The sequence below is a fragment of the Pseudonaja textilis genome, chromosome Z (assembly GCF_049901715.1).
Source record: "Pseudonaja textilis isolate UNSWEBS1 chromosome Z, rPseTex1.2, whole genome shotgun sequence".
In the NCBI taxonomy this organism is placed as follows: domain Eukaryota; kingdom Metazoa; phylum Chordata; class Lepidosauria; order Squamata; family Elapidae; genus Pseudonaja; species Pseudonaja textilis.
The window spans coordinates 87454257-87598435 of record NC_142008.1 but is presented as its reverse complement, the minus strand read 5'-3'; the positions used below and the strand labels follow the sequence as shown (position 1 = coordinate 87598435).

Sequence of the window (144179 nt, the reverse complement as noted above, 5' to 3'; positions counted from 1 at the left end):
CACATCATCAAAATATGGCACTACCCCTTTAATTCCTTGCAGTAGGCGCTCCATTAGACTCTGAAATACCCCTGGGGCCAGGGGTAGTCTTTTGCATTTGAATGCCCCTCTATGGGTCACTATTGTTTGTGCTTCTGTGGTTTCTGAGTCAATTGGCAACTGTTGATAAGCTTGCACAAGGTCTAATTTTGAGAAAATTCTACCTCCCCCCAAAGAGTGTAACAGGTGCTGTATTAGCGGAACTGGGCATGCACTTTGTTGTAGCGCATGGTTGAGGGTGGCCTTGTAGTCTCTGCAGATGCGTACAGACTCATCTGGTTTGATAGGAGTCACAATTGGGGTTTCCCACCTTGCATGGTCTATTGGTTCTAATACCCCTTGTGAGATAAGTTTATCTAATTGTTCATCAATTTTTGGTTTTAACGCAAAAGGGACTCGTCTCATCTTTAACCTTATTGGGGCTATCTTAGGATCCAAATTAAATGAGATAGGGGACCCTCGGTACTTGCCCAGTTCTCCATTGAAGACGTCCTGGAATTCTCTCATCAGGTTCTCTTCCCAGTCTGTCTCAGCGATGTTGTTTATTCCGGTCACTCCGATTCCTAGCGGTTTGAACCATTCGAGTCCCACTAAGCTGGGGCAATCCTGGTTGACTGTGGTCAATGGAAGGACTTTCGTGTATTTTTTAAATTTGATCTGGAAGTGTCCGGTTCCAACTACGGGAATTCTGTTTCTCTGGTAGTCTTTAAGTGTGAGTTTTTGTTTTTCTAGTTCCTTTCTTTTCATGTCGGGTATCAGGCTTTTGAGAGTGTTCCATGACACCATTGACAGATACGAACCGGAATCCACCTCCATCTCACATGGTTGGTCTTCTATGGTGACTTGTACCAGTACATTCTTCGCATTGACTGCGCTCGAGTGTCCAATAGTTAATGTCTGGTGTGTTTCTTCTTTTCTATTGGTTTCTTTCCACCGCTTGTTTCTACTGTCTTGGCTCCAACGGCTCCTTTTCTGTCTTTCTCTCGTTCTGGTGTGGGGGGGTATTTCCTCTGCGTCTAGGACTATAGTTATTTCTGTTTCGGCATGCCCTAGCTATGTGTCCCCGCTGTTCACAATGCTTGCAAATAGCATCGAAGAAATGACATTCGGAATGTGGGTGGCCCCCTCCACACGCGGCACAACGAAACCCTGACTTTCTTTCCCTGCGCTCCCGTCTGCCTTTCTCTGACCAAAGTTGATTTACTTCTTTCTTCCTCCTCATCAGTTTCGGATAGGGATTCAATGTCCTCATGGTGTGCCGTGGTGGTGGTTTTTTGAGTCTCCTCTTGCTTCTTGTTTTGAGCTTGGTTAGTGTCTTTCGGGGTTTCCTGTATTACTTTATTCATCTGTCGCATGGTGGCTGCTGATCTTTGTGCTGCTTCTGCTGTGGTGGCTTCTTCTATTGCCTTGGTCAATGTTATTTTGGGTCTGGTCAGTAGTCGGCTCTGTAGTGTAAGGTCTCTTAATCTAAGAACCACGCGGTCCCTCATAGCCTCGTCCATGTTTAGGAATTCACACACTCCTCCAATGTCTCTTAGGGCTGCGACAAAATCTATGATGCTTTCGTCTTCCTTTTGGTCATGCTTGTAAAATTCATGTCGCTTGATAAGGCATGAGATGGTTGGTGTATAACGGGCTCATAGTAACTTGTCTAAATCCGGCCACGCCATTTTCTTTACATCATGGGGTGACGCTAATGCCTTTGCCATTTTGAAGACTGTGGGTCCGCAGTGGGTGAGGAAAATGGCTCTCTTCCTATTGTCGGAGATTCCTTGGAGCTCGTTCCCTTCTAGGAACATGAGGAATCGGTACGATTCCCAGTGTTCTGTTGCTAGGTTGAACGGTATGGGTGGCGAGTTGTTGCTGGCCATCTCGTTCTAGCTCGGTTGTCATTGCCATGTGCTCAACTGGTCTCCTTGTCTCAATATCCCATCCTCGTCGCCAGTGTTAAGTTGTGGGAAAGACGACTCGAGACCAGTTAATTTTTAGTTGCTTTTAATTTTCTTCTCGGTAACTGAACAACAACGGAGCTGCAGCAGCCTCTTTTATAGTGGCTGCTCATGGCTCTCGGCCAATGACAGCTATTCAGTTTTCCCGCCGTTGGCCGAACCAATCAGAATGGAACATTCAAACATTCAAATATATAACAATCACCATGAATGGTACTGAAATACATCTAAATTGTTTAAATATGTTGCAGTCTGCGAGTCCTTTTAGGTGACATGACATGTCTAATGTCACTATCAATCTATCCATCTTCCAAATAGAAGCAGAACATTGAGCCATTTTAAATGAATATAGGTAATATTAGGGTAGACATTTAATAAATTGGGGAATAACATAGGAAAGGGTCATAATTGGGTAACCTGTCACTTTGAACCTATAAATTGGTTCAGAAAATTAGGAGTGCAAAATCTGAATTTTAAATTTGATATTTCTCAGGTGACTTTCAATTTGTTGAGTAGAGTTTTGTCTTTTAATGAGCAAACTTAAGTTCTCCTCAGTGCACATCTCTCTCCCCCCACCTCTCCCTCTCCCTCCCTCTCTCTCTCTCTTTCTGTGCGCACTTGGGAGAGAGCATGACAGTTCTTTCTCAGCAGCCCAATTAATTCTGATTAGCTCCACCACACCCCCTTCACTATGGGAGAGGGGAAGGTTACATAGAAAACTTATCAAAGTCTCAAAGAAACCCACAAGGCCTTTTCCAAAAGTGAAATTTCTATCCCTAAACACAATGTTTTATAACAGTGAGAGAAATGGAGCAGATGGGTTTGTTTTTTTTAAAAAAAATCCTTAATAAAAAAAAAGAAAGGAAAAAAGCTGTAGTTAAGATAAATTAAATAAGAATAATTCCCTGTCTATTCTGAAACTTTTTCTCCTTTTTTGGCCCAGGGTAGTATCTTTATCTGTTGCTACAGTAAGTAAAACTGCAGGTCATAAATGACTAATTGATTTCTTACACAAATTAAATTTGAAGTACTTTACATGAGCAATGTGAGAAAACTAAGGAGGTCATGGAGGCTACGCTGCACCGGGAAACAGACAAAGAAATTGATTTGAAAATCAATGCTTTGAGAAATGATTAAATGTTCTCCTTGCCAAAATGGACCTAAATGAGTCTCTGAGGTTCTCACCAAGATGAATTAATTAGAAGATTCTACAGATGCCAGTGGGATATTATGTTTGAGCTCCAATTTGTTCTTCTAACCCGCTGAATTGAGAAGAAATGAGGAAGCATATCAAAGACCTTGCAGAGATGATGAGGAAAAGAGGATTCAATATATTGCTGCAAGGATTTTGAGTAAGTGGAATGTTTTTGCCCTTTTTGAGGGTACCTGGCCTCCTTATTCGCCTCTTGTAAAACATCTGGAGCTGGATAAGGCTAATTCTCCTAAGAGGCAGAGTGAAAAAAAGGGCTCCTGGATTCTCACAGTCTATGTAATCCTTGGAGTCAGTGCCCTCTTTGCTGCCGTTGTAATGCTACCCCAAATACATCAGTAGCTTGATAACATTTTAAGCCTAAGGGAATGGGGAAGGTTTTCTGCAGGAAAGGTTTTGAATTTGGAATTTCTACTTCAATGTCAGTTTTAAATATCCTATGATCTAATGAAGCAGAGAGTGTAAATCCATACAATTTCTTAAGTATTTTTTTTAATTCAGAGGTATAGTAATCTTGAACATTCTCTCAATTTTTATTTTTCCTTTCTAAAGTAGCGGCATATATGGTCCACCATTTCATATAAATTAGAACAAACCAACAAAATAATTGCTAGTACTGTTGAACTCTTAGGGAGAGGAACCAGCATAATGATATAAACTTCTCCCTGTAAGGGAGAAATAATAGTTTGGTGATGCAAAAATCTCTGGGGACATCACTGAAAATGCTACCATCATTATTATACTACCAGGTTTGCTTCTTGAGCCACATGACCAAAACTAGGGAGTTTTAAGATTCCATCAGAAGATTTGGATCTTCAGGTGGTTCTCATTTAATGACCTCTTTTTCAGAAACTATTCAAACAAGTTATAACCATGAATGAATGATATGTTCACCCACTCCTTAAAGATGCAGCTGTTACAATGTCCTTGTGGTCATGTGATTGCTATCCATTTACTCAACAACTAAGATTCTTTTTTAGCCAACATTCCTTTAAAAAGTTCTTCATACTTCCATCCCCTGATAAAACTGGAAGCTTATAACATGTCTTCCTGAGGAAAATATTTTATATGAAAATGTACTCCCAAATAATTAAACTAATCAATAAACGATTTTGATATGAGCAACTTTGACTAGCAGTAATAAATGATGTTAGTGCAAAACATCTGAAAAAGCCTACCTTAGAAAATCAGTCAATATTTCCATTACAACTGTGGCCTAGTTCTCACTGTGCACATAATTAGGGCAGGTATGTGTGGTTGTAGTGTGTTATGGAATACCAAAAATGGGTTAATTAATTCAGTTTAGATTTAGCCTAAAAAGACCCAGTCATGCATGAGTTAAAAAACTTTGCCTGATAATGACAGTAGCTAAATTAATCAACTGATTACTCTTAGTACCAGTATCCAGTTATCTATTGGACTTCCATTGTTCAATTGCCTGTATTCTCAGAACGGTATGTACAGTCTATCTACTCTCTCTCAGAGCCGAGAGATACAGATATAGTATGTCATATTCCCTTGTGCAGGGTTTTACATAACTTCCACCTCCCCTCTTTGTAGGGAGTGGGGGATTTCTCTATTTTTACCCAGAGTAATCCTGTATGATAATTTTAGTTATATTGAACTCATTTACTTTAGACAACTATAAAGATTGTGTTAGCTTTAGGAACTATCCAGGTCCTGGCACTCAGTGGAGTTGTAGAAAGTGCTATCTAGAAGCTCTTAAAATGGTATAAGTCACGTATATATTATTTTGAGAGCTTCTATGTAACCCCCTACTGCAGCTCCAGGACCAGAGTAGCTCTAAAGCCAAAGCCCAGCATAAAAACAATGTAATATAAAATCTATTTTAAAAAGAAATAAATGACATGGTGTGATTTTAAAAGACCCTTCAAAAAGACCTCGACTATGTATCAGAATGGTCAAACAAATGGCAACTTCAAATCTCAACAAATAAATGCTCTGTCTTACATATTGGCAAAAAATATATCAGAAAATAAAATACAAGCTGACCTTGTTGATGATCCAAACTCTGTCAGGGACCTTGGAGTATTCATCTCTAATGATCGAAGTGCTAGAGTCCACTGTAGCTACATAGCCAAAAAGGCATTAAGAGTTGTTAACCTGATCCTGTGTAGCTTTTTCTCTGGTAATATCACATTACTACCTAGAGTATACAAAACATTTGCTAGACCAATACTTGAATACAGCTCATCAGTCTGGAACCCGCATTACATATCTGATACTAATACAGTTGAGAAAGTCCAGAAATATTTCACAAGAAGAGTTCTCCACTCCGCTACTCATTACAGAATACCTTATGCCACCAGACTTGAAATTCTAGACCTAGAAAATCTAGAACTACGCCGCCTTTGGTCCGATCTAAGTATAGAACATAAAATTATATATTGCAATATCCTACCTGTCAATGAATACTTCAGCTTCAACCATAACAATACACGAGCACACAATAGATACAAACAAGGTAAACCACACCAAACTTGATTGCAGGAAATACAACTTCAGCAACAGAGTGGTCCATGTCTGGAATATTCTACCTGACTCTGTGGTTTCTTCCCCAAACCCCAAAAACTTTAACCTTAGACTGTCTACTATTGATCTCACCCCTTTCCTAAGAGGTCTGTAAGGGGTGTGCATAAGCGCACCAACGTGCCTACTGTCCCTGTCCTATTGTTTCTTTTTATTTTTCTTATATGTATCCATTTCATGTATTCATAACTATGTTTATACTTATACCTGTTATCTTATAATCGCTTGACAAAATAAAATAAATAAATAAAAATAGTGGAGGAAACGTAAGCAGGAAGGTCAAAAGTGCAGAACGCACTGTAGTTACTTCATAGTCAACTTGTTGTTGATCCTTCTCCTTCCAGAGAATACCATTGCCTGAGCTATTCTGGTCTTTATAGGTACAGACACATCACGGCATATGAATATTTCTTTTCAAGGCCTTCATGGTTGATTTAATAAGAGCTAGCAATCTTTTTGCTGTCATCTAGAGCTGGGATCTCCAAATAGCCGGCATGGAGGTGGTTGATTTCATACATGCAACCTAAATCCTGTGCAGGCACAAATGAAACTTTCCAGGCCCAGTAGCAATCCACAGCCCATCAGTTGGGGACCCCTTATCTAGAGGTCACCTGTTTTTTAGTCCAAATATGGTAGCCCTAACTTTAAAATATGTAGAATAGGTGTTCAGTATCATTAATCCATCTGTACTTAAGACTGTGATCTTGCAACTATTACTTCTGGCAGCTGAATCTGCCCTTCTTTTGACTCCTAATGTTTTCCTTAATCTTCAGCATGTTTACCTAACAGTAACTCTACCTGAATCCAGTGGAGCATTGCAGCATGCCAAGGATTAAAATATTAACCTCTGATTTCTCTTATAAAAATGCCTAGGAATGCTTTTGAAATCTCTAGGTCTGCTCTCAGATAAATAATGTATGCATGAAGGTTGGGGTTGAAATATATTCATATAAAAAAAAAATCCAAATGCAAACAAAATATTTTTTCTAATAATTCGGGTTTAAAAATAGGCCATGTGTCAATATGCTCACAGAATCTCAGCATACCATCTTGAGGGGATTTCAGCAGGTACTGGCTGCTAAAATAATCCATGGATTAAAGACTAAAATTTGCATAAAGTAATATGAGAATATTGGAGTAAAAGTGAGCTTTCAAAATAGAGATGCCACTGCAAAAAAGGCTCCCCTTGTGAGCCCCATCAGCTCTTGGCCAAAGATACCAGAGCATGCGCCTCTGCCTGACTGGAAAGGATGAGTAGAGTTCATTCACTAGAGACAGTCCTATAATTAACACAGTCCCAAATCATGAAGAGCTTTAAAAGGTAAAAAAGCAGCACCTTGAATTGCACACAGAAGCATACTGGAAGCCAGTGCAGCTCATGGAGCAGTGGTGTCACATGAACCAAGTAATCAATACCATCAGCTGTCCACATTGCTACACCTTGCAACAGTTGAAGTTTCCAAATACTCTTCGAGGGCAGCCCATTTAGAACATTTTGCATAGTGCAAACTAGAGGTCATAAGAAGATGAGTGACAGTGAGCAGGGCCCCTGTTCCAGGAATAGGTGCAAGTGATGCACAACCAAATTGCACGAAGTTCCTTCTAGCCATGCCTGCTACCTGCTCCTCCAGCAGGATCTACAAATCCACTGGGTCTATCTGGGGCACTGGGTCTACCTGGAGAAATGCTACTCCATAGAGAGACAAAAATAGAAGATCCCTGGAATCAGGAAGCCCAAAAAAACAGAGCCATTTGGTCTGGCTTGGTTGGGTTCAGCTGAAGCTCATATACAGGAATAATAAGAATGGAACTGAAACAAATGCTAAAAGGGTTAATATCAAAAACAATATTGAAGAACAGGAAGTAATACATGCTTTGGAAATTTTGGAAAATTATAAGGCTGCAGGAGTAGATTGTAGAACTGTTAAAATATGGTGGTGCTTTCCTTTGGATGGTGCCACTTGCTTGGTGTATGTAAAAACACATCTTTGCCTGACTATTGAAGAATAGATAACCAGATAAACAGATAATCAGAGTTGGAAGGTACATTGTAGGTCATCTAGTCGAACCCTCTGCCCAAGTGGGAGACTCTATACCATTTCTGACAAATGGCAGTCCAATCTCTTCTTGAAAGTCTCAAGTGATGGCGCTCTCACAACTTCCGAAGACAAGCTATGTCATTGGTTGATTGTTCTCACTGTCAGAAAGTTTCTCCTTGTTTCCAGGTTAAATCTCTCCTTGTTCAGTTTCCATCCATTATTCCTTGTCTGGCCTACAGGTGCTTTAGGCCTTAATCATTCCCCCATTACAAAGAAAGCTAGCAAAAATAAATGCAAAAGCTACAGCAATGTTACTTTTTAAGTGTGCCTGGGAAATTATTTAGCCCAATTCTGATCAGACTTGGGAGAGTGGTTTGGTTATGTCAGACAGAGCATATACAAAACTGAGAAAAATATGAATATTTATGACATATTTGTTCTTTTAAGAGAAAACATGATACAATGTATAGTTTTGAGTTATGGGATTTTTTTCACAACTCTGAGGGGGAAGGTTGATTAACAAATGTGATAAGAATAGTACAATATATGATAAAGGATGCATGAGAATAAGTGGAGTGTTTAACAAGTGGCTCAGCAATGAGCAAGGAATAAGACAAAGGTGTACAATTGGTTATTTAATTAATACATTTATAAATAAATGTATTAATAAGTATTAACAATTATTGCCATGCTGTTAGAGCTTTATTGATTAAAGATCTGAAAATATATGTATTTTTATGTATTTACATATAGAGGTGATGCTATGCTATTAGATGAGCACTCAAATGGTTTTCAGTGAACATAAAATGTTATGTATGATGCAATAAAGAACATGGCTCTGAAAATTAATGTGTCAAAGATCAAGGTAGTTACACAAGGAAAATATAACTAAAAGTAATAAATGTGCGCATACTTTGGTTGGAGCTGGGAAAGTTTGCGATTTGTAAAAAATCTTAGCTAAATTGCATGATGCAGCCTTCGTATGAACTTGACAATTAATCTACAAGACTAAAGTAGTTGTAATTGATAATAGAAACAATGTGGCCAACTGCCAACTTATACAAACATGGAGAAAAACCAGAACAAGTAGATCACATTGTGTAGCTTGCTGGAATATTTTGAAAATGGATGGAGACATTTAAAAAGATTAAATTCTGTTTGGAAAGATGATGAGTAACATTTAGTCTGTGGCTAGGAATGAATGACAAAATAGCTGTATATATAAGAGCACCCGCCCACTTTGTTTTCTAGAAGTTAGAACTGAATATGTGAGAAGAAACACAAAAAGTAGAATGCAGCACGAATGGTTACTTAAGAAAGTTGTGTGATAAGAGATCAATTCAAGAATGAATGGGTGCTGAATGAATGTGGATTGAATACAAATGTGAGTGACTAATATGAAAAAGATACACTGTGATTTGGTTACAGAGATAAAAATGAATTAGGTTTTAGTTGTGAAACAACAAAACAAGTGAATAGACTGAGAAGAATGGGAAGATCCTGATTGAAGGAAGCTGATAAAATCCTCAAAAAGAGAAAAGTAAGAAATTAAAGACAGTGTTAGATCGGGTAGATCGGTCCCAATGGGAGACGCGAGACCAGTGTACTTCAAGCTCTTATTTTATTGTATAGTTCGGTACAGGATCTTGGAGCCGTGGCAGCCCTTCATATAGGGATTGCTCACGGCTTGCCAGCCAATGACAGGGCTTTGAATTTCCCGCAATCGGCTTGGCCAATCGCGGTTGATTCTTAGAAAGCCAATCACGGCCGTTCAGTAGACCAATCGTGAGACAGCCCAATCAGATTGGACCAATCAGATTTCATCTTTTGGAGTATGTTAATACAGAATAGACAGCATATCAAGCTATGGATGTATGTGGTAGCAGCCAAGATGGCTTGCCAGAATTAGAAGATATAGAAAGATAGTTTGTTGTTAGAAATTAGGTTTAACCTCATTTTTTTCCTTATTGCATAGGCTTACTCTTTACTCTTTACTTCACTCTTCATGTCACTTATCCCAAAAGAGAATCACATGGTACTTACATATGCAAGGATCATTGGATACGAACAAAAAGAAAGAGAAGGAAAACAAACTGTGACTACCTTCCTTATCAGAAGCAGTGCTTTTATGGTAAAAGCATGTGTCAAAATTTGTCACAAGTCTTCATAATGCAGAGAGATTAGCTCTACCAGAACACTTGCCATGATGGGTATGTATGTTTAGTTTGTGAAAACTAAGCAAGTTTTTAAAATGCATAATGAAACTATTTAACAAGCTTTCTTCGATCACTGCATTTTCTTGCAGGCATATTTAACATTGCATCTCTTGAAAGGTATCAGCTACTAGAGGAATGGTCCATTTATTTTATACAACAACAATAATAATATAATGACATCCTCCTCCCCTTCTTTCCACTCTTCCCTAATGCCTGGAACAGTGGAAGAGGAAAGAGAAGAGGAGGGTGGCTAGAAGAAGATGGAGGATTTCAGTTACAGTAGTAATAAATGCACCATTAGAAGACTTGAAAAAAACAGGTTATGGGCAGCTCCTAATGGTGAATATCTATGTAGCCATTAGGAGTCAAAAATCATTTAATGGCACATCATCAATCAATCTTTTTCTCTTTGTTTTCAGGTGCCAAGGACTGTTATTCGATTTTCAGAAGGCAACATTTTCAGAAATACTTTGCCAGTGTCTTTTTCCTAGTGTTGAGAGAAAACGACTAACCCAGTGCCTAAGGCAGATCTAATAGTAAGCTCTCTATTAGTCCAGGACCTTAACTTTGGTTAGACCAAACTGGCTGTCATAATGGCAGCTTAGCAAATAGAAAGGAAAGTTGCTATTTCTATGAAACAAATCATTCTGTATTTTCCCCAAATTAAAAGAACTTAATGTGTGGATATTTTCAAGTTAGCGTTAAGGCAACCATATGGAGTAGTCCCTGCAATTTCTTGGCAAAATTTCAGGAGTATTTTGCCATTGTCTCCTTCCTAGGGCTGAGCGAAAGTGACTGGCTCAAGGTCATTCAGTTGGCTTTGTTCCTAAAGTCTAGAACTTGTAGCCTTCCAGTTTCTAACCTGGTGCCTTAATCATTACACAGTCTTGGCTCTCTTCTTCATAATAGGACTTTATAAAAAAGAACCAAGATAGTGCCTACTCTTTCTCTTTTCTGCTGAAATATAATTGCAGCAAAAACAACTGATTTTAAAATGAATGGAATTTCTGGAAATATTTCTTGCAAATGTAGTATAGATTCACATTGTGCCACCTCTCCAAGTTCTTCTCCCTTCTGCCCTTTCTGCACTTATTAAATCCCCATTCTGTTTTGGAAAAGAGAGAAAAGCAAGATGCACAGAGCTGGTGAGTACAAAATACTGCTGAAAAATGCATTAATGTTCCTCTAAACAAAGCCACAATTCCTCAGAGGTCTTGACAGGATGCATTTTTCTTCATTTCTTTCTAGTGCTTCATTTCCCTTTGGGTACCTGTCATTTCTTATCAATGACAGTTGATATGGCAGACAATGGAATGCCCAGCCTTCACCACTGTAGGCAACTGCTGGCTGGAGGTCAGACCAAGCTCTCTTTTCCCAAAAGGGTCCAGTCTTGCTTTAACCATTTTGTGGCTTTTTGCCACCACTAAGTCACACTACTCCCTCCATACGTGTTAACTCCATATGTCATATTGTTATCGTAAGATATATAAGGAAATAACAGAATTAACTCCTGAATTTTAAGCATCAGACCCTTGATTACAGTTTGATTTAGAGCAGGTCAAAGTCCTAGAATCCATAATTAGGCTGGAAGCAAAAACTAACCAAAACCATAACACTCAAGGTTTAGCTGTTTTGGTGTACAGGGCAAAACTATTGTTAACATATTTTAAAACATTATGATGTAGGGAATATATCCCAATCAAACCCCAATGAGGGGGGTGGGGGGTGGGGGGTGGCTCAGACTATGTAACATTAACATCCAAAAAATGCAGTAAGGGACAGATAGCCAACAGCAACATGTGTCTCTCTGTAAATTCTGACAGAATCAGATCTGATAGAATCCCATTGCCTTTAGTGACTTAATGCTCTTGGTTTCTTTCATAACTGTTCCTTGCAAAAGGGCATTGATATCACATAAGAGAGAGATCAAGTCCCTACTAAGATTTTTGCATCTTAGCAGAGCTCACCATAGATCTGAATTTCTACTGGTATTATTGGTGCTTCTGCTGCAGTAGTTCTTCTTCTCCTACATAGTCCCTGGCTTTCTTCATGGCAACCTGTGTCTTTTTGAGATTTTGTAGGAAATGGGCACCAAATTTCAGTTTCCAACAGCTACTTTTCCAGACTTTAGTATGCTTTTGAATGTATGGTTTGTCAGGACAACTAAGAGTTGTTAACCTAATCTTACATAATCTTACACTATTAACTAGAGCATACAGAACATTTGCTAGACCAATACTCGAATACAGTTCATCAGTCTGGAACCCACATTACATATCTGATATTAACACAGTTGCAAAAATCCAGAAATATTTCACAAGAAGAATTCTCCACTCCTTTACTCGTTGTAGAATACCTTATGCCACCAGACTTGAAATTCTAGACTTAAAAAACCTAGAACTATGCCGCCTTTGGTCCGATCTAAGTATAGTATATAAAATCATACATTGCAATGTCCTACCTGTCAATGAATACCTCAGCTTCGACCATAACAATACACGACCACACAATAGATACAAACTCAAGGTTCAGGAAATACGACTTCAGCAACAGAGTGGTCAATGTCTGGAATACTCTACCTGACTCTGTGGTTTCTTCCCCAAACCCCACAAACTTTAACCTTAGACTGTCTACTATTGACCTCACCCCTTTCCTAAGAGGTCTGTAGGGGGCGTGCATAAGCGCACCAATGTACCTACCGTCCCTGTCCTATTGTTTCTTTTATTTTTCTTATATGTACCCATTTCATGTATTCATAACTATGTATATACTTATACCTATTATATTGTAAGCGATTGACAAATCAAAAATAAATAAATAAATAAAATAAAATAAAACTAAGGATTGTGAAGACTTCCTCACGAACAGCCAGATGCTGAGAAAGAGAAATTTTGCACAAAGACCCAGTCATATTCTAATGGCCAGCACTTTTAAGTGACAAGATTTAATAAGATTTGGACTTTCCCACCCCCTCCCTTTGCTGCTGTACCTCCAGCTGTTTCCCCGCTTCCCTGTTTTTTTCTCCTTCCTCCTGGACTCCCCAGTGATATGAGGATAAACAGGCAATGACAAGATTCAGAGTTTGGGATAGAAAAAGGGAGGAGGAACTGCCATGTGACTCAAAGGACATCACAAATGATTGCTGTAGGGTATATTTCTGAAAACGGTTGCATTAATGATGATATCAAAGAGATTTTCTTTCTGTGAATTTTTAAAGAATGGTTTTCAAATAATAAGTGCTTATTAGTCACGTACAACAAAATGTCTTATTCCAGGCAATCCTCTCCTATAGTATCTCTTTTATTACATGAATATGGTCATTTGAAACACATATACATAATATATGAGAGGATAAGCTGTTAATGACTGATTGATATTGGAATCTGTCTCATGGATACAACAAAGAAAAAAAAACCCAGAATAGACTTAACAAATGAAAATATTTTCCCAACATTCTGAGTCATACATTTTGGAGTTTGTTTTATATAAATTTGACTTGTTTTCTAATTGGTTGCACAATAGACAAGATTTTTAGGAACATGATAATCAAGCTTAGATCCTAGAAAATTAGATCTCAATTAATCTGATACAATCCACTCTGACTTGCACATTTATCCAGTTCACAGGCACATATCTTTCTTATTATTAAGAACCATAATATGATGATATCTTCATCCTGTAGTACTGATAAATAGATGAAAGACAGACAGACAGACAGACAGACAGACAGATGTGAGAGAGGGAGGAGAGAGAGAGAGTAGATGAATTAAAACATTATAAGAGAATAAAGTGATTTGGTAATGATTTCTAACTCTATGATTTCCAAACCATTTTTTTCTTTCCATCAAAATCCAAGAGAAAGTTGTTTTCTCCATAAAAATGACATAAAAATGTCTTTGAATTGCTCACCAACATTTATCAATATAAGCACATAGTTTTGACTTCTCCATTCCCATTGTACCCAGATATATTGTATTTCTCCTTGTGCAATAGGAAATCACAGAATCAAAGTGGCAGAGGGTTATTTAAGTCTAAGACAAACAAGGAATCCAGATTAAGCATCCTCAATAGATAGTTGTTTAGCCTCTGCTAAAATACATGCTTAAAAGGAAGCTCTTGGTAATTGTCAACTATTTTTACTGTGGGAGTTTTTTTCCTAAGATTTCAATCAAAACCTATCCTTCCATAATTTAAATCTTAATCTTGTGTTCTGCAATTTGAGATAATTTTTAAACTTGAATCTTATCACACTGATGATGTTATCTAGTTAGAAAGCAAAACATCTACTAGCAAACAATCATGTTCACAGATTGCCAATGACTGCCTGTTTGTCTGATTATATATATTTATTTATCTGGCTATCTATCTACCTACTTTTCTATTTACCAGTAGTATATGCAGATTTATGAAAGTCTGGATAATTTTTCATCCTCTTTTTCAATGAAGTCAAAATAACCACTTTTGTCTCGAGGGAACTGGTGAGCTGTGCCAATTTGCCTGTTTCTCAACTTTAAAGACAAAAGGTCTACAAAGGAAGAGAACGCAGCCCAGGAAGCAATCTAAAATGGTTTGATGTTGCTCCAATTGCCCCAGTTAGAAATCTATCAGGTTTGATATGTAGCTGATTTGAAGGACACTGAAGACTTTTCTTTACTGCTGAGCTGAGGTGCTCTCCATTCACCCATGAGAATTATGCAGAAACCTATTCTGGCATAAAATTTGCTATTTCTATTGCAACCACTATCTTGCCAGGTTACCTTTTTCCAGTAGTATTAGCCATATGACTTCTCTCCAAGGTAATGAGTGATAAAACCAAATAGATTATATACACTTAAAGCCTAATCTTCAATGATATTGGAATAAGAGGGAAATTAATTTAAATCTCCAAGATCACATTAATTGTACCCTATATTTCCAAAAGAACTATCTGATGTCAGACTAAACCTTTATGCATTATGTTTTTTAAAAAATCCTAAGGAACATGTGAAATGACTAAGAACTAGAGGAAAACAAATATTGTTCCTATCTTCAAAAAAGAGAGAGAGAAAGCACGATTCAGCAAACTGTAGTCCAGTCTAACAATATTTTCTAAATATATAATTTTTATTAAAACTAAAGATAAACATGAAGATAAAAACTAATACATAGAATTAATAAGAGATAAGGAAAAAGAAATCAAAGAAAAAGCAAAAAGTATAAGGAAACAAAAAATGAAAGATATGAAATGTCTATTCTTCACATTTTTAAGTACAAATATATTTTAAGCTCTCTAAAGTTACATCAGGTTATTCTGTAACTATCTAATAATCAGAACTAAACATCAATTTATGAAATGTTTTCATTTTTATGCAAAAAGTCTATAAGAATTTTTCAGTCACTGGTAAATGTGGGTAATGTATTTTCTCTAATCAAAAAAGTCAATTTTTCAATTTCAGCAAATCTGTCATCTTTACCAATATTCCTCCATAGCAGGTAGTACTGAATCTTTCCATCTCCATGCATATAATAATCTCTTTGTAGTTATCATATGTCAAAATAATCTTCCATAACTTTTTTCTGTTTATCTATGGTCTGACATTCATATTTGAAAAAAAATTGCAACAGATAATAAAGAGGTTGATTTGTAAGGACTTTAAAAGTAATGTGATTATTATTAATATAGATTTATCAAAAACAAATATTACCTAATCTTATGTTATTTTTATCAAATGACTTCTGTAATAGATCATGGGAATGCTATAAATATAATATACCTTGATTTCTGCAATGAATTTGGACAAAATACCCTATAATCTAATGATTAGCAAGCTAGTAAAATGCTGGTTGGGAGACATGGAATAATGGCACCGAGAAGTGATAGATTCTCCTTCATTGGATGTGCTCAAACAATTACTAAAATGCCATTGCTTTGGGGTACTTAATTTCCATTACTGTCCTGAACAGATGACTCCCTAAATACCCTTGTATGATTATCTGAGATTAAACAACATAATTTTTAATATGGTTAGTGCCATGAACACTTGGGTTCAATATTCCATACTGTAGATTGTTATACTGTTCCTCTCCATCTCCCATCAAGGAGCCAGAAACTGAGAGTTCATCTTGTTCATCTAATCTATTATAAGTTTAAAATATACATATAAAGCTCGTCTTCTCCTTGAACTGACCTCATAAGACAGTAATTTGAAGAAAGAGATTTTTAAATGAGCTACTGCTGACATTGCACATTTCTTTTGTTCAGAGGGATGGCAGCTTCTTGGAAGGGCTTCTTGTTGATGTTCTGAGCAATCAGTAGATGGCAAATTTCTTGCAAGACCTTAGCTCCTGTGCAAGTGAATGAAGAAGCATGTATGCTGGACCAACATATTTTTCCTAGCTTCTGTTTTCTTTGCAATCAAGCAGATTTTCATTACTACCCAGGCCTTCCCTACCACCTGCCCTTTAAAGATACAATATATGTGGTACCTTGCTCAACTGTGAGCAAGTAACTGTGAGAGGAATCTTGGAGTCCTAGTGAACAACCATTTAAAACTTAGAGCCAGCAGTGTGCAGCAGCTGCCAAAAAGCCAACACAGTTCTAGGCTGCATAAACGGAGGGATAGAATCAAGATCATGTGAAGTGTTAATACCACTTTATAATGCCTTGGTAAAGCCACACTTAGAATATTGCATTCAGTTTTGGTCACCCTGATGTAAAAAAGATGTTGAGACTCTAGAAAAAGTGCAGAGAAGAGCAACAAAGATGATTAGGGGACTGGAGGCTGAAACATATGAAGAAGGTTGCAGGAACTGGGTATGTCTAGTCTAAATAAAAGAAGGACTAGGGGAGACATGATAGCAGTGTTCCAATATCTCGGGGGCTGCCACAAAGAATGGGGAGTCAAGCTGTTAGATCGGGTAGGTCGATTCCCACAGAGACGCGAGACCCAAGTGAACAGTCCGCTCTTTATTTCAGTATACAATTCTGTACAAGACCTGCGAACCGCGCGGCTTTTCTTATAGAGCCACGGCTCAGTGGCCAATGACAGAGCTTTGAATCTCCCACGATCGGCTCGGCCAATCACGGTAGACTCTTAGTGCACCAATCATGGTTGTTTAGTCAGCCAATCAGGTTGCAGTCCATGTGGACCAATCAGAGTTCAGGATTTGGAGAATGTTAATATAGAACACCCCTCCCCTCTTGGTTTCGCCCGATGGAGCGTGGTGACGTAGTCGCGCAGGTAGGCAGGGCTTCATACCTGCCTGGTTGACTTGCGCGGCTCAGTAGGCGTCTTGTCGTCAACCGGTTTGGACAGGCTCCGTGTCGCTCTCAACCCCATCGATGGAACCACCTGGAATGGTGAGCTGGGCCTATTGCTGCAACTCCCACCCGGTCTACCCAGGTCAGTCGAGTTGTCAGCTCCGCTGTTCCCACCCGGTCTCTCCGGGCTGGTTGAACTAGCTCGGCTGCTCCTTCCAGGTGAAGCTCCCGTCTGCAACGGTTCGAGGTCTACCGGTGAGTATGGTTGGTTTATTGTTTGGGATTGGCTTATTCTTGTTGGGGGGTGTTCTGCTTGCATTGGGGGGTATTCTGCCTGCGTTTTAGGCCTTTCTTCTTCCCCTTTTTTGGTGGTTGAGGTCCCCCCTCCTCTGGTTTCTTTAGTGGTTGTTTGTGGAGTATCCGGGCTGTCAGCGGTTAGTCTTGACTGTAGCTGGTCGATGTGCCATTTCCAGTTCTGTCCTTCGGTGGTTTGCAGTTGGTACGATCAGGGGGCCATTATCTGGGTTATTTGTGCTGGTACCCAGAGTGGGTCTCCTGTGAAGTTTTTTGCGTAGACTGTGTCCCCGATGTTAAATGTTTGATGCCTACTGGATGAGTCTGGGGGGTTTTCCGGGTTGTAAGTGGGGTGCAGTTGGTCAATGGGGACCTTAGTTTTCTGCCCATCAGCAGCTCTGCTGGGCTTTTATTCATGGTTGTGTTTGGTGTGATGTGCTGTATGAATAGCATTTTATTTATTTTTTTCTTGTATTTCGCTGGTTTCTATTTTTTGTATGGTTTTTTTCGTGTACTGAACCATGCGCTCCACCCACCCGTTCGCCGCTGGGTGAGCGGGCGAAGTTAAGGTGTGCCTTATTCCCCATTCGGCCAGGTATTTTTCAAATGGTAGTGCCATAAACTGTGGACCGTTGTCCGACACTACCTGTATGTTGCGAAAAGTTTGTTTAGTTTTTTTATGACAGCTTCTGTTGTTGTTGTTTTCATGGTGCTTACTTCCAGCCAGTTGGAATAAGCATCCACGGTGATCAGAAATGTGTGTCCCTTGGTGGGCCCGGTGAAGTCTATGTGGATTCGTGACCAGGGACCTCTGGGGGTTTCCCATTCCAGGACTGGTGTGGCGGGGGGTGGTGGACCTAGTCTCCTGGCACCTTTTGCATGTGGCTACCCACGTCTCGATTTGTTTGTCCATCCCTGGCCACCAAGCGTAACTCCTGGCCAGGGCTTTCATCTTGACGATGCCCAGGTGCCCCTCATGCAGCATTACTAGTGCCCTTTTTTGTAAGGTTTCTGGTATAACCACCCGGTCTCCCCAAAGTATGCACCCCTTCTGTGTGAACAGTTCAGTTTGCCGGTTCCTGAAGGCTTTGAAATGTTTGTTGCTGTCGCTTTCCAGCCACCCTCTCTCTACCCAGCTCAAGACCCGTGCCAGCCGTTTGTCTTTGTTTCTCGGGCAATGTCTGGCGCGGTCAGGAGTGGGCTGGGTAGAGTCTCTATTTGCAGGGTTGTTGTTGTGGGCGCAGGGTCATCCTCCAGGTCTGGTGGGGGGATCGGCTCAGTGCGTCTGCGTGCGAAATGTCCTTGCCGGGCCGGTGTGTCAGCTGGTAGCTGTAGGCGGCAAGGAACTTGGACCACCTCATCATCCTTGGTGACAGAATGTTTGGGGTGGCCTTGTTCCCTGCCAGTATCCCTAGCAACGGCTTGTGGTCTGTAATGATTGAAAAAGTCCTACCGTAGAGATACTCGTGGAACCTTTTCACTCCGGAGATGACTGCTAGGGCCTCCTTGTCCAGCTGGCTGTAATTCCTCTCCGGCTTGGACAGCGTTCTGGAGAAGAAGGCGATGGTTGCTTCTTTCCCATCTGGTAACGTGTGGCTGAGGATCACTCCGATGCCAAAGGGTGATGCGTCTCATGTTACTGTCAGCGGCAGTGTCTCGCTATACTGGATGAGGACTGCGTCTGACATTAGTAGGTTTTTGGTCTGTTGAAACGCGTTTTCCTCCTGCTTCCCCCAGGTCCAGGAGGCTATTTTATCCAACAGCCTATGCAAAGGTTCCGCCGCGGTCGCCTTTTGGGGTAGGAAAACATTATAGAAGTTAATAAGTCCCCAAAATGCCTGCAGTTCTGCCTTATTCTTTGGTGTGGGGGCTTCCTTGATGGCTCTGAGTTTTTTTTCGGTGGGGTGGATTCTGTGTCAGTCTAGGAGATACCGCAAGTGAACAGTCCACTCTTTATTTCAGTATACAGTTCTGTACAAGACCTGCAAACCGCGCGGCTTTTCTTATAGAGCCAGCTCGCGGCTCAGCGGCCAATGACAGCGCTTTGAATCTCCCGCGATCGGCTCAGCCAATCGCGGTAGACTCTTAGCACACCAGTCACGGTTGTTTAGTCAGCCAATCAGGTTGCGGTCCGTGTGGACCAATCAGAGTTCAGGATTTGGAGAATGTTAATATAGAACACAAGCTATTCTCCAAAGCACCTGAGGGCAGGACAAGAAGAAATGGGTGGAAATTAATCAAGGAGATAAGCAACTTAGAACTAAGGAGAAGTTCCAACACTGGAAGTTTTTAAAAAGATGTTGGATAACCATTTGTCTGAAGTGATGTAGGGTTTCCTGCCCAAGCAGGGTGCTGGACTAGAAGACCTCCAAGGTCCCTTCCAACTCTGTTATTCTAAATGTGTTGGAATCGCAAATTGGAATAGTAATAATCTTAGTGCATCACCAGTTTGGGGAACATTATCGTTAAAAAAATGACTAGCCTGTGCTTGGCCTAAATTTTCTACTCTTCTTTTTTTTTTTAAACAAATTTTATTAATTTTACAAAACAATATACAGACAAACAAAGCATAGGATATAATAACATAAGAGATCTGTTTCTGAAAAAACCAATAAGACATCTTATTTAAAGACAGAATAATTCCAAATTATCACATTTCCATATGAAAGCAATTTAATATATATATTTACCTTATCTGTTCAACTTCATATCTTATCCCAACTTCTCTTTATTACTCCTTTTCCTTCTATTTATTCAAATTATATTTCTTTTACTTTAGATTGTATACATTTTTTATATCCATCTGTCTTATTTACAATTTCATTGTTCTCTTCCAACATTCTTCTTACATTCTTCTAAAATTTTATTAATTCAAACGTAGACGTACAAAACACAAAACATAAATACCTAAAACTTCTTTTGGAAAGCGGCTTACCTCTTTTTATACAGACATAAATCAAATTCATACTCACTTAATATACTGTTTCATATCTAAATTAACATTCTGTATTTTCTATATATTTTCTCTCCTCTATTCACTCTCATAATTCTATTATATTTATTTCATCTCATTTTAAATAATTATACTTGTATCTTTTGTCTGTTCTCTTCAATTATCTATTTATCTTTTCTTTCTAATACAGTATTTCTCCTGTAATCACTGGTTGAAGTATGACAACTTTTTATCTTTCCCCTAAATTTGACACTTGAAATAATACATACTTTCCATACTAATTCTGCTTAGCACAAAGTACTACATTTTGAAATAGTGAAACAACAATAAAAAAGGGATTGAATTTATAGTATAATCAAAACAATAGTCCATAGAGAAATAAACTCTTACTTTTAAACATTTTGTATATTCCCTTTAATACATTATTAACTCATAATATTTCAAATTTCTAACTCAATTTCAAGTACTAATATCTACAATACAATCTTATATACTTTTGCAGAACCATATATTAAATTATAATTTACCCTTTGTCTCTGAAAAAAAACTTTTTTTTAATATCTTGTTTTAATCCTTTATGGCTTCTCTTCCCCTTTTCCCTCCCTTTCTTATCAATTCTAGTCTTTTTACCCCCCATCTCTCAAATTCCACTTTTTTGATTTTCCCTCTCTGTAGTGTTTCTCTTTTCTGTTGCTTTCTGGCATTGTATCAATTTTTCATCTTATTTTCTCCTTTCTTGGTTGCTTTTTTAGGTTCTGAATCCTGCATTTTCTTTCCCCCCTTATTCTTTTCAGCTATGATTTTTTGTCCATTAAATACTTCCTCCTGAATGTATTGTCCATTAAAGATGGCTTCTCCTTCTTCATCCCAATCCTCTTGTTCTTGTATTTCTTGGTAAGTAGAAATCGCCATTTCCAAAAAACAAAAGATAGATCCAAGAAAGTCCTTGCCTTCTTGTTTATCTTGTTGTAGCTTTTGAAATTCCATTTGTAATTCTTGCACAGATAATGCCATTTTTTTATTATTATTATTGTTATTATTTTTTTAAAGAGCATCCCAAATGTTTCTAGTCTTTCAAGAAATAGTTCCCCAAAAGTCACAAAGTCACAAAGCAATCCAAAACAAAGCAGACTGTTCCATTAACACTATCTTCTTCTCCCCCCCCCCGCCCTTCCTCCTGGGGTGAAATTCAATTAGACTGTTTCAAAATAATTTTTTAGAAGCCTTATTGTCATTAATTTCTAATCTTATAAACTTCAAGCAGTCTTCTTCAATAAAGTCTTAAGATATTTTTTTTACCTCTTCCTTTCCACTTATAGCAATAAACTTTTAATTTTTAATTCCAATGTTCCAAAATCTTTTATCCCCTTGGCTTTAGTTTTTAAGTTTATTTACCTTCTTAGCCCAAGCAGGTTTTCCAATTTCCATCAGCTACTTCCGTAGGGAAAGAGAGTGAAAAGAAATAACTTTCCCTTTCACTTTCTTCTGCTGCTTACACAATCTTTCTGGGAACAATGTAGCAATATAAAGGCAAATTCCAGGTTTTAAGGGCTCCTCTTTGTCCCGGCTCAGCCAAAGAAAAAACTTTCACTTTCTTCCTCCTGCACTTTCTTATCCAGCTGCAGACTTCTTTGTGGTGGCCATTGCTGACCACCGCTCCACCACCTTGGGAAAAGGGGGTTTTGCCGGCTGGGGAGGGGGTCTGTAACACCCCCAAAACCCTGTCCGGATCCCCCCTGTCTTCAGCTGCCTCTACAGGGCAGCTATATCCCCCAAATCCACCCGGATCGGGGGCACCTCAGCAGCGAGCTCAGGAGGGATCGCGTGGAAAGGCAAATGCCTGCTGCTGCCGAAGCCTTGCAAACCAGAAGTCCTACTCTTCTGTATAACAGGCTATTCTTAAGTTTTTTCTTAATGTGTCTTTCCAGGCTAGCCAATCCTACAATTTGACTGTTAACAATTTGCACAGATCTAAAGTAGCTTCTCACTGTTTCCCTATCCAACAACAACCATTGCCTGACTAAATCTGGCTAATTATCAGTCAGTATCTGTCATGACCCTGTCAGAGTCTGAATTCAAGGAGGAAGACAATCAGCTGACAGGGAGTGGGGGTGTGGCTCCATTGGCTATGGAGGAAACTGGGGAAGAACATAGTCCGACTGGGCAGAGCAGTGGGGAGGTAGAGCAAGGGAGAGAGAATTCGGAGGAAGGCCCCCTCTTCATCCTAGGGCACACAGGGAGGAACAGAAAAGAAGCAACGAGTGTTGCATGGCTTATGGGGGAGGAAAGGGCCCTGATTCCCTTCATTAGCCACACCTGAGAATGAGAGTTTACAATAGATGCAAGCTGAGTGCGGCATCTGCTGGGAACAAACATGAGTTTATCTTTTTTTAAAAACAAATTTTATTAATTTTTAAAAACAATACACAAACAAACAAAACGTAGAATATAATAACATAAGACATCTTTTCTGAAAAACAAATAAAACATCTTATTTAAAGACAGGATAATTCCAAATTATCACATTTCCATACAAGCACAATTTAATATGTATATTTATCTTATCTGTTCAACTTCATATCTTTTCCCAACTTCTCTCTATTTCTCCCTTTCCTTCTATTCAATTATATTTCTTTTGCCTTAGATTGTATATATTCATTGTATCCATCTGTCTTATTTACAATTTTGTTATTCTCTTCCAACATTCTTCTAGTGTTTTATTAATTCAAACATAGACAAACAAAACACAAAACATAAATACATAAAACTTCTTTTTGGAAAGTGGCTTACCCCGGGTTACATCTTTTTGTACAGACATAAATCAAATTCATGCTCACTTAATATACTATTTCATATCTTATTTAACATTCTATATTTTCTATATATTTTCTCTCCTCTATTCACTCTCTTAATTCTATTTTATTTATTTCATCTCATTTTAAATAATTATACTTGCATCTTTTGTCCGTTCTCTTTCAATTATCTATTTATCTTTTCTTTCTAATACAATATTTCTCCTGTAATCACTGGTTGAAGTATGACAAACTTTTTATCTTTCCCCTAAATTTAACACTTAAAATAATACATACTTTCCATACTGATTCTGCTTAGTACATTCTAAGTACTACATTTTAGAATAATAAAACAAAAAAAGAGAATTAAGTTTATAATATAGTAAAAACAATATTCCATAGGAAGTTAAACTCTATTGTTAAATCTTAAACATTTTTATACATTCCCTTTAATGCATTATTAACTCATATAATATTTCAGTTTACTAACTCGATTTCAAATACTAATATCTACAATACAGTCTTATGTACTTTTTCAGAATCATTTTTTAAAATTATATTTTATCCTTTGTCTCTGAAAAAAACCTGTTTTTTAACATCTTGTTTTAAACCTTTATGACTTCTCCTTCCTTTTTCCCTTCCTTTCTTATCAATTCTAGCCTTTTTGCCCCCCCATCTCTCAAACTCCACTCTCTTAATCTTCCCTCTCTGTTGTATTCCTCTTTTCTGTTGCTTTCAGACATTGTATCGATTTTTCATCTTATTTTTCCCTTTCTTGGTTGCTTTTTTAAGTTCCGAGTTCTCCATTTTCTTCCCCCCCATTTCTCTTTTCTTCCTCAACTAAGATTATTTGTCCATTAAAGATGGCTTCTTCTTCTTCATCCCAGCCTTCTAGTTGTTGTATTTCTTGGTAGGTAGAAATCGCCATTTCTAAAAAATGAAAAATAGATCCAGAAGAGCCCTTGCCTTCTTGTTCCTCTTCTTTTAGCTTTTGAAATTCCATTTGCAATTCTTCAACAGAAAATGCCATTATTTTTTTTAAGAACAACCCAAATGTTTTTAATCTTTCAAAAAATAGTTCCCAAAAATCCCAAAGTCACAAAGCAATCCAAATCAGAACAAACTTTCATTTAGCACTTTCTTCTTTTTACATTTTCTCTTCCTGGGGTAGAATTCAATTACACAGTTCCAAAGTAATTTTTTAGAAGTCCTTATTGCCTTTTATTTCTGGTCTTATAAACTCCAAGCAGTCTCCTTCAGTACAATCTTAAAATAAGTTCTTTACCTCTTCCCTCCCACTTATAGCAAAAAAGGTTTTAGTTTTTAATTCCAATGTTCAGAAATCTTTTATCCCCTTGGCTTTAAATTTCAAGTTTTTTACTTTCTGTGCCCAAGCAGGTTTTTCAGATTTCCATCTGCAATTTCTGTGGGGAGGGAGAGTGAGAGAAAATAACTTTCCCTTTCCAATTTTCTTCTGCCGCTTTTACAGTCTTCTTGGGAAACAATGTATCATTCAAGCAATTAAATTTCCAGGGTGTTTAAAGGTTCCTTGTTGTCCCGGTTCAGCCAAAAACTTTCACTTTCTCCGGCTTCCTCCTGCACAATCTTACCCAGCTGCAGGCTTCTTTGTGGCGGCCATGGCTGACCGCCGCTCCACCATCTTGGGAAAAAGGAGTTTAGCCGGCTGAGGAGGGGGTTTGCAATATCCCCAAGCTCCTACCCAGATCTCCTCTGTCTTCGGTTACCTCTACAGGGCAACCATATCCTCCAGATCCAGCTAGAACGGAGGCACTTCAGTGACGAGCGCAGCAGGAACCGCGCACGATCGTGGATTCCTGCCACCGCCGAAGCCTTGCAAACCGGAAGCCGCAAACATGAGTTTATCTTGTGTTGACATTGGTTATCTGCATTCCTGGCATCCTCCCAACCATGTTGAATTACTGCCGCTCCTTCACATCTGGAATTCCTTCTCTTGCCCTGCCGGACTAATTACCTCATCTTGCCTTGATTGGATTTATAGTTACAGTTTTTGTTGACCACGTTTTAGACTTGATTCTCCACAGCCAAAGGCTGTTCCTGGGAGAGCTTTTCTCCAGTCCAGAAGGTAATGAGGACAATGGAGGCAAAGTTGGAGCTAATAAAGGGATTCCTACTGATTATCTGACTGTTGCCTTTGTGCCACACCCTGGATCATCACAGTAACAAACCACCTTTAGTCTTCTGGCTGCTATGCCAGTTAAATTTGTATCACTTCTAGATGGTCAATATAGCAGGAATACCATGCAAAGCAGTTCTGTTCTTATGGAAATACTTTTTTAAAAAAAAACATGTAGCAGGATGGTAACCAGTTAAAATACTTCCTGTTCCGATATTCTTTCTAACTTTCAGAGCATTTCTTTGCATCCTGTTTTGCTTATTTTCTATTATTTTGTCGTAAACAATAGACTTACGTCTCTCTCATACTCTTCTTAATTCCCTTATCCTCTCCAATGCCCTTGTCTATGATTCATTTGTCTCCAACTGTACTAGCTTTTGCTCTCTTACATTTTCTAGCAAAAATTGCTTTGTTATCTCTTGCTATCTACTGGTGGGGTGAGAATGGCTTCTCCCCACCCCCTGAAAAATGCACAGCATGTGATCATCACTTTATCACCTGTCATCAAACATAAATGACACAGCTCATCCTAATCTAGGCTCTTGTTTGTTTCTTAGAAAATATTATTAAACTGAATATCCTTTTTTTTTTTGCTTTATTGGTTCGTGGAAATTGAAAATTATGGAAGTCTAACTCCCAATTGTATCTGGAGGCCCTTGGCTGGAAAAATATATATGCATTTATGCATATATAAACGCATATTATAAACTATTATAAACTGCTGTTATAAACTTGAATTTTCCAGATATTCTTGACTAAAATTTTGTTTTACCTGGAGATGGTCTAGCTATTGCTTGCCCTCTTCTCTGTTTTTATCTTTAGTGTCATTATTTACAGCAGTGTTTCTCAACCTTGACAGTTTCAAGATATGTGATCTTCAGCTGGTTTATAGTGTACAGTAAACTGTTGAACTCCATGCAGATTATGAATCACTGGAACATTTCCTTGGGATGACTTGGTGAATGAGATTTGCTCCTACTTGGACACTGATGTTTATATAGAGAACTTTAAAGAGAACCTTTTGTGGACAGCTGAAACATATTTTTCAGTTTACTCATCTTAAAATTGCTAAGGTTGAGAAACACTGATTTAGAGGAAGAAAGCTGTCCTGGTCCAATAGCCTAGGTTCCTACCATCATTTATAGTACAGCAACCATGCTACTCAAGACTTACATACATGGTTTCATTTTAAAAAATGGCTGTCCCTGCATATGCTATAAATAATGCTACTTCCCCCAAAAGCCAAAGTTGTTTCAAGTAATTTCCCTGCCTAGAAGTGAAAGGATGACATCTTCTACCACACCTGAGGTAACAGGCCATCTAGAGAGTTCTATCCAGGGGGAAGATACAGATTCTTCTCCAGTTCTCTGCTATTATACTTTGCCTCATGATATCTGCCTACTGAGACCTTTGCTGTTTTTCGCCTAAATGATAAAGCTAGTCCATTTGCAGTATGTTATTGGGCATACATGCATACCATTTCTGCATCTGCTTGTGGCAAAACGAGGTCTCTCCTATATTTGGGGATCAGCAGTGCATTCCTACGTTCCCATAATATTGTCTGGCTTACATACTGCTTGGGAAGCTGAGTTGATTAGTCACCAATTCAATTCTTGCCTCAGAGAAAAGGCTGTGAAGATAATTTTGCTGTAGTTTCACTGGAGATATGGGACAGGGAGTTTCTTGTTGATGGATATTTCCACTTTATCTCAGGCTCTTGGAATATCCATCCTATAGCTACATTGCCACCTCCTTTTCTTCCCAGTTCTTCTGAATAATTTTGCAGAGCTGCAGTTTGGTTTTTGAATAACCCCCAACCCTTGCTTCAAAAAGCAAAGGCAGACAGGAAAAACAAGGAGGAAGGCAGAATAGACGCACGTTTTTCCTTGCACTTTCCTACTGGGTAGCTGGAAAGAACACTGGCTTGCAATATGGGAGGACAAAAAAATAATGATGGGGACACTTCTAGAGTGGTATAAATCTGCCAAAGAGCGAGTGTTCCAAGACCTAACCATCCATGAGGGATTAGGAGATTAGTGTATGGCATTACAAAGGTGGAATAAATGTCCTCACCATTTACATTTTTATTTCTGATTACTAGTTTTTGAGTTTAGAAACACTGCCCTGCAAGGCAAAATTAGTGTGTGGTATCAAAGCATGAAGGGTCTAAGGAATAAAGTCTGAGGAACCACTAACTTGCGAATTGTACTATAGCAAACTTAATAGAATTGGTGTGTTGGTTCTTACTGCTTGACAGAACAGTTTTATCAGCTGGGTCAGTAACTGTTGGCAACCTTATCTATGGATTCTTGAAAAGATACCAGCATATCATCAGGCAATCTTTCTCAACTCAAGCCCAAATAAACTTCCAAAGCAAAAATTGTTCAGTTAGTTTTCCCTGATTCATGTACCTTTTGAGTTCAGGTTCATTCATTATAGAATCTTCATGTTTCAAAAAATCTAATTCTTTCTTCATTGAACATAAAGAATCCGAAAGAAGATGGCCTTAGCCTGACCCATTCTAAAGAGAAAAGAGGAATGTATTGATCAGTCCAATGATATGCTCTGTTAAAGCTTTCATGAGACCCAAATCCTATTATGAATACCCCTGTCCTGAAGAAAAAGCTCTCCACCCCTTCTTCAGAGCACAGCCTCCTGCTACTTTGATTTTTTTTACTTCAGTCTATTTATTATAATTTTTAACTAGAATGATCCCCAACTGCAATTTTCTGAACTAGAGTATGCTGCATAATGCATCCATCTCTTCTCTTTATCATAATTCACGTCTCTTTTGAAGTCCTTAAAATCATTTGACTAATCCTGTTACTCTTGATTCTAAATTAAAACTAAAGGGCAAAGGTTAAATATCTATGGCAGGCCTGTTGGCTTCAAATAAAAAAAGTTCATGTTTTCAGGCTTTACAAAGTGAAATATATCAATATAGCACTTAAAATGTCCTTTACTCCATTTAAAATACATCCAGGTGGCACAGGGCAAATGCAATGATGACATAAAATAGGATTATATTGCTGCTGTTATCACAATAAATTGTAAAATTGACTTTCTCCCTTTTTTAATTCATAGTTTGTTTTTTACATTTAGCTAGTTTCTTTGCCTAGACAAAAGTAACTTGTGAATGAATGCACTAAGAAAAGTCTATTAAGTGCCTTGGGTCATTACCTGTTTCCAGAGTTAACCAGACATCTGTCATAAAAATCAATGCCTCTTTTTCTGAAATCAAACACTTTCTAACAGAAAGTCTCAAAATCAAAATAATTCTAAACCTATCCACTTTTCCATGAAAGCACTGTAACAAATACTGGCTCTGTATTTCATCTCCCTGATAGTTTAAAAGAGATCAGGTCATAACTTCAATTTCATGAATACAGAGAAATATACATTTGCCCTAAAATATTTCATGTTATGGACATTCAAAGAAGGTAAGCAGAAAACGTTTGAGTCATTGATATTGCTTCTTTAAATGGATCTTCCATAGAATGTCAGATAGATATACTTGTCTGTTATCTTAGAGCAACAGTTCCTAAAATTTTTGCCATCACACCTCCCTTTAGTGTTGTCTCACTTTCCCTAAAAAACCAAGCACCAAAATGAGAACAATGCAATGAAGCTTTGGGAAGTTTATTATTGTTTAATTATTACAGAGTTTTTCACATCTCTCCTAGACTCTGTATCTTCCAAGGGGAGGTTTATCACATTGTTTTGGAACCCTGCTTTGGAGCTGATTCAGCAGTGGTATTCAGCAGGTTCTGACCAGTTCTGGAGAGCCAGTAGCGGAAATTTTGTGTAGTGCGGAGAACCGGCAAATCCCACCTCTGACTGGCCCCTCCCCCATCTATTCTCTGCCTCCCGAGTCCCAGCTGATTGGCGGAGTCTTCTTTTGTTGCACTGCACAGGAGATCAGAGCTGGAAAGCAGGTTAGTGGGGTGGGGAGGGAATGGGATTTTGCAATAACCTTCCCCTGGGAATGGGGGGGGGATGGGGATTTTACAGTATCCTTCCCCTGCCATGCCCACCAAACCACACCCACAGAACCAGTAGTAAAAAATTTTGAATCCCACCATTGCTTTGGAGGAAGAACCAATGTATGCAATAATCTGATTTAACAGTTGTGTTGTACCTTAAACAATGTAGTACACTCTGATTTAGTCAGCTTCTGGACCATTCTGAATCACATAGACTATAACATTGCCTTGGTTGCCCTAGCCATTCCATACATGCATGTGGTAACCCTATGGGAAATTGGACAGACAGATATTAAGAGGTGATAAAAGCTGGGTAATCTCCACATGCACCACTTTTTCTCCAAGTATTTATGAACGCTAGTTCTTCATTAACTCCTCTTTGCAGCTAGCTCTAATCCAAGCAGAAAAATGTTATAAACCCAACAGAAATGATGGGAAAGCTTGTTTAGTTTTGTCTATCTACATGATGGAACAATAATAAAGAACAAAGCCTCCGACATTTGAAATTAGAGAGCAAGAGGATAAACAATTCTATAAAATTTGGGACCTTTTTTATCAATGGTTGGATGATAAAATACAATAATAGAATATTTAGAATTTTAGATAATAAGGAATATATAAAAAGATATCTTTTCTTTTCTTTGTTATTTGATAACATATCTATAAAATGTTTTTAGGATAGATTTGGTATGACTATATGATTTGTTATAAAATAAATTACGTAAATTATAGTTATCTCGTAAAGTATGAATGAATAAAACTATAGTCAAATGATTGTTTAATAGTGATACTAGGATATATAATTTTTGATTGATAATATGAGTTATTATGTAATGTAACTGTAATTGAGACTATGAAATGAATGCACAAAAACTGGTAAACCAGCTGACACACTGTTTGTATATATTTATGAAAGAAAGCTGATGTTTTTATGTTTTGTCTGTTTTGTTTGTTTTTAAAAACTAATAAAATTGTTTTCAAAAAAATAATAATAATAACAAAGCCTTTATTTGAAATATTGGTTGTTTCTTCCCACCAACTGGAAATTTAGTCATTTCTCCCCTTCTTAATTAAAATATAAGGAACTAAAGTATGGGACTTAGATTGGTTAGCATTACATTACATATTGGTTAGCATTACATTACTTCTTACAATAAATACTACAGGGAATCAGAGAGTTCCTAGTACCTAGCTGAAAAAGCATTGGTAATGTACAGAGTTGGATATTGTAAATTAATGTTTCCCACTAGCATATGGTACTAAGGGCAAAATGCTTCTAAATGTGCCCCTTATAGTCAATTTGTAAAGCTAATTTCTCCTCTTTCTCCCTTTGACCTCCAGTGGCTTCAAACGTTAAATTGGCTGTTTTATTATTTATGTACACATCTTTTTGCAAGATTCAATGGATGGAGGCAGTGGAGGAGGAGGAGTCCATAACAAATTACACCCCCAATTTTCTGTCATTTTCTCTTAAAAGATATTAAAATGAAGCCCTTACATTGTTCCCTGAAATTGGCTCATTGCAAAAGAAAATGGGCAGGTTTTATATTTGATTTAGTATCTCTCACACCCCAAAGCATTGATTCTTGGAGAGTATTTCTGTGTCTTGAATAAAGAGATACATACAGTTCTGCTCCAGTTTCATTTGTGCTCATGAATATGTGCATAGGAACACACATGTGCATGTGGGGACAGCTTGTCCCAAAAGCTGGGAGCCAAAGCAATTAAAGGTTAAAATCAGAGATGTGATTCAAAAATTTTACTACCGGTTCTGTGGATGTGGCTTGGTAGGCGTGGTTTGGTGGGCGTGGCAGGGGAAGGATACTGCAAAATCCCATTCCCTCCCCACCCCATTAACCTGCTTTCCAGCTCCGTTCTCCTGTGCAGGGCAACAAAAGAAGACCCAGCCAATCAGCTGGGACTTGGGAGGCAGAGAATAGATGGGGGCAGGCCAGTCAGAGGTGGTATTTGCCGTTTCTCCAAACTACTCAAAATTTCCGCTACCAGTTCTCCAGAATTGGTCAGAACCTGCTGAACCTCTGGTTAAAATGAAGCAGAAACAAAAAGAAGCTTTTCAAGCTTACATGATGATTCCAGCTATTTAGTTACATACTAAATGTTGCCTGCATCATTCTTCATAGCCCAGTGCTGTTATTTTACCCCCGGTTGACTGTCTTGGTTCTCATCCTATTGTCCTGAGTGTAAAGGCAATAACTATCCCTTCTCTGCTCTAGCTGGGAGCTGCTCTTTTATATTAAGGCTTGTACCACTCCCTGTTGTACCACTCCCTGTAAGTTTTTGTTGTATTCATCATTGTTCAGCAGTTGTCTACTTGTATGTCATGGAATGCAACTTGTAGAAAGTTAGCACCCACCCCTCTCCCATGAGGAATAAAATATTCTAGGAAATATTAAAAAGGTAGAATATTATATTTTCTGGATGAGAAAAGGAGAAACATGTTTTTAAAGACAAATCAGCTTCCTGTAGCTCCCTGCCCCTCCCTTCAGCTCCAGGGTGATGGGGTTAAGACGTGGCCCTCAGGACATGATAGGATTAGCCTTCTAATCTCACCATATGGCACCTGGGAAGATTACATCACCCAGCAAAATTCAACCAAGCTTGGGACTCAAGACAAACTACAAAGCAGAGGTGGGATTTAAATTTCTTAACAAACTGTTCTGTGGGCATTGCCTAATTTGTGGGTGTGGCTTGGCAGTCATGTGACTGGGTGGGCATGGCTTACTGACTGAGCTTGGTGGTCACATGACTGGCTGGATGTGGCTTGTATGTAAATATTGTAAATATTTATGTAAATATTGAATTTTTTATGTAAATATTGAATTTTTTATTTAAAAAGAGCAACTTTTACCCAGAATCAGGCAAAGCAGGCAGGCAGATTGAGTTGCTTGCAAAATCACAGATTCACTCACAGTCTTCCTTTCTGCAATCACAATCTACCTTTCTGCAATCTGCTGCCTGAGTTTGCACTGAAAAATAGAAGCTTCAGTCCTAAGAAAGATTCAGCTCTGCTCTCAGGCCACTTCTCTCCCTCAAATCCCTGAATACCACCCCTGAGAAGCCTCCTGAGTGAAGGCAAAGCAGTACAACAGCGATTTCCTGCTTTCCAGCTAATCTAAATCACTGGCACAGCTAATAGTTGGAACAGCTGGTTTGGTAAGCAACTTACCAAAAATGAGGCAAAGACACAACGCAGTCAAGTTGGATAGCATGCATGCCAAGTAAGGAGTGACTGGGTGGGGAGGGGCCAGCCAGTGACATGATTTGCCAGTTCTCCGAACTGCGCAGAATCGTAACAACTGGTTAAGATTGTTCTATAGAACCAGTCTATACCGATAGAATTCCACCCCTGGAATAGGAAGCAAGTTCAAAACCAATAAATCTCTCTCCCTCACTCACCCATGTGCTTCTTTTTTTTTTTTTGCCCAGGGCCTCAATGTGGTCCTGTCCACCATTAAACCATCTTTCCAAGCAGTCTCCATGTTTCCAGTGTCTTTCTTCACACTTGGAACTGAACCCAGATGGACTTTTCTTCCAACAAATTTATTCCAGTGACACATATGGCTCTAGGTTCCAGCCTTGGCAGTTTCAAGCTTCCATGGAGTAAAATACTCTGAAGAGAGCATTAAGTACTCCGGAGGAAAAGATTCTTGCTCCCATACTTAGGCAAAATTAAAGTTGTTAATGGTTTGTGAAATTTCTGTGCAATATCATTGTGAAAGTACCGGTTTATCTATTGACACCATGATGAAAACGTCAGCTAGGTAGATTGAAGAGGAAAATGAGGTGGGGAGAGGGGGCAATAGGAGGGAGAAAAGATTCATTTATGAAGCAGTGTTGTGGCCCACTGGCGGCTGACGGAGCTGGCAGCAGAGTTGGACAGTAGCAAGGAGGTTGAGGAGGAACCAGGGCCGGGTCTGGAGACTGCGGAAGATCTGAAGGAGGGCACTGTATCAGGGGCAGAGATGGGGCCAGGGCAGGCTGGGAGTCAGCAGCTGCCTTCAGACTCAGTCAGCAGTGATACAGGGGAGTTTATGGAACCAGTTCCCAGCCTGCGCATGCGTAGAGCTAGCAGAAAACAAGAACAATTGAGAAAGCAGGGTTGATTCAGGAGTAAAGCCACACCTCGGAGATGATTGGCCCCTCCCATAGGACATAAAAGAGCAAATGGGACATGAGCTTTTGCAGGAAGCAATTAGTTCTTTTGCTCAGAATACAAGCTTTGAAAAATCCTGTTTGACTCTGTGTCAAGTTTGGTTTGCCTTGCATCTGGCAATTAGTTCGCTGGCTGCATTCCAAGTGTGATAAGGTGGGTGTTTATCAATATTTCCCTGAAAGACTGTATGTGAAGCCTTGTGAATGAACATAATTCACAGCTGTGGAAATAAAAGAGGTTTTGCTGGGATTAAGATTGCGTCCTATGCCTTATAAGGAAGTCTAGGTCAGAACAAGCAGAATGATGTGGAGGTCCTATTTTGGATTTTATTTTGATATGCTGTTTTTTTTGTTTTGCTTTTAATGAAAATGTCAAAATATGTAACACATTCCCATCGATTCTAAATATTTATTTATTTATTTTTCTTTTGTTCGTTACCTCATACTTCCTAACTCATTTTCTAACTACATGCATTGATACAATTGGGTTATTCTGAAGAAAACAGTGTAATTTGGGAATGGAGAGGAAAATAGAATAACATAGTAGAGTAGAAGCCAATCATGTAACCATGAAATAACTGAAATATAGCCTATTCTCTTCCAGCCCAGATTTATCCACAGACATATACCATATACAGATGCACAGAGATATACACAGACATACACCAGCCTTCCTAAATTGGCGTCTTGGCTAGGAATTCTGGGAGTTGAAGTCCTAACATATCTTAGCAGAATAACAGAACAGAATAACAGAATAACATAGTTGGAAGGGACTTTGCAGGTCTTTTAGTCTAACCCCCTGCTCAACCCTATACCATTTCAGACAAATTGTTGTCCAATCTCTTCTTAAAAACTTCTAGTGTTGGAGCATCCACGACACTAAAGAGATTGGACAATCATGTTATAGGGTTTCCTCTACTTGAGGATGTCAGGTTGGAGAAGGCTCAGTGAAATAGGTTGGTCCTTGTAGTCTACTTGGATGCAGAGTTTTTTTTATTAATCGCTGTTAATATTTGAGCTAAAGTAAACATCTTTGGAAGAGCTGCTGATCACTGATTACACTTGTAAGATTTTCCCAAGACTTGCCTAAAACTTCTGAATGATTAATTATTCATTATTTGACACTGGATGGATAGCAGGAGGAATCATGCTTGTTTTCTAAAAGCACCTTCCAAAGCTGGAGTTTACATATTTGTGTTTGGCCTCTTCAGTGCTGAATCCTGACCACTATTATCCGTATCACAAATAATGTTACAGTCACACAATGGACCATGATCATAGGTTGTATATGAGGCTGCCTTTGGAGACAACATAGATATTTCAGCTGATTCAGAGAATGTAAGTTATATAATTGCTTTTGTTGGCTAATTAATCCCAAAGACAAAATGCTGATTTTAACCTTTAAAACAGATTTCCTTTGCAAAGGTGCAAAATTAGGACTGGTAATTCAGCATTTACAGAGAGAACTTTTCCCCATCCTGGAATACACAGTCTATAAACCCCTGATTTTTGCTGCAGTACCAAGAATCTACTTGGTAGTATTCTTATAGCTGTGATGTCTAGCAAATGCACTTTTTAACTTTTAATTATTGGGGAAAGCAGGGAAAAAGACTGAAGCAGGAAAATCTTATATTATCCTCATCTCTTGAAAAGTTATGGCAAGCAGCAGCCACAGCAATAAGATGACTGGTAATTAAAGCACCTTTGCTTCTCTATAGAGAAGTTTGAAGGTGTTATTTTCCAGTCCATCGAAGCACAGAAAATCCATCTGGGGCAGACCGAGCCAATGGAAGGAAGGAAACTCTTGAAAGCTGGGGCAGAATTGGTTGGAATAAAGATATTTCCTTACTAATAAGGATCCCTTAGAAAATCACCACTCTAGTTTGCAGTGGGAAAGTAACATTGTGGGGGAAACTTAATTTAGATGCAGAGGCACAAAAATAAATAGCGGAAAGGATAGGAAAGTAGGCTGCATGCTATAATCTTATGTATGCATACTCAGAATTAAAGCTCATTGAATCCAGCAGGATTTAGTTATATGTAAGTGTAAGTAAAATAACAGTTTCTAAGCTATATCTTGTGTCTTTAGAAAGCAATAGAAGTGACTAAGGGAAAAATAACAATGAATTGCAGGGAATGTCTGTGAAGTTATTGTTTCTAATTCTAGAAACACGCTCACATTTAATACTACGGGATTAGCATATTGATATTAATTTACGTTTATATTCAATTCTCAATGTGACAGAAACTACTCTTAGAAACTGAACACGTGTACGCACAAATCAGAAAATATTTTTTTTGAATCTCAGAACAAATATATATATTAGAAGTTCTGCTGAATCATTCTGGTTGGGCATAGGTCAGCAGGAAATAAAAAGTCAGAATTGTTGTTACTGTTTGAAGTTTTTGTCCTATGTTCTTGGACTTTTCTCACTCTTCCCCAACAAAATTAATACTCAGAACTGTAGGTTAGTTTGTAGCTACCACAACACAACCAATGTGTACCATACAGGTAGTCCTTGACTTACATCCATTCATTTAGTGACCGTTTGAAATTAGAACAGCACTGATAAAAGTGATTTATCACTGTTTTTCACACTTATTACCATTGCGGTATCTCCATGGTTACATGATCAAAATTCAGATGCTTAGCAACAGGCATGTATTTATCATGGTTGCAGTGTCCAGGGATCATGTGAATTCCTTTTGTACCCTTCTAGCAAGCAAAGTCAATCGGAAGCTAGATTCACTTAACATGAATTAACCATGTTACTAACTTAATAACTGCAGTGATCATTTAACAATTGTGGCAAGAAAGGTCATATAGTAGAGGAAAGTTCATTGAATAACTATCTTGCTTTGCAACAGAAATTTTGGCCCTAATTGTCATCATAAGTCAAGGACTACCTGTATTCATACCAAACAGACATGTTTTGTTCGAATAGAAACCAAGTAGCTGTTTGGTGTAAAAAACATTTTGTGTTTCTGTAATTGCGAGTTATGATTTGGACACAGATATCCTTTAAAACTGCTGTCTTTTGAGTGGTTCTTTTTACACTAAAGAAAGGAAAAAAATATTCTAGTTTGTATACAATTTGCATATGCAAACATGTAGATGCCAATTTTGGAATAAATTTATTATAATATAATAGAAAGACAATACCAATAGCACTTAGACTTATATATCACTTTACAGTCTTTTTTTTATAAAAATTTTATTTGGGTTTTCACAAAGCATAATACAAGTAAAATTTCTTTTTTTGATAATAGCATGGTCCCAAGTTACCACTTCTCCATACAGATACAAATTCAATTTCATATTCATCTTTGTGTTCTGTTCCATATCTTATTACTATTTTAACATTTTCTCAATAATTTTTCCCTTCCCTTAGTTTTCTCAATCTTACTTTTAATTATCTCATTCCTTTCTAAACTCAATTAGATATATCTTTTTCTAAGTTTCAATATCTTTCTAATCATTATATTTATACTTTTGTCTGTCCTGTTTCAATTTCATATTTTCTTTTCTCAATAAACAAAATTTTCCTCTGTAGTTACTGATTGGAGTATGACACCTTTACATCTTTTAATTTTTATCCCTTCAACTCTTATTTAAACTTCAATTTATGCCTTTACAATTATAACATTCAGTATAACACATAACTTCCAGTCGAATTCTGCTTGGTACATTCTTAAAATATGTACCAAGTTCTTAAAGAAAAAGTACTGTATATATATAAAACAATAATAAATAAAATACTTATTCTATTCCAATTCAGCTCTATCATTAATGTTAGTTATAATCTTTAACATCTTTAACATTTCTTTTCAATAGGGTATCATACTTCCAGGAACACTTATAATATTTCCATAATTTTTTCATATTTCTTTCATATTCCTCTTCACTTAAATTTTTATAACATATTAATGATAATTAAAATGTTCCCCTCCTTTCCTCATTCCATTCTCTCATTCTCTTTATTTCATTTATTTATTAAACATTCGATTACATTACAATGAGTGTTTTTTCTATCAATTTAATCACACTTGTTTCATATTTTCAAAGTTCGTTTCTATTTCTAATATAACAATAATATCTTATGTACCCTTGCAGAATCCCCCTTTCAATTAAATTTTCACCCATTATCTCTGTGTCTTCTAAATAGGCTTATACCCTTAATCTTTGTACACTTTCCCTATTTCTCTATGTCCTGTTTCTGTCCTTTATAATTTCTTTTCCTTTCCTTCTTCTCCCTCTTCTTCTCCCTTCCCTTTTTGACCCCTTCTCTCTCTAATTCTGATTCTCTCTTCTGTAATCCTCTCTTCTGTTTTTTGCTAATATTGTAATTACTTTTCAAACTATTCTTTTGGGGGTTTGTTTTTTCAAATCTTAAATTTTTTACTCTCTTTCCCCCCTTTCCTTTCTTTTCCCTGCATAGAAATACTTGGTCATTGAAGATGGCTTCTTCTTTGTCCTGCCCTTCTTGTTCTACAGGCATTTCTTGTTGTTTCTCATAGTTCAGGATCTTCATTTCTAAAAATTGAAATACGAAGCCAAAAGAACCTCTTCTTTCTGCATCTTCTTTCTGTTTTTTAAGTTTCATTCTCAATTCTTCCAAGAGTGACACCATTTTAAAAACTTTTAAACAACCACCCAATTAATTTTAGTCCTTTAGATCCAATAGCCCAAAATCCAAAAAACACCAAGTAATCCAAATAATCCAAAGCTGTTTTTTCTTGATTCTTTTTTTCCACTTTCTCTTCCTGGGGTTCTCTTATCTTGTTACAAAGTTTCAGTTAAAACGTATCTTTTAGGAATCTTGTTAAAGTTTCACTGTTAATTTCTTTCACTTCCAGGTGGTCTCCTCCATTTTTCCAGATCTCACCCTTTTGTTTTTTTTTCCCCTTCTTTTAAAAGTTTTTGAGAATCGAGAAATCTTTATTATCCCTTTGACATTTTATTTTCAGCTTAAATATGTTAATGTCAAAGTGGATTTTTGCCGATTTCTTGCTTAAATCTCTTAGTTGTCAATATAGGAAAGAAAAGAAAAAAACCAAATCCTTTCCCTTCCCTCTCTCATTAGCCGCTTCAAGGTCTTCTTTGGGAGCAATGTTATTCTTTATAATTCAAATTCCAGGGTACCTTATATTGTTGCTTTTTCAGTCCGACCTGGTCTCTTCTTATCTTCCTCCTGCACATTCTTTTCCGGTTGAGTTCTTCTTTCAGGTGGTCATTTCTGACCACCGCTGCAACCGCCTTTGGGAAAGGGAGTAATGGCCAGCTGGGGAGGAGAGATGTGACTCTCCTCGACCCTGCTGGCAGTATCCATCTCTTCACCACCTCTACGGGGTGGATTAGCCCTGAAACCAGCCGGCTCGGGGCACTCCAGCAGTGAGCACAGATCAAAACCACGCACAATCGCAGATTTTGGTCTGCCACCGAAGAAGCTCAAACTGGAAGCCCCTTTACAGTCCATTAGAATCAGTGTATTGTCCCAACAATCTGAGTCCTGATTTTAACAATCTCAGAAAGATGGAAGGTTAAGTCAACCTTGAACTGGTCAGGATCAAACTCCAGATTATGGGCAGAGTTAGCCTGCAATACTGCATTCTAACCATTGTGCCACCACAACTCCAAGATGCATTACTACAGAAGACAAGTCTAACCAAACTACTAATATGCATGTTCAATCAACTGTCCAAAGATAAAGTGTCAATGGACACTCCCTCTGTTACACTTTTTGATTTGAAATAAAATTCAGATGAGATAACCCTTCAGAAGATGCTGTCCCACAAACATTTATATTCTAGTGAGTGGTATATACATCAGACCACCTTAATTATTGCCTTATCCAAAGGAATCTTGCTTTAACATATTTAGCTTTCTCCACAGTTTTCCATCTCTACTTTGGCATTATTCTGAAAGCAGCCAAATATTGTTTGTTTTCTACTTTTTCTAAACTTCTCTTTTGAGATTGGTTTAGCCAATACACAATGGTGCTCCTCCTACTTCTTTACATGTAAATATACTTTTCACTCGCTTCAAAGAGGATTTCTTTTTAACTTTGCTTCTTGTGGACTGGTTAATTTTAAATCCCCCAGTTCATTCATTCATTCATTCTTACTATTTAAGTCATTCATATTCCAAATGTTTGAGCTTAATATAATCATACAGGGTTCTGGTCTTTATTGTGCTGTTTAATATGTGTGTATGTATATAAACACAAACACTCAAATAACATAGTATATACGTACAGGTTTTATTATAGTGCATTTTGCGTACCAACAATTGTTACTTATTTTTGATATTCCTAAACATAAAACAAAATGGGAAGAATGAAAAGCTAAATGATTAAATTATAAAACCACTGAATGTTCAATAATTCTCGAAATCAAGAAAGATGGGGTATGAGGAAATACACAACTTCAATAGATAATTCCCGGGCTCTTTTTTATTTTTGTTTCCATCCCTCTTTTAACAGGACTGTTAACTCTCCAGGACCATTAGACAGAAAAGCTTTTCCCTACTGTTGAGCTAGTGTTGTCCACCCAACTTTTGAGCTGGCACAACACAATACCGACTTAACACTTGTCCCCTTTGCTAGTCCTTATCTTGTCTCTTCTGGATCTATTACAAATAATTACAGAATGTTTAATGAGTATGCCACTCGTGACAGGCAGGTGATTGGTTTTATCACTGATTTTGGTACTATTCCCCGTCAGCATGTCACCAATTAATGGAGGAAATGTACACCGACCAGCACACTGTAGCATCGAAGAGGAGGGTCTCAGTTCAGGTCTTTGCCTGTCATTTCTAGGTTGATTTTATTTGCTAAAACCTTAAGTCCATTTGGGCATCTTCTAAGTTAAAATGATATAAAATAAGAAGGGGGGAGGGAGAGAGTGGAACTCGGAAGGAAGCAGACTCCACCATGATTGTGCTTCTAATTTTCAGGGTCTTAGAGAGTAGACAGTCTGACAAATGCTAGCTGTCAGCAGTCACCTTTTTTTTTTTTACTTTAGGGGAAGCGGGAGTGAAATTGATAGAGAAGGAATTCAAGCCAAGTGGCAAATAAACTACCCCCTCTTCTTGCCCACCTGAAATAGTGCAGTTCTGCCCTCCTCGTTGGAAACCTGAAGAAAAGCTAACATAAAAAACATAAATGTGAGAGGAACACAAGGAGTTCAGACAACCTACTGCTAACAAGGAGAGCAAAGGTGGGAAATAGATGCCTGATGGAGGCTGCCTGGTGACCAGAGTAAAAGAGCAACCTGTGGCTCCCAAGACAGACTTCTGATTCCACCTGTCATTGGTCTCCTGAGTTTGCCTGGTAAAATTTAGAATATTTTATTGAATACACATCTTGTACAGCGGTATCAGGGGAAAAAAATTAGGGAAAACACCAAATTGTTGGTATTCTTAAATTAATCCCTCATGAGTTCGGGGCAATTTCATGAGTAGAGAAGGGAACAAGTATTATCAGGACAAGTGCAAATGGGAACAAGAACAAAATGAATTCCCTGACATTGTTCACAAGATCCTTGGGAGATCGAACTTAATAATAACATTTAAAACAATATTTTAGTTCTTTTGGATGAGGGCTGTTTAGCTATCTGGTTAAAAGGGGGGGGACTTCAGTGGCTCCATTCTTATTTTTCTTCTTTGCCCCAAGCACCACTTTCCCCTTGCAATAGATTGTTCTCTTCCCCCTCCCCAAAGGGGGTGGAAGAAAATTGAGTAAGGAGGGGAAAAGGAAAAGGGAAAGCAAATCAATGAAGGCATCTTACTAAGATGTATCCAGTAAAGAACCTGCCGGCTCTCTCTTCTCTCACTTCTCTGCCTGCCTCTTGGTTCCCTCGGTTTGTCTTTCCTCTTTTCTTTAATTTTTCTTTTATTCTCACCCTCACCCAGCCCACATTTCCATATCAAACCTGGGATCGTACTTGCAGCTGTTATAAAAAGGCCATCAAAGAGCAGCAGTCTTAAGGGCGATACTCCAGCCAACGAGGGGACGGCGTTGTCCCCTCCCCCCACGGACACACACACACACACACACACACACACACACACACACACACACACACACACACACACACACGGCACAAGAACACCCCTCCACATCCTCTTCCCCAACCGGGAGATCTTTCTTCCTCCTTTCCTGAAGTTTACCCTCTCTGCCCTCCCCACCCGCCGCTTTTATTCTCCTGCCAGCTTGCCCCGTCCGTCCGTCACCATTTCCACCACGGGGAGGCAACGCGCCCAGCCCCTTCAGCGGCTGAGCATTGGCCGGAAAACTTTGCTCGCCGGGGCCATCGGCGTGGTGATGATCTTGATCCTGGTGATCCTCATTCCGGTGCTGGTGAGTTCCGTAGGCATCGACGGACACTACGAGATGCTGGGCACCTGCCGTATGGTCTGCGACCCCTACCTGGGCAAGACCAGCACCACGACCAGCGCCAGCAGCATCCGGAGCGAGGGCGCCGAAAGCCTCAGTAGCACAAGTAGCGACCACAGCGGACAGCCCGCGCCATCCACCCTCGTCCAGGGGCCCCAGGGCAAGCCGGGGCGGCCGGGCAAGCCGGGCCCGCCGGGATCCCCGGGAGAGCCGGGGCCCCCGGGCCCGCGGGGTCCCCCGGGAGAGAGAGGAGATCCTGGGAAAACCGGTCCGCCTGGCCTGCCCGGGCCGGGACTGAGCACGGGGGCCATCAGTGCGGCCACCTACACCATGGTGCCCCGTGTGGCCTTTTACGCCGGCCTCAAGAACCCTCACGAGGGCTACGAGATACTCAAGTTCGACGACGTCGTAACCAACTTGGGGAACAACTATGATGCCGCCACGGGCAAGTTCACCTGCAACATCCCGGGCACCTATTTCTTCACCTACCACGTCCTGATGCGCGGCGGCGACGGGACCAGCATGTGGGCAGATCTGTGCAAGAACGGGCAGGTAGGCGGGCGACTCCGCTTGGCTCTCTTGGCCGGCCGTGGGGGAGCCTTGGCTTCCCGGGCGCATTTTGTCGATCCCTCGGGATGGGGAAAGGCGGGAGAGGGGAACTTTGGTCGCGGAAGCGATGTTTTTGGAAGACATCTTATACTGGAGGTAAGGAGGTCTTCCCCGAACCATTTGGTGATTCTGGGAATGCCGCCTCCCCAAAGTGCATAGTAACTTTAGTCCGCGCGTGTGTGCAGTTGGCGAGGGTGGCGCCTTGTCCCGCGAAAGTGGGACTGCGGTACTCTCCGGGCCTTTACTAACGCCCTGCCGAACGGAGAGAGGCTACTTCTGCGCAAGGATACACTGTATAGAATTCTGCGTGAGGTGATTTGTAAAAGACCTAGAGACGCACCTCGCTGGGTAATTGTAAATCTGTGGGGAGAATCCCTTCTTCCATAATAGCATAGTTGTCCAAGAGGTCGTGATAAGGAGTACCAGTGGCACATATGCCATGGATTTCCCCCCTCCTTCTGGAAACGATGGGAAGCTCGATTCAATAACCAAACCACAAAATACTTCTCTTATAGAAGCATAGAGGGATAAAAACTAAAGGAAAGTAGAAGCTTGTAACTTTTTAAATAGAAGCTTAGGTGCAAAACTCCTCAACCATTTTTTTTTAAAGATCTAAGCACTCCACAGAGAGATAAATTCACAATTTCCATCTTAATACATCAAAGGAACATTAAAATCTAATAAAGTAATGCCCCCCGTCATTTATATTCCTGCTCTATACTCTGCCCATTGGGATGAGAAAAAAAATACCATCAGGGCTAACTAACACTCTCCCTCTCCCCATTCTAGTACCCGCTTCCCATCTCTTACCCACATCTGTCTAGTAGGCACCCTGACATTATTCTTACTTCATCATTTGATTTATGCATACTTTGTAGCAAGCCTTACTGAATTCAATGGAGCTTACTCCCTAACACCCTTGGAGTAAGAAAACCTTCAGTGCAAGTCAAATACACTGAAATTGAAATAGCTTTAATTGGCTCATTTAAATATCTCTTTTTCTGATTCTCAAAATGTGTTGCATTTCAGTTTTAATGCATATGCGTGCGCGCGCGCACACACACACACACAGATGTTGCTGTTCTTTAAAGTAAGTCCTGAATGGTGGGAAATAGCCTTTCAAAAAAGGAAAATAACTGCCTCTTCAATCACCCTGTCGAGCACCTCAAAAATCTCTTTTTTTTCCTCACCAAATCATCCCTTTGTGCTAGTACAAGTTAATATTGCCAGCGCCAGAGGGAGACTAACAATGAGTTCTTGATGCTCTCTAATTGAATTTCATAATTAAGTCCAGCCTCTGCAGAACGGCTTTTCTTGTTGTATCCAACTAACATCTTTCTCTCTCTTTCTCTCTCCTTGGTAATCCTTCACAATTGCTTGACATGAATACTAGGATACTATTGCTTGCAAAGATCTCACCTGTGTATGTAGTTTTTATTAATTAATGGAACAGAAATCTCCATAGTGTCAGGGTTCTTTATGAGTTGACACATAGCTATAATGCTATCCTCACAATCTCAAACTTGAGTTTCAATTTGCAAATACTATTAGGTTTTTTCAAACCAAAGGTATAAAAATCTTATGGCACAAAAGAGACGAATAAATTCTATTTCCAACATGAAGAAAAGCAGGCAACGCAATGTATTTGTTAGTCTTTAGGGTACCAGAAGACTTGTTGTCATGACTTCAATCTCCTGCTCACCCATAAATATTTGTTGAAAAGGTAATTAAATCCACTTGTATCTGCTCTGATACTATGTCCTACAAAGAAATCCAATCTTTAATCAATAACTAAGCAATTAGCATAAGCTTAAATATGGAACAACACACACACACACATGCATCCTTGTATGCTGTCTTAAAAACTTTGCTGCAAACTCATTAATTCTCAAATGTCCATGGGAAGAAATCTAAGACTGGAGACTATAAATTTTATTATTCCCAGATATGTTTATACTTTAAAAGATAATTTTCTGAAGGTAGAGCCCCAAGGTGTAATATTCAGTGTGGGGAGGATCTTTCTTTAAAAATAACTGCATATTTCTCCTGCCAGTAGGTAAAACTTGCTGCTCAGGTCTTTCAAATTTTTATTTATTATTTTGTTCTTGTTTTAACTGCCTGCTAGTGGTTATAATATTTATATGGGGTTTTTTATGTTTTTAATTGTACACTACCTAGAGTCATGCTGTGAGTGAGATGGGCAAGCTTCTAATTTTGATTAATAAAAGGATAAAGCACATTTTGAAAGTCAGGTGAGGGGGAGATTCTTCAATTGCTTGGGTTTTCCCTAATGGCTTGACTTCCTCATCATTTTCTTCCGTGTGTGCTTTTGCTTTTTCATTTATTTATTTATTCAAATTAGTAATAGCCATCCAATTCCAATGAACTCTGGACATTTTCAAGTAAAGCTTGAAGGAGCTTCGAGTACAGTTTCTCTATCTCTCTTTTGATGGTTTATGAGTTCTCTGACCATATCATTCTCTGCTTAAAAAGAACTCTGGTTAAAATGCTTTACAAAATATTTTAATCTGAAGAAAATGCCACAAAGATTTCCCATCGTTTTATTTGACATGCATCAGTGCCCCCATCCCTACAATATTAACTATTGTAGTCTGTTTCCTGTTGTTGTAGGATTGTTGTCTTAAATGCAACAGTGGCTCAAAATACTCGACTTGAGGTGAAAGGCAAGGATGCTTTCCCATATCATGACTGCTGTGATAGTTGAATTTGGTAGCATAACTGATGATAGGAAAATGTGCTCTCCATTAATTTAGTTGATGGAGGATAAGTCATCTAATACATATGATTTAATCCTCAAACATTTCACCACCTTCTCCCAAAATCCTTTTCTTGAAGCAGCTGGCTCACTCTCTCTAACGTTAGACAGATCTAACATTCCAGACTAGCACTGACTCTTATAGAAGTAATAAATGGCTTCTCTGGGCATATTAGCGTGTGTAGAATATATTGTCAGGCAAGTGTTTCCTCTCCTGGCAGATTTCCTGATTTCTTAGATTTCCCAGAATTGTCACCAGTTCATTGAAGAATGTCTCTGCCCTGAACAGTTGCTTGAGAAGCAGAAATGTGACAGGTGCCACCTTATCTGATATGGAAGTGTAGTAATGGAACAAAAGGATATCTACTTCTTATTTCTGCTTCTTATGCACACTCAGCTCCTCCAATAAATAGACATAGAAGTGAAAGAACTGGGTTACTATTTTTACTTCTGTGTACACAATATAAATTGTATTTGTCTTCATGATTAATCTTATGCCATGTAAATCACATTTTGGCCAATTTTACAACAGCCTACTGTACAAATTCTACAAAGATTGGAAGTGTCCATCAACCACAAGATTCTATTTAGATCTCAGTTTGGGAAACAATTTACCCTGAACTGATTAGAAGAGTATTTAGGACCTGAATCCAAATTTCAGTAAAGAAATCAAAATATCTGATAGATTTGAAATCAACAAATGGGTAACTTCTTCAAATTAGATGAAGTTTGTGGGAATGCTAGCCCTTTAGAACAGTATGAAGTCTGTCAATTTTCAGACTAATAGATGAAAGGTGTTTTTGTGTTTGGTATGTTTATGGATTGATTAAAACAAAGAAACCAAAGAGGTAGCTGCTGATAATGTTTTCTTTGTAGAATTGAATCAAATTTTCAGTAAGTGGCCTCTTTCGATGAAATAAGGTGTACCGAATTTGAAATGACTAGTCTAAAGGGTTTATTTATTTTGTAGAAGTCTTATTATTTAGGAGTTTCAAGAAAAATTCCTCCTATTTAAAAGAGATGGCCTCAACACTAGCATGTTTGTAAACTATTGTAAGTATTATTTAATTTTATGTGCTAGTAAAATCTTCTATTGTGGTACTTGGTGGGAGGAGAAAGCTTCAGAAATTGCTCATTTAGCATAAAAAAAATATCACAGTAGGAAGAGATGGATGCCGGCTATGGAAGATATCCACACCTGAATGAAAAAGGTTTCAGCAGCCAACATTTTCAAAATCTCTCTGCTTTATCCTCCTACATCCTGCAATTATGGCCAATTATTTTCTTATCTGTTGCTGGAAAATAAACGACTATCGCTAACACTATCAGAGAGCATGGAACTCTTTATATGGAAGTTGGTCTGCCAATTAATGTTCTTTCCTTTGAAATACCTCTGACACATTTCCAAGGGAATCCTGAGGATTCTGCAGAAAAAATAATTAACATCGAGTAAAATAGATAAACAACTTTATCAAATTTCTCTTTGTTTATGGGGTTGGCTTTTCCCAGTCTGGCCTATTTGCACAAGTGTAATAATTATACAGTGTGGAAAAACAATGCCTTAGTCTATATTATTGTCTATATTTCAGCTCCCAATCATCTCAGCTTTTATGACAAATACTCAGAATTCTGGGAGTTGAAGTCCACACAGTTTAAGATTGCCATGGTTAAGAAACAATGATCTAGAGATTGAAGTAGATGTTCTGGAAAGAAGTTCCAAATACAATAAACAAGTGGCTATTGGAAGACTTTAGTTTTGAGTTTATATATATAAAAAAGGCACCTGCACCTGCATGCCCACCCTATGTCCAAATAGCATTTTTATTCATTACTTTTAGCGGGTGTTTTATATGCATAAACTGAGTTTAGAACATCCTGAATCTCTAGAGCTAGATAAGTGAAGGTCAGTGAAGGTGAGCAAAATTATGAGAAATAAGAATAGAAAGATAAAAAAAGAAGCTTTCTGGAAGTAGATTCTTTGGTCGCTATTCCTAGCTTTTTAATCGTATTTTGCTTCTGAGAAATACTGCAGTAATATTCTGAGTATCTTTACTGCATTTCAATAAACGTTGTTCTAAGACTACTCTCCATATTTGCTATATCTGGATTTCTCTATACAACAATAATGTTCCCAAGGCCCACACCAACACCCTTCAGAAATGTAAAGTCCAAGAAAAGAAATAGCATGTGATTTTTAAAGCTTTGATTGTCAGTTTTTAATGGGGATGTGCTTGTCATACCTTGAATGTCACACTTGAAATTTTCTTCAGTATTACAGATAAGATGGAGAGAGAAGGAGAGGAAAAGCAAAGTTATTAAGTAAGAAAATATGATTCTCCAATTCATTTTGCAGGTCTGAAAAGTCTAAAAGGGCAGCAGGCACTGTGACTTTAAATATTTAATAACTTCCCAATCAGCAAATATATTTTTTCTTCTTTTTTCTCCTAGTTTCCCCTTGTCTGTTTGCATTTTTGCAAAGCTCAACTCAGGAATGTATTCCAGAAGATAAAAAGTGAAGTACTGTTGCGTACAGAATGCAACACTTTGCCATCTAAAACATGACTTTCTCTCAATTCTCCACTTCTGGACCAAGAATAGCTAATGGCTCTTTGTTAACTGCTCTGAGTGTGACATATCAGATATAAACCAAAATGGCTGCGGGCAAATCATGCCTCTTTTCCATCAATCCAAAATGTAAGGATAACAATATTAGCTGACTTCACAGAAGGTGTCAAGGTTTGATGGTAGGAAGGAGAGGAGAGACACTGATTACTATGTTAAGTACTTTATAGCCTCAAGACCCAGTTCTATCGTGTCTAGGTATAAATGCTCACAGAGTTATCAAGCAGGATTCTCAGCTTTTGAATGCAGCTCTCCAGAGTTTCCTTTAAAAGCAGCTTGCTCTGTTGATATTAGCAGGTAACAATGCCTATCTCTGTATTTGAGAAATGACACATTCACTGCAGCTTAATACTCCTTGAAAACGTCACTTTGGGGAAGGACACTTTGGAGCTTATGCTGTCTCCACGTTTTATCAATTTCTGAACTGTTCTCTATAGGAAGTTATATCTATCTCTTTTGAATGAAAAGTAGGACATCATGTTTTGGGTCAATTAATGGGCTTATTCCAAACTTTATTCTTCTATATGAGCATTTAATCTGTCTTAAACCCATAATATGCATTAGCCTGTAATATTTCTGATTTGCTTTTGATTTAGCGTGTTACATGGATCCAGCTTTATGAAGGTTTATGGAGGATCCTTATATATATTCCAGACTACTGAGATATTCGGTAAACTGCAATAACATAAATGATGGCATAATTAAATGTATCAGGTCAAATCAGATTTGTTTTACAAAATAACCCATAATATACATAGATCAGGGGTGTCAAACTCAAGACCTGTAGGTGGATCTGGCCTGCAGGGTACTTAAATCTGGCCCACAAGACTGCCCTGGAAACAGGGAAGGACCAACCTGTAGTGCCTCTGCCAGTGAAAACGGAGCTTGGGAGGGCTGTGCACATCCCTCTCTCCGGGCCCCATTTTCAGCCATGACAGCCTCCTGCAGGAGGCCATTGTAGCCAAAATTTCACTGGCAGAAGGATGTAGGAGGCTGTCACAGCAAAAAATGGGGCCCAGGGGGTGGGGTCGTACATAGCCTCCCAGGCTCCCCTTTTCACTGGCAGAGGGCTAGCAAAACAAACTAAAAACAAAACAAAAGGAGAAATGTTTCCCCGTTTTGTATTTGAGCATCCAAGAAGGGACAGGAAAGAAGGGGAAAGAGGAAGGCAAAAGAAAAAAAAGGAAAGATGGGAAGAAAGCAAGGAAGGAAAAAAAAGAAAGGAAGAGAAGCAAAAAGAAAGGAGAATGAATAAGGAAGGAAGGAAGGAAGGAAGGAAGGAAGGAGGGAGGGAGGGAGGGAGGGAGGAAGGAAGGAAGGAAGGAAGGAAGGAAGATTATAATGAGAGGAAGGAAGGGTCTGAGGGAAGTCCTGCCTTAGCACTTGGCCATCACAAACGCCCCCAACACGAGTGATGTTGAGCTGGCCACGCCCCCCCAAGTCAAACAGAACCTTGATGCGGCCCTCAATGAAATTGAGTCTGACACCCTGGCATAGATCATGCTAAACCAAAACAAACAAACCACTTTATAATTTAGTGTGGTGCATGAATTTTATACTTGTTAACTGGGGCACAATTACATCACAACGTAGTGTTCTTGCTTGTGATTAGTATGTTGAAAGAAGCTAGACAATATGATTTGTAAGTCATGGATTACAGTTTAAAATGTTACTACATGTGAATTTAGATAATTTATCCATTAGGGCAGGATTAAGAAAACTATATGTTAGGTATTTGTTACAATTATAATTGTATTGAATATAAATACCCAGGTTTATTGCATTGTGGCAACAAGCTTTGAGGTTGAAATACTTCATTCTTCTGGTTTCTGAATGTTCACCTAATCCTGCCACTTTCCTTCATTTAAAAATTATCAGAAAGTCAGGGACAATACAAGAGTAAAAACCTTCTTTTTCCATCTATAAATATTACCTGTGAATTAGGGATGGTTGCTGAGATTAGAGAAATTGGTTGAGTTACTATTCAAAGAAAAGATGCAAATAATGAAAGTAAATGGCTAAAACTGAGGTGGGAATGGAGCAGTGAGATAAGCTCTTGTGGAAAAATTAGAATTTCTACTATGCATTTTTATCATATTGGAGTCAAAAGCTGCACAGAGCTTAATATAACTGTTTCATCTCAAAACCTCTTACAGATCTTAGAATTAAGTGAAAAGTGCAGCAATTGTTGAACAAACCAGACTTAAATTGTCTTCTTCCTTCCTCTAACCACGCTCCCCCCCCACACTGCCGCCAAACTGTGCACACCCAAAATCAAGCAACATCCTGGATAATTGGGGTGCAGGAGGAAGCTGGCACAAGCCAGTGTAGGCTTCTTACTTTTGGACCTATGATTTTGTGGTCAATTAGAGTAAAAACCTGAATGTTATTGAATGTCGCCAATTAAAGCTGCTTGAAATGATTCTCAACCATAAGCCAGAGGTGCTAAAATCCCCACTTCTGCACAACCATTAACGGGATGGGCAGGGCTGAATTCAATATAGGCCCTCAGCAAATGGGGAAGAGAGTGCTATGTTTATCCCATTTGCAGGGGAAGAGCTGTTTGGTTCTTTCCCCATTCTAGTTTTTGCAACAAGGCTTCCAAGAATGTTGCACTGCAGTATTCAAAATTAAGGTACAAATTGTTATTGTTAGTTTATAGAACTCTATGGTTAAAGAAAAAGATTTCCTTCCTGAAGCCTATTTTCTAATAACATGACACTTCTCCCATTTGCAATGTGTGTGTGTGCGCACGCACACACGCGGGCGCATGCCCGCACCCTCCCCCCTCCCACATAGCTCCTTCAACATTATTTTTTCCTCATTTTCTCCAGAAGAGATTAGATCATTTTTAATTGTTGGACTAAGTGCTTTTGAGTATGTGCAGAATGTCTCTATCTGAAGAACTCAATATGATATTAAGTTTTAGAAGAACCATACTTGTTACATTTCATGGGGAGTGTTTTCCTAGCAAAGTCAAGGAGTTCTATGTCTTGAAAATTAGTTATTTCAAATAATACTGTACAGTGCAGGAGACAGAAAGTGAAGTGTAGCACTTTCAGCTCAGTGTTTAAAAAGCATGTTCTGTGCTAGTTGATGCAATTATGAATAGTCCTCATTCGATCCCAAAATTTCTGCTGCTAAGTGAGGCAGTAAGTAACTTTTGCCTCATTTTACAACCTTTCTTGCCATAGTTCTTAAGTGAGTTACTACAGTCATTATGTTAATCATATGGTTGTTAAGCGAATCTGACTTTGCTTGTCAGAAGGTCGTAAAAGGTGATCACATGACCCTGGGACATTGCAACCGTCATTAAATACAAGTCAGTTGCCAAGTGTCTGGATTTTGATCACATGACTATAGGGATGTTGCAATGGTCCTAAGCGTGAAAAATGGTTATAAGCCACTTGTTTCAGTGATATTGTAACTTTGAATGGTCACTGGATGAACTGCTCTAAGTTGAGGACTATCTATAGTACAGGATTTTGTCCTCTCAAGGAACTGTGCCTTAAAAAGAGGATTTTCAAACAGGATGCTCATGATGAAAATCCTGAGAAATTTCCACCCACCCATTTGATACTCCTCTTGGAACTGACCAGCAGCTAGATCTGAAGAACAGAAGGGCCTTTGTTAGACAGCCATGTTTGTTTAATTTGTTTAATTAATTGCACTTCTTTTTTTGCAACCAGAAACAATCTGGTGGATAGGTATTGGCTAGTGAGAGTTCTCACATTGCTTGTAGATTGCTGTTTTTTAAAAAATATTTTGGTTTCCCCTTTCACACTAATTCCTTCCTACTATGCAACATGTACAGTAGTTATTGAGCATTATATACTTCACTTGTTTTATGTAGCATTTTTATTGTTAGTTAAAATAACTCCAGCTGATTCTCCAGTTGACCCTACTGATAAAAGTCTAAAAGCCATTTAACTCAGTTAACTACTGTTCAACTGATAGCCCTATTGATCTCTCTCTGTCAGTTCCTCCTGTCCAAAAGAAACACATGCAAAGAAACATGATCTATCAGCCAAGGTCAGGACAAGCGGCATCTGTAGCAGAGAAAAATAGCCAAAATAAACAGCAGAAGTTTCAAAAATAATAAAGGCTAAACAATACAAGGAAAGAAAGAAAATACAGAATGAAATCATGCTGCTAAGAAAGTTTGATCAAAGGCACCCAGGAAGCAAAGAAGTCACTGAGATTGTCTCTAGTCTTTTGTCCAAATATTTTATGCAAAAACAGCAAATAATTTTGTCAAACTCACTCAGTGTTCAATAACTCTTCAGGAACAAGGGCTACTCAGAGAAATTCATGATATTCCTTCCTCCTCCTATTTTACCCTCAAGTCACTCAGTCTTCTTCTTTTAGTTCTTGGTTCTTTGGTTTAGTTGTAGTTATTCTGCTGCTTGGAGATTGCAGAGTATCTTCAGGAACAAGAATTTGAGCTTACAGTACATGGTCTAAGTGGTAAAAGGCACCAGGCTAGAAAGTGGGAGACCATGATTCCAGTGGTGGGATTCAATTTTTACTACCGGTTCTGTGGGTGTGGCTTGGTGGACGTGGCAGGGGAAGGATACTGTAAAATCTCCATTCCCATCCTACTCCTGGGGGAAAGTTACTGCAAAATCCCATTCCCTCCCCACCCCACTAACCTGCTTTCCAGCTCTGTTCTCCTGTGCAGGGCAACAAAAGAAGAACTAGCCAATCAGCTGGGACTCGGGAGGCAGAGAACAGATGGAGGCGGGGCCAGTCAGAGGTGGTATTTTCCGGTCCTCCGAACTACTCAAAATGTCTGCTACCAGTTCTCCAGGACTGGTCAGAACCTGCTGAATACCACCTCTGTTCTAGTCCTGCCTTAGCCATGACAGCCAGCTAGATTACCTTGGACCAGTCACTCTCTCTCAGCCCATTTTAGAGGATTGTTGTTGGGAGACAATAGGAGGAAGGTATATTGGATAGGCTGACCACCTCGAGTCATTTATTAAAATAATTAAAGGCAGGACACAAATAGATAAATTGGTTGTCCCAAGTTTGATTCTGAGACCTGAAGATAATCCTTCTTAAGTTCAATGGATTCCTTCTCTATTGTTTTCATCTCTTCTTCTGAGAATGATTGGTCTGAGCTAGTCATGATAGTCAGACTCTGAATGGCTTTTTGAACTCTTTCTGCTTGATATTCTTCCAGCATATTTCCCATCCCACCCTGTAACCTGTGATATAGGTCAGCATTTCAACCACTATAGCCCTCCTTACAATGGAAATGTGATGCATATCTTACATTTCTGCTCAAGATTAAAGTAAAGATGGTCTTAATGGGAAAAAGAATAGCAAAACTACAAGCCTACTTTGGCTGCTATATCAGAAATCAGATAGTTGCCTGAATAATAGAAGCACAAGGTTGCTCTCTGAGCCTCAAATCAAATATTCTACTTACTTTTTAAAATACAAATCTAAAACTTGCATTCTGGAAAAGGAATGAACTAGTTAATTTCTCAATTTTAGGAATTTATTTATACTTCTTGAAAGATGCCTTCTTCCCCCTGTTCTCTCTAACGCACTCAGCAGGGTCTCCACCTCACATTCCACGCTGAAGTAAGGTTGCCAAACAAATTCTCTTGTTATTTAAAGGTACCAAAAGCAAAGGCAAAACTGGTTCACTTCAGTTTGAAGCTCAGCATTTTCCATTTTGGCAAAGCCAGCTGTGTCTTCCAAATCCAGAATTATCTGAAGGGCAAGCCTTCCAAACACGGGGGGTTAAACTACTACATATGCTCTCCATCCAGATACTAATTTGCGGGCAGTTGTTCCTTCTTGTCCTTTCCTGACTGTTGCTGTTTTTGCTTGTAAAAACAGCAGAATATTATCTGATTAGTTGCTTGCAGAAGATTAGAAATGCCCCTCCTCCCCTGAAAAAGTGGAGGTGGAATGGCAGGAGAGACTGCTAAGTGACTGTTTTATAGAAAGCATGCTGGAGCTGTAGTGTAGAGACATTCAGCCTATCCTTTGTACCTGTTGGAAGAACCGTCCATCTGGGTTTAATTCCAAATGGGGAGAAAGACATTGGAAACATGGAGCCTGCTTGGAAGGATGGTTTAATGGAACAGAACCATTAAGCACATGGTCCTGGTGTAGCTGAACACATGGAGTGGAGAGTGAGATATATTTATACCCTCTCTTGGGCCTTGCAAGAATACATCCTAGCGGTTGTCAGTCCCAGGGAGCTATGTGGGGGTCCAGATAACCTTGTAGGCTGTCTGTGTCCCAGGCTTGGTTGAATCTTGCTGGGTGATGATGTAATGAAGAAGTCTGTGCTCTGAAACAGTATTGGGCAATTCCTATTATGACTTTATGGCTTTGTCCTGGTTTGGATCTTGAGTGAGGGCTAATCCTATCACCCTGGAGCTAGAGGCCTTTTGTCTTGTAGATAGGATGGCCCAATCTTTCTTGGGCTATTAACAAAGGCGGGGGCTGCTTTCTAAGGATGTGTTTCTCCTTTTCTCATCCAGGGAGGTATAATATTCTGCCTTTTTAAAAATTTCCTAGAATATTTCATTCTTCTAGGAGAGGGGTGGGTGCTAACTTTCTACAATCCCAAAGTCCTCATCAAGCAATATTGTAATCAGACAATGCCAGATCTTCATGGATTGCATTGCTTACCTAAACCAGCCTTTTCAACCTGGGTCTCCACATCTGTATGGGTGATAAATGTCAAAGAGACCGAGAGAGTTCAACATTGTCAGCGGAGGACCTTCTAATTAGATTGGGCCATCATTCAAATTCAAAATGCAAACCATTCCTCATAAACTGTTCAGTTTTCTCCCTCTCTTTTTAATACAATAGTTTTTTCAACGCTCTATTCATCTTTTCAGTATAGTTAGAAAAATAAAATTTGAAATTGCACATTGCAGGTTTTGCCAAGAATGGAAATGAGAAAGAAGCATGGGAAGGATAATGCTATAATCAATTAAAAATACGTCAGTGTAGTTATGGTCAGTTTACCAAGGCATTTGACTTCTTTCCTTCAGTAGATCTTCAGATACGGGTTTTTTTTTTTCCCACAACTGTTGCAATGATTATCTAGGTCAGCCTTCCACAATTATGCTAGCTGGAGATGAAGAGTTTTGTGTAGTCAACATGCCTGGAAGGCATCAGATTGAAAATGACTGATCTGGACAATACTCTGAGAACTTGGAGGAAAGCACTTAACCTTTCAGTTTCCTTACGAATTATTGGAAAGTAAAATATGCTAAATTAGGATGAGAAGGAACCCCAAGGGGGAGTGAGCGATTTGGTGAGTTGTAGTATCCGCTCACCTGCACTTCTAAACTGTCATTCACAGAGGCTCATAAGAGCAACCTCTCATTTTTCATAACCAGCGGGCCTCGCTGCCCTTGTTCACCATGGATAAAAGATGCTAGATCGTTAGGATCGTAAATCAGTGGTGGCACTTCAGGAGCACCAGCATCCCATGTAATTGCAATCTCTACTGGTGATCAGAGCTATTCTGGTCTCTTGAGAAATATAACTCACCTCTCAGCCACTGTTATCCTTCTCATCCATTACACCAAAGGGTGAGAGCTACAAGCACCAGGAAGCCTCATTCAGGGAACCAGTTACATAATCCACAGAGAAAAGCAGATGGGTGTGTGATTGTGAGATCAGAATCTGAATTATTTCTATACCACATGAATGATGTATGAAAACAACAACAGCATTCAAAGAGCAGTTTGCAAAGAGAGTGGCATGGAGTTCTCTCTTTCCACCCTAGGAATTCAGGATTCAACAGCCAGTGGAGTTTCCCGAATACATGCAGGGATCTTTCCTTCCTTCTCTTCATATCATCTAGCATGGCAACATGCTGTCCTAGTAATAACTGCTCAGAAAGATACCCAGGTATAACATTGCTGGCATGCCTATATTAGAAATTACAAAGGTTTGGAAACAATGGTGGCCTGGTGCCATAGCAACTGGGAAGCTTTTGAGGATATTCAATGTATTGGTTTATATAGTTTACAAGCACAAATGTCTCTGGGAAGGATTTTTTTTTTTTTTTGAGGGGTGGGAACAACAGATTTACCCAAAACTGTCCAGAGAAAATACCTAAAATACAAAAACAAAGGAGTGGATAATTTATTTTTTAATTTTTGGTAAAGGCGGGAAGCAGAATTTGGTTGTTGAATAGACCTGGTAAAACCTGAGACATCCAGTTACTGATTATTTTGAAAGGAAAATGAACAAACATTGATTTGTTGATTGGCCAGCTTCAAGGGAAAAGGAGTGAACATTGATTGGCTAAAGGTTTTCTACAGACATGACTATGACCATAGTGTTTTAATGTTAGAATAAATCTGCAAATAGTGTAGACCAGGGGTAGGATTCAAATTTTTAACAACCAGTTCTGTCGGTGTGGCTTAGGTGGTGGGCGTGGCTTGGTGGTCATGTTATTGTCTGGATGTGGCCAACTCAATATCACTCACATCGAGGCACTCATCCCTTTGCCTGGCTTTTTTCAGTCCCATTGTAACTTTGAATGGTCACTCCACACAAGCAAAATACCAGCAAAGGAGGGCAGAAAAACTCCAGAGAAGTTCCAGAGACAGGAAGCCTAGTTCTGCCAAAAATGTAATAAGGGTTAAGGGAGAGGGAGTTTCTGTAAGCAACACCAGAATGTTTCCTTCCTGCCTTCCTTACAGGATTAGGCCAGTAATTTCTTCTAACAACCAGTTCTCTGAACTGCTTAGAATGTTAACAACCAGTTCTAGAGAATAGTTGTGAACAGGTAGAATCCCACTTCTGGTGTAGACTCCCTATCAATCTTGATACAGTAATTGTTGATCTGGACTGAGGAAGAATGAGAGATGAAAAAGTTGGGGCTTGGAAGGATAATATTAAACAAATAAAAATTTGTGACGTGAATTACCAGTGTAATGTTGTGTCATTTGGAAAAAAAAACCAGCAGAGGATATTGTGCAGTCATACCAATTTATACCTAATTAAAAGAAATCCTTGATGCAAAGTTTTTGGCTGCAGGCCTTATAGCAGATAATGCTTTCCTTAAAAGGCATTTAGCTTGATTTGTTTGGTTAAGTCTTCTGGAGCAATTTGCCTCTCAGGCATATTTCTGAATTACTCATAGTGGATTCTGCATTACTCACAGATATTTTAAGGATCTATGCATGGAGATAGAGTCTATTCAGTGTTATGAGAAGAACCAGAAAGTAACATGCTCTCCTGCCAGATTAATAAAAGGTGTATGAAAGACTGCCACTTTAATTATTGCGAAGTAATTCCCTTTGAGGAAAAGCTATGGTACCAAATAAAACCAATAAACTGAACCATAACAACTATCCAAATTAGTTAGATTTGTGCAATGTATTAAATTACACACATTTTAAAAAAATCCAAATTAACAGTAATCATGTTTATCACATTGTACAAAAGGAATCCTTAGGTCTCTTGCTGACCTGACTATAAGCATTTGGATGAACCCAGCCGGCAAGAATTATAGTCTCCAGTGTAACTATACATCAAGGGACAATACAGTTTTATATGCTAAAATGTGTTGGGTTTTTTTTTTCTTAGAAACAGGAGCCTTTTCAAACAAATAACAAATCATTGCACATTTATTGCACACATAGGATCTGTCATTTGACATTACCACTTTTTGTTTACAAAATCTTGCCTTGAAAGAAGAACTACCTTAGGTAGGCTATATAAATCTGGATGGCTATAAGCACAAAGAGTTAGGAGTTTTCTCTATGTCTTAGTAGACATTTATTAGTTGTGCACATTTTTGCAGCCTCCCAGATGTGGTATGAATAGCTAAAACACATGAGTGTGAAAAACAGTGTATTACATTGCAAGCTGGACACTTAATTCATCTCATAACTTCTCTCTATAATATGTACATAATCTCTGAAGACTGTAGAGAGGTTGAGAGGATGATATCACTAATATTTAATATTTGGGCTTCTCTCAAAAACTTCCCAGAGTCAGTCATCATTTTCACTACACCAATTATTGCAGTAAATAAAGGGGAGAAGGGGGAAGCAGTTATTTGCCTTCAAATTTCAGTAGCTCCATGGCAAGAAATCTATTCCTCTGCTAGCTGCTAAGTTGAAATGTGAGGATTTTACAGAAGACAAATCTCTATTTTAAGATGCCATGAAATGGAAAGATTCACAGATTCACATCCAGTTTAAAAAATAAGAAGTCTGAGAAGTGACAGCAAGGGATATGAAATTAACAATTAGCATCTGATATTAGATGGATAAAATACTTGGTTGTACCATTGTACCATTTTCTAACTTTCAAATACGCTATTTTAATTATTATAATTATTTCTATATCTACAATAATGCATCTTCTTTTTAGTCCGTGTGTGATGCATATCATTATTCTGAGGATTAATAAAGCACCCTGCCTAATGATAGGCAATTTATAATTGAGATGTTCACTAACTTGGGATCTAAGAAAATGGGAAGTCAGTGTACCCAAAACTATTGGGAAATTAATGTATGAGGAACTCTTTGGAAAAATTCTCACTAAAAGAACAAAAGATATGACAATGTGCAAGATTTGGGGAATGTTTTATAGCTTTGTGCTGGTCAGCAATGGACAAATCAGATTTTTCCTATTTAGCAGGTCATTGAGAAAAGAATTCACATAAGAAATTTTACAATGTGTATGTTACTTTAGGGAAAGCACATGAGATATAATGCTCGAATTATTATAAAATTTTTGAATGAACACGAAGTTAAATATTGCTTGCTGAATGTAGTATGAGTGGAATATACTAAAACATACATGAAAATAAGCTAAATGCTTGGTGAATGGATCAGTGTTAAGCAGGAAATAAGACAAGGATGTATGACAACCCACTGGTGATTTACTTAATTTATTATATATTTACTGGTAATGTTAAAGATAGGATGTGAATGCATGTATACATTTCTTGGTGAATGAAGACTATGAATTATAAAAAATATTTGAGTACATAATATAGATGACTGTGTGACTTGCTAAAATGTTTATTAAAATGGGAAAATGGATAACATGCGCAAATCTTAGCAGAAATGTATGGTATGTTGACTGCATTTGCCCTCATATAGCTAAATGAGAGTTAGTATGTCAAGAGAAGCACACAAGTTGAAGGCCGCAAGAATAGTTACTTAAGAAGTATTTATAATTGAAGAAGAAATAAATTCATTAACTCCTGGGTGCTGAATAAATGCAGATTGAATGGAAAAATAAGTGATTAATACAATGCAACAGAAGTACATTGTAGTGATTTGATTATTTAAAGTATGAGGGAGGACTCAATTGTAAGATAAATAAATGAAGGAAAAATGAATGGCGAAGAGGAAGCAGAAGATGCTTCCTTTTAGTCTGCAATGGTTTTGCATGATTTCACTAAAATTCTATGTTGCCCATTTCTGCATAATCAGTACGGTTTTTCAAAAATATACTTCGAAAGGTAAATGTATTTAGATGCCCATGGACAGTAGCCAGGGAATTATGAAGTTTGACACATTTTAAGATTCACATTTGAAAAAATATGATTTGGTATGAGCATTTGTAGAAACTGAATTTGTCAGGCATCCTTATAACAACCTGCAGAAAAAAAGAACTTCTGGTTCTGTATATCTAAACACAACCTGATCTTAATCTGCATTGAAATTTCGAGTCCATTTTGAAAATCTCTCATAGGATTTGGAGGCTTTTAGCTGTGTTCTTATGACATGCTTATTCATGATTGGTTTATTTATCCAATTTCTAAGCTGCCCAATTAAAAAAAACACAGCTTGGATGGCTTCAAGAAGTTAAAAGCATACTATACTTCATTCTCTGTTTGCACAATATGTTGCAAAGTCACCCCAGGGGTTGGTTTTGCCTCATACTAGGGGCAAAACATACGAGGCTAAAATGAGGCTGGCTAGCTTATGGCATAGAATGAATGAACTATCTGTTCCTAGGTCAGCAGGCAAATTTGGCTCCAGAATCTACTCTGCTTTGGGTTCCACGCTCATACTGGCAGTCCTATTTCCCTGACATATACACCTTGCTTGAAAGAAAAAAAAAACAGTATCAGAAGGCTGTTTCTGGAACATCCAGGCCTGAGGAGAGGGGGATGCAGCTAGTACCTTGTTCCGGGGCCCATGGAACTCAAAGGGGCCCATAAAGGGCGATTTTTTTTTTTTTAAAAAGTATAAAACCAAATTTTTAAAAAGAAAAACAATATTGGATATATACTTCATACTCTATACCAGAGGTGGTATTCAGCAGGTTCTGACCAGTTCTGGAGAACTGGTAGTGGACATTTTGAGTAGTCCAGAGAACTGGAAAATACCACCTCTGACTGGAGATTTTACAGTATCCTAACCCTGCCTCACCCACCAAGCCATGCCCACAGAACCGGTAGTAAAAAAAATTGAATCCAACCACTGCTCTATACTTTGTGTGTTTGACAGAACCTTTATTAATCTGAAACACTGTGAAGAGTTATTTATGTAATTTATTGAATTTTAATTTCATTTCTGTGGTGTGCCCCTCCATGGGAGAGAAACTGCGCTCCCGGCTTGGCCCCCGCGTGCAACGCCCCATCCAGACCAGCCCCAACCCCGCCAGCACCATGAAGAGCCCAGCCGAGGAATTTAGTCTTATTCCAGCACTTCATAATCCTCTTGGCATCTCTGGGAACATCAATTTATCTTCACTAGTTAACAAATAATGTCATAACAGGCTCATGTACTGTGACAAGGCAGCTCCTTAACGAGAGGAGATAAATGGCCCTAGTGACAATGCCAAAATGGCTTTTGCTGCCATTGGTGTTTAACAAGCAAGTGCATTGTAGAAAGACTGGCAGTGAAGGAGAGATGCATGACTAGGGTGGAAAATAAAGCTGCTGCACTGCTGTCTGGAACCCCTTTGCTTAAGTTCTCTGTCAGTATTCAAGGACAATTTTATTCAACCCAAGGCTTGGTTAATTTTAATCGGGACAGCTCTAACTTTTAAATCAATATGCATGCACTTCAGACTTCTATCTGTAGTTTTTCTCCCTTTCTGGCTCTTGATTTTTTGCACTCTTTCAGCTCTGTTTATTTATGCGGTATGTGAGAGCCTTCCCCTCGTTTCTATCTCTGATACCCTCATCAGCATACAAGAAAGAGCCAAGGCTAGGGCATAAAATAAAAATAAAGGTGAAAACTACAACCCAGGACAACTGTATGTTCCTTCTCAGATTCAGCCTTTCCCTATGTTCTGCTAAAGTTGATTTCCCTATTATTTGAGGTACTGAAAATTGGTACAGATAGAGAGAAAGTGCTTAGACCCTTTTTAGTATACTGGGAAGTTTGGTTATGCTCAGAATTTCAAAATGAAATCGCAGTCATCAATGGATGGACTAACCTTTTGGCAGTTGTCAGATGGAAGCTGGATATATCCAAAGGCTACTCCTATAAAAGTGGAAAGGACTTGTACAAGTTTCTCTAAAATAGTCAGGGAGCTGTAGTGATTTTGTGGCACAAATCTGTGTGTTGGCTGAAGTCTGAAATAGAAAGTGCACATAGCAGATGATGGCAGGGAGAAAGCAGAAGTATTCGTGTTATCATCTATAAATGCTTTCCTTAGTTACCCTTGGAAGTTAAGCACAGTTAATTCTTTAATCGAGGACCAAGTGAGCATATCAGAACTGATGGCTAAGATAGGAAATTGAAAAACAATGAACAATCCCTTCTGTAATACCATCAAAAAAATCACATTAATGGAGTCAGCAAATGCTTGATTACAGGATGTCTATACTTAATATATGTTAACTTATGACACTGGCAATTACTCCTGATTTAAATATATCACAGTGGGCTAACATTCATATGTTAAAAGTAAAAGTCCCCAAAAGTCTCAGGTGGCATGAAACTTGGGCACATTGATGGCAGGTGACAGGAAGAACAGTCAATGCCTAAGAAGAACATCATATTGAGGAAACCTACTTTAAATGGAGTCTAGGAATTTCCATATGGAAGATATTTGTGTTCGACTCTACTACTGCAGCTCTCTCATGAATGGAGAATAGTATTATATTGCAGCAGCGTATCAGGCCAGTATCCTTCTATCCCACACACAGAGTGAGAGTAGGTTTAAGGGCAAGAGGAATGACTGTACCAACTGGAGGCATGTGTTGCCGATTGGAACAGATAACGATTTTCCCTTGCATTAGGACTGCTTATTTCCGAATAAGTCAGCCTCAACGGAAAACACAAAGCCCTAATTAAGTGAGCTCTTGAGATATAAATTGATCACAGGAGGCTCAGCTCCTGAGTGATGAAGACACTTACTTTCTTGCTGTCTAACACCCACCAGGAGGCTAAAGCTGAAGATAAGTCTGCAAGAGAAGCACACTGTCTTTGACTCAGAAGCAGCTGTGCTCTAGAGTTACACCCGGAAGGCTTGGAGGAGGGCAGTAACAGAGAATGTGTCATATGCAGATTTAGAAGAAGTAGCAGGATCAAATCCAGCTGTGTCTTTTCTCACACTTGCTAAGAAAAGTAGAAAAGGACTCCTTTCCCCTGAAATTGTCATCCAGTGAAATGCAAAAATATGAGAGAAGGCAGATTAATACACGCACACATTACTAACGCCCCCGATATTTTTGTGGGTGGTGGGATTCAAATTTTTTTTTACTACTGGTTCTGTGGGCAGGGTTTGGTGGGCATGGCTTGTTAGGCATGGCAGGGGAAGGATACTGTAAAAAAATCTGCAGTCAGAGATAGTATTTGCCAGTTCCCAACAACTCAAAATTTCCGCTACCAGTTCTCCAGAACTAGTCAGAACCTGCTGAATACCACCTCCGGACAGGATAGCAAAGAGGATCCCCCTCGTTTCACAGAAAGTTGCATAATATTTAAAAGTGTTTTTCAAACTTGGCAACTTTAACATGTTTAAACTTCAATTGGCTGAGAAATTCTGGTAATTCAGACCTTTTAATGTTGCCAAGGTTGAGAAATACTGATCTAAAACCCTTCTGAAGATTATTTGGCATGGGAGCAGAAAATCAGATGAGTTCTTTTTCACATATCTGTCAATAAAAATTTACTAAATAATATAGGATTGAATCCTGTGGCTTGCATTCATAAGATCCCTTACTTTCTGCAAAAAACACATCTGTTCTTGTTTTTTTCTGCAAGCAGTAAAAGAGTTTAGCAAAAAAAATATGCCATGTTGGAAAAGGGAGTTGGAGATGCCTAAAAAAGGACTGTTTAACTTAATGCATACTCCACCTTCCATTTTTTTCCTGATTACGCAGCTAATTATTTTGAAAAATGCTAGTGATGAAAAAGCTCCAGTGCTTCTGCAGGTGCATGGTGACCTTTTTTTAAATTAAAGAGGATTTTGAAGTTTAAGGTACTCCTAAGACTATTCAAACATAAAGCAAGAACTCTGAATTAGGCTTGTATCTCCATTCTCTCCCTCCCTCTCGCTCCCTCTCATAAATAGTTTACTGTTGCTAGCATCCTAAAGTAATACATCTAGTTTCTCTTCTGATGCCTTAACCTCTATATCAAATGCAGGTAGTAGTCCACAACTTATGATACAATTGGATCTGGAATTTTGGTCATAAATTCTCGTGGGCATAAATTGAATCACCATGCGAGCAGACTAAATTTTGCAACCATTTTTTTACAATGGCTCTTATAAACTAGTCACTCCAATTGTTAAGTAAATTACATCATCAAATCATGTGTCAGGTTTCCAATCGAAGCAGGTCAGGGATGCTTCATGAGTTGACATCGTGGTCATAAGTCTACATCCAGCTTATCCAATGGATGTTTCTTGCTGGAAAATGGGGGTAGGGGGAAATCACAAAACATGATCATGTGATTGCAAGATGTTGCAACTGGTTGTAAATGCATTTGCAGTTAGCAAATGCCCAAAATGCAAACATGTGACTGAAAGTATGCTGCAGCAGTCATAATTTTCAGGATGGGTCATATGTAATTTTTTTTGAGTCCTTCATAACTTTGAACACTCATTAAGTAACAACTGATAAATTGAGGATTACCTGTATTCCTTGTTCTCTTTTAGTTCTTTCCCCCTTCACCAATGAGGTGAATTAATCAGGAAGAAACAATTTGGCAATGCTATAATAACAACAATGGTGTAACTAAAACTTAAAATTTTCAGCATTTGGTGGCATCTTGCGTTCTGTCTCATCATAGGACTTACTCAGTACAGTACTACCCTGTGACAGGGCTACTACTTCTGGACTGCAAAATCTGGATGAACACTAGAAGGCAGCAGAGAGGCAAAGGAAACTAATTCTGGCTCTTCTTCCCAAAGAAGTTGGAGTGTTTTCCTTATTCAGGTGTCCTTTATGCTCCCCTTATTGTAGTAAGAAAATGGTGCTGTCCTTCTGGTTTTAATACAGCAAAGAAAACAATCAGTGTTGCATCTGATTTCCCTCTTGCCAAAGGTCACCAGCTGAGGGTGGAAAATCTAGTGATTATATATGTGTACATATGTATTCATATGGCTGTCCATCTCACAGCTGTGACTTCCCAGTTTTAGAGACTTTTACAGATGGGAAGAAAATAGAGAGGTAGTTTTTCATGTCTGTCACAGATATGGAAAGGGATCTATTTCTTCAGCAAGACTTTCTTAAGGAAGCAATTAGATTAAAAACATTCCTGCAAGTGACATATTTCCCATAATATAGCCGTATATCTTCAACATCCATTAGGACAGAATCTTTCTCACCTTGCTTTTTATCCTTTTGCTATGAATCAGCAAATTGTTGGATTTTTCTACTGATAATTTAGGAGTTTTCAGGTGACATTTCACAGTATTCTTGAGTTCTTATCAGCCTGGAAACTGTCCATTATATCAAAATGGTTTGTTCTAATAATAAGTCTTATATTAGGAGATGAGGAAAAGCACTACTTTAAAACAAGAATGCTTAGATTTATCTCCATTGTGGATTGGGGATGAGATGAAGGCAATGTCCAGAGGCTATGTCCTTTAAATCCATTTAATGAGGCACCTTTCTGCTGACATATCTCCTATGCTGCAGGATACGCCTACTTTGTGATAACATATGAATAAAGACTAATACAGAATTTCCAGTCATTCCTTATAACACATATTTGCAGGGAAATAGTAGCTATTGAGAAGTGCTTAAACTTCTATCATTCATGCCATCCATTCTTTTTCCATAGCCATTTCTCATCTATATCTAAACACACACATACATACAGAACCTCTGTGAAAGAGTAAAAAAAGTAAAGATGACAGTCACAACTGTGCAACTGATGCCCAGCAGTTGAAGAGGAAGCTGCAGAATCTCAAAAAAGATAAATGCTTAAGAAAGTGGTTTGCAGTTGTTTTAATCTGTTGTTGTTTTTTAATTCCATCTACTTTACAGTCCTTACTTGGTCTAATCCTGTTTATAAAAGCACATATATATGCTTTTATTTCAGAGTGTGTGTGTGTGTGTGTGTGTGTGTGTGTGTTTGTATATATATGATGATGATGATGATATATGATGATGGCAGATGAGATTCTGCTGAAACGTTGCTACAACTTTAAAAGCACAACTACTATGACGTGGGAAAATACCCGAACAAAGCTGAATGCCATACATGTAAGTACCCGCGAAAACTTAAGAAAATATATATATATATATATATATAGAGAGAGAGAGAGAGAGAGAGAGAGAGAGAGAGAGAGAGAGAGAGAGAGAGACATTTGGAAATAAAAGCAAATAAAATTTGCTTTTATGTCAAAATGAAGATAGATCGCAAAATGTGATCTATCTTTATAGACAGGCAGACAGGCAGATCGATCACATTTTCATCCACACTCTCCTCATTTGACTGTATCTGTGTGTTTGTGTGTGTGTGAAGATAGATCACATTTTGCAATCTATCTTCATTTTGAAATAAAAGCAAATTTTCAAAGGTAGTTCCAAAACCAAAAACATTCTAGCAATTTAAACAATGAAGCCCATTGTTTCCACCCCAGTAGAGTACAAATCAATATCACAAAATTGTCTTCTCTTACATTTGTAGAAAAAAACTTTCTCTTTCAATTTCATTTGTAGAAATGTACAGTCAGAACAGAGAGTGCTGAGAAACATAATCACCTGACCTGTTTGCAGATGAAGGTGCTATTAGAAGCCTAGAAAACAGAATAATTTAAGAGATGGCAAAGGCAGATACCATGGACGCTACATACACACGCAAACACACACACAAAAAAACATAATTTGTGAGAAGAAGAAAGATACAGGTCAGATATCTATCAAAATGATCTTCAGCAGAAACAGTAGGATGGAGGAGAAAGCTGAGGCTGACACAGTAACTATTAGTAAAAGGTAAAGAGGCATACAACTAGCAAAGACAGACAGACAAACAGACAGACACTGATGGGACATACTTGTCCCACATTAGCAAATGAAAACAATATAAGGAAGAAACATCTACTTTTATTCCTTCTTTTGCAGATTACCGTGTATCCTTTCCCCAATTGTTCAGTCAAAAGCCAGACAAACTGGCTTTGTCCAAATTGTTTTGCTCATTTAGGCCAGTGATTTCTGTTATAATTATGACCCACTTCACTCTGAGTTGGCAGACGAATTAAATCTAACAATTTTACTGGACACTTAGCACAGAAATGAATAGGATCGTGCAGTGCTTCAAATTTGATACCAAAATAGAATGGATACTTTAAAAACATTGATAAATAATCCTCTTTATAAATCTATAAATCTATAGGAGTTTGAGATTTATGCTTCATATAAAGGGACTTCCTAGAGAAAGCTTTCTATTGATTTAGGTTGGTTTTGTAGGTACTTACTCCTTGCATGAGCAAGCTTCACTGCATTAATTATTATTTCTGAGTAAATATGCAGAAGAAGAGAAAGGTAATGGATTAGGAAGTAAATGCCAAGTTTGACTAGTTTGCTATGGAAATGTATGAATAGCTTGTAGAGACTCATATGAGTAATCTTTCAAAGACTGTTCTCTGCATAAAAGAAGAAACAGAAGAAATTTGAAAATTACAGTTGAAGTAAAGGAGAAAATAAGTTTTTGTTTTTGTCACAAAAAACACTCCCCCCTCACACGGCAATATTCTTTTAAAAAAAAAAAACCATATACATACAAACATAAAAACATAAAACCATCTTCCATTTTACATACATACAGTGTGTCAGTTGGATACATATCTTTTATGCTATCCTTTTGTAGTCATTTACTCACAACTTATATCAGTCTTCACATTGTCGAACTAACATATGCTTGTATATTTATCAGTTATTAATCATCCATGACTAAACTATTTATTCCATCATTTTATACAAGATGTTCCAAGTTTTATCTTAACATTTGTGTTATACTTTCAACCAGTGGTTTTATATATATATCTATATTATGTGCAGTAGCTAGTGAAGGAGTGAGCAAGGAATGAAGCAAAAAGGAGCACCACAAATCCCCCAATCATTCTCTGCCACATACCCTAATCTGGGCCTTGGTTGGTAGTTTTTTTCTACCATTACAAGTGACACTGGTTAGGAAAGGAATGGAAACTGGGGATCCACCAATCAGTGCTCTGAAACTGTTCTGCATTATGTCTGAAGGATATATGTTATGTAACCTCTGTAAAGCCACACTGCCTTGGAAAAAATAAAGAAAAAAATTGAAAAAGGGACAATGTTGAAAAGTTAATTAGAATTAAAAACATGTTTATATTTATAACTTTGCTTTCTAAAGGAAAATTCAAGAGCAAAACTAAGAAATAAATAATTAAATTAAATTACTCTAGAGAACAGTTTTCTTAATACAATACAGGACTGTCTTTTATAATAAAGCATATATGATCATTGTAGTTATATGTGAACTGAGTCCATTTTGACAAAAACATGAGTTGAAAATTTAAAAATTGGAAGATAATATAATTAAATTGATAGAAAAGGAACACAACCTAGAAGCTAAACTAATTCTATAAATATTGATTTTAATGAAAAATATAATAAATTAATGATTAAGCTAAAACAGCATGATAAACATATCACAGGTATGCATGAATTATTCTCAGAACACAGAATGTAAAGGTGAATAAGACGGAATCTGTAAATGATAAAAATAAAATTGTGCAGAATTTAAAGTGTAAAGGAATAACAGAAAATTTTTTAAAAGCTTGTTTTGAAAGAGAAATAGAATACTTACTTAAAGAATATCTCAAGTTAAAGATGAATCACTAGAAATTCAAGAAGCATTATTTATTGCTTTATATATTACATTTATATAACCACCCATCTCACAGATTTGTGACTCCTGGTGGTGTATATTTAAAAAAAGATAATAAAAACTGACAATTAAAATTGAACTAAAACACAATCAAAGTTACTAATGACTGAGAGAGATACAGAGAGATACTGTTATAAATAATAAAGCCATTTCATCAATTCACTATTATTCTATGACAATGACCACTGCCTCGAGACCTCCAAATCTGTTGACACAACCATGTTTTAAGAGACTTCAGAAAATCAAGATGGTGCCAGTCTCACTGCAAGAAAATGTTCTTTATGAAGAGTGCAATTGCAGAAAAGCCCTGCCTCCTGGGTCCTGTCAAATGAAGCTCCTTAGCAGGCAGGACCTGCAGCATACCTCTTTTGCTGGACCTAGTAGGATCGGCAGATGTAACTGGGGAGAGGTAATCCCTCAAAAACCCAACCCCAGGCACCATAAATGGCTTTAAAGGTAAAAAGGTTTTAAAAGCTTTAAAGGTAAAAATATATTCAGTTGCACTCAAAAACAAACTGGTAACCAATGCAGCTCCCAAAGCATTGATGTCATGCATGATGCTTTAAGGGAAAAGATAGCTGCCCACACCACCATATTTTGCATGAGCTGAAGTTCCTGAATACACTTCAAGGGTAGGGTGTGTTGCTGTATCTATCCAGGAAGTGACCAGAACACAAGTGATTGAACAGACCCGCCCACTCCAGGAGTTGTGAGTCTGCTCCTACCAGTCACCATCTAAAAGTGTGACCAGTGCCATTTCAATCCCATTCCCAGGCCTGATTGAAAGGGTTCTAGATAATATGCTTCATCCAGAGCTCTCCGAAGCTGCTGTTGGATCACCTTCCCATAAAAGGGAAAGTGAGATACTGGGCAAAAATTAAAATGATTATTACAATTACAATTATAATAATCCAGTGAACCAATAAATCCTTAAGTAACAGAGGAACTACACCCTCATTTAAGGAGGAATTCATCACCATTAGATCTCACCTACATAACACCTCCTAGGCAGCTTTAAGCAGTCAGGTGGGACATGGATCTAAAGATATAACTGAGCTCCCAGTCTTAGGAATCATGTTCATCTCTTCAGGCCCAACCAATCCCAAATAGCAGGGCAAAAACCTGCACCAGCACCTTCTTAACACCTGCAACAAGACCAACATCCAGATAAGAATGAATGTAGATTTTGTCTGAAATGCTAAGCAGAATCCTCCACATGTCTCTATAAGAGAATCTTTGAGCAACTTTCTACCCAAGAAGACTCAAGTTGCTGTGAAGTGGCTATCTTTGGAGGTAATAATAGTGGAGAAGTATTGCTACTTTGCCACTTTTACTGCCACAAGATGGGCCTTAATAGCAGTTCTAACCTGTATATTCAGTCAAGTTTATCCCTTAATGTGTACCAGCAGCACTCTAGATATTTTTTTCTTGTTTCCTCTCCCTGAAATTCATTTGTGAACCATGAAGAATGACAAAATCCATGAGAGAGGAGAGGTTACATAGGTGTAGCCTGATCCAAACCTCACAATCCTCCTATTCCAAATGGCCACCAAAACTTCAGATGGACTATGCAGCAGATCAACACAAACTTCCCTCAGCTTCCTTTTAAACTCATTGGAATCCATCAGTTATCAGGAGTGGGTTGATCTAACAGGTCCTGCCTCCTTGCTGCAGATAATGGCACCAGATAATCATATGATAATCAGACTATGATCTGATCGTGACAAGGAAGATACTATAAGTTCTCCCAATACCAGATCAATAACTAAATTGATAACTATATGCTATAACTATATGCTCCAACAGAAAAATCACACTTTCTGCATGGCCACTGTCCTATGTCAGATCCTGGGTAACTTGGGATAGGCTGCCTCAAATTCTGTCCATAGTGAAGGCAAATTGAAGTCCCCACAGAACCATAAGTTTGGGGAACATCAGCAGCAACATTAGGCAGAGGTTGCTATGCAACAGGGAGCAAAGATTCCAACTGATCCCTAGAGCCAAATTTGATGAACAGGGTCGCACTTTCTCACCTATGGAGCAGCATCGCTGAAAACCTTAACGTTCTCTCGAATGACAATTGCCACTACCAACCTTTCCCCCAGGCCTCTACTGATCCCAAACCTGAAACCAAACTGCACATTTCCAAAAGAGGACCCCTTTTTATTCCAGCTAGGTTTCAGTAATATATGGTATGTCAGCCCTCTCGTCTGTAATTAAATTACTAGTGAAAGAGGCCTTATTAAATATTATCCTGGCATTTAGTAGCAGCAGATAGAAGTCAGGGCCTCTGAAAGATGCTGACCAGGCACAGTAGTTGTGCTCCAAGAGTTGGAATACGAAATTGGTATAAGAATTGGGCTCACATTCTCCAACTATGTCCCAGCCTCCCACCATATGTACCAAAGCTTGTGGATATTATGATGTTTAGACTTACCCTGGCTCCTCCTGAGGCCTAACATCTCCTATTCCCACCTATTACCAGGTCCATAAAATGGAGATCTGTTCCTATTCCCAGTATCATCCCTCCTGGAAAGTCCCCAGAGCTACTTCAGCTTTAGCTCTCAGTGCCATCAAAAAGGGGTATCTACAACCACCTTCTCACTTTCTTAATGAAACACTCAATACACACCAGCAAGTGTTCTTAATGACCTACCCAGGGCTTCCTCTCAAGTTACACCCATATTTACTGTTCTTCCACTCCAGCTCTCATCCATGGAAGGGATCGGTACAATCTGCACAACAGACAGTCCATAACCACAAATGCCCTTCCAAACCATCAGAAAAGGGCAAGAAAGCTTCCACAACCAGCTGAAATATCAATCAGCTGCTGACATCACCTTCATTTGGCCACTGTCACACACAAATATTGGAGACTTGGAAAGTCCTTGATGAAAAACCCACAAAAAGCACAGGGAGTCTGCAAGAAATGTCATGCTGAAATGCCAACAATTTCACAAAGCAAAAAGCATTATAAATACTGAATACTGAAGTATTGACAGCTCTGGCATCAAAGATCCCCAGAGTCCTCAAATTGAGATTATCACCAAACAGACTGCCCCATCACTAGCTGAAACCAATCGGCTAAACATTATCCTTACCATTTGTTATGATTGGCAGAGATGAGCGGGAACTGAAGTTCATTCCCATTGGCTGAGCTGTCTGACAGCAAACCATATAAAGGGAGCTGTCAGACTGCATCAGCAGTTGCTAGTTCCTGTCAGCCGCTCTGCACATTCTGCAGCTACCGCGGCAACCCGTTAACCATTCAGAGTTATAGTAAATGTTAGATAGTTAATAAAAGGTTATCTTTCGAGATCGTGGACGTCATCTTTACCTTCACAAAACTGGCGATGAGGATGGGATCAATGTGATAAAGGCGTACAAGATCCCTGAAGAATTCGACGGACACTTGCAGTTACCTCAGCAGGCTGACAAGATGTCTTCCCCTCCATTGTTCCCGTGTTTCCATCCTACAACGGAGATGTGGTATTCTTACATTAATAGATTCGAGGGTTTTTTATATGCTGCTGGCTTGGCGGACATTTCAGATCACAGGAAAAAAAGTTTATTTTCTAAGTTTCTGTGGGACGGCTGTCTTCGACACTGCCACCGCTTTATTGGAGCCACAATCTGTGAAAGAGGTTTCCTGGGAAGCCCTCCAGGAAATCCTTAGTATCCATTACATCCCCAAGCCTTCCCGAATTGTAAGGCGACATGCCTTTAGGCGGCAAGCACAAGCAGAAGGGGAGATCATTAGTATGTATATGGTTGCGCTCTGAACGGCAGCGTTATCCCTCCAGCTGCTAGCTCTGGTGAATGGGAGTCTGCTAAGGCTCCATGGGCTAGGGTCCATATCGATCTTGGTGGGCCATTCCAAGGCCGCACCTTCCTTGTCCTTGTGGACTCCTATTCTAAGTGGATAGAGCTGACCCTCATGTATTCCACCACATCAGATATGGTTATTAAAGCATTAGATTGCCATTTTGCAACCCATGGATTCCCTGACATTCTAGTGTCAGACAACGGTCCACAGTTTACCACGGCAAATTTTGAGTTGTTCCTAGCATGCCAGGGCATCAGACATACACTCATCACACCATATCACCCAGCTTCTAATGGTCAAGCAGAGAGGGTTGTAAGGGCCACCAAGGAAGTGCTGGGGCAATTAGAGGGTGAGGTCTGGCATATCTGCTAATGCAACATGTTACCCCTAGCACAGTTACCAATCATTCCCCAGTGGAGTTGTTAATGGGGCGGAGGCTGAGGAACCATATGAACAGGCTCCACCCCAGTTATGCCCCAACTGTTCCATTAGACTCCTTCAGTGGAATTAGGGTTTTCCGAGTCGGGGATTTAGTTTACGCCTGGAATTTTGTGGGCAATCCATTGTGGCTGCCAGGGAAAATAGTAGCAGTCACTGGGCCTAAATCATATAAGATAGGTTTGTCGGACAGTCGAATATGGCGCCAACATGTAGACCATGTAAGAGGGCATTGGGCAGAGACCCCAGAGGACCCAGCAGATAGTGAGTTGACCGGCGCGCAACAACATGATCTCAGAGAGGCTGACACACTGAGGCGCAAAGCAACTGTCAACAAGCCGCCACAAGAAATTGACCTACATTCCAAAGTTCCTCCACCTGATCCTGAGTCAGCTCCGGAGGAGATCCCACATTGCCCCCATCAATGACGACTGAAGGTCCTGCAAGCGATCATTCTTCACCAGCCAGGCAAGCCGATTTGCAAAGGTCCAGCCGGACAAAACAACACCCTGCCTATCTCAATGACTATGCATGCGCCTAGCTGGTGGGAGGGGTGTTATGATCAGCAGAGCTGAGTGGGAACTGAAATTCGTTCCCATTGGCTGAGCTGTCTGACAGTGAACCATATAAAGGGAGCTGTCAGACCGCATTAGCAGTTGCTCATTTCTGTCAACCGCTCCGCACATTCCGCAGCTACTGCGGCAACCAGTTAACCATTAAGAGGTAGAGTAAATGTTCGATAGTTAATAAAAGGTTAACTTTCGAGATCGTGGATGTCGTCTTTACCTTCACAAAACCATTACCATGGTCCTCCTGTCAGCCATTCCTCACCCCCCCCCAAAAAAAATTCCTGTCAAGAGTAGAAAATCATAGAGGGAGGCATACCTGTGAGAACGCTTCTGCAACAGCAGCAAATCCTTTCCCCCATGCATGGCTACATCTGTCTGGGTCTGGAGTCTCGGTTTGGTTTGATAGGTCAGCAAGCAGTTGGTCATTCAAGCATAGTACATGGAAGAAGTTTACCATAGTATGTATTCATCATATTTTCATACTTTAAGACAAAGAGCACAATACAGATGGTTGTCGCCTTATAACCAATCGTTTAGTGACTGTGCGGAAGTTACAACAGCACTGAAAAAAGTGACTTGTGGGTGCTTTTCACATTTATGACCATGGTAGCATTCCCATGGTCACATGATCAAGATCTGGATTCACTTAACAACCATGTTACTAACTTGACAACTTTAGTGTTTCACTTAACAATCATGGCAAGAAAGGTCATAAAATGGGGTAAATGTCACTTAGCAACTGTCTTGTTTAGCAACATAAATTTTGGGCTCAATTGTGGTCTTAGGTTGAGAATTATTTGTATGACATAACTTTCTTTTTCAGATGACTGGAAACATGAGTATCCTTTAGAACAGGGGTACCCAACCACCGGTCCCCAGACCGTTACCGGTCCGTGGATCATTTTTTACCAGGCCGCAAAGCTTAGGCGCCGCCATCTTGTTTTGACAGCACTTCTGGGTTTTCAGTTGCTTCCGGGTTTTTGGTTGGAAAGTGCTCCAAGTTTTTCAGTTGGAAAGCGACGTTTGGGTGCTCGCACCTTAGTTTCATTGAAGTGGCTCTTCAAACGAAGAGCCGTCCCGTTGGCGGTGGAGTCTCACGTTACTCAGGTACCAGTCCATGGAAGAATAAATAATCGTGAAACCAGTCCCTGGTTCGAAAAAGGTTGGGGGCCACTGCTTTAGAAGAAGAAGATATTCTTCCATTCACAGAACTTTCTCAAAAAATCTTCATTTGTTAAATGGTTAGTTCATTGTCAATCAATCTATATATATAAAAGCGAAATACCACTCACGCATCATCAGAAAATCTTCAGAACAGTAAAGCCTACAAATGTCAGTTTCAGTTTTAGTTTCAGAGCATCAAAAAGCTTTAGTACAGAACAGTTGAGCTAAGCCACACCCAAGCTCCTTGCTGTCTCCTTTTTGTTCATACTGCAAATACTGTTTCAGTTTCCAAACAACCTCACACACTGACAGGATGCTACCAGATAAATATCGATGGATGCTAAGTAGGCAGAGGCAGAATTCCCCCCTCTCTTATTTTCCTCCCCCAAAACTTAGCCAGACCACATAGTTTCATAACGAAGCACGGGTATTGAGCTAGTTCAATATATAGACTTAAAAATTGCAGCTCTTATTTAAACAGATCAAAATAATGATGGCTGTAAGATTACATAGAGGAACTTTCAGCTTGAAATTTATCATTATAATTTTATTATAGCTAAGATATTATAGCTTATTATTAGTACAAGAGGATACTGCATAGAAAAACTTGTTTTATTCATATTCAGAGCCTCTTCCAAACTAATGAGTGATGTATCTTTATGCAGAATCTATTAAAATGTTTATGACAAAGTTTGTTTTTCTGGCATCAAATAAAAAGAAACCCATTTAAAACAAAACAAAACAAACAGATACATTGATGAATAAATTGAAACTAGGAGAACCAGGACCCAGGCAAAACCTGAAATTGGATTTAGAACAAAATATTAAAGTGTTTCATAATCAACCAGACTTAATGGAAAATTTATGGGGAGATAAAGATTGTCAAATATTTTGAAAAAAGTAATGAACCAGATAAATTTTGGCATATTAACTGCAGAGAAAAAAAAATGCTACTTTAATTTGGATTTGAAGAAGGTATGTCTCAGCTCCAAATTATACAAAGAAATACCAAGTCTGGAGAAAACTGAGAAATACTTAAATATCATGTAATTTATAGATCAACAAAAAGAAGATAAAACAAAATAAGCAATATCAAATTTGAAGTTGAATATATCTCTAGGGCCAGGTGGCTTTTGTGCAATATATTATAAAAGAAATCTTGATGAAACTCTTAACCCTGGTAATGAATGGAATATAGCTTAAAGTACTTCCTTCCTTATGGCAACAGGCTTTTTACCTCTTTGATATACAAACAGGGGAATTATCCAACTTATCCAGAGTCATAGAGACTTAGCTCTTTATTGAATATAGATTATAATCTTTTTATAGCTATGCTTGCAAAAAGATTGAATGGCTTTTAAATTGATCTTATGTATCCTGATCAGACAAGATTTGTTCCAATGAGCTATATGAGAGACAATATCAGATATATTTTGAAAGCTGTTAATAAATCAGAAAAAAACAAGAAATGGCTATTATTCTCCTTGATGTGGAGAAAATGTTTGTTAGATTGGAATGGGCCTTGATATTCATAACACTGAAGAAGAATTGAGGCTCTAATTTTCTTATATAGATATAAAACATTTATAATGAAGAAGCCAAATATTAAGATATATCATCAAGCTAGTGGTTCAATTTGGATTTCAGGTTGTTATCATGTTATGGCAGTGTTATTTTAATACAGTAGAAGGTTTACACCTATACTTTTAGTTCTATACAAATAGCAATGTATAGCCTGTAAGAAATTGTTTGATTATAGACACTGCATTAAAAAGTTTGGAATAAATATTTTACCTAAGCAGTAGAATTGCTGATTAATTTTCTCTAAACTTCATTTTTAAGTAATTATTTCTTTTTCCTGCCAGAAGGGGGCTTAATTATGGGTTCACTTTTTCATTCACTTTTTTTTAATGGTGAAATTATAGCTTTTCAAAAATCACAAGGAAAAATAGTGAAGAAAAAATAGGAAATAAAGTGATCTTCACAGGCAATGGGAATTGAACAATGAGGATAAAATTAAGAGACTGTTAATTAACACTCTGGTTGGAAGCAATAGCAGAAGAGATGAAAGCTGCAGATCTTATTAAAGACTCAGCAACCTTAACCTTCCTAGTAGTTCTTTTGCTCGTCCATTTTAGAGAAGTTAACTTTGTAATTGCATTTTAAATCTGTAATTTCATTTTAAATGTAAATTGTAACATAGCATAACTAGACTCTGGGGTGGGATGAAGGAAACAAAACAACAATAAAAACATTATAGAGGGAAATTACTTGAATAGTATTATTATTATTATATTATTTACATATAGGAAACTCAATAGGAATTCCTTGAGACTAAGCAACTCTCATAGAGAATGCACAATCTGGTAGAAGCACAATACAAATTCGCATAACCCAATTCTCCCCCTCTGCCCCTCAATAACTTTACACAGCTTTATAGGTAGTCCTCACTTAACAACTGGTTGCTTAACAACTTTTTAAAGATACAATGGACACCCCCCATCCCAGAAAAAGTACTTACAACCTAGTTTTGGAGATCTGATGGAAGCAACCCCACCAGTGGTGGGGTTCAAAACATTTACTACCAGTTCCATGGGCGTGGCTTGGTGGGCGTGGCAGGGGAAGGATACTGCAAAATCTCCAGCCAGAGGTGGTATTTGCCGGTTCTCTGAACAACTCAAAATTTCCGTTAACGGTTCTCCAGAACTGGTCAGAACCTGCTGAACACTACCTCTGAACCCCACCCATGGTCATAAGACCACATTTCAAAAACTTGACAGCTGGCTTGCCCTTATGGTCAGTGGAATAGAAAATATTGTATTCGTTTTTCTCAATCACAAAGTTTTGTTTCTTCCTTTCTACCCCATAGAATAGCCTCGCGCTTCTTTTAGAAGAATTCCAATTCCATGATTTCTTTCAAGCTTCAGGAGGAGCCCCTATCTTCCTTTGTACCAGATCATCCTTATTTCTTTTCCTATCAAGCCCTAGAATCAAATTCCTATAAAAGTAGTTTCTTTGCTTTTTATAGCAAAGTCTAAAACAGTTCATACCCATTTTATTCATTTCAACTCTGCTGTATGACGACATGATGAATAATGGAGTTGTCAGCCAAAGCAGAGTTCTGTGCACAGTAAATGGATTTAAATGAACTCTTTTGGTAATGCTAGACTTATATGCTGCTTCATAGAGTTTTACAGCCCTTTCTAAGTGGTTTACAGTGTCAGCATATTGCCCCCCAAAATCTGGGTACTCATTTTACCAACCTCAGAAGGATGGAAGGCTGAGTCAACTTTGAGCCAGTCAGGATTGAACTCCTGGCAGTGAGCAGTGAGTGAGCCTACAATACTGAATTCTAACCACTGTGCCACCATGGCTCATACAATTATTTATTTATTTGCTAGATATGGGTCTCACTTTCCAGTTATAAGTACAAGGCAAAGTATATGAGTGTTCCTTCCTTCCACTCCACACATCAACTTGGAAAGTTATGTTAGACTGAGATAGAATGACTGTCCCAATGTCAGCTAGTGAGAATCAGCAGCTAAAGGTAGATTTATTTGAGCCTGGATCTTTCCATTTCTTGGTCGCTATCCATTGTGGCATATTATCAAGATGATACAAATTATCTCAACAAAATATTCGTAAGCATGCTGCTGTTGGCATTGTTGCATGTTGAATGTATTCAGTGGTGGACATTCAGATAAGCTTCCTATCTATTATAGCATCTTTATTTTTCTGCTCCACTGAAACCTGCAAGCTGTGCAAGAGAAGTCACAGAGTTAACTATTGTGTTTTTTCCACATAATAATAATGCTTAGTATACCTCATCTATCACAACAACATTGTAAGCAATATCATTATAGATACTTGAATGCTCTGGATTTGCATTATTATGGAATTTCCTCAGCTAAGACTCATAGTTTTGGGCTAAAAAAATCCATTTTAAAAATGGATTATTTAAATTAATTTAAAAAAAAATTAAATTAATTTTAAAAAGTTAATTTACCAAAGTGAAAGGTAACTTTTTGGTCCTAATACAGATATCTGGTAAAAAATTTTGTGTGACTCTCATTTTACTACAATCACATTTTCATGCTGAAAAAATGTTCAGAAGATAATTTAAGGGGAATATAACAAAAATAATTGGCTCATATGGCCATATTGAAAATTTGAAACCCATCTATGAAAGTTAGTTTGTTTCTAAAAACAAACAATTTTAAAGTTTGATCCTCTATTCATGGGACTACAATTTTGTTAGTTAGTGAAAAGTTAAATGTTAAGCTTTTAAAATTTGGATAGATGCTATAGATTCTAAGCATGTCCCACAGCCTGCAGTACAATCATAGCCTGCAGTACAATCACTGACATAATTATCTCCTCTCTTGGAAGCAGAAGAAAGAAATAATATTTTAATGGTTTCACAGAAACCACAAATGTCAGCAATGGATGTTCTGTTGTTTTTAACCTCTGTGATCTTATCCCCTTAGTTCTTGTGGCTAATAAGTCTCCTGACACAATGGATATTAAAGGGATCTTACATCTTTCTGAATATATCCAACTTTGTAATTTTATAAGGAATGCATGGTAAATTTTCTAGTTCCTTCATGTTTCTGGTTGTAATTAAAAATGGAAAATATTCCCACTTCAGCCAAAAAACAGATCTATATTCAATTGTAATTACAATAAATCTGTGAAAAATGAATGCCTTTCTATAGCTGCTTCTTTGTATTTGGACATAGGTGTGAGAGTGTGTGCGTGTATGTGTTGAATCCTGTCTGTCTTGGTTATAAGTCAGGGATGGGAACCAATGTGGAGAGCTTGATCTACGCCTGACTAAAAAGATGATCAGCGTAGTAAAAGGCAATCCCCCAGTTGCTTGTCGTGAAAATAAAATGATTGCTTTTGGATCTTTTTGAGGAGGTGGGAAATGCTCATTCTGAATACTCAAGGAGCCTCTGGGAAATATTTAAAAGCATGATATAAAAACTCTGAGAGATATTTGTTTCTTCTGTTACCCCTGCTCTCTAAGGGTCAAATGTCTTACTTTGGGGAAATATGAGGTAGAAAAATATGAACCAAAAAAAGAAACCCCATGCAAATAATATACAGGCTATGATCTCACAAAACAACACAATTTCACACATATTTTTTTATCCCATACAACCGCCTGAACAAACAGCCAATTCCAGAGGGTGGGTTTGTGTGACCCATGAAGATAGAATGGGATTGGCCAAATTGTACATCAATGTGTCAGGTAAATACGGTCCCAGAGTTTAAGTCCTATAAGATCATCAAGGCACAGATGCCATTCTAGCAGCTTTTTTTGGCATGCCTGAATTGAACTAGCTGCAATAGTGTTCAAAGGCACTGTGTTTAATTGGGGACTTGTCTATTCTTATGCACAGAGTTTAGGTTTTCAAATCTGCTATTTCATTTTTAGTACCACTTAAAAAGCTAGATCAAAATGAATAGTCTTATAAGATCAGATATGATGCCCTGATTTTATTGAAATGACAACTGTAATAACTTCCCTGACTATTTGTAAAGATGGAGTTGTAGTGGCACAGAAGTTAGGCCAAAACTTCTTTGGTCGCTGGGAACCTTAATAAATACTGTGTCAGGTGTACATTTGAATCCCTAATGCATAGAATAAAAAGTTAAAGAACACAATTCATTTATAGATCTGGGGTGAAAAAAAACTGGATGACCACTAGATGGCAGCAAAGAATTAGCATTTTGTATATCTCTTCACTGCCCATTAGTGACTTTCCAAATGTTTATAACTTTATTAGAAACACCTTTTCCTAAGTTTATAAATCATATTCCTTATAAATGTATTATAGTATATACTATTTTTAGTGAGCTAAATTTCCTGATATATTTGTTTCATTCCCCCCCCCTCGGGAGACTAATAAAGAAGTAGAGCAGGGGTCCTCAAAATTCTTAAACAGGGGGTCAATTCATGGTCCCTCAGACTGTTGGGGGCCAGACTGGGTGGGTGGGCATGGCTAGGTGGTCATGTGACTGGGAGGGCATAGCCAATTTAGCAGTCCATTAAACAATACACATAAATTAAACTTTAATTTGTTTTGCTCCTGGGGGTGTTTTATTTGCTTTTGTTTGCATGTTGCTTTTTGGGCTGATTCTTTTTACTAGATTGTTTTTAAGTTGTTTAGGAGTCTAGTGGTCCACTTCAGAAAACTCAGTTTTGCAGCAGTTCTTCTCAGCCCCAAGGAGCTTACAATCAACAAATCTCTCCCTCCCTCTCTCTCTCTCTTGTCTCTCTCTTTCCCTCCGTCTCTCTCTATCTCCTTTCCACTATTTGAGCCCCTCTGGAGAAATTAAGATTTCGAGTACAACTAAAGTTGAAGAGCAAATGGGGGTGGAGAAAAGAGAAACCAGGACATGGAATGCTTGATGGGTACAGAGATGAAAACTGGCTCCTGGGGCATCTTCTGCAGGATCCCCTTCAATCCTGGCAGTGATACCTCGCTGAATTCCATTCCTTATTCCCATTCCCATTGCGTTCTCTCCTATTTCCATTCCATTTGCATCATAGTATTCTCAATCCACTTTTGGAATCTTGCTCGCCACCCCAGAGCTTCCTCCACATGTGCTGAATGCACGCAACAGGCTCTGGCAGGGGCTCCGCATGACTGGTAGGCAGGATGCCTCTCTAGGGGTAGAGATGGTCTCTTCAGGGGCAGGCAGCCTTGCCGGCTGCTACCCTAGAACTGCCGAATGCCGAGCGGGAGGATGGGCAGCCAAGCAGTGGTGGGGGTCTCCAAAGCCCCCAATACCTCTCTCCTGGCCAAAAATGGGCCCATTTTTGACTTCTCGGGGCCTCCGCACATCCAGTTTTTTACTTTCCCAGCCTCAGATGCCTTCTGCTGGCCAAAAATGGGTCTGTTTTTGGCCTCCCTCCACCTCTGGTACCTCTCTGCCAGCCAAAAACGGACCCATTTTTGGCCTGCTGAGACCTCCGCACGTCCCATTTTTTGCCTTACTAGCCTCCAGAAGCATTTTACCGGCCAAAATTACCACCCCAACTGTTGATGGGGTGTTTTTGGCCTCCTGAGCCTCCGCAGATCCCATTTTTGGCTTTCCTGGTCTCCAGAAGCATTCTACTGGCCAGAAATGGGCCCGTTTTTGGCCTCCTAGGGTCTCTGCCCATCCCATTTTTGGCCTTCCTGGCCCCCAAAAACACTCTGCCAGGCAAAAATGGGGTCGCTTTTGGCCTCCCCTGTCTCCAGTAGCTCTCTGCCTTACCTTCCAGTTCCAGCTCGCAAAGGTAAGTCCTGCACTCAGCGGAAGGGTGGGAGCCAGTGGGTGGTAAGGTTATATGGATGGGGCAGCCTTGTGGTCACGCATGGGCTGGATTAATGGCTTCGGCAGGCTGTATCCATAGTTTGAGAACTCCTGGTGTAGAGGGAGGAAGGGCTGTATATTTTAAGGATGCCTGATCCCCATATATTATGATACATATATTTGCATCAGAGGTGGTATTCAGCAGGTTCTGACCAGTTCTGGAGAACCAGTAGTGGAAATTTTGAGTAGTTTGGAGAACTGGCAAATACCACTTCTGACTGGCCCCGCCCCCATCTATTCTCTGCCTCCCAAATCCCAGCTGATCTGCTGAGTCCTTTTGTTGCACTGCACAGGAGAATGGAGCTGGAAAGCAGGTTAGTGGGGTGGGGAGGGAATGGGATTTTGCCATGCCCAATAAGCCACGCCCACCAAGCCACAACTACAGAACCGGCAGGAAAAAAAATTAATCCCATCACTGATTTGCATATCAATTTGCATAACCACACGTGTACTTGCCTACAAATACCTATTTAGGTGACCCCCAGATGAAGGTCAGACCATCCCGTTTTTGAGGCACAGCCAGATTGCTAAATAAACTAGTGCATTAAATTCCATATTACTCAAAGCTAAAATGATCATTGTTGGAATAAAAGTCTAATTTTGCTCATATTTTTACCCTTTCCTCAAGGGAAATTCCTTTCTTTTTCTTTTATGGAATTGGATGGTGTTTAAAAATATGCAAATGCAAAAGAATGCCTTCAAGACCTGAATCCCACTGCTGATCACCCCAGGTTCCTGGTTGGAATAGTGCTTCCAAATGTATGCCGTTCTATTTTTTCCCATAAAGCTTAATGGAAGCTCTTACAAACTGAGCCAGCTCTTCCCCGTATGCAGCCAAAGAAGAGATGTCTCCAAGGTTTGGGATTCTTCAGAATGAAGAAGTTAACATAACCTGTTCCTTTCTGCAGATCCCCTATTTTTCCTCCAGGGCAAGTTGTGGTAATAAGAGCAACAGCACACTGGCCCCCTACTCCCAAACTGAAGGATGACTGGAGCAATGAGGTTCTCTAGTGGGCATGGCTCTAGTTGGGATAGGAGACCACCAGCCCTAGTAAAGGTCTCATCCATATACTTCATTTGCCTAGAAGCCCCCAAATTTGGGGGGCATACTAAATAGCAACCCAGCGCATATTTACAATTAGTGTAATTGTTATATAACTTTCCCCTCTGGTGAAATTTAGCCCTTTTATATCTCCAAATAGACATCTAGCTGGTCACTTGCAGTGAAGGGTTGCTCTGTTTTGATTTTCCCCTTATTAAAGGGAATCAGGAAGCCAAAAATTAAACAGGAAAATGCAACAGAGATAGTCCTTCTTCACTGTTTCTATATCCTGTCTTTTCTTGCATATTGGCTTTGAGAACTTTCACTGCTGCTACTATTTCACCTTTTGCTTCTTGTCTCTCCCCCTCTGTGTCACCCCTTCCCCCAACTTTCCCTCTATTCCTCTGCTTTCCCCCCAACCTTCCCATGGACTTTCCTCTCCCAGGTGCGGGCCAGTGCCATTGCACAGGATGCTGATCAAAACTACGACTATGCTAGCAACAGTGTTATCCTACACCTGGATGCTGGGGATGAAGTTTTCATTAAGCTCGATGGAGGCAAAGCCCACGGAGGCAACAACAACAAATACAGTACCTTTTCAGGTTTCATAATCTACTCAGACTGAGGTTGGAAAGAAGCCTACTGACTCCCAGCCCCCTGGATTTCTCCATGTGGCAAATTTGGCTGCTGAATCTATTAATACTAATGTCTTTGCATACAGCCAGTCTCCCTCCATGGGTTATATGAAAGCAGAGTTGGGTCACTTTGTTTTTTCCTCTAGTGTGTATGGGATGGCCAACTGATGATTCAGTCACCATCCCCATTTATTTTACCTTCCATTGTATCATGAATCACTAAGCCTTTCAAGCAGTGTTAATATGGAGGATGAAGAGAAAGAGAGCCAAGGAGCCAGGGTGAGATTTGAGATATAGTCTGGAGAATTGATCATCCCATTGCCCTTGAAAGCATTTTCATTTCCACCCTATATGATGTATTGAGACATGCTGCATGCTATTATATTGGGAGTAGATTCTATACGTAAGAGGTTAGGGAGGCTTAGTCTATTCAGTGAAGGGACTATGTGTATTGCCATCTGATCCTCCCAAGATATATTTCTATGTACCTTTTTAACCATGTCCAGGGCTTCCTTAAGGCTAAACATCTTATCTGAACTTAAAGCAACTACCATTTCTGGATAGCACAAACCAGAATGTGAAACCAACCAGAAATGGTGATTGTTCTGAACTTGGATGAGTCACTAAATTAACCTACTCAACATAATTAAAGAATCTTGTGGCACTGGAGTAAAATAGTAGCATACATGGTCCTGGAAACCTCTTAGGGTTCTTTAGCATATTGTGTGAATGCCCTCATCATACCGCTACTAGAAGAGAGGATTAGTGAAATTTAAAAATACTGTGCATTGTTTCGTTTTTTACCAAGTTTCAAATGCATATAAAATATTAACCTTGGATTTCTGTCCCTCCATGAGGGTAGTCCCAGGTGGTTCTGCTTGTTGTTGGTCATGTAATTATTGGTCATGTAAAACTGAGCGAGTGGAGTCATAATCTTGCTTTCTCAACCCAATCTGTGATGCTGGTGGTGAAATTATGCAAGTTTTCTAACACAAATGGAGAAGCCTGGTGAAAGTTAATCCTGCTCCACCCACCACTACCACCTCAAAAAAAACCCAGATTCAATCAGGTTAAGTCAATAGTCCTATTAAGTATCCAGGATCTCATGCACATGCATTTCTGTATGTGTGTACATGCAGGTTTACACATACAGTATATGTGCATATTATCCAAGCAGGTCTACTATAGGAATACTAAATAATTGTATTGTCCCTCTCTTCAACTTCTGAGTGTTCTTAGAAGGAGGTATGATCTCAATTCTTTCTTCGTAATTTAATATTTTAACATATCTTTGCTGAGTTTTTAGAGGATGAGATGGGGAAGCTGATTTTTCTTACCAAAGGAAGAGAGAGAAAAAAAGAAAAGAAAACCTACCAGCTTAATTCAAGCTGAGCTCTTCCTTTGGAGTCTCTGTCTCTTCTTCACTGGGTTGCTTCCCAGGTGACTGTGATTTCTTTCTTTTCAGAATGGATGGGTCTAGGGAGAACAGGATGCTTCTGGGTCCTCATCAAGTCTCTGGCCATTAAGATTGGAAAGATCAGAAGAATGACACAGGGTTGTATGTGTAATTTTCAGACTCATGTCAGATATTTCTCTTTTATATATAATTTATCATGTTGGCTCTTGCTAATCTTTCTGATCACAACTTATTTCTTATTTAAAATATGAAAAAATTGATCAACAAGGTGAAACTTATCAGACCTTTTCCCACCAATACAGCTTGTTTTTGAGAATGGTTAGGCCTAAAGTAGTTTTACTTTTTCTCACACACGCTATAAATTCATTGTGCACAATGTATTGGCTGCACAGGATAATGATCTCTACAGAGCAGTTTGGAATTTAGCTGTTATATAAGAAAATTTCTTGGTAATGAGATCCTGCATTGTTTACCACATGGGTAAAAGAACCTGAGCATAAAGTGTGGGCATTCAGCTTCACAGGTTTTTTTTAGTTTTTCAGAGCCTAATGCTTAGAGATGTTCGGATTATAACTTCCACAGGTTTTTTTATCTAACATTGGCAGAACATGGTCTAACATGGAGAAGAATAAGATGGAGACCAAACTATTTCAACTGTGCACAAACTACTTTATTCCAACATATTGTTATACATTGAAAATGTATTGTTATAGATTGAAAATGAAAATATGCAGATGTTGAAATATTCATAAATACATACGACATCTCCCTACACAATAATTAAACACTAACAGAAAGCCAGCAGAGTTTTCTAGTTTGAATTGTCCTCATTCACTGGAAATACTGTATACATCAAAATTCAGAAATTGTATTTCCATAAGATAATGTGTTTAACCTGAAAATCTGAAAAGCTTCACCTGGTCCAATGACAGTGTGTATAGAGAGATTACTACTGTGTGTTGGGATGTGAGACATTCTATTTCCTAAAAATCTTTATCAAATGAAGTAACACAGACAGAGCAAACTTGGAATAAAAATATTGGATTATCTAGTGTTTTTTTTTAATTCTCAATTATTGGCCCTGACAAATTTGGTAAATTAAAAAACATTTCAAGTGGGTTTTTCCCCCCCTCACCAATACAGAGAAACTGAGATAAGAAAAGCCTCATGGATTTTCTTCCAACCATTTTTGACCAGAAAGTCAGTCCTATTTGTCAGTATATCAATTTTTCATTCACTTTTAAGTACTTTTTATGGGTCTCTGACAATCCTTAGATCATGCCACTGCAATTGGGCAGTAAATTGAGCAACATTGAACGTATAATTTCCTGCCAGTTTTCTACTGGAAAAAAAAAAAAGAAAGAAATATGATGCATAAAGAATTGCATGGTCTTCAATCATTTAAATTGATAATTTGAAAATGAATCCTTGCCTGTTTTCACAATATACAAAACATTTCCCCAAAATTTTAGACTGGGCCACTGTGACCCTGGGTTGCTGAAAAAAAAAATGTGTGGCTTCGTCCCTGATTTTTTTAATATAAAGATCATATGATCTTAATACTTCATATTTTTAATAGTAATAAAGAAAGGGAAGTTCATGAAAAGAATATGTGAGCCTGTTTTCCAATCCTTTCTTCTGCTATTTCTACTGACACATAGGATCAAAACCACCCCACTGCTTTGGGGAAAAATAACACGTTTTTTTCTACTTTCAAGCACTGTTTTCTTATGTTTCTTAGATTTTTCTTGTTAACATGCCTTAGAACTATTTATATCCTAAACAGTAGCAAAAAGTGTATTTTAAATAAACCAAAACATTGCTGAGAGCCAAGATACACTTCCTGGTTTTGCTGCTGAGGTGGCAAAAATGGGTGTTGCTTACCATCTGTTTGGCTATAAGATATGATTGATATACCTCATCAGGTTTAGACCACAAATTATGCAGGTCTGCATCTAAGGGCAATTCCATGTTATCACTGTTTTTATTCTTCAGCCTGCTGCTCAAAGCTGTTTAAAGCCAATACTTTCCTCATCACCCATTTCTACTATTCTCACAATATTATTTGTAGAGGTTTTCAGGGGACAATTCATGCTCTTTCATTTGACCAGATGAGATAACAATTATTATCTCCTTCCATCGGTGACATCCACCACCCCTCCTGCTCTTTAGCTGAGTTACTACCAGTCCCAGAGTAACCAAAATCCACTCCATGCAACAGAAACATAAAATAAATGGTTGGTTCTCCTTCATCATGCTTTCAGTTCATGTTGCATGTGTTTGTCTTGCCATTTGGAAATAAAAATAATAATAATAATAATAATTTGCTACAGAAAGACCTTCTGTTTGCAAAATTGGCTTTCCTCATTTCCAAACTCACCCAGGGGGCTTATATGTCTAAGCCAGAACTAGAACTCAGAACCTCCTAGTTTCTAACTAGGAGTTTCTGATGACTTAACTACTAGGCCAAATGCTGGTAAAATAATCATGGGAGAGTTAACCATAATTCAAAACAAGCCCAGTTTTGCATAGAGTTAAACTAACCCCATCCTTGTCAATGGCTGAATAAGCTCCACTATAGAACTCACTATTGTATCACAGTGTGGCAATATCAAACACCCTTTCAAAATTGTCTATAGTACCCAAGCCATACCTATCAGCCCTATCAGCCTCTCCAATGGATAAGGAATTAGTGATATTATGAAGTCTTGTGAATACTGGCCAGGAAAAAGAGCTAATGGGATGCCAGGTCCCTTCTGGAGAAATGGAAATGAGGACCTGTATTCTTCAAATTGTATTCTTCAGTTACTTGGAGCCACAATCATAATAAGGATATTTGATTTGGGTCACCAGCTTAGTTGGTACATTAATTGTCTTGTGAAAAATAGGATAAATCTGTTTGATCAGTCTTTTAAAATTATTTGACTGAACTACTGACTTTTCCTTTACACAAAGGACCTGACAGAAGTCACTTGAGATATGTGTCATAAACCTAACGCACCACTGTCACTTACTAGTTGGCTGTCTTGTCAAATTCAACAAAATGTTTGACCTAATTATTGCTGGATCTTTCTTGATTGTTGGACTAATGAAACCAAACAAATTACTAAATGAATACTGGCCAAATCATAAAAAATCACTAGTATAAATTCTAGGGCAATATAATGCATGTGAGTACCAAAAATGGAAATTTATAGCATGAAAAAGACCCAAGAAGAAAATATTTTCCAAATTCTATGACATAGAAATTAAATTGCATAAATTTATAAAAATTGTTTGAATTATAATTTTATAATTAATCTGATAAACCAGATTCCTTGGTCTTATAGAACAATTTTTGATGATCATACAGTGTTTGTATGGCAAAACTGATCCAATCCCTTCACCAATCACAAATTTCTATATGCTGACAAGTTGGAATAATTGAATCAATTGTCCCTTGGCTATTTTCTAATACTCTGAGCCAGCTGGGAGATTTTCAGAGAGAGGGAGAGGGAGAGTTATGATAATGGATCAGAATTGGTATCACCATGAATGGAGGGCATGCCTGCCCTTTTCTGCTTCCTCTACCATGGGAAGGTGAAAAGCGAAATGGCTATATCGTCAGAATGTCTAGAGATGTCCCATTTTTGTAATTCTATAGGGAGAGCAGTTGATCCTTCATAAGTTATTTGCATTGTGCCCAAAATAATTATTTTAGCCCCAATCCAAACAAACCTGGGGCTTTTTAGGGCTTAATCAACCCCTCTCTGCCCCATCACATTAATTAGCTGGCTCCATTTTCCTATTGGCACCACATTCATCCCCCCCCCATGACCCAATTAAGTATGTCACGTGAACAGGACCTGTGTGAAACATTCACCATGAAAAACTGCTATATTATCAAATAGCCTAAGAATAGCAGTTTCTGCTACATTAAGGGCACTTGGCATTAATGAGATACTGTTTTTTAATAATTAGCTAGATGTAAAATTAAAGCTGTGGCTTCAGAAGACATTTATTAATGTGTATATTATTGGCCAATCCTACTGAAAATACTTCAAAAATGTGGCATATTCTAGTCAGTAAAGTTTTCTTATAGCATATATTAGAACCTACTTGCTTTTTCTTGAACATAATCCATCACTGATGAATCACTCTTTTAATTGGGCAGTTTCTATTGCGCAGCAAGTATATTTAAATTACTGCATTCTTCTCAAAATATTTTTTAAATGTTATTTCTCTCTTATTGTGAGAAGTGCTATTTTGCTATATGAAAAAAGAGAGAGAAAATAAGTAACGAGAGCCCATTCAATTTTGGATGGAGAACATAACTGCTTGTAGCATCACCTAGAGATATTTTATTAATAATGGAGATGTTGTTAAATAAACCACATGGACAGATCCCTTGTCTTTACGTGTTTTAACCGTATAATAAGCAGAGAAATTAAGTCAGAGAAAACAATCTCTAATTAAAACAAAATACACCTTAAAATTCTCTGTTATAGTTTTCCTTTTGCACATGTTCTCTAGCTGTGTATAATAAGATTGTCCCCAAATGGGTTTGGAAACAGCTTGGAGGACAACACAGTTAGCTTTAAACTGCAATAGCTTGACCAGAATGTCATTTTTTAAATTAAAAATAAATATATTTGCAAGTCCTACTGAAGTAGTCAATCTCATGCTTAGTAGCTCATTTGTAGTTCGATATATCATAGGATCTTTGAAAACTGGGTTTAATAAAATTATGATTCAGTTAATGTGTTGATATTGCTGTGCATATGCAACTAATGAGTAAATAGAGTATACATTGACATAAACTGTGCTATTCCCATTACTCAACTTATCTTGCCTTCATTGCCTTCTTCACAGTCAATAAAGTCACCTGACAATTGAGCGGCAAAGTCCACCAGAGTATAGACACCTTAATGTTGCCCTTGGATGGTGTTAGAGGAGAAAATACCAACTACAACTAAACTTGATTTAAAGCTGTTATACTTTTGGGTTAGAGATTCAATACAACGCAGACATAGTGGGAAGAAAAAAAAAATGCTGCCAGGGCATATTTATACTGTAATTAAATGCAAGTAGGGAAAAGCCTGGAGAAAGGCAGCTCCAGGCTAAATGCTGAGAAGGAGGAATCAGTGTTAATCTTTCTAAAAATAATAATATATCAATCAAAAAGGGAAGAAAAGAGACATTCCCACATCTTTGAGATAAAATAACAAATAATGAGGACAGAATGACTTAGGAAAAAAATAAGTGCATTCTATTCTCTTTGAGGAAAAGAAACTCATCACCAGTCACTGACACTAATAGATAAAAAAATAAGGATCAAACCATTTCTTCTTCCATGGCATATAATTAAGTTTATTGCTACAGGGAGTTCTGAATGACTTTTAAAGTATTTGATGAAAACTGAGAGAAGAGTTTCAGTCAATAAGCTTGATGCACCAATGGGAAATCCTTCCTCTGTGCTTGAGAATAAAGGTATAAAACCCTCGTCAGAACAGAAAAGGGTGAAAATGCTATTTCAGGGTGCGCTTACTATTCAATAATTGAAATCCATACTGTCCTATTAAGATTTTAAGCTCCAAATTGACAAGAAGAAATTTTTCCGGCTATATACCACTGAACTAAAACTCTTATGTCTATTTGCCTGTTTCTAATCATAAATTGGGCAAGACAGTGCATTGTAGGGCAACAATTTTTGAACCAAAAATGGGATAACTTAAAAATGCATCCAAAATCTGGGACCCATCATTCCTGTGAGATTGAAATTTGGCAAAGTTGTGATTGTTTCAGCATTGCCACACACTTGCACTGCCATGGCCCTGTGATTGTCATTTCCAATGCTCTCTATCAGCTTCCCATAAGGAAATCAGAAATCTCAGGCTAGCAGGCAAGTGAATGGCTGCTGCCAGAATGAAGGAAGGAGTAGGGGTATGCTGGAAGTACCACACTGTCAGAGAGGGTGCGTGAAAGGTGCATACTGCAGGTTGGGATGGATGCAAAAAAGTGTAAGGATTTGTGTGAAACACGTGAGTCAGGGATGTAGACAGGATGTATGAGATGTGCAAGTTTGAAAAGGTGCACAGTCATGTGCAAGAGGCATTCCATCCATTAGGAATGGTGCATGGATATTTGAAAGGTAGTGAGTGAAGTAGAGTGAGGTACATGAGTTTTAGGTAGGGAAATATCTCTGAAACAATGACCCAACGGGTCATGAGTTGTCTGGTTTACATAATGAGAACTAATTGTCCAAACGGCAGCATTGAATCTTCATTTCCTTGAGTGTCAGAAATCAAAACTGTAAACCATAGAACCATAACAGGTGAATCTCCTCTTCTTGTACATGTGTAGACCAATGTCCTTCCCCAACATGATAGTCTTGAGATTTGTTGAAGAACTTCTCTTATCCTCAAACAGCATAACCAACCTGATATCAGCTCTTTGAGATTATCCAGATCAGAAAAGATTCCATAGAAGACTAGAAGTTTATTGATATAGGGAACAGAATCTTGCAGGTTTTATTCTGTCTCACCCTCTCTTTCTTATACCCTAGGAAGTCAGGAAGAAGACTCAGTGAATATTTCTGTCTTTTTTATTTTTGTAACAGCTTCTGAATAGTTCCTTCAAGGCTTATGGCTTGCTATAAATTTAAATAATTGACCCATAGCATCTTTAGATGGCCATAGTTTACCCACACCTTATTAAAGAACTTAACATATATTGGGTTGCAGGTCTTTAATATATTTATATTTAAAATTGCTCCAACAGATATGCCTCTGCAAATCTACAAAAGTGCAAGTGAAGATTACTTGCACTAACTCTTTCATTGAAGTGATATTGGTTGACATGGCTGAGGAAAGGGACAGCAATTTATCTGACAATAGCAAATGTCCAATGGTAACCTAACTGGACAGGCTGCCTTTTGACATCTGTCAGGCCCTGTTTAGAGCTGCCAGCCACTCTCCCCAAGTGGAGACCAGACCAACTGTGCTTGAACACAAGGCTTCAAGAACTCTTCTACAGGGATGAAGGAACAAGGACCAAAGGTCAAGGATTTTGCTTACTTCTGGGGGAGAGAAGCAGAATGCAATGACTGGCTTTGTGCACAAAGCAGACACTAAATCTTTTGCACTGATATCATTCAGAGCTGGGATCTAAGTTTCAAAACCTATAGAGCTGCTTTGAGTGCACAGGTTTCTGCATACAGGTTTCACAGAATGTAGAACTAAGTGTCCGGAATTCCTTTTCCCATTATATATTTAATATATATGCATGCATCATCTGTATATATAAATATATGTATATATAAATATATATAACCTCTGTACCAGATAACTTACTTCTTAACACTTTTCCTTTCTGTCTTACCAGCATAAATGTGGCTTTCCTATTTCTTCAGGTGGATCTTTTGAACTGCTTTTTTGTCCCTTGCCTGTTCATTTCTTATCTTCCTTTGGTTTATGGCAGGGTTTTTTCAAATTAGATTCCATGAGAACTTGAATGGATTCTGTTAGAGACTATGAACAACCACAACCATAATAGTTCACTGAAACCAATTTTTTAACTCTAGGATTTCCAGAAATCTTTGTCACACTTGCTCAAACTGGTATTCTTAGTTGGGGGAAACAGATGTGATGGTGTCCCATGTGGCATTACCCATAATGGACAGAATGCCATGTCTGGTGTATCCCTCTTTAACTAAGCTGCTACAGCACTTTATGAGAATGAAAAATTGAATGGCTCCATCCTTTCCTCAGCAGTTCATTCCCCTCTTAATCCTAAAAGATGGAATGTGTGTTAATGGAAAGAAGTTGTTATTTGCAATAGCAAATTTAATCAGAGGATTCAAGAGGTCAGCTAAAGCAGATTAATGTGGAAAGGAATTGTCTTCACACAACAAAGATTCAGAGGCTATTTTCTAGAAGGTTGATTATTGTTTTGTGCAGTTCTTTTCCCCTTCACAGACTCTACATTGTTATACAAGCCAGGCTTCTTTTCATTAAAGACCAAATGTCAGATATCTGTAGCTTGCAAAATTTTATAAGGGATAAAGAATATTTGGACCAAATTGGCCACTGCTGACATCCCTATACATATACTAACACTTGCCGTTTATTCTGAACAGGAAAAATGTGTGGAGCAATCTGGATTTTAGGTATAAAAATGTTATAATAAAAATAGCAATGTGTTTCTGTGAATAATACACCTGCATGCATCATCACAATAACTAGACTTCTCAGGAGAGTGACTAAGACAATACCAGAAGGATGCAGGGACAGGCATGTCACAATTTCCACCCAAAATCGTAGGAAAACAAAAACTGCTATGGAATATTCATTTCTATATCATCTTTTAAAGATTTTTTTTGGCTAAATCAATGCCTCCATTTCTTTGTTGACAATCAAGAATGAGACAGCCTTAAGCAGGCATCAACACAACTGTTACAACCAAACAGTTTGACTTCCTCAGTTTCACTGACAAGAAAGAAAAGGAAATGAAAGCTTAAGATGTTCACAAACACAAAAAAATAACTTGAAACCACAGTGCCTCCTGACATACATAGCAGCTCATTTAGAGGGGTGGAGGACATGAATTGGACATAAAACATGGTCAGGTAACTTTAATTATTTATCAAAATTATTTGCTACCCATCTCAAGGTTCAAGGACTTTAACTAATGGGGATGCCCCATGAAATGACTGCAGTAAACAGTTGCCATTGCACGTTAAGAGAACTGGAAGTAGTTTAGGTTGTAGGATGAATAGGGGAGGTGTGAAAATAATAGCTGTATCCTTTTTTTTAAATAAAGTTTTTTATTTTTAAACACAAACATACACATACAAAAACATAAAATCCTCTTCCATTTTATATACATACAGTGTGTCAGTTGGTTACTTTTCTTTTGTGCTATACTTTTGTAGTCATTTACTCACAATTTATATCTGTCTTCACATTGTCAAACTAACATATGTTTATTATTTATCAGCTATTATTCATCCATGACTAAACTATTTATTCCATCGTTTTATATGAGATGTTCCATGTTTTATCTTAAAATTTATGTTATACTTTCAACCAGTGGTTATATATATCTATATTATGTTTTATATCAATCTATTAGATTTCTATCACAAAGTTATCTAGTCTATTATATTACCATGCCTTTTTATCCAACCATTGATAAAACAAATCCCATATCATATAAAATTGCTTATCTTCTTGTTCTCTAATTTCAAATGTCAGTTTAATCATTTCAGCACAGTCCATAATTTTTTTGACAACTTCCTCCTGCATAGGTATTTTGTCATTTTTCCAGTTCTTCGCAAATGCGATTCTAGCCGCTGTTAAAACATTTACAATCAAATATTTCAGTTCTTTATTGTATATGTCCGGTATGACTCCCAATAAAAAGATATCTGGTTTAAAGTCTATATGTTGTTTTATCATTTTTTCCAACCATGTGTGGATTTTAGTCCAATATTTCTTTGTGTCTGAACATGTCCACCACATATGGTAATATGAACCAGGTATCTGATGACGTTTCCAGCATTTATCCAATTTATTCTTAAACATTCTCACAAGTCTCGTTGGGGGTAGGTGCCACCTGTAAAATATCTTATACAAATTTTCTTTACATGCAGTTGATATTGCCATTTTATAATTTTGAGACCACAATTTTTGCCATTTTTCCAAATCAATCCCATATCCAAAATTTTTCCCCCAAGCAATCATCGTTTCTTTAACTTGCTCCTCCTCCAATTTAAATTCTAATAGATGTCCATAAAGTTTTTAATTACCTTTTCCTCAGTACCCATCAAAATTTTATCTAAGTCAGTCAACTTATCATAAATACCTTCTGCCTTGGAGTCTTTATCAAACCTAGATTGTATTTGCAAATAAGAAAACCAATTCATTTTTACACCTTGTACTTGCAACGTTTGCATAGATTTAAATTCACCCTTTTCATTCAATAATTCCCCATATCTGTTTGTTCCTTTTTATATATTATTGGATAAGAAAAAGTTTCAATGGTAGATTTCCATCATGGAATTTTTAAATAATATTGTCTTTTAATCTTCTCCCAACTCAAAAACAGTGCCTCACGAATATAATGTCTTCTAAAATACTCCTGTGTTTTAGTTCCCTTATACCAGAGAAAGGCATGCCATCCCAGCAGCAAGTCATGACCTTCTAAAGTCAATAATCTACTGTTCCTTAGTGTTATCCATTCCTTTATCCACATCAAATTTGTCGCCTGGTAATACAGCTCCCAATTGGGCAAGGCAAATCCTCCTCTTATTCTTGCATCTTGTAACAGCTTTAATTTTATTCTTGCTTTTTTACCCTGCCAAATATATTTCAACACAATTCTATTTAAATCTTCAAAAAACTCTTTCCCTAATCGAATAGGAATTGTCTGGAATAAATATAAAACTCTAGGCAATATATTCATCAATTGTGGATATTCTCTCAATCAATAATAGTTGCAATATTTCCCATTTCATCAAGTCTGTCGCAATCTGCTGTTTGAGTTTAACATAGTTATCTTCCTTCAGGGTACTGCATCTTGGTGTATTATAAATTCCTTGTTCGTGACCTGTATTTTTAAAGTTTCTTCCAACTCTTTCTTTTGTCTTGTTAACATATTCATTGTTAATATCTTTGTTTTGTCTTTATTTATTCTCAAACCTGCTACTTTTCCATATTATTCTATTTTTTCTATTAATTTGGGTCTTTTCCATATTATTCTATTTTTTCTATTAATTTGGGTCTTCTAATATAAATACCAGGTCATCTGCAAAAGCTTGCAATTTATACTACTCCTTTTTAAATTTTCATTCCTTTTATTTCTTTTTCTTTTCTGATATTCCTGTTCAACACTTCCAATGTTAACACAAACAGCAGAAGTGATAATGAACAGCCTTGCCTTGTCCCTTTTCTTATATCTATGGATTCTGTCAATTCTCCATTCACCATAACCTTTGCAGTTTGTTCATGATATATTGTTTCAATGGCTTGGATAAATTTCTTACCAAAGCCCATTTGTATCAGTTGCAGTAAAATAAATCGCCAACTCACATTGCCAAAGACTTTTTGAGCATCTAGAAACATCAAGGCCATTTGTTTCTCAGGGTGTGCTTCATAATATTCCAGAGTATCCAAAATGATGTCTTTGATTTGTCCCTTTGGCAGAAGTCCATTTTGATCAGTATGAATAAAATTATTTAAGTATCTTTTTAGTCTTTCTGCCAAAATTGAATCAAAGATTTTATAGTCTGAGTTCAATAAAGATACAGGTCTATAATTTTTAGCTTGCTGCAGGTTTGTACCTTCCTTCGGTATAAGTGAAATGTACACTTCTGACCATATTTTTGGTATTCTTTTCTTTAACATAACTTCATTCATAACTTCTAGAAGATGAAAATTCAATATTTCCTGAAAAGTCTTACAGAATTCCACTGGCAACCCATCTGGACCTGGAGCTTTCCCAGCATTCTGTTTTTTTAGAGCTTCTGTTAATTCCATCATTGTTATACTTCCTTCTAACATTGTTTCAATATTTTGGGGTATCTGAGGTAAGTTCGCTTTCTGAAGATATTGTTTGATTTTTTTCTTCTTTAATATTCTCTTGAAAGTATAGTTTTCCATAGTAATCTTGTATAATTTTTTTCTTGTCCTCATTTCCGTAACAAACCTGTCCTTTTTATTTATCAGTTGGCTAATTCTTCTTGCTTCTCTTTCCTTTCTCAATTTATAACCTAGCCGTCTGCCTGGTTTATTTGCATCTTCAAAGTAATTCTGTTTTGCACTTTTAATTTTTTGTGCTAATTCTCTTTTTCCATTAGTCCTATTTTATGTTTAATTATATCCATTTTATTTTTGATGGGTTTTTTTGTGGGGACTTCTGTAAGTCTTTTTCAAGAGTCATCCTCTAATGTCTTAAATGTCTTTTTCTTTTTTCTGTTTCTTCTCCGAGTATAATCTATTATCAGACCTCTTGTGTAGGCCTTCATTATGTCCCAGAGATTCTATAAAGATGTATCCCCTTTTCTATTTTCTTTGAAGAAGAAAACAAGTTCTTTCTCTATTTTCTGTTTAAAGTTTTTTTCTTTCAGAATCATATTATTTAGAGTCCATCTAGATCTCCTCTTGTATCCTTTCCAAATAACTGATACTGGATTATGATCCGCCCATGTGCTTGTTTTTATTTCAATCTGTCGTACATTAGTCAATAATTCTGATGACATCCATATCATATCTATTCTAGACCAGGATGTGTGTCTATCTGAATAGAAAGTATATTGCTTACTTTCCGCATTTCTCTCTCTCCATACATCTTTTAAATTAAATTCTTCTGTTATTTGAAGGAAGGATTTTGGTAATATCTTTCTAACTTTCTTTGTTGTTTCCTGTGTTTTATAGTCCAACTGGTCATTAATTATTCCATTAAAATCACCCATCATAAAGATATTAACATAATCCAAATCAATTATTTTTATATGTAATTTCCTATAGAATTCTTCTTGTTTATCATTCGGGGCATAAATTGCAATTAAAAGTGTTTTAACGCCATTATCCATTATCTCCACCATCAAAATCCTTCCATCATCATCTGTATAAATTAGTTCTGCCAAAATTGTTTCTTTAATATATAATGCCCTACCTCTTTTTTCAATTGTGCCAGCGATGTAAATAATTTCCCTAATTTTCCTTGTTTTAGAATATATTCATGTTGCTTTTTAATATGTACCTCTTATAAGCAGATTATATCAAATTTTAATTTATCTAATTTGTGAAATACTTTCCTTCTTTTAATAGCTGAATTAAGTCCATTTATGTTAATCGTAATCAGTTTTTTTTCATCCATATTAAGCTTTATAAGAGAGTTTTATTACTCTAGTAAATCTCAATTCTCGTTCTCTGGGTTCACCACCTACTGCACCTTCTTCTTTTTCTTTTTCAATTACTGCTATACACTCCTCTTGGAATTCAATTAGTGACTCTTCCTTTCTTTCTTCTTCCTCCCTTTCTCTAAAGTATTCTAAGTAGAATAGCTCAGCTTTTCCAACTGTATCAATTCTGTGTCTTTGTTCCTGCCAAGTGAACAAAAGGCCTTCTGGCATCAACCATTTGTAATTTACTCCTCTTTTAAGTAGCTCTTTAGTCAAGAATAAATATTCTCTTCTCATCTCTCTTATTCTTCTTGGTATCTGTTTCAGCATCACAATTTCTTTATTTTTATATTTTAATGTTTTCTCTCGCCACCTGGAGTATCTGTGTCTTAATAATCTTCTTAGTAAATCTGATGTGAACTTCTCTTGGCAGTCTATTCCTTGTTGCATATCTTGTGTAGACACGAAACACCTCATCCATCCCATCCATCATCTTTTCTTTAGTTATTTCCAGTGCTTCTGCCAATATTTCTGCCATTATTTCAGCAAGGTTTTCACCTTTCCCTTCTTCTATATTTTGAAATCTTAAGTAAAATTCTGGTTTGTTTATTTCCCATCCTAATGATTCACCCCTGCCCTTTTTGATATCACTCAAACGAGTATCAATATCTCCAATTTTCTTATCTCTTTGTATATCTTCTTCAATTTTTTTGAGACTGTCTTCATATTTTATCATCATCTGTTGAATATTTTCCACTTTTTCATCTGTCTTTTCAATTTTTTGCTCAATTTTCTGAATTCCTTGCATGATCATCTGTAATGTCACTTCCTTCTCTTTCTCTTTTTCCTGTTGTAATATTGCCTGTATAGATGGTTGTCCTCCAGATGGTGAGGGAGTTGATATCGAAGAAGCTGGGGCTGTTGTCTTTCTACTCATCTTGTAATGCTTATCTGTAAATAAAGAGAGAGAAAAAAGAAAAAAGAAAGAAAAAGAGGAAAAAGGAAAAGAAAAAAAACAATGAAGGCAAACAGTTGCCACTCCAAAGAAAAAAAGGAAAAAGAAACTCTTCAGGCACTTGTATACCTTAATCCAATCATTTGCAATGGTAGATGTAAAAAAGAAAAAGGCAAAAAGAAAAAAGAAAATTATTCTATATGTTCCTCTTAATAAACAAAAAGAAAAACAAAATAAAAGGTTTACATTGTAATTATAATTATGTATGTGTATGATATCCATTATTATTTTACATATGCATAAAATCCACTGGGATTAAAGGTATATTCTATTTTAACAAATACCAGGCCCCTTCCAATATTAGTCCATTAAAATAAGAATTAACTATATTTAAATTGCTAGGCTACCTGGTTCCTTGGCTAAATGTGCTAGAGATTGTGCTTGAAACTTTGCATAGAGAACAGAATTGTTTCCAAGAGTTGGCTGTGCTATTTGCCTCTATGAATCTCAAATCAATGACTTCTGAAAGTTCTTGGCCTGATCGCTTTAGGCTTATTGAAAGCACTCCTAATGAAAACAGGATTAGATTATGCCTGGAGTACAAACCAACCTTTATTTGAACCTCCTGTTTGGGAATGTCTGTTCTGCCCTTTCCATCCTATACTTTATTACTGTTTGAATAATTGTTTGAGACAGTAATTGCTTAGCAGCAAATATCCATTTTTGAAGTGTATGCCTTAATTAGCTTTCTTTTTTCAAGAATGTAGAAGAGAAAAAGAAAGAAAGCAGCACATCCTCAAAATGAAACTTCCTGGCTTGAATTGGAAGAGCTCAAGTGCCATAACAGAAATTGCAGCATTAGCTGCAAAATGCGATGAAAAACTGACAATTAATTAGTGGATTTCCTCCAGTCAAATCTTCTGCAATTTTAACCTTTGGACTAAGCTGGAGTGGGAGGGAGTGGGTGGAGTACTGTAGAGAAGAAAATATATCCTTACTCAGGCAGATTAGAAGACAAGCATCAATATTTCTCTCCTTCCCTGCCCAATAGTTTCTAGGAAGGAAGTGATGGTACTATCATTGTCATCTTTTGCTTTAAAAATATTTTTAGCAGCTCTGATGCCACAGAATCTCCACAGATTTCCAATCCTAAAGAGAGGGATGTTGATAAATTGTATAGCTGCTGTATTGCACGTGAAATATTAGCCCGGATGAGAGAAACCCCTTATCAGGGAACCTCAAGAAAATTCAGTTGCTAGCATGGAAACAAAATGAAACAAAGTGCCTTGAAAACTGGGTATGAGGGACTGCAGAAGAATCAGGAGTCAGAGACCTAAGATGTTGGTGGAGTTTATGTAGCGATCATAACTCTCACTTTGTCACGGAGATTTGCTCAAACAGTTCAATACTTAAGGTAACATTCAAAAGCTCCTGGGAAACCTGTCAGGGAAACAAAAGTAGGAATTTATAACAGAGTTAAAGCACAACATATGTTTTCTAAATAACTAATTCAGCTTTTCAGTAGAAACAAACACAATAAATTGTTCTTGTAGTGAATTAATGAATTAATTTAAATCTTGAGGATGAGGAATAGTTCTCTCCTTCCTTTTCTACTTGTGGATAACTTGTGGAAATACTTCCTGCATTTAACTGTTCAGCAGTTCATCTTGTGTTAAGCCCTTTGTTGTCACCACAGTTCTTAGTGTTGCTAGGGGCTTGTCAAATTGATGCTGTTTGGCCACAGTAAAACTATTTTCAAGAACCAGAAAAGTTTTCCCTTCTCACTTCCTCCACAACTTGCCTCCTTCTGTCAGGAGAGACTTATATATGAACATCTGATTTTGCCTTGGATAGCAGAAGGCCTTATTAGCAAGGGAAGGGGGCACCAAAGGTAGAATTCTCACTCTTTCTCTCATTCATTCAATCACAACATACCGATATTTCAAAGCTTAAAGCATTAGAATTGTTAGAAAAATGATTTGGGGTGCCAATTCAAGCTGAGGTTACACCAGAACAAAATATGGTCCAGAGACTTTTTTTTAATAGGTGGGACTGGTTCTTGGTGTGGGCTTGGGGAGGGCATGGTTTGTGTAGTTGCTGGTTCTAGTATATGACTGTCATAGGTAATTGTCTTCCTGTTTAGATGTGCAGATTGAGATGCTCCTGCCCTGGGTTTGATCCTGAGGTGCGTGTGAAATCTGTAAAGGAAGATTGCTCCTACATATAGATTATTATGAGGGGGTCTGGCATCTTTCCTTATCCTGAGAGGATTCCTGCCTCCCCAGTGGAGCCAGTGATATGCTAAAAAGAGGGGCAAATCAAAGGACTTTTAACTTCCAAGGAAAGAGCATAGGAATAAGTCTTAGGTCACAGATATGGGCATAAAGTATCCAGGATTGTTGGGGCAACATGCAAATAATGCTTATAATATAAACTGTCCAGAGAGTGCTGTAGAGCACTAGGGGGCATATACAAATCTAAATGCTATTTATTTCTGGTAGGTTAGACCACTAATTAACTTTTTTTGTTCTTCAGACTAAATAAATGTGTATTTTCCCTATCAGTTTGCCAAGTTAATGTCACTTTTCTGCTGTTTCAATAAACCAGGTCATCAAAATCTATTCATTTGTTCATTTAACCTCTTTGTACAGCTCTTCTTAGCATCAATGCACATTTGGCTTCATGACAAGCGGGTGGGGGGAAGACTGCTCTACTGATTCAAATAATATTCTACAAGTTGAGAATAGGAGAAATGTAGGATGAGAAGGGTAAACAAGTAATGGATGAGCAAACAAGGATATTTTGCAACCTGAAATAAAGAAAAATACTAGGGATGCACCACCACACAATCCCAAGGAAAGATAAAACTGTTAGAAAAAGTTGTAGACTGGTCCATGTGTCCTTTAAAGCATCTTTTTTAGACTCAAATAGAAGCACTGCACACCTCAGAGGAAACCCACCCACTCTATTTCATACAGAAAAGCTGAATGGATTTGCAAATGAATTTTGTCCATAGGCTGGCAACAGTTTGCAAATTAAAAAAGGACACACTATGTGTCATAGTAAACTCTGTCCTCTTATCAATACTCACTACCCCGCCCCGCCCAGTACCTTCCAAGAGCCTTGCTGGATATGAAGTTAGGGAAGCAGATTGGGAGCAGCAACATCAAGTGCCTATGGCTGCCATTATCACAACATTCCTTCTTCCTTCCTCCAGAGATTGTAGTTGTTGCTGACCTGCTTGCCTGTTCTGGAATGCCTGCAGTCTCCATTCTGTGCTGCAGATCAGTGCTTGTGTCTCCCCCGCCCCGCCCCCGCATGTGCCTTCTTCTCCCATGCACTGTGTCCTCAGGAAGGACATTGGTCAGAGCTACTGATACAATAGCCAATATAATTTAAAACTTAGATTTGTAATTCCAATGTCACATGGACATTATATTGACATTTCATCTGCAAAGGACATGTTAAATGAGTTTTGCCCCATTTTTACGACCTTTCTTGTCACACTTCTTAAGTGAATCACTGCAGTTGTTAAATTAGTAATATGGTTGTTAAGTGAATCTAGTTTCCCCACTGACTTTGCTTGTCAGAAAGTTCCAAAAAATGATCACATGACTGCAACCATCATAAATGTGAATCAGTTGACAAGCATCCAAATATAAATCACATGACCCTGGGGATGCTGCATGGTCATAAGTGTGAAAAATGGTCATGTCACTTTTTTCAGTGCTATTGTAACTTTGAATAGTCATTAAGTGAATTGTTGTAAGTTGAGGCCTATACAAAGGCAATTGACACAGAACAGGATAGTGGAAGCTTACTGCATATGCTTTTTATTATATACAGTGACATTATTTGCAGCAGATATTTCCACAGCATATATATAAAGCTATACTAGCCAGGTTTCCTCCTAACTCACCTTCTCAAAGCTGAACCGGCTAGCAGTCAGGGCAGCTCATCTGACCTTGTGACAGCATACTTGTCCTTCAAAACCAACATTGAGCTTCTCTTTCCTCTTTTACTCAATCCAATGGCTGACTCACATGAGCAGAACAGCAATCATACCAGTATAATATGCCACACTTGAGCTGTATAGTCTCTCCAGATTCTAATATTCGATGCATCACTTCAAAATTCATGCTTTCTTTTGCTTTTGGTTCTTGGCCTTTACAGTGGGCTTGGATTGGAGAACACTTTATACATTTCAAATGGAAGACACTGTTAGCATAGTGGGACACACTGCCAATCCATCCAGAAACCCGTCCCCCCGACAGAGCCCAGACTTACTACTTAAATGTCTTGGGAGACATGGAGTGTTGTGTATGATTGGGATTTTCCATTTCCCCTCTTTTTGAATGTGTTGATCTGTTATTTGTGGTTTGTACTGATATTTTCATTTCCCTGCTTTTAAGAAGTGGGAAATCCTGCCATAGAAGTTTAGCAATTGAAATTCAGCTATGAAATAAGAAAAACCTTCAGAGAAAGAAGGAAAAGGCCTTTTAATAAACAGTAGTTTCCTGCAGCTGTTTTGTAACAGGCACTGTCACATCCCAATGTCAAAAACACAGCTAAATCCTGAAGACAAAGCACCCCAAGTCAAGCCTTCAGCACTCATTTTTGCTATCTCAGCCAGCTTGAGTGAGTAGTCCTGCCATTAACTGATAGTTCATACTCTGAAAATGACACTCCCATGCTTTTGTGCCTCCAAAAAAGGGCCACAGGCTTTTAAAGTTTTGCAACAGGCACGGACAAAGCAAAAAAGGATTTAATGTCTTTGGGCAGCATTCTTAGCTCAGATCCACATTGTTCAATTATCAACAGCACAGACCACCCCACCCATTTCTCAAATGCAGAAACAGACAATATTGTCCTCGATTTATTCTCAGCTCACTGCAAATGCAGTCATGCCTGTATTTAGAAGCTGGCTCCCATCCTGAGCCATCTTAAGTCCTTCTATAAGCTTGATCCATTGCATTTCATTCAACTCTAGCAACATTCCAATTCTGATTGACTAGAACAACTGGGATCCCTCCCTATTGTCTGGTCATTATAACCTACAGTGACTGGTCAGCAGCTTCCATTTTTCCCCTTCCAGTTCATCCAGTGATGGTCCATAGAGACCTCAGAATTTGGTAGTCTTATGGCCACTATTGTTTTCCCACGTATTCTGCCATATCCCTTCTACTCTGACCTCTCTCAGTAGGACCCTTTCTGTTTCTGCCCAGGCTAGGAGAAACATATTTCTCTTTCTTTCCTATTCTATGCCCACTATTCTTCAATGCTTCTAAGAAAGAAAAAGGAAAAAGATCCTTAAGTGACAATTTAGGTATTTTGGTACAATATTTAAACAAATGCTAGTTTTTTGCTTCTCAAAGGTGAATCATTATTGCCACAGTTTCTATGGGCCCAGAATAAAACAACCTATTTCTTTTTCTTTGATCACTGAAGCAATAATGACATAATAAAAAAGAGGAAAAAATCTGTGCTGGAGTCAAAGAAAAAGAATGTGGGAAGGGGTGGTGGTGAAGAAAAGCAAATGGAACTACTGAGGAGGGAACAATATTGAAGAGAAAAAGCAGGCAGTGATAAGTCTATTACCTACCTACATAAGGAACAGCCAGTAAAGTATGACTCCCCTGCATTGAGGGAAAAGGGAAAATACAGGAAAATGACCAATTTGGCTTTATACTGGCCATAATTAATTTCCAAGGTAGATGGATAGTTAAGAAATATAATAAACAGACAAATAATCAGTTCAGACTGAGCATCAACCTAACTCTATTGTGAAACCAGTGTAATTCAACTGGAATTTGTTAAGTCAGTTTTGGAAGCAGCATGGGAGTATCCATCTCCATTCTGTCGCAATTCAGACTCTTGATGTGTTGCAGGCTAGATCTTAGACAGCTTCTGTTAGGTCTCCAGTTAGACCAGATCAAGTGACACTTGCACCTTCTCTTTCTCATTTTCTTCATTGAGGTGGGGAGAATGAAGAAACTTAAGTTTGGTGAAATAATGCTCACCAAAGCAATGATCTTTGTGGTCTTCAAAGCAATTGCTCAAAGTTGCTAATTTGAAGAATTTCCATTACTCAGTTGTACAGTTGTAGCTTGGTCTACAGCATGGAATTCTAAAATTCAGAAGGTCAGAGTTTCCTCATCCTTCTCCTATCATATGTTTAGTTTGTCTCAAGGGCAACAAAATATGTGATGCTATAAGATCCTGAACATTTCCTTTCCAAATTTCCTTTCTTTCCCCCCTCTTATACAGCCATAAGACAATCTCAGTTCGGATGGCAGTTAGAGGAATGGGAAATAATGTTTTTAATCTTTTCTTTTACATCATTTTTCTGATCCAAATTGCTTCTACTCAGAGCATTTCTGGCCCAATAAGGGAAAACATATATAGATGGTTTCTGTGTCTTTTCATCTTAACAGTATAAGATTCTATGGAGGAGGCAATTTAGAGAGAGAAAATATGGGAGGAGTATATAAGCTCCTTCCTCAATACCAATAGGCCCATTCTGAATCTATGCCCTAACAATTACATTTAGTATTTTAAATATCCAAATCCAATTCTAGATCTCTGTGTAATATGTAATACAGCCTTAGCCTAGGAGTAATATAGCTGCATCTGTTTGAAAATAGTACCTCTAGTCATTATTCTATAAAAAAGTCAGAATTGAAATATCCATTATGTAAACTAACTTTATCCAAGCTGTATCAAGTTCAGGACTTTCTGTGATCAAAAATAATCAATGTAAATGTTTAATAACATTTAGGATACCACTATTAAATATTTAAATAATGTACCCTTGTTCAAGCCATTGCACACTTAACTAGAATCACAAAATAAATATCTACAGCTACAAAACTATTCTGTTATGTTCTTTATATTTCTATTGTTCTCTAAAATAGTCAGGATCACCATAGGTGGCTATATAAGTCATTTAAATAAAAAACAAATATTCGAAATTAGGATATCTATTAGTGCAGACACATTAAAGTAATCAATCTGTTGGTGTTGGTGAAGCCAACTATGTCTGTTTTATTTCACAGAAATTGATAGAAATATGTATGAGATACCTGGCTGACATTAGCTGAACTGCTTCAATTGTAAAGGCCAAATAATTTTACTTGACAATTATGTATCAAATATGTAAGAGAAACTGGAAAGTATTACACTGCCAATGTGCATCAGATGTTATAATCTTCATCCTAATTTTCATTTTAGAAATCTCCTTTCAATTGCCAAAAAAAAGTTGAAAAAATAGTTCTTAAATCTTTTTTTCATGTCACTGATATTTTTACCCACATTTGTCAAAAGCTATCGGCATAACTGAGTATAATATATGGTGTTATATAGGAGTTTAGTTTTAACAGATGTTTCTCATTGCTTGAAGCTGTAGAACCAATCCTAAAGCAGGAATAACAATTGGATCTGGTGTGACTGCAGAGCATAAATCTTCATGATGAATTTATTCTGTATGACTCAAAACTTCAAACTTTCTGATGCAGTCTAAAATTTAACCTAAAATTGTATACTTTTTTGCCTGCATGTAGATATAGGTTGATAATGAAGTATAGCACTTTCAGAGAATAGTTGACAGAGGTCAGTCGCTTCCTCTTGCATTCCTTCAATCTGAGGGAAGCAGGGAACAAGAAGTTCTGACACCACACATGGTTCTGTGGGAGATGTAGGCTAGGAATAACTACTAAGAGATGTTGATGGAGAAAAAGACAGTCCTTGATCTGGCCTGGCAAACTTGCAGTTGCCTCTGCTTTGAACAAAGTCTCTCCCTGGCTTTCTCTTAATTTTGTGCTTAGTTTCTGTTCTTCCATTTCTCAATCAGTCATTTATGAGCAGTACTGGAATTTATAATCCAGGGCACAAAAATGTCTCATTCCTTTCTGTTTTGCAAGATTGTTGATATTTAACACGATTTGACAGATTGCTTTTTTTAACTAAACAATTCTCTGGACACAGAGAACATTAGATACTAGAGGCTAGTCTGTGGAAGAGCAAAAGAAGGACAGCTGACCAACCACATCTTTGCACAGGAATTTGTCTACTGATGAGAGCTCTTTATTTCAGAATGGAACTGCAGAAAAACATCAGACATTGATAATTCTTTGTTCTTTGTTGAGTTGAAAGGGCATAAGTGCCATTGAGCTTATTATTAACAGCTCTTAGATGGAGGCACTCCTTTTAACCAGTTCAGCAGCCTTGCAGTAACTATAACTGTTATTCCTTTCAGGAATAATAATTATTTATTTCCCTAATTATTTCTGCTCTGGAGAATTCTGGGGATACATTATCTTGAGCTTCTTATGTCTATGCAAATCAGCAATAATAATATTATAACATGTATGTAATGAATTCTGTCTTCAGAAACCTTATCCTTCACAATTTTTACAATGATCCTATAATCCAATGGAAGATCTGAATCAGCAATAACTTTCTGTATTTTTCTATACTTTCTATATCATAGGATAATTAATTTGCTATACCAGTTTGTAATAAGCTCAAAACTGATCTATCCAATTGGGCTGTAATACATAGTTCGAAGTGTAATTTATCTACCTGTAGTAATGTCTGAATTGCTTAACATGATCCTTTTGCTGATCTTGGAGAAAAGTATGATTAACTGATTTATATGTTATCTAATTAATGCAGAAGTTTATTTAAATATTAATTCATAATTTAATGTCTAATTCTGAAGGGAGTCATAAAGAGATTTGGGCCCAGTTCTGAAATTTCTCTCTTTGAGCCAAAATCTATTTCTTTTTATCCTCAAAAGGTACACACTCTGTGCGAGTTGCAACTTTTTAGTATCAATATCATTTCTACTTAAATATCATCTTTCTATAGAAAAAAGATGCAAAAGGGTTATTGGGGGAGGGGGTTCTTGGTGCTTCTGAGCTTGGTTATTTTCTTGTAGACATTTCATTACCCAAACTAGGTAACATCATCAGAGGTAGTCCTGATAGCACTGACGATGTTATCTAGTTTGGGTAAAGAAACAGGAAAACAACCAAGCTCAGAGAGTATTGAGGACCCCTCATTTCAATCCTAAACTACAGATATTCTCCTTTATTAGCAAAGTGGTTAATCATACAAAAGTGCTGAAGGCAAATAATTTTTCATTTACACTTTTGCAAATGCTGAGTGCTTGAATATTGCTAAGGTAAGTAAGGTAAGTCATAAATGACAGGCTGCAAGGCATAGAATAGAGCAATATTAAAACTTACTATTTGGATCTCAGAATCTGGCATGTATGTAAGAGTATAGCAACAGTAATGCCTATGTTTATTATGCAAATAAACTTGGTGAAATCCTAGGTGTTCTTTTGAAACCATCAGTCAGAAGATGCTGCACATTCTGCAATTTAAAGGATTTCCTTAAATAAAATGGATTTATCTGTCTTTACAAATCCCTTACACTAAATGACAAATACAATTCATTGTTTATGTTCAATTTTACCAGAGTGTTATAGCACAACAAACATGATCTGTTCATTTGTTGTATAGCAGACATATGGCTGAGAATAATCTTTCAGCGAACATCAGTAATACAACTCTATTTTAGTTGACTGCTGGAATGAAAACAGTGTGGTTGATGGCGTAGGACCACAAGGTAGGAATCGTTAATTATTTTTGTAAAATATCCTATGAACTCCAACCTACGTGAAACATACAGCAACTATGCAAAAACGGTTCTGACTATAATAAGAAATGTGATAGAAAGTGTTAATTTCGTCTATTCTCAAATCCGTACCTTAGAGGAAGAGACAAAATTTCAGTTCCTCCTACCTAAGAGATCAACTCAGAAGTTCAAGAATATTTACAAGGTTACTTCTTGGACTGCTGAGGAGAAATGATTAATTTCTACGCCGGGCTCGCTTTTTTTCCTCAAAACTATCCTACCCAGAATGCATAGCGCAATTCAGGTGAAGCTGAGCGACCAATTATAAGACACTTGAAGCTCACTTGAAAGCCGAGCCGACCAATAGAAAGCGAATAAGTAGGCGGTGACAGGCGATTTGAACTGGAGGTGGGAAAAAAAAAACTGTAGTGTTTCCACTAAGCGGTTGGGGGCGGGGGAGGGAGGACGGAGCGGTGTTTTCCTGAAAATGGCATAGTGGCCGATTTGCCTGGCGAAGGAGCGATTGAGCGTCCTTGTGAATCTGCTCCCTTTTATAAGGGGATTGGTGGAAGACGCTGTTCTCAGAGTTCGTTGGATCTTGTGATAATCCTTCCTTTTCCAGCAGCCGTGAGATCGAAGATCTGGGGAAGATCGCATGATCTGGGGAAGAAGTTCAGTGACGGCCTAGAATTCAGTTACCATTTCCAGATCTCGTCGGTCGCCGAAACAGTTCACGGATTGCTTTCTGAACACAATACTCTCCGTTCTTGTTGAGAGCCCGAGTCGGTACTGAAACTAGCTGTTGTAGTATGGGAAAAGCGGGGTGGCTGTTCGGACAGACAGACAGACTTGAAGTTTACTCGGGAATAGGCGTGGTTAATATTAATGTTATAATTAATAATAGCTGAACATCATGTTTCAAGTACTCAAAATCTGTCAGATCTACTTATGAAATAAAGCGATTGTATGCTTTTTAGTAGATCTTAACGTTTACGGATGTTCATAGAGAAAAACTGGGATCGCTAGAAGGTCGAAAACGACTTTGATCACATATAATCAAATGCTATTTTTGGGGGTCGGGTTGTCTAAAAATTCAAAGTTTATTTGAAAAAGGTGTTAGATAGACTTGTCCATTAGGCCAACAATCTGGAAGACAGTTGAGGCATTCGAAACTCCACAATTAACAAAAATCTGACTACTATATACTCATTTTTCATTTTGCTTTTTTTCTGAGCCTTTGTTTTTTTTATAAAATGTTACAAGCAAGTTAGGAAATTACCTTGGGGCAGCATCATTCTTTTTTTTTCTTTTTTTTTCTTTGTACTTGTATCACTTTCTTGATGCTGAAGCACACGAGGATGAAAAAGCAATATGGCATCTCTACATTCTTTTTCTTACATAGCTTGTTTAAAAAATGTTGGAATTATAATTTTTCATTACATGATGCTATTTTCCTAAGCTTTTGTTTCTGACCTAATTATTCCAATCTGTCCCTTAAATTAAAAAGGGGTAAAGTGACAGGAATTAGGATTACTAGGAAATAGCTTGATGTACATGACCTGAATCTTTAAGGTGAATGTGAAGAAGCTCCTTACTACAAAGTCATCAGAAGTGATTGCTCTTTTCAGAGAAGACAGTTCTTATTAAAACCCACATTTATAGTCTTGCAACAAATGAATGCATTGATTAGCCACTACAATCAATCAATGAATGTCTTTTGCCCTTAATCCCTTGTGACTGAGCTGAGTTGTAAATTTGTTGCCTTAGTAGCATTAAAGCAAGCAAATTTATTGTCCTTTCTCTTGGGCATTGAACTTCAAGAAGGTTGTTGAGACTTTGGAAAGAATTCTGAGAAAAGCTATGTGGCTGGATATTATTTACTCATTCTGTATTTTGAAATGGAATTGCACTCATTTCTGAATAAGTGGCAGGAGTCTGTCTGTCTGACTATCCATATCTATCTATCTATCTATCTATCTATCTATCTATCTATCTATCTATCTATCTATCTATCTATCTATCTATCTATCTATCTATCTTGTATAGATTTGTGTTGTACTATCCAGTTGGAGAGACCTTTCAAGAACTCTTCATAGTTTCTCAGGTTTAAGAAAGGTATGAATCTGATATCAACATGTTCCCATCTTGTCCCTGACACAGCATTCTCTAATAATGGTGCTCATACCAGCTGAAGAAGGCAATGTAACAGTAGTGGTCCGAGTGCGGCCACAGACTCCACGAGAGCAAGAAGGAAACCGCCAAAGCACAGTGCAGGTGCTCAGTGACAGCATGTTAGTATTTGACCCCGAAGAATCAAACCTGCTGGGCTTCCAAATTCATGAGTCTGTTTCCCAGAAGAAAGGCAAGAATATGAAGTTTATTTTTGATCGGGTGTTTGGAGAAATGGCTACCCAAGCAGAAGTCTTTGAGAACACAACTAAAGAGATTCTGAATGGTGTGCTAAGTGGCCACAATTGCTCTGGTAAGGAATCTATTTTCCCCACCTCACAGTATGACAGCAGCACAACAAAAAAATAGCATGTTGCCTAACATAAAAAATAAGAAAAAGGAAACAACTTTCTACTAATACTCATTGAACTAAATTTTAAGCTTCCATTAATCATATCAGATTGTGTCAGTCTGATAACTTTGGCCTGGCAGCCTATAAATGATGGAGATTTTAATCTAACACAGGTAAGATATAAATCTAGTAAAAAAAATAATGTCAGTTGGTTTCAGTTTAATATTGAAAATATAGCCAGTTCTCTTTCAAGCCTCTTTTCAATACTGAGCAAAGGTATTTTTTGTAACACTTGTAATTAACACCTTGCACTTTAGAAAAGAATATTTGTAATTCTTAGGATCTTTAGTGTTCTCTGAGCTTGATGGTTTTCTTGCAGATAACTAGATAACATCAATGCTAGAAAGTAGTAGGGTTTGCTCTTATTTTAGTGGCTTACCCTGCCAATGTTAGTGGGAGTGTTCTTGGTGATTCCTTGGTTAGGCTGTTGTTATTGTTATCTTGTTTGTCTCTGCTAATAATTGCTTGATTGGGTTATTGTTTACTTGATTGGTATTAATTTGGGTCATATGGATATTGATTGCTGGTGAGGATGTGTTTTGGTCTTTTTGTTTTCTCTTGGTCTTTTTGATTGTCTCTTTTGAGGAGTATATAGATGTGCCTATTGATAACTGATTTGTCCAAGTGCCAGGTCTCCAGGAATTATTTGGCATTTTTGAACTTGGCTTGATCTAGGAAACTCAGTTTCTCAGTTGAAACTTGTTGAGTCTGTCCATGTGTTGTGATATTAAGGAGTTTTCATCATGTCTTCTGACTGCTAGTTGGTATTCATGGATGTAGTCTTCTACCTATTGGTTTTACATATTAGTAGTGTCTGTTACAGTCCTTACCCTGTAGATTATAAATGACTCCTGTTTTTTTCTTCTGGGGCTACTGGGTATTTTGGTTTACTTACGATGTTTTGGAGAGTTCCTTGTACTTAATTAGAAGAAATGCTAGCCAAAAGGTCATAAGCACAATTATGCTTTATTTCTTCCATCTCCAGGTAGATGCTGAGAATGTGTACATTTGTTACACAATATAGCAGATGTTTCCTTAGGAATAAAACACAACTGTTAAAAAAATTAATTTAAAAACATAGTTACAATCCATTGCCCATTTATGTAAGAAGAATTAATTTTAGGTACCATAACTCATGGATCTTTCTTGTTTTGGTTCTTAAAGTTGATTACTTCTGCTCTTGAAAGTTTGTTCAGCAATATTGTCAAAACTTCTGTGATTGCTAGGAGTTGAAAACTACTTGACAGCACATAATCAAAATTAGGATCTAAAATCCAGATTCTTGGTGATTGAGTTTGTAGAGGAAACCTAATTAAGTTGGGTGAAAAATAGTTTGCTGAAAATAGATTGAAGGAAAGAAAGGGGAATGCATATGTGCTCTTTCAGGTATTTTGGTCTCAGGGCCTGGGTGGTTTTAGCCTCTTGATTCTGAAGCATCTTAGGATAATATGGGTTATATTTGGGAAATGTCTCTGAATGATGGCCTTCCTTCTTTTTCAGTATTTGCATATGGTGCAACAGGAGCTGGTAAAACATATACCATGCTGGGATCAGAGAAGGAACCTGGTATCATGTACCTCACCATGAAGGAGCTGTATAAAAAAATAGAGGTTAAAAAGGAAGAGAAATTCTGTGAAGTGTTCATCTCCTATCAAGAGGTATTGTTCATTTCTAGGAACTTCTTCCAGAGAAACCTTGTTCTATTTTGTTACATTTTCTGGAAGTGTTCATGCCGTCTATAAACTAGTATTCTTGTTTAACAAGTCTAGATATGCACCAGTGGCATATTTGTGCACATAATCATTTTTTCAATGTGGGTTTTGATCAAAAGTGTTGCTTTTATTGGGGAAATGATCAATGGGTAGATGAATACTGCATTAGATACAGTGTTGTATCTGAAATACTGGTGGAAACAGGGGAGTGTTGGAAATATCAAGGCTGCACAATTATTTTATTTTTATTTGAAGACTGGAGGATAAGGTATTAGAATAGCATGCTGGCCCTGAATATGCTGCCAATTCTTCAGAATCTGTTTTTTTCCTTCTGAGTTAATGCAATATAATAATGTGCGTGATGTCAGGGCCAGGAAAATATTTCAGTTGTCATTTCTGCCATTTAACTTTTATTTAGGAGAGTTATCAGAATCATTCATTTTAAATTATTTAATTGTATGTATTTGGGGTGATAAAACTTTTTATTTAATTTTTGTATAGCTACAAACCATACTTATGAAGATAAACACAGATAAACAATCTATCATCATAGGATCACATAAAAAGACCTTATGTTTATGTAAAATGATTTACTTCGCCTTGCCCAACAAAAGTGAGAGCTGAGAGACCATCTGGAATAATATGGTATATAGTATGAAAAGCCAAAATATGTAGGAATAATTGGTGGAAAGTAGGAGTCATCATCTTAAATGAATAGAAATCCTTCTATCAATGCAAAGGGTAGCCATTTTTGAAGAAGTGGTTTGACAAGTGAAATTTTTTGAAGTACATAAATTTATATAGTTAAATGTAGCTGTCTGGTTATCTGGTGATCCCTTTCTAATCATCTAAACATTGATTGGATTAATTAACTACTTTTTTGTGTGCTGTTCTATACTAAATGACAACTATATAGGTTTTTGTAGAGATTGCTCAAAGAAGAGGTGGTTTAAAAACTGGCCCTTTTTGTTTGTGCTCTTAATTCAGAGTCTGACATGCTTTTGCATCTCTGCACAGTTATAGCTACAATCCTAAGCAAATCCATGAGTAAATCCAATTGAAAGATTGCATTTTATACACATGCTAAAATCGGAAGCGGCCATTTTTAGTCAAAGCCTATTAGGGTTCATCGTCTATTTAAGGAAAAGTTTCAAAAAATAAAAATAAATTTAGCTGCTATGCTATTAGATAAAATATAGAATAGAATTCCATTATATAGAATGCCCATTGAAATTACTCACTTCTAGGTTTGCAGTGTCAATATATAAGCAAAAATTTGTTAGAATATAGTCATTTGGGGATGTTGTTTAGTTTTAGTTTACTTTATTGTCATTGCACCTCGTACAACTATATTAAATACCATCTTCAATGTACATTATGACTATGAAAATAAACACACACACATCCTTCACATTCTATATATTGAATTGAAAACCTCTGATACTGCATTAATATTGTATTGTACTTTTTACTCAGTAAGTAATCAATTTTAGGTTTTTAGGTGCCTGTCTGAATTTTCCTCAGTGCTCATATCAACTATCTAGATTCCCCAAACACTAATCACCTAATTTATTTTTCATGGATTTAAGAAGCACAATTGGGTGGAATAATAATTGCCAAGTTTCTAGTTCTTTGGATTTGGAAAAGAATGTGCCCTTGGCTTCTGCTGAAAATCTGAATATCCAAAAAGTCAGTTTTTGTCTTTAAAAAAAAAAAACAGATTGACTCCTGATTTTTGCTTCTAGGTATATAATGAGCAGATTTATGACCTTTTGGAACCAAAGGGTCCACTAGCTATTCGGGAAGATCCGGAGAAAGGTGTCTTGGTGCAAGGTCTTTCAGTTCATAAGGTGAGTGTGATATTTACACTGTATGAACTTCAAGAATGACATGCATTTCATGAGTGAATAGTCATCCTCAAGTATTCATATAATGTTGATATAGTTTCAGCCCTGTATACATTGCTATACAGACCACAGTGATTTGTTGCTTGCTCAGAGAGCTTTACTCCACATTGTAGTTAAGGAATGGTCATGAAAAAAGGGCCAGACAGAATTAGATGGAAGTAAAGAAGTAGATAAGTAAAGCTGAAAGGAGGAGGGAAATGAGCAAAAGTTTGAAGAAGGAGTTTCTGAATAGGAATTGGCAGAGAAAAGTGAAGGAGCTAGGTTGGACTTAATGTTAATTTTCACATGGCTGACTAGAGCTAGTCAGCCAGAAAGTGTTGCTGTAATTTTTTACATGTGAAATTTGGTGCTGAATAATAAACTCAATAGTCCAGTTGCTGCAGATTTGATTTTTCTTTAGCTCTCATTGGCTAAGCTATTAGGTCTTCCTATGAATTAAGATTTTGATGCTTCTTAGACTTTATTCTTTCAAATGACAAGTTGCAGCAATATACAGCTTGCTATATTGCGCCCAACAAAATGTAATCAGAATTACTTTGAATATTTGTCATGTATTGGTCATGTAAGGAAGTCTCTGGGCTGCTTCCAAAAACAACTCTCTCTATATATATCCTTCTGTGGATGTAACTATGTATCTCTTTGTAAAGGGTGTAGCTGCAAAGAGTGTCTTAGCAAATCTTTCTTGCCCTTCATCCCTTTAGCCAAAATCTGCTGTGCAGGTTCTAGAAATGCTGAAGCAAGGAAATCTGAACCGTACACAGCACCCCACAGACATTAATGCCACTTCTTCACGATCTCATGCAATCTTCCAGGTACGTATAGCAGGATTCATCAGAAATGCTTAATAGCTTCTTATGAGACTTTGTAATTAGGGGAAAAATCTTCATTAGTATTATTAACCCATCAGTCACATTTTCTCCTTCAAGAACATTACCATAGGATCTCCCAGCATATGAATTCTTTGAGGCATCAGACTGGCTATTATTGGAAGTAGAGTGCTGGATAAAATGGGTTCTTAATCATGTACTTCTACTCCCTCCTTTTTCTATTGAAAGAGGGGGGGAGGGATTTTTTTTTTTTTATGTATACCCTTTACTTATTTTATGGGACTCAATATTTGATTAGCCAAAGGTAGGATAGTGAATATCTACTTTCCTTTCAGCTAATGACAAAGGTAATTACATTGATTGGTTGTGCTTGAAAATGATAGAGCACCTCTGAATTTTTTATAATGCCTTGCCTTTCTGCTGAAGCAGAGGCATATATTTTTTAGAAATTGAGACTTGGGTGATCCACTTCCTCTTTCCAAAAAGATTAGCTTTAAAGTACAGAAATATGAGAAATACTTGTCATCTACCTAATGTTTTCTGTGGGAGTCTGATATATTGGAGTGGCCCCTGAATGGAAAATATCAAATCTAGAAAAACCATAAAACCCATAGTCAGGCAGTAGTTTTATTACTAGGAATGAACACGTCCATTATATAGAGAATTATTTTTCAAGTTCTGCAGAACTGAATAGTACAGAATATATAAGAGTGAAGCAAAGAGGAAAGACAAATCAGAACAAAAATTCTGCCTAGTCAGCCAGATCCGCCGAATCAACTCTGGCGATCAATGGGGTGACAGATGTCACGGCCAGATCGCCCCTCACATTCATAGAAGGGAAGAAGAAAGATAAATCAGAGCAAAAATGAGGAAAGATGTTATAGCAATGCATTCAAATAGTGATTTAGTCCAATTTGAACAGATAGGCTTCTCTTGAGATTTGCCTGCTCCTTAGAAACCCAGCACTCTGGTATCTATACCAAACTCTTGTCATTTTTTGCAGATCTGCGTGAAGCAACAAAACCTTGTAGTTGGCATGCATCAGGATCAGCTAATGGCAAAAATGAGCCTGGTTGATTTGGCTGGCTCTGAACGTGCCTCTGCTGCTAACACTAACGGAGAACGACTCCGTGAGGGTGCCAACATCAATCGATCCTTATTGGCTCTTATCAATGTTATTAATGTCCTGGCAGATGCCAAGGTAAATTATCTCTTTCTCCTCATCTGCTGCTATTTTGTCTACACAGCATTTATAGTATAGAGACTCCATTGCTCTATATTCTTGATTCTAAGTTTACACCTAATTATTCTCTCAAATCAGGTCAAACTTTTATTATAGCCTCATATAACCAGCTATAAGATGGAGAGGAATGGGATAGTGGAACAGTGGAGCTTTAATCACAACATTACAGCAATCATTTTGACTTTTTAACTATGCTCTGCAATCATGTCTGACAGCAAGATACATTGAAAAAGCACCTCTCCTTGCCATATTTCCTCAATATAGATACCCTTCCGATATTTCCATTATTAGATTCACATTCCCTGAATATATGAATAAATGTGCAACAGCTATATTCTTTGAGGGGTGGATATAATCCACTTTTATGAAATAATGTTGCTAAACTAACATCTGTAATCCTTGATAGTTTCTTGTCTTATAAATTGATAAAGATAGGACAAGAATCTTAAGCTTCAACCCTGGGAAGGATTTTTCTCCTCCAGAATGGCAGATGATACTGTAATATTATAATGGCATGGAAGAGCCAGGTTAGTGTAGTGGTTAAAATGCTCTTCTAGAACCAGGGAGATTCTGAGTTTTAATCCTGGCTTAGACATGAAAGTTGGTTGGATGACTCGGCCTATCACTTTCTCAGCCCAACTCAAAAGTATTATGTTTGTTCACCACCAATAATAAAGGCAGGATTAAAATCTAATAAATAAATAATCTTCTAAAATAAACAGAACAGTGTATATTTCAAATATACAATTCATGTACTCATTGGCCTTAGATGCAATAGGAATTTATGGAGGAATAGTATTTGTAATGGCAGAAGAATTATATGAAACAGTTTCCTTATATAATGTCTAAATCCTACACTAATTTCATTGATACACAGAGTAAAAAAACCCACATTCCATACCGGGACAGCAAGCTAACACGCCTCCTAAAGGATTCTATTGGTGGAAACTGCTGGACCATCATGATTGCAGCTATTAGCCCCTCCGTACTTTCCTATGAGGATACATACAACACCCTCAAATATGCAAACCGGGCTAAAGAAATCAAACTTTCAGTAGGTACCAAAAGTTGCGTTTGTAGCTTAATACTTTGCTTGATAATTATTATTTTTACTTTTGCCTCTGGATGAATCTCTTACCCATTCTATTATGTCGTTCAGTGTATCTGCTATGAATTCTTGAAAAGCTCAGAGTAATGTAAATTTTCAATTTATGGATCTCAGGAAATAGTAGTTTATATTTCCCATAATTCTACAATTCTAGGTTAAAATAACTCTTAGGAATATGTCTAAAGCATTTCCTCTCTGTAGCGCCCAGTACAGGGAGTCCTCGAATTATGACAATTCATTTAGTGACCATTCTAAGTTACAATGGCATTGAAAAAAGTGACATGACTATTTTTAACAGTTACAAACTTGGTAGCATCCCTGTGATCATGTGCTTCGTGGCAACTTGTTTATATTTATGACCATTGCTGTACCCCAAGATCATGTGTTGCATCTTTTGCAATCTTTTTACAAGCAAAGTCAATGGAGAAGCCAGATTCACTTAACAACTAGGTTACTAAATTATCTACTGCAGTGATTCATTTAACAACTGTGCAAGAAAGATTGTAAAATGTGGCAAAGCTCACTTAAATGTCTCACTTAACAATAGAAATTTTGGAGTGAATTGTGGTTGTAAGTCAAGGACTACCTATAATTCTGTTTGAGAAATCAGAAATTCCACTGGGGATTTCCTATATATTTTAAAGCTTTATTCTAAAGCATGAGGGCTAAAGCTTCTACTATAAGGGCTTAGAATTTATTATCTATATTTTCCATAAAATACTTAAATTTATATTTTACTAGTAATTTATCAGAATATATTGAACTAAGTATATAAATGCAATGTCATTAGATGTAACCTGATGGCAAAAACAACGCGAGCCGCCACTACCACCTCCTCCTCCCCTCCTCCCGAGCGGACTGAAAGCAGCTGCGGCTGAGGAAACGAAGCCACCTCGGCTCGCGTTGTTTTCTGAGATCTAGAGCCTAGAGCTCAGAAAATAACGCGAGCCGCTGCCACCACCTCCTCCTCCTCCTCCTCCTCCTGAGCGGACTGAAAGCAGCTGGGGCTGAGGAAACGAAGCCACCTCGGCTTGCGTTGTTTTCTGAGATTGCGAGCCTAGAGCTCAGAAAATAACGCGAGACGCTGCCGCCACCTCCTCCTCCTCCTCCCGAGCGGACTGAAAGCAGCTGGGGCTGAGGAAACGAAGCCACCTCGGCTCGCGTTGTTTTCTGAGCCTAGAGCCAGGGCGCTTTCATTGCACGGCGGAGCTTCTTGTTTCAGGAAACACCGGGCGTCGTTGCTGCCCCCTGAGGGGAGGGCAATTCTGGGCTGCGCGATTGGGGGACTTCGTGGCTTTGGGTGGGTGGGTGGGAGCGAGGACGGACGGAGTCCGCGAAGCGGGGCTTGCCTGCCCTTGCTGGCTGCCTCTGCTTCCTTAGGGGCGGGGAAGGGGGCTCATCTGGACCAAGGGTGAGTCTCCCCCTCAGTTTCCCCTGAAGGATCTTCCGTCGCTTTTGCCTTCTCCCTATGTCTTCCCTCTGTTAAAATCCCCCCCCCCACACACACACACTTATTTTCAGGCGGATAGATTTCGTGTCTAAGCATTCTCACATGACGGTGGGACTTCCCCCCCGCCTCCTAAAAACAGTTAAATAAAGAAAAAACAATACATCCTCATGCAAGAACTTTTCTGCTTCCGATTACCCCCATGCTTACAAGTTGCAAAGGAAACACGGAAGCAGGGAAGCGGCTGCCCAGCTCCAGAGCTCCACACCATTTTTTTTTTCAGAGGGAATCGGACTCGAGTATAAGCCGAGGGGGTTTTTTTCAGCACAAAATATGTGCTGAAAAACTCGGCTTATACTCGAGTATATATGGTAATTAAAATAAATATTACATTAGGATTAATGTATATTTTAAGAGGAATTCTAGGGATAATTGCTATCAGTTGTTTTACACAGATAGACAAAAGAAGGAAAAAATATGTTAGACCAAAATCATTCAAATATACTGGGCAAATTTAATTTACTGTCTCTTTAACCTATAAATTTTCCAATTTTATAATTGGGCTATTGACATCTATACACTGGGTGAGAACTTTTCTGGCTATTATCATTTTGTGGCCTGTGGAGAGATCAAATTTGTAATTTCTCTGAAATCTTAACAAATTTTAGGGTACATAAACAGAGATTTCATTTCCAGCCCTGAATGCTGCTCAACATATTTAGTTCTTAACTAGTAAGCAACTTTGATCCAGACTCACATGGAAAAAAACAAAATTTGGAAGAGCTGGCATCTAAAAATAGCAGGGAAAATGTTCTATTGGAATGTCTGGGACAAACAAGCAACACATTTCTTAAATCAGTTGATTTGTAATGGTTTTTTAAATATTTTAATTTTTTTATGATAATTTACCTGTGATATCAAGGAATGTGCTCTAGACATTAGTTTTGTTACACATTTTTGAAAAACATTTGTGTTCTAAACCTGAGAGTAAATAATGCTTCAGGTACGATCTAGATTTAATGTTAACCTTAAACATTTAATTAATTCTATTGATACTACATGGAACTTTAAACTGATTTTTCCCCTTTCTTTCCCTTTTAATCTTTTCTCACCATATAAAAACTACTACATTATTTTCTGATGGTATTATAGTAATTGTATTCAGGCTAAAAATCTGTGTTTTATAGATATGAAAGTAATGACATTTGGAGCCTAGATTTGTTCCTATATTTTCTGTAAATGTACAGTACGGATGGTTCTAAGTCACTTCTTTTTTTCTCCCAATGAAAATTACTGAATGTGGTCAAGGGGCCATCTGCTTCAACAATCTTTTCAGTGTTGTACATCATGTTTATAGAATATATACTGTGTTTCCCAGAAAATAAGACTCCTGTTTTAGCTCGAAAATAAGCACGAGGCCTTATTTTCAGGGATGTCTTATTTTTTTCATCTACAGTAGGCAGTGAGTGCGGGGGCCAATGGGCATGGGAGCGCCCCTAACCCTCTGTCCCAAAATCTACTTGCCTGCACCTGCAAGAGGCCAATCTCAGCGCACTCCGGCCTCCCTGCCTGCTGGCCCTGATGCTGCTAGGACACTGGAGCTTGGGTCTTGCTCAGACTACTGTTATGATTAGGCACAAGGCCGTGTGACACATCGGGATCGCCTCTCTCTCCCCCATGTCTCTGCCTGTCTGCTGAGTGTGCTGCATCTGCTACTGCTGGCCTCGCAGGGTTCTTCCCCTCCTGGCTGTGCTACTTTCAGCAGCCCTACTGGGCTGCTCCTGTCTGGCGTAGGGCAACTTTTGGGGTGGAAAGGAGGAGGGAGCAACCTCTCCTCCCCCCTCCATCTGTCCTGCTGCAGGGCTGCCACGGAGCTCCTGCCCACCGAAGCAGTAGCTCACCCAACCCACTTTCCACCAGCGTGTACGTATGCAGTTAAACCGAATGGGTTTGCTTTGTTCTCATATAAATCATCCCCAAGGAAAGGAGGATCGGCAAGAAAATGGGGGAGGGAGCATTTTTGGGATGTGCATGTGTGCAGGGTTGGCGGGCTAATGAGCAGAGAGGGTGGGGGATCTGGTTTAGGTGAGTAGGGTGGAGCAGGGAGGCAGGATTGCGGGCACTCCTCGATTCTTGTTAGCCACCTCGATCATCATGGTTTGATTTTGCTAGAGATGTGGAAGAGAGAGAAAGATCGGAAGTGTCTGCACAATGGGCAGGTAGAGTGAGGAAAACTGAGAAAGTGATCTACAAGTGGTGATGGGGATTTTCCCACCGATTCTCCTTTCTTTGGGAATGATTTATTCGAGAACAAAGCAAACCTATTTGGTCTAACTGCATATCTCCAGGCCAGCAGAAAATGGGTTGGGTGAGCTACTGCTTCGGCGAGCAGGAGCTCTGTGGCAATCCTGCAGCAGAACAGACAGATGAAGGAGGGAAGGGAGATTGCCCCATTCTCCTTTGTGCCCCAAATATTGCCCAGCACCAGGCAGCAGCAGATGGATGGAGGAGGAAGGGGCGATTTCCTCATCCCTCCATCCTGCTACAGCGCCACCATGGAGCTCCTGCCCACCGAGGCCATAGGGCAGCCAAGACCAGGGCAGCCAGGATGGTGAAGAACCTTCACAAGGCCAGCAGCAGCAGGTGCAGCCAGGCAGAGGTGGAGGGGAGCAGGCAATCCCAATGAGCTGTATGGTTTCTGCCTCAGCACCAGCCTGAGCAAGACCCAAGCTCCAGGCCTGACAGAGCGCAAACAGTGGTCACTGCCTGCTCCAGAGCCATAAGGTGACCTGCAGAAGGGAGGGGCCCTTGACTGCGAGGTTGCCTGGCACTATGGGCAGAGCCAGGGTTGGCAAGAGTGTGATGGAAACACCTCCAGGCACCCGGAGAGGCAGCTCCAGGCTCTTGCTGGCTCAGATGATCTGCAGGGCTGAGGCTCAGTAAGGTGAATGGGGAGGTGAAGGAACTGCCACACCTCAGGGATCACTGCCTTATGTTTTTGAGGGCTCACAATAGTTGGGCTGCCTCCTGTGCTGGCTACAGCTACCCCCTTCTCTGGGGCTTATTTTTGGGGTAGGCTGTATTTTCAGGGAAACCCTTTGTGAGGGATTGATAGAAATTTATGCTGTTTCAGACTTCAGAATCTCAAATTTTGTATTTGAACAAAATTTGTAAATATTGAATGATATAAATTTTTGATATTCTTTTTGTACCAAAAGTGAGACAAATTCTGTTCATGGGCATTTGGCAATCTTCCATTTTCTTGGATATATTTTTTACAAATTTAATTAATTTTATTTCTCATGTAGGTTGTTATATTTAATAGGTTCTATTTCTTTCTCCAATATGCTGAAATTCATTAGATCAACTTTGGAAGCATGGGCAATGAGTGACTTAAGCCTGGCATATTTTGGCTTGCTGATATATTTATGAATCTCTGCTGTTCTACAACATTTTCTACTTTATTGAAAATGTAGGGTGGGAGTTCCAGTTTGTGATACAGTATTAATCCCTGTGTCTAAGCCTTCTTGCAGTCCTCCTAATAAAATTTTTGCTTTCTATTCTTTGCCCTGGTATACAGATTAAACCTAATGTGGTAAGCCTGAACCATTCTAGCAGCAAATATGCAGCTGTTTGTGAGCAACTAAAGGCAGAGGTAAGGAGCTCTGATATTATGTCTCAAGCCCAAAAGATTTTTATTGAGGTTAGAAGTCAATGAAAGGTTTGTCTGACCTAATGCACATTTAAGACAATTTTAGCTGTTGATGCATCCATCAGAAATTTTGGGGATATTGACTGTTTGGAAAAATGTCACTTGGTAATCCATATCTAGCATCTCCAGACTGGGCTGAGAAGGATTCCTATTGCCAAATGCTTTGGCGAATAGCAGCGTAGGGCATACTGTAATAAGTAACTGCTGTACTTTTGAAGAAGACTTTTCAGGGTAGAGAATTCTGCTCATGTTGGCAATATAAGGTAAAGATGCAATCTTTCTGTTAATGTAGTGTTCTAAGAGTGCTGTAGTAAATATCAGCACAAGGCTGTCTGGTTTGGTAGAATATTTGATTCTTGTTGCTGATATCCAAGTTAATGCCTGAATTACCTACCAGCTACTTGCAACTCCCAACTGGGTTTAGCTTAAGGAGAGAAGGCATGAGAACAAACTTTATTCATCAACCTTTATCACACAGGATTATTTCAGTTAGGGCAACATGTTTGTAATGTGGATAATTTGTCTTAGATAATTCCTGCTTCACCCAAAATAAGCATACCATTTTGTCCCTTTCAGGTGGCAGACTTAAGAGGGAGGCTCCAAGCTTATGAAGAAAAAATGCCAGAACTTAAGTCCTTCCCTGTTTTGGCTCCTTGTACTTCTGAACAGATGGAGCTCTTCAGGTGGTCCACTACCTCTAAGGCAGAGTTCCCCAACCTTTCCAGTTTTGCAAACTGGCGGGGTGTGTGTGTGTGTGGAGGGATGGTTTTATGCAAGCAGTGAGCAAGTGCACCTGTGTACACACTCACCCACTGCTTGTGCAAGTAGGGATGTGTGCATAGATGCTCACCTATCATTTCCAAGGCCCAGTTCCAAAAGGCTCAAAGTCCAGTAGTAGGTTGCAGCCCAAAAGTTGGCGACCCCTGCTTTAAGGGGAGAAAAGGTAGTAGGTGGGCAATGTGTCAGTAAATATGATCACTTCTGTGTGAGTCAATACCTTATATATTTATCTTCTGAATTCCAAACCGGAATGTCAAACACTTTATCTTTTCTTTTTACTTCACTTAAAAAGAAACAAATATCCTATTCCTATTCAGGGACAAATTCTTACATTCCAATCATAGCAATAAAAGCGATTTTAAAAAAATAACCTCGATTTTAAGTATTGTGAAATCTACTTTGAGAAATATTGTTCATACTTTCAGTAATTAACTTCCTGATTCTTTGGCATAAAGAAAGAAGTACAAATAAATACTTAATGTCATCCAAAGTGGGAATAGAAAGAGATAATAGATATTAAGCATGAATTGAAACCGAGAAGGAAGATTTTTTTTCCTACTATGCATTTTTTTTTCTAGCATGTTATGTTCCAGACATTTTTGGCATGCCATTGCCTCTTAGATTCTCCCCGATTTGCAATATGGAGGTAATAATTTTGACTAAACCTGCAGAGATGTTTTCAGTGCTTTGTGAAGATTGGAAGTGCTTTGAAAACTGTATTGCTGTAGAAATATTAAGCAATAAACTGTTATAATAGGATAGTACTTGAACCTTATTTAATAGGTTGAGGGACACTCACCTTCCCAACATAAATATCTGTGTTATCTCACACTTTATTAATAAATTTGGGGTTGTATTTCATTAGCAAACCATCAACTGAACAAATTTGTGCCTTAAAGAGGGGAATGAGCAAATTGGATTGGCATGTTTTTGATTCTGTTGAAGTTAATATTAAATAATTTTTCATCCTTGCTTTTGACATAGGTCAAAAGAGACTACTTTGGATTATGGAGTGTTGCAAAAGGATGATTGCACAGAAATGGGACCTTCCCAACTTTTGAAACAAAATTGTTCTAGAAAAAGCCTTACAAAGGAGGTAAGAGCATAAGAACTATGAGAGGAGGCTAAGTCAGAGTCCAGCACATAGATAATTTATCTCAAAGTTTTTGAGAGGGTTACGTAGCATTACATTTTTATTTCAACCAAGCAAATTTAAGTGTGCCTAGTGTGTAAATGAATCTTATGAATATTTCTAAACTAACACCCAACAGTAATTGCTCCTTACTTCCTCACCCTGAAGAGATGAGAACTCACATTAATTCACATGGAAGGAAAATCTGAAATGCTGAGTTTGATTAGGTTTCTGCATTTCTCAGGAAAGAAGAAACAGTGAGTGTCAATAGCGGGGCATTAATTGAGTATACAATATAGCATTTATCATAGTGAAGGCTTTTTTCAGGTTAAATTGGCTTATCAATTGTTTCACCTGAGTGCAGTTGCTAAAGTCCTTGTTTCACAAATCTGCCTCTGCAAATAGATTGCACCACATAGTATTTAAGGGATAAAATAAAATTACTGTATTACAATGAGTACAAATAGGTAGCCATTTTGTTTAGTGGAAAGAAGTAGGATTCATCACAGTTTGGTCTTCCTTAGCTAATATTTCCCCAAGCCTATATTTCCCCCAGTTTCTTCTATTGAGAGAGAAATGGCAAAAAGGAAAGAAAAAGCTGGCTGTTTCCACTTCTAATTTTAATCTTGCCTAGCGGTCATTATAAACAGGATAATGTGTTCTCAACAACAACAGAAACTTCTACTTCCCTTCAAGTTATGCTAGACTATATAACCCTTTGGCTTTTGTATTTAGTGTCATGGAGAAACCCAGCCACCACCTTAGTTGTTGAATGAACCTAGCCATTATGTTTTATTTATTTGATTTATTTATACATAGCACATGATATTAATAAAAACAATGGTATGCTATTAAAGAAAATTCAGCCCATTTTGTGATCCAATATTTGAATTAAATTTTTAATATCCCCATAACATAACCATGGTATCAGCAAAATACACCTTAGGCTTTTCCTTGCCAGCACTAGTTCTTCTTTTCTTTCTCCCCTTTCATAAAGATATATCTGTTCCCAGCGAAGTTGACTTATTTTCTTCATAAAACCTATATTACAGTGTTTTTCAGCACCATTGATCCACAAATATTCCAAGCTCCTTTCTATGTGTGCTTGCCATCAGGCAAACTTCTTTGGCATCAAAGGCATTTCTCATGTTAACATGAAAGAAAGATAAAATTGGCAAATATTTGTTGTTTTCTTCATGAGTGCAAATGAAATCAGCCTTCTTCCTTTTTCTAAGTTCTCTGCAGCCATCAGAAATCTTAAAAGAAGATTGTGGTTCTTAATGTGAAATGTGTTTTGGAGATGGTTAAAAAAATAAGTTTTGCAATATTTTTTAACCTTTTCTAAATTGCCAGTCAGATAAGAAAGAAAGTATGCTACTTGATTTTTTTTTCTTTTGCCAAAGTATCATTTTTAAAATAGCAAATGGATTTATGAATATCTGATTAGTCATCTAGTGGGCTTTTTTTTCCTCTTGGGGGTTTAATGGGCACTCTGACATCATAGCAGCTCAGCCAATTGATGTCTGAGAACTTGTAAATAAGAATTACAGTTTTATAATTTATAATTATAGATCCTGCAATCTTGTAACACTTTTTCTTGATAAATTCAGGATTCAGGAAGAAAATTTGAGTGCTGTTGCCCAAAGTTTTCAAATCCAATTAAACATCAGGAAAAAATGGAAACTCAGTTGCAGAGCATGGACAAACAACAGTTAAAGAGGTGAGTTGGTATATTTCAATTCAAAACAAGGGATGGACTTTTTTTTTTTACCTGGCACTTTTGTACATATGTAGCACATTATTGGAATCAAAGAAACATTGCAGATTTTTTTTATTTTCCATATCTTGCCTTTTTCCAGAGGTTGAAAGGAAACTGAGACCATCCCAGTCCATTCCCTTGCATGCATTTATTTACACTTTAACTAGTTCTCCTATTGCCAATCTCATAGAACTGTTTTATTGCAGGCTTGTAATAGCTACTCTGCTGGTAGCCGAAAGACAATACAATCGGTTGAAAGTCACCAATCTACTTACTCCTGAAATGATAGCACAGTTTGAAGAGCTGACTTCCATACTTCATAAAGAGTCCCATGGAGCCCTGAAACTTTCAGTTTGGGATGAGCATGATGAAGAACCGGATGTGCAACAATTGATGAATCATGATGATTCTTTGGGTAAAGTTCAGAGAAGGGTGAATGTTGAAAGTGCAGACTAATTCAGGTATAGTGAATGCCAACAATATTTGTTAATTACTATTTGTTTTTCTATCATAGCTATTCTCCCTACCAATCTTACTGAAACCAAGCATGCCAGTCCTAAGGTTAATCCTGGAATTCAACCTGCTGAACCAGATGCTGAGCTGATTCCACATGCTGTCTCGAAGACCCCTCACTACTCAACAAAGAAGAGGAGGAAGGCATCGCAGTCTGAAAGAAGCATTTCATCTAGCCAAAGGGAGCGTGCAAAGCGCCGTCGGAAGGCTTGTCTTTCATCCCAGAAAGTGAATTCTCTGAAGGAATGGTCTGATTTTGCCCAAGTAGGCTGTACCAGCACCCCTCTTGGAGTGAAAACAAAATATTCCAGACCAGTGGATTATCATACTCCATTATATTGCCCATCAACAGTTACTAAGAGTTGCATGCCCCTGGCTCCCTCAACCATTCAGAATTGCTCTCCTCCACAAAACTTAAACATAACTTTTGACCTCTTTGAGAAATCCTGTCCTCCAGTGTTGAAGATCAATACTGTGGAATGCCCCGCTTGGGAAAGTGTCCAGCATGTCTCCAATCATCAGGGTGTGCCACTTATACCTAGGTAGGACCTTCAGAAAGGCAACTGTTTCTAATTATCTTATTTGCAGGGATTTAACCCAGTAGTTCTTGGATTCCAGTGGCCTTTAATAGGGATGGGCAGTATGTTGTCCAACTGTGGTCTCAAACAAATGGCTTTTGTGAAATTCAAAGAATTCCACCAAGAAGTTATAACTGATTTTCAGCAACATTTGCTAAATTTTATGGGTGGTGGTACATTGAGCAAAAACTCAGATGACAAGTGTGATATCCTGAATAATATTCAGATGCAGGCTAGTATGTTGTTAGTCACAAAGTCGTGTCTGATCCATTGCAACCACATGGACAATGTTCTTCCAGGCCTTCCTGTCCTCTACCATCCCCAGAGTCCATTTAAGCTCACTCCAACTGCTTCAGTGACTCCATCCAGCCACCTCATTCTTGGCCATCCCCTTCTTCTATTGCCCTCAATGTTTCCCAGCATTAGGCTCTTCTCCAGTGAGTCCCTCCTTCTCATTAGGTGGCCAAAGTATTTGAGTTTCATCTTCAAGATCTGGCCTTCTAAAGAGCAGTCAGGGTTGATCCCCTTTAGGATTGACTGGTTTGATCGCCTTCCAATCCAAGGGATTCGCAGGAGTCTTCTCCAGTACCATAAGTTTCAAAGGCCTCAATTCTTTGGTGCTCAGCCTTCCTTATGGTCCAACTTTCACTTTTAGTCCAGCTATATTAGTCATTTCCTAATCCACATTGTTTTCTTCGGATCTGTTGAAGGGGTGAACAAACTGTGAGTAAATGGGAATCTCTACATTATATGAAATCTACAAATAATATTTGCCTTGTTCTGTATCTAGACAAGAAGAGGCAAGATTTATGGGTTTTGTTTCCTTTTGTTGTTTTGCAATGATAAACTGGTTTGGAAACCAATATGTAGTTAGTATGGCTGTAACCAAATTTGGATGGGGCTGGTTCCAGACATCCTATTGTTCTAGACCCATGCCAGACTAACATAGTTGCACCTTTCCTTTGTAAATTGTGATCTTACCTAAAGCTGTTGAAAGATAAAAGATTATGGATAACACTGACACTTCCAGCCAACTTGTTCCCAACTGTTGAATAGTTTGCCTAGGGGTTAAAGAGTATAATTTGCTATAGAGATCAGTAAGTTTGTGAGGTACTTTAACTTCTACATGAACAACACGGGTTCCCATTGGTTTTCCACATAGGTTTTGTGGTATGACTCTGTAAAATCTTTGAAAGATAGGATATATAATCTGGCATGTATGTAAATGCTGATTTAGTTTCTAGTGCTCTCAGTAAAGCATCTCAGCCTGAAAAATCATGTAGCTAATTTTAAAAATCTTTTCCGTTGTATGGATTAAATATAATCATATGTATAATGCATAGATTCAAAAACTAATCCCAATAAAAAATATAGTTTTGTTTAAATGCTACTAGTTTCTTGGGAAAGCATCTTTTATAATATTTTGGTACATTTGAATATAGTTGAGATACGTTTTCAATTCTTTTCACCTAAGATAAGCTTCATCCTTGTCAGTTTCCTGAAATTATGTCCTTAGCATATTCCAGTTTTTTAAAAAAATGTGTTTTGCACATCAAATCAAACCTTTATGCTGTCATATACCAGCAAAAAATTCCTATATTTGTCCTGTTATCTTAATTAATTGTGACTTGTGTTTTATTTGCTGGTCTATAATTGAATAAAAATTTGACTTGAATAGGTTTTCATTTTCTGATGAAATCTTATTATTATGCTATGCTGTCTGGGAAACAGATTTCTTTAATAGAGAGTCACCAAATCCACCTGTGTGATTACCTTCTTTTGTGGATTTATTTCAGGGCCTCCATGCCTGTGTTTACTATGAAAGGCTCCTCTATCCCAAGAGCAACTTCGTTGGCTTCCAAAGCATCGTTACAGAAGAGGAGACATACCACAATGTAAAGGCATTCTCAACTTTTGAGATAAGTTTCGTTAATGTGGAAATTAGGCCTAGGTAACTTTTGGTGGCAGGGCAAGGGTGCCTTTGAGTCAGTGCTGACTAGTGCCTGCAGTTTTCAGGTTTTTCAGAAGTGATTTGCCATTGGCAGCTTTCCAAGGCTTAGACTGAGAGGGTGACTAGTCTGAAGTCACTCAGTTGATTGTGTGCCAGGTTTAGTATTATATGCTTTAACCACTACAACAAACATGCTCTCTAGGTTGATGTTTACAAAGAATAGAATGGACTGTGATTACAGCCTTGGGGGAAGGTGATTCCTTGTTTATTATTGAGGAGATAGCAGCTGCTTTTTTGTTAAGCTTACGGCAATCAGTTTTCCATGGGTGCCAGAAATGACATCACTTTTTGCACCAATCTGAAGTGATATACTTCATTTCAGTCCACAACCTCATTCTTTGCATTCTTGATGTGGTTAAAAAGTAATATAAAACTTTGTCTCTGGGGGTATCACATAAAATAACATCTGTTTACAGGTAGTCCTCAAATTACAGTCGTTTGTTTGCTGACCGTTTGAAGTTGCAATAGCGTTGAAAACAGTGACTGATGACCATTTTTCATACTTATGATGGTTGCAGAATCCACATGATCACATGATCAAAATTCAGACACTTGGCAACTGATATTTATTACTGTTGCAGTGTCTGGGGGGTCATCATAAGATCACTTTTTTGAATAAGGAAAGTTAATGGGGAAGCCAGATTCACGTAACAATCATGTCACTAGCCTAACAATTGCAGTGATTCACTTAACAGCTGGGGCAAGAAAAGTTGTAAAAAGGACCATTGTCTTGCTTAGTAGTGTAAATTTGGGGCTCAGTTGTGGTTGTAAGTTGATGACTACCTGTATCTGTTTTTCAGTCTTTTGCTTAAGGGTACATGGAATGTATAGTCCATTCTAATAGATTCTTGGTATGGGAAGCTGTACAAAAATTGATTACATATATTCTAAATGTGTGTAAGAGTAGGCAAATTATTTGGTTGTTGGATTGGGAACTATGTCAAAAAGCTAGGGAAGTTATAGAATATTTTTGGGTGCTCTCAGTTATATTGAACTTCAACTTCCATCATCCCTAGCTTCCAAAATATGGCTATAATAAAACTATATTCTCTCCCTTTCCAGTTCTACCTCTCATTTGCCAAGCAGCCGCATTGGTAGGCTCCAGGGTCGTTCTGTAAAGTCTTCACAGGTTGTGAATGCACCAGGTAAATTTGCTGTAGGAAGTTAATGGGCGTAAACTCCCATATTATAATTTCAGTGGTTTTCGGGTGGAATTTCAGTTGGTAGTGGAAAATAAGAGAAAATGGAATTAATGAAAAAATTTCTTATTTTAAAGGGCTCTTGTTCTATTCTCAAATGAGTATTGTGGAAGCATTGGAGCTGATTTATATTTTCTGTGCATTCATATTTGCAAAAGCATAGAAACTATTGTTAAAATGATAATAAAATCCACATCATGGGTGTAATAAACTGTTTCTGCAATTTCTCATATTTTCTCAAGCCAAGCTTCTCTCCCCCACCCCCCTTTCTTTCAGCTTCAATACTCTTCAGGCTGTATACATTTTTAATCTAGTACTTGGCTGTTACATCAGTTTTTAAGCACATACAGGAATCTCAATAATAGTGCCAACAATATCTTATGAATTGAATGTTTATGCGTATACTGTGTTGAGTACTTATTAGTTGGCCCCTTCACTAGTTCAAGAAACATTCTAGTTTTATGTGAGGTTGTTTTGTTATTTGTTAAAGGAGTAAGTGCTTTAAAATGGTAGTTGTCATTGCTGGAACAGAAGTAAAGAGAATAATCCCTAGTTATTATCATTTATAGTTTTACTCATGAACTCTCATCTTAATATTTTCCCCCCTCTGCCCAGGACGTCCATCTGGCATCCCTGCATGGAAATGGCGCTAGAGATTTGTTCGTTCCTAGGAACCAGCATTCTATTGTAGGCTCACTCCATGAAGTTTCTTTCAAGCTTCTACTTGAACATTTTAACATTCTGACATCTTATCTCTTCAGCTTCCTCTATTTTTATTTAATTGTATCTGAATCTGTATATCCACATCTACTTTTTTAATAGCAAGTGTACATTGAATTAACATGACAGCTGAGTTGCCATAAATTATTAGGAAACAACAGCAAACCTAAAGTGTAAAGTTTGGTTCAATATTATACAGTATCTTCCATTGTAATAATAATAAGGTGCTCAGCATGTATCTGTTGGATAAAAAGAGCACAATTTTCAAAACTAGCTCATTCTGGACCAAAATTAATGATTTTATACCAAAGTGAATGATTCTTCATTTATTCAGATTCTCTGATTAGTTTTTATTATTAATAATACCTCCCCCATGGTGCAATGAGAATAAGTTTGTAAAAGAATGAACTGAACGAACTAGGCTGCCAGGACCACTCTGTAACATTGTACTGTGGATATCCCTGATATTGTATGCCATACAAAAAAAAAATTAAAAATCCATTCTGTTAACCTTGCTATTTGTCTTCCTTTTGCACCAGAATCCAAGTATGGAAGGGCAGGTAGTAAAAAAAAAGAAACTCTTTCATGGCTCGTGGAGAAACTGGAGTCCCAGCCCAGATGACAGCCCTATTTTCAGGAGGGAAGACAGATTATATTCAGTTATTCTTTAAAATAAATGTGGATATTTCCTATCTATGAAACTTTCCGTGTAAAATTTGCTGGAGTCCATTAAAGGCACAGGTGACACTGTGAATTAGTTAGAATGAATTAGCTGACCAGTCAAGCCCCTTTTTAACATATGTGTCAGTGCAGTTATTTTAGAGTTAGAGCTAATTGAGAGCCATGTTTTATGCTTCCCTAAAAGTCCCTTGTGTGCGTGCAGAAAAGAGAAGAACAAAGAACATGGAATATTTCACAAGGGTTACGTTAGAGGGGATAGTGCTCTCTGAGACAGTGACAGCACATCTCACAGAATTTTTCTCATTCTCACTCTCTTCTTATTAAATACAAATCAAGCAACTAAAGTTGTAAGGAGATAAAATAGAAGAAGCTAAAGGACAGTAATCAGTGTTCCCATTTTATAATCAAATCAGATCTTTTTGCAAACTCTCCCAGGCAACAAAGGCAGATGAATAAAGCAAAATGGAATTGATTTGAAAGAAAGTTTATGTCTACAATGAAGAAAACTGATTCTGATCATTTGAGATACTACTGTGTTCATCATGTGGCTCAGTTAAATATTCTTTAAATATGATTAGATAGGTAACATTACTATTATCAAACTGTCAAAAGATTTACCAAATACAGATCATAACATTGCTTGAATTTCAGTGCAGGATTTTTACCAAGAGTCTGTATCAGTCATGTTAGCTATTTTCTGAAGGGAAACAAAAACAACTCAATAAACCTTATGTTACAAAATTAAAACAGCATAGAACATAATAGGAACTGCACTGTTCATTATTAGTGAAACAATATGAATCAAAAATAAATACTAACAGAAGCCACAAAATGGTGAGAAATATTGGGAAAAAAGTATAGGATGTTATATTGGAGCACTTAATAGCTTACTGTGACAACATAGCTTGTGATCAACTGGCCAAACACAATCAGAGGGGAAACTAAGGCAAGGATTAGGTTCATTATCTCATGAAGAGTAAGAATGAGTTTATTGAACTATGCACCAAATATGGTATAGAAGGCCATCCTAGCAGACAAGGAAGACCATTTATTATTGTTTCACGTGTGGCTTTACTCCTGATATTCTCCATTAAGAACAGCATATATTGATATTCCAATTTGTACTTCACAACAAATATTCTGGTACATTTAACATTAAACAAAGCTTTATTGAGTTTATCAGCTTTGATGTAAATACTGGAGAACAGCTGAAATGCAAATTATCAGCCTGGAAAAAAAGGAACATTCCTCTTGATTGCAGAGAGCAATTGATTGATAACAGCTTTAATCTGCCAGAGAAAATAAAAGATGTTCAGGCCTGCATTGTGTTCAAATATCAACTTATTCTACTTGTTCTTCTGATTCTCTACATATTAATGCTGCACCAACCTATATTAATATTTTCAACTGTATATTTTGTTTATGGACAACAACTTCTTTGTTTTTCTGGACTAGTTCTTTGAAATGAATAGAATTTAAAAAAATATACAGTTCAGATATACTAATTAACCGGATGGATAATTTTATCCATCCACTCACAGAATCGTTTGGGTATTCTGCAAGCAGTTGAATGCATTCCCAAATTAAACTTGATACTTGAAGCTCAGTCAAATCCAGAAGCATTGAAAAAACTTTGGCTCAGTTCATGCCTTTTGTCAACAAGCTTTTAGTACAAGGTGTTTTCAGGTACTGATGACAGAAACAAGATTTTACAAGCCAGATAAATCTGTTCTGAATCAAAAATAGGTCTCATTGCATATATTATTGAAAAAGTAATACAACTGAGAGACTGATGGCCCAACATGTTTCAGGTAGCATATCTTGCAGCAGAAAGCATGGAAATTGGCAATAATTAACAAGCAGAAAGTTGGAAAACAATACATGTGGATCCTAGCAAGTGTTGTGTTTATCTTCTGATGAATTTTTATTCAGAATGATGTTTTTTTTATATTAACTGCAGATTGAAATGAGATTCAAAGCAACCAACAAGTTTTGCATTCCATTCAGCTCTAAAATACGTGCAATTGGAGCAATTGATTACAATTCTATAAGAACAGAAAGAAGTTTCTAAATCATCTGCTTTTCAAACATCTGAGATCTTTCTGAATATTTTTTTCTTGGGGAATGTTGCAACTGGAAAAAGAATAATCCAATCTTCTTGTGGGAAAAATAAAACTTTGCCTCATTAATCTTATAAAAAAGATTTACAAAAACTCATAGTGTATTATGAATCTCCTGACCAAATAAAATGCTCTCATTTCAGTAAAGGTAACAGTTCTCCTCACACATATGTGCTAGTCATTCCCGACTCTAGGGGGCGGTGCTCATCTCCGTTTCAAAGCCGAAGAGCCAGTGCTCTCTGAAGACGTCTCCGTGGTCATATGGCCGGCATGACTAAATGCTGAAGGCAAATGGAACACTGTTACCTTCCCACCAAAATGGTCCCAATTTTTCTACTTGCATTTCTACATGCTTTCAAACTGCTAGGTTGGCAGAAGCTGGGACAAGTAATGAGAGCTCACTTATTTCATTAGGGAGAAGCTAAAATTTGACTGTCTATATGAATATCCTAGGCCTAGGGAGAAACAAATGTGAAAGGGGGAGGGTTATAGAAATATGAAAGGGGCATCCATGGAAAGGAGTCAGAACACTCAACATGGCAGCTATATGACTGAAGCTCTGCTCCTTTTAATGTCTCATGATTCATGTATAAAGGTTATGGAACAACTATCATGCAATCATGGCCACCATCTTCACTTTTTGAGCTACCTCATCAAGAGCCCTTAGAGATGTTGCAACTGCAATTGCAGAACAATTGACTCTTCATGGTTTATAATCCAGATACTCCAGCCGATACTTTTTTCTGTCACAAACAGAAAACAAGGCTAACTTGATCAATAAGTAATGGTATTATTTTAGAACATAGTAATAGCAATAGCACTTAGCCTTATATATATATATCACTTCACAGTACTGTACAGCCCTGTCTAAGCGGTTTACAGTGTCAGCATATTGCCCCCAACAATCTGGGTCCTCATTTTACCGACCTCAGGAGGAGGGAAGGCTGAGTCACCTTGAGCTGGTGGGACTTGGCAATCGGCAGTCAGCAGAAGAAGCCTGCAGTACTGCATTCTAACCACTGCGCTATCATGGCTCATAATTTCAAATTCCTTCCTTTGTTTTCCCAGAAGTTAGTCCTAGCATTATCATTATTATTTATTATGTTTAAATAATTGTTATGGATTATTGTTGTTTTTCTTGCTTAGAATTAGAGAATAGGTCATGACTTGTTTAAAAGTATGTTGGGACTCTAGAATTTACCAAATTCAGAACCTGGAAAGGTGTGGAGCCTTTTTTGAGGTGGGTAGCAGATAAAGATTGCTGGCTTTTTCCTACTAAAAAGTTAAGAATAAAGAGACCAGCAAAAGAAAACATGAAAGCTGGCAAGGATTGTGTAAAAAATGCTAACTGCCACATACATACATGTACAAAAGCTTCCAATAGTCAGTCTTTGCAGGATACTTCAGTCCTTCCAATTTGTGATTTATTTATGAAAAAAAGATTCTGTTAAGTTAGGCCTTTGAGCTTACCAGCACTTTTTGGGGGTGCACAGATGTGTTTTTTTAAAAAAAAGCTGTGAAAGAAAGTCCCCCGTCCCTGCTGCCCAAGCTCTATATTTTAAAATCTGCTGGTTGTCCATTAAGCAGTCTAATTCTCAGGGGTACTGGTTCATGATGCAATCTCTTCTGACAGCCCATCATCCATCTTTGCTAGCCTTGAGATTGGTAAAAAAAAAAAAAAAGCAGTATCTGAACCGTCTCCCTCTAGGGAGAGTATTACCCCCACCTCCATGCACACACATGTGCTCCTACTATACTTCCTGACCTAGATTAAGGAAGAATTGTCTTAAAAAGAAATCTGTTTGCAGATGGGGCACCACTTTGCCTCATCGTGCAAAAAAGGTTATAATTAAAATTCCAACTGCCTTTGAGTTTGTGCCCCTCATTAGGAGGTCATGGGGAAAGGACAGCTCTCAGCTGAAATAAGAAAGTACTTGATTTTATTATTAGGGTGCAGTAGTTGCAAATGACAGGCCTGCTTTGATCCTGTCTTTTGTTGGAGAGATAAAGCAAAAACAAATGGGCAGGTTTCACTGATTTTTTTTTGCTGGTCACTCCAAATACCCTATTATTCAGTTGTGGGCCTTTTATTCCTCAGGTGCAAAGCCATCACCTTAGAAATAATAAGCTTGCTGAAGCAGTACGAGATGCCTGCCATGGTTCGATCCTCTTCTCCGCTTGTCTGCTCTCACTCTTTCAAGATGCAGCAAATATGCAATTAAATACTAGGGTTCTTTATGATAGAACAAAAAGACATGACACGAGACCTTGTTAATACTCTGGGATAAGACTTGTTTTTTAGTAAAATGCAGCGATTAAACCAGTTACTTTGATAAAATGAAGCTCCGTTAATTTCACTTGGTTACAGTTTTTAACTCTTCCTGTAAATCAGTAGTATGTATTTAAAAAACATTTGGATGAAAAGGAGAAAAATCTGGTTTGAATCTCCACTCAGGCGTGAAGCTTCCTATTTGCCCGCTCTCGGTCTAATCAGTCTTGCAAGGTTGTTATGAGGATAAAAACAGGGATTTATTCACTGTCCCTTGGCATATGAGCTTCTTGAGGAAATACAAGACTGAAGAATTGTTGCGTAATATTAATATTTAATTAATGCAATTTTTACTCCCACATTTTAGCAATCTTTTGTTATCATTGTGCAATGGGTTCCCAAGCAGACAATTCAAAGACTTGCAATCCTTGGCTCATGAAAACTGTATGCCCCTCTTAGACCAGGTTCATACATTTGTTCCTTCAGAACATTTCATGCTACACGGGTAAATATCCTTGGACATAAGACTATGGGAATTTGATGCTCAGAGTGATGGCATGCGGGGGTGGGTGGGAGGGGAGAAACGTGTCTAGTTGTTTTGGCAGACAATGCCCTATAGAGAGCATCCTGAGGGAAGGAGTTGAAACAGTTTGCGTCCAGAATGTGAGAGATCTGTAAATATTTTTTTCAACCCTTTTTCTGATTCTTGCACTATACAGGTCCTCAGTGGAAGGCGGGCTGGTTACAATTGTTTTTTCTGCAGTGCTAACTATCTGTTGAAATCTGTACCTATTCTGTTGGTTGCAGTACCAAACCCAGAGTCCCATGTAGTATGGCTGTATTACTACTATCTTTCTACTCTTTTCTATCATCTTCTCTTATTGATATATTAGTATTATATTATTTTATTGTTCATATATACACTGAGACCTTCTGCATCTGAGACAAATTCTTTGGGTGGCTAATCACACTTGGCCAATGAATCTATTCTGTTCCATTTACTCCACCCCACACCTTCCCATTATTTTATTTCTAGAATGACAAGGAAGTGAGCAAGCTATGTACCCTATTTTTATTTATTCAACCCATATGCTGAATATATATTAGGGAAACAGAATTGGAAGAAGAAGACTGTTAGAACTGGAGGAAGAAATATCAATAATCTAATCTGTCTTGGCACATGCTACAAAGCTAGTCTGTTTTGCCAAATTCTGTCTATATTGTCATTTCCTGACCTTTATATAAATTTTGCATGAAGATAATCAGATGTTCCAGGAATCATGTTTTTCTAAGCAAATTCCATAGCTTGATATATTAACACAACCAAAAGCCTTTCTATAATCAATGAGAAATATGTTGTTTATTTTTGACATTTTTAAGGTTTCTCAGTTATCCAATATGTATCGGCAATAAGGGGAAATTGATAGACATGGATAAATGTGGGTATCCCAACCTTTTTTTAATTTGGTGCTTTTCTGATACGTTGGGGCTTCAGGTTGATGCAAAGTTGGAGAAATGTGTTTGCGTGATAGTTTTGAGCATGATTAACTTGATTTGCTGAATTAATCCAGTTGATTGAGTTTGCACAACATAACTTAATGGTTTTTACAACATGCAATAGTAAAAGGCAATTGGCTCAGCTGTGATTCACAATGTTTGGAAACTCAGCTCTTTAACTAGAAGCTATACAGATGCAGAAGATAAAACAATTGAAAAATGCTTCTTGCCACTAAGGCTGCTCAAATTTCTAATGTTATGACTAAAAAGATCTAAGTATATTAGATTAAGTCCTTTCCAAATGGGTACATCCCCATGTCGCTAAGTGAAACTAATAATGCAGACGGACACATACCTCTTACCTTGTCAGAAGTGAGTTTTATTTTATCTAGTCAATCTATTCCCTATTCCAAGTGAGCATTTCCTCTTCTTGGCCTGCAATCAGGCTCTAATACTCAAGAAAGACACGTTGTGATTTTTCCAAGCAGAATTCTTTATTGTTTCTCACCTATACAGAGAATCTTGCCAAACCAAAGCAGACTACCATCCCTGCAAGCATATACTGTACTTTGGGAACTATTAGGGAAGAACTGCCTTCATCATTTCTCTCCCACAAACATCTGAACCAGTGGTGGGATTCAATTTTTTTTACTACCAGTTCTGTGGGCGTGGCTTGGTGGGCATGGCAGGGAAGGGTACTGTAAAATCTCCAGTCAGAGGTGGTATTTGCCGGTTCTCCAAACTACTCAAAATTTCCACTACCGGTTCTCCAGAACTGGTCAGAACCTGCTGAATACACCCTCTGATCTGAACTGAGGTGTTTCTCACTCCTTTGGAATGCACTCCCTCCCACCTGGGAATCCAGACTACATTCTATCTATATTTCCTACTTCAGATGTCAAACAGAAATAAATTCTTAATCATACATTGTTTCATATTTTCTAAAATTATTTCTGCTTCTAATATAACCATACTATCTTATGTACCTTTGCAGAATCCCTTTTTCCATTAAGTTTTCACCCATTATCTCTAAATAGGCCCTGTTTCTCTATATTTTGCTTCTGTCCTTTATAACTTCTTTTCCTTTCTTTCTTCCCTCTCATCTTCTCCCCCCCTTTTTACCCTCTTGTCTCTCTAGTTCTAATTCTCTCTTCTGCATTTCCCTCTTCTGTTGCTTTCTGATTTTATACTTATTTTTCACTCTATTTTTTTTTGGAGTTGTTTTTCCCAATGTTAAACTTTCCATTCTCTTTCCCCCCTTTCCTTTCCCCCCTCATCTAAGATTACTTGTTCATTAAAGATGGCTTCTTCTTTGTGCAATCTTCTTGTTCTACAGGAATTTCTTGTTGTTTCTCATAATTCCAAATCTCCATTTCTAAAAACTGAAATACGAAGCCAAAAGAACCTCTCTCTTCTTGTGCATCTTCTTTGTAGTTTTTAAGTTCCATTTTCAGTTCTTCTAAAAGTGGAGCCATTTTAAACAGTCTTAAACAACCACCCGATTTTAGTCATTCAAAACAATAACCAAGAATCCAGAATCATCAAGTAATCCAGATAGTCCCGAGATATATCTTCTTATTTCTTTTTCGACTTTCGTTTTTGTTGCAATATTTCAGTTAGAATGTATCTTTTGGAAGTCTTGTTGAGATTTTGCTGTAAGTTATTTTTTAATTGCAGGCAGTCTCCTCCCTTCCAGATCCTACCCTTTTATTCTTTTTCTCTCCTTTCCTGTTTTCAAAAGCTTTTAATTATCCGGAAATCTTTATTATCCCTTTGACTTTTTATTTTCAGCATTAAATGCCTATTGATGTCAAAGTGGATTTTTTTTCCAATTTCTTGCTTAAGTCTCTTAGCTGTCAGTATAGGAAAAGGAGAAAACCAAATCTTTTCCCTTTTCTCTCTCCTTCACAGCTTAAAAATCTTCTTAGGGAACAATGTTATTGTTTTTTAACAGTTTCAATTCCAGGGTACCTTATTTGTTGCTTTTGCTGTTTGACCTGGTCAACCAAAACTTTCTCTTCTTATCTTCCTCCTGCACATTCTTTTCCAGTTGAGTTCTTCTTTGTGGTGGCAATTTCTGACCACCGCTGCAACTGCCTTCAGGAAAGGGAGTAATGGCCAGCTGTGGAGGAGAGATATGGCTCTCCTCAACCCTGCTGGCAGTCTCCCCCCTCTTCACCACCTCTACGGGGTGGCTTAGCCCTGAAACCAGCTGGCTCGGGGCGCTCCAGCGGCGAGCATGGATCGAAGACTCGCAGAGACGAGGTTTCGGTCTATCTCTGAAGAAGCTCAAACCGGAATGGAATGAGGGTTTATAATTACATATATTTACAATCTTTCTTTCTTTCTTTTTTTAAAGAATATAGTGTGCATTTTAAGAATGTACCAAGCAGAATTCAATTGGAAGTTATGTATTATGTATTATATTGAAGGTCATAAACTTAAGGTATATATTGAAGTTTAAATAAGAGTTGAATGGATGTAATTAAAAGATATAAAGGTGTCATACTCCAATTAGTAACTACAGGAGAAAATTTGTTTAATGAGAAAAAATATGAAATTGAAACAAAACAGACAAAAGTATAAATATAATTATTTGAATTGAGATGAGATAATCAAAATAAAATTGAGAAAATTAAAAGAGGGGAAAAACTATATAGAAAATGTAAAATAGTATAAGATATGGAACAGAATACAAAAAGGATCATGAAATTGAGTTTTGCGTCTGTATAAAGAAGTTCAACCCGGGATCATGCTATTTTCAAAAAAGATGTTTTACTTGTATTTTGTATGTGTGAAAACCCAAACAAAACTTTATTAAAAAAAGAAATAAATTCTTAAATATTCAGTTTGCCAATAGGTTAGCAGTAGAATCAATGAGGATCACAGGAGGGAACATGGCCTAGTCTTTGGTAACACTGCTTCCCCTTCGTTATAAACCCTATTGCTGTCCCCCCACTCTTAATTTCCTGTGAGTCAATAGGTGAATTGTTGAGGAAAGAAACATACTCCCTAGGCAGTTGAAGGAAAAGTTCATACAACATTGATGCTCAACCTTGAACACTGAGAAATGATAGGTTTGGCCACACAGATGCAAAAGAGGGAGGGAGTGACAGAGAAATCAGAGTGAACTGATTTGATCCACTTGCTCCTGTAATTTTAATTGCTTAATTTGGAAGTTATGGCAGTGAGACAGACCAATGTGTCAGAGATCCTTTCTTCAACACTTACCTACTTCACCTGACTGCATTTCTTTCCCAGTGTTTTTTAAAATAGACATATAAATACATTGAAAGTTGGCATGCTGCAAAGCGATGTGTCTGTTCTAGTATCATCTATTTTTACCAAGAATGTCTCTAGGCCCCACATAAGCTCCAGAGGTATTTTTAGAAAGTTATGGATGACTGCAGTTCACAGGAAGGGTTTGTTTGGAAATGTGATCACTGCCCAGCAAAAAAGATGAAGATAAACGAGAAGCAGCAGAGATACTGGGGAGGAGAAAAAGAAAGCATCTCACGCACTTCATCTTTTGGTAAATGACTGTTTTGTGCTTGACCAGGGGACCACTAAGGCAATCATATTGGGAAAAGATCCATAGCATTCTCTTAATGTTTGAATGGGGAATTGATAATAGGTAGGCTTTGGTTTCAAAAGCTGCCCTGGGGCTAAGAAGTTGAGGCCACTCTGATCGATCATTAAGGAAACGAATAAGCCCATACTTAAGCATCAAGGAACAGCACAGAGGGTCGCCCCCGCCCCCCGCCCCAGCTATCAGGCATGCCACTCTTGAGCTTATAGGAATTTTTTTAAAAAAAAATGAAATATGCTTTTCAGAATTTGGAGGAAATGTTGCAGAGTTGGATTGATTGTAGAATTAGATTGTTAGCCAAAAGTAATATAGGCACCTTTTAAGGCATCCCAGGCTGCATCTGAGGGTTCATCTGGAGAATTCTGTTCATTTGCTAAATTGAGATAATGCTGGGAATGTTTATTTTTTAAAACGTGTTAAGGTTCTATGTACCTTTTAAGTAGTAGCTAACTTAAATGAACTAGTGCTACTTCGTATCTCCATACCAAAGTTAATAAATAAATAATTCTGCTCCAAACCCCTAAATCAACACCACCTCTCCCTTGATGAGATTTTTTTAAACTTACATTGGCTGAAAGCAGCTGCGAAGTGTTTGAGGATGGATTTGTTCCCCCTTCCATTAAAAGAGCAGTGTGGCCTTTGCCTCAGCATATGCCAGCAATACAATATAGTATGGGAATAATAAATCCCATCTTTCTACGAGTCATGCAATAGAAAGGTGCTATATAATTTTTATTGTTTACAGGTAATCCTTGTCTTACAATGATACTCAAGACCAGGATTTTCATTACTAAGCTGTGTAGTGAGTGAGTTATGTTCAACAGCTGTGTTGTTGAGTGAGTCATACTCAATTTTACAACCTTTTTGGATATAATTGCTGAACAAATCAGTGCAGCTGTTAAGTGAATTGCACTATTATTAAGCAAATCTGGCTTCTCTAGTTGATTTTGTCAGAAGCTTGCTGGGAAAGTTGCAAATGAAAATCACATGACCCCAGGATGCTTTGATGGTCATAAATACATGCTGTTTGCCAACTGCATGAATTTTAATTACATGACCATGGAGACAACGCAATGATCGTATAAGTTCAAGGATTAGTCATAGGTCACTTTTTTTAGTGCTGTTTTAACTTCAAAACAGTTGGTAAATGAATTATTTTAATCCAAGTACTACCTGTACTGCCTTGACTGTTTTTAAACAGAATGGCATTGTACCAAGCTTTTAAACAACTCCCCCTCATAAAATTAGAAATATTTATATTAATTCATATTATTTTTCAGATGCATAAGTTGTTTCCTATCGTTCTTTTTGCTACATTTTTGTTTTTGTTTTTCATATTTTGAATAAAATATTTGATTTGCAATCAGGCACTTTCCCTTTGAGCCCAAGCAGGTAAAATGTTCAGCACTGCAATTCATAGCTGCCATCTAGTGTCATTCTAAAACCCAGACTATTCTATTTTTTCACAGTTCCTTTCCATTGGCTTTAGTCTAATATATCTGGCCAACCAGCCAGAAATAAATAAATTGATCAATATTTAAGTAATTATTATACAGAGGTATATTTCTAAGTCTTTGTCTGCCTTGTGTTGTTGTTGCTCTTTCAATATACAAAAATTTCTATCCACATGATATTTCTCTTGTATATGTCTAATCACGGCAGGTACACTTCCAATTACAGCTGACAATTATTGAGAAAAACCATTCCCAAATCAGATGTACTTGCCATGCTGCCTGGAGACTGAATACCAAGTCTTCTGGAGAGTTGGGCTAGGAAAAACTGCAAGACTATCATAGCTACTTGGTAACCATAACTTCAGTTCCCATCACAAGTCCTGGTCCTATCCTTTTCAGTTCTCTCGTTCCAACAAACAATTGGAACGTCCTCACTGCCTCTGCTTTAGATGTCTTGCAATTTCTTGTTTAAAGAGTTGGACGTACACATTTTTCATTTCTCAAATGCTACAGCAATAAAATATCTGACTGGTCCTTCTGTATTTTCTTTGTGTTTTAGGGCAGACTTGTGTATTTTACACTCATCTGGAAGGGAGCTACTAAGGCACTCAGGACAATTGAAAGCTTATTTATTTCTTTATTTTCTCTATTTTTTTTTATTTCTTTATTGCCAGCACAAGAGATAACAAGTAGAAGATCATTAAACAGAGATCCAACCTAAAACTAAGGAGAAATTTCTTGAAAGTAAGAACAATTAATCAGTAGAATAGTCCACCTCCAAACTTGCAGGTGTTCTATCACTGGGAAGTTTTAAATATTTCTATTATTCTATGTTCCTTCTCCTCAGTTTTTATTATTCTATGTTCTTACAATGAACATTTTTCTACTTCCCAAAAAACACTCCCTGTGTAAAGATATCCTCTATCAATAATGTTGCCCACTCAAGAACTGTAAGATGGAAGACAGCAGAAGCTCTGAAATTGCTCATTAACACCTACTATGCATGAAGGAGAAAAAGCAGGAATAAAGATCAGTAGGCTCCTATTATACTCACTGCAGGTTTTTTTTTTTTCCTTCCCGTGATTCACATTGCAATTAAGTTGTT

The 144179-nt window shown here is 37.9% G+C and overlaps 2 protein-coding genes and 1 long non-coding RNA gene across 9 annotated transcripts; 2 read left to right on the top strand and 1 right to left on the bottom strand.

Annotated features, from left to right (window-relative positions):
- Nucleotides 1–41817: 41817 nt before the first annotated feature.
- Nucleotides 41818–94176, top strand: C1QL1 (complement C1q like 1). 6 transcript variants are annotated; one of them, XR_015740395.1, is made up of 4 exons: nt 41818–42541; nt 83149–83293; nt 84804–90671; nt 90704–94176. XR_015740395.1 is itself a non-coding variant. In XM_087918080.1 (4 exons), the coding sequence occupies exons 1-4, from the start codon at nt 41918–41920 to the stop codon at nt 91562–91564; spliced, it is 921 nt and encodes a 306-aa protein (XP_087774206.1). In that variant the 5' UTR covers nt 41818–41917; the 3' UTR covers nt 91565–94176. The 6 variants fall into 6 exon arrangements, 2 of the variants coding, with proteins under 2 accessions (XP_087774206.1, XP_026574049.1); XR_015740394.1 differs by having other exon boundaries at nt 83149–83305; nt 84804–86992; nt 91515–94176; XR_015740393.1 differs by having other exon boundaries at nt 83149–83305.
- A 4300-nt stretch (nt 94177–98476) lies between these two features.
- Nucleotides 98477–108451, bottom strand: LOC148124134 (uncharacterized). Its single transcript, XR_015740153.1, has 3 exons — nt 108368–108451; nt 99969–100033; nt 98477–98589 (listed from the first exon to the last, which is right to left on the bottom strand). It is a non-coding gene; the product is annotated as an uncharacterized LOC148124134 (long non-coding RNA).
- A 178-nt stretch (nt 108452–108629) lies between these two features.
- On the top strand, nt 108630–132102 carry KIF18B (kinesin family member 18B). Of its 2 annotated transcripts, none has more exons than XM_026718267.2 (16): nt 108630–109021; nt 110396–110717; nt 112317–112474; nt 114274–114378; nt 115137–115247; nt 116266–116463; nt 117383–117559; nt 122641–122715; nt 123349–123455; nt 124537–124648; nt 126295–126404; nt 126650–126858; nt 126958–127498; nt 129331–129429; nt 130608–130690; nt 131360–131974. In XM_026718267.2, exons 2-16 carry the CDS (start codon nt 110408–110410, stop codon nt 131395–131397), a joined length of 2433 nt encoding a protein of 810 aa, XP_026574052.1. In that variant the 5' UTR covers nt 108630–109021; nt 110396–110407; the 3' UTR covers nt 131398–131974. The 2 variants fall into 2 exon arrangements, with proteins under 2 accessions (XP_026574052.1, XP_087772785.1); XM_087916659.1 differs by lacking the exon at nt 131360–131974 and adding an exon at nt 132004–132102 and having other exon boundaries at nt 108698–109021.
- The last annotated feature ends 12077 nt before the right edge of the window (nt 132103–144179 follow it).

Coding starts and splice junctions, on each gene's coding strand:
- C1QL1 (XM_087918080.1), top strand. CDS start 41,918: ATGATCTTGATCCTGGTGATCCTCATTCCGGTGCTGGTGAGTTCCGTA. Junction 83,306..84,803: donor CAAATACAGTACCTTTTCAG/GTTTCATAATCT, acceptor CTTTCTTTTCAG/AATGGATGGGTCTAGGGAGA. Junction 84,894..91,514: donor GATCAGAAGAATGACACAGG/GTTGTATGTGTA, acceptor TTGCTCCAACAG/ATATGCCTCTGCAAATCTAC.
- KIF18B (XM_087916659.1), top strand. CDS start 110,408: ATGGTGCTCATACCAGCTGAAGAAGGCAATGTAACAGTAGTGGTCCGA. Junction 110,718..112,316: donor AAGTGGCCACAATTGCTCTG/GTAAGGAATCTA, acceptor CTTCTTTTTCAG/TATTTGCATATGGTGCAACA. Junction 112,475..114,273: donor TGTTCATCTCCTATCAAGAG/GTATTGTTCATT, acceptor TTTTGCTTCTAG/GTATATAATGAGCAGATTTA.